This window comes from Vicia villosa, linkage group LG5 (assembly GCF_029867415.1).
Source record: "Vicia villosa cultivar HV-30 ecotype Madison, WI linkage group LG5, Vvil1.0, whole genome shotgun sequence".
NCBI lineage: Eukaryota > Viridiplantae > Streptophyta > Magnoliopsida > Fabales > Fabaceae > Vicia > Vicia villosa.
In genome coordinates this window covers 15432894-15577072 of record NC_081184.1, presented here as the reverse complement: position 1 = coordinate 15577072, position 144179 = coordinate 15432894, and the positions used below count along the sequence as shown (strand labels likewise).

Here is a 144179-nt window from a genome sequence, read left to right as displayed (position 1 = left end):
GTTTCACTCTCTTTTTCAATAAGTAACAAGGCAGGTATGAATTTTCGAACTCAAGCTCCTAATGTGTGCATGAAACTTAAGGTGGTAGTAAATACTGTCAGAAGTTCTTTATGGTACACTATTTTATTGGATCAGCTTAGCCTTAACCATTGTGAGGAAAGCTTTCCATTGTTTACTATATGCAGGAGACCATCAATTATTTTGACTTGTTCGTATCATGCTAAACCGGTTGTTGCATCGTCTGTGGAAATCTGTGGAAGTGATTTAGGCAATTGTTTGAATTTGAGAGTTCTTTGAGCCGACTCCACCGTAAAAATTAATTTCTTCTGTGAGAGTGTGATCCTTTGCTAACCATTCTTTGAGCCTGAGGTCAAGGTAAGTATCATAATATGCACCAAGAAAATAGCTGGTGAGGTTTGATCTCAATAAAAAGTTTTGTTCAGGACCATCAACCATAAATTTTGGTGATGTGTTTTCTCTTTGACCTTTTTAGAAAGTAGGGGAGCATTCATATAATCTGAATACAGGTTGATCTCCAAGTTGGGGAGAGTCACATTCAAAAGAAGAGTAAGTACTCATGGTAATCGGTGAAAGAAAAAAGGTCGTAGCTTGAAAAAAAAAAAAGGAAGAAGTAACAACGTTTGAATATAAAGATTGTTGAAAAAAAAAAGTGAAAAAGAAGAATCAAGCTACGAATGAATGAAAAAAGATGGACAGGTAAAGGAAGTAGAGTTTTAGAGAAAAAGAAATAAGCTATGAATTGGATGCTTCCCTATATTAGGAACAACCATTGATTATCTTCTTTTCTTTGAATCTAAACCACATTACAACCATAGAAAGACCTTCTGATTCTCAGATTCCACAGTACTTGATGCTAACAATTTGGTGAACGTATGATATGGATCTTTGTTGACTTAAGTGATTGGATGAGTGTTTAACCCCTCTTTTAGTCATCATACTTTTTGATGAGAGTGATTAGTGCTGATTCAATTCCAATTGTGTAGTGTTTTGAACTTCTGGAGGTAATTTGCTTTCAAAGTTTGTTTCATGTGTATATTCTGAGTTTGCAGGTAGAAGAGGAGTATTTGACTTAGTTACTGTTGTCATACCCCAAAATTTGCCCACATTATTTCTCTTATTCAAGTTCCAAATCCACATGCAAAGCTCCTAGACAATTTCTCCTATACAAAGATCTGAACTAGGGTTTGTTTCTTTAGAAGGAAAATCATTGAATCAATGACTCAAGGTGGTTCCATAGGGTCACAAACATCCCAAAGTATCTCCATGTAAAGTTTCAAGTCAAACAGAACAGGTTGGTCCCTCAAATCATGATTAGGTCAACAGTTGATCCCCAAGGGCAAAATAGTCATTTCAAGTCCAAGTACAGTCAAAGTTCAAGATACTTGGTTAACAGCATCCTCATAACCCTAAAATCATCATTTGATCAAGGGTTGATCATGATGATGCAAGGAAAGATCAGAAAAGTCAAAAGTCAAAAGTTACTATTTTGGGCATGAGTTGAAAAAGTCAATCAAACTTTGAAAATTCACCAAATATTCATACTTCATCAGAAAAATTCCCACTAAAGCTTATTTTGAAGGGAATTCATTCCTCTATCCAATGGTCCAAGAATCAGAGCTCATAGGTCAATGGTTTAAGAGATATGGCTTCATACATTATAGGTCCTTTTCAAAAGTCAACAAAAAGACACTTTCTTCAGAAGGTCATAAAATGAGAATGAAAAATGATTTTGACATGGAACCAAAGACATGGGTTAGAGGACTCTCTAAGGTTTCCAAAATGTCTTAGAACACTTCCATACCTCAAAAATTGAGGGAGATAGGCCTTGTCAAAGTTAGATGATTTTGGAGGGAAAATGTGAAGAAACTTGAAAACTTTTGCAAATGGGCCTGAGTTATTTCAACACAATCTTGATCCTCAAAGTATCCAAGGGCCCAAAACCTTTTTCCCACGACATTATATGTTTTATTTGATTTATTATGAATTTTTAATTCATTTAAAAAGGACTAAAATCAAATAAATTATTGGAAAATCAAATATTTGATGGAAGAAGGGATTTGGATCTTATTTAATCATCAAATATATTCTAAAATCAATCCAATTTCGTGCAAACAAGATTTGGATAGATAAGATTGAAATTGATCAATTTTAAGAAAAATCCATAAGCAAAATTCAATCAAATCTCCCAAGATAGAAATCAAATATTTACATGGATTCCAGCCATTCTTATTAACCTAATTCACTCTCCCATATATAAGCAAGGGGTGCAGACCTAAAGAGAAAAAGATTTGGCTTTCAAGAACCCTAGTTCCATTCTCCAAAACTCAAGAACAAGTCCAATCCGGATTCAAAGATACAAGCAAATTCAAGGTGTTCTATCGATTCAAACACGTTCCTAAGACATCTTTGAGTGTGTCTCAATCGCTTTCAGGCTTTAAAACTTCAAAAACGAAGCATTGTAAGTCACACTTGGTCTGATCCTAATTTGCCTCGATTACATTGTTTCAAGCATCCATATCATAATCTAATGGCATATTTGTGTTTAGTTTAATGTGTTTATGGTTTCTGGATGATTTGGTATGTTATGGTGCTGTTTCGGGCAAGATGCCATGTTTAGGGTTCTTGGTTCGAATTGGGGCTTTTTTCTACAGGTAAAATTAAACCTAATTGATCCCATGGTCGTGTTCGTGATGACCAGACGGATCGAATGGTGTAAGTGCGCCAGATTTATAGGATCGTTTAGTCCTATTCGTTATTTTGTTCTTGAGATGCAGGGTCTTTTATAGCGCTTCAGCCAAAAAAGCGCTGTAAAATCTATGTTGCAGGTGGCCTCTTGAAGAAGATGACTGCGTGGCGCAGTCTGGTTGGCTGGTTTGAATAAGCTTCGCGCGCGTTTCTTGGTTGGACCAGGATGGATCGCATGCAACATGAAACACGCACTAGCGTGTACCCTCACGCTCCCAGCCGTCTGATCATCACCGTCCTCAATCCAACGCGCTACTGCGTGCGAGTCTATCATACACCATACGCGTGCGATACACTGAATCCAGCTGAGTGTTTTTTGCAATTTTTTTTTTTTTTTTATTTTATTTTAATTACTATATCCCCTTTATTTATTTATATATATATATATATATATATATATATATATATATATATATATATATATATATATTGTTTCTATTTGTTTTTTTTTTCCATAAAAACCATTATATTTTATTTCCAAAAACTTTTTCTATTATAAATAATAATTCATTTATTTTGTTTATTTTCATTTATATTATTTATTTATTTCTTATTTAATTATTTATTTATTCAAAATTCATATTTACTTTGTTTTAACTCTAAAAAATTCTTAAAAAAAAAATACATGTATGTTCGATTTTATTTTTTTCCTTTCCGATTTAATTAATTAGGTCGCGAGACCAATAATTAATTAAATCGTTTATTTTTTCTTATTCTATTCGTACCCTAATCAGGGTTTACGAAGATCATGCCCTACACTAAAAATCTTCTTCTTCTGTGCCTTTTCAAGGTTAGCAACATGATTCGTCCCGAGCGCGCGCCTTCAACAAACCTCGAAGATAAGTGTGCTGCTTTATTTAATCTTATTCTTTTAATTGATTTGTGGTTAGGATTTGCCTTGCGTTCACCTTCTCGTTCTGCCTTGTCTTTTCAGGGTTACCTCCGAGGTTTCCTCCGACTCTAACCATATCAGATCAAATTAGAAGCTAAGTGTCTATTTACTTTATTTATTTTTTAAATTTCATTATTCTTTATTTTTAGGGTTATAATGTTTGCCTCCGAACCGATAATGCACTCACCCTATTTCTGTTTGCCATTTTTCCGCCTTTTCAGGTTTGCCAAATGTCAAAGCCTCGCATAGTCGGTAACTCTAAACCCTAATTATTACTTATGTCAGACTTATTTATTTATTATCCCGCTGGTTTCAATTCCCCTTTCCTCCGCTGGTTTCAATTCCCCCCTTCCCTTTATTATTATTATTATCACTCTATAACTGCGTGGTTAGTAATTTAGGGAGTGCAACTTTAAATCGAATTAGCCTCACTAATTGTAAGATAATTTAATCGAATTAATCACGTGATTGTTGCACACACGCACACCTTTTGGGTAACCCTCTCTGTTGCCTTGTTGCCTGTTGCCTGTTGCCTATTGCCTTCGTTTTTCTGCAGAATAAGCCATGTCCCTCGAATTCGAGGATACCTCAGCCGTGTTGCCTCGATAAAAAGGTCACGACCCTAATGATGCTGCCTTCGATACACAAATGACCTCGACCCTCGGATGTTGCCTACGGAAAAAGGCTGAGGTATCTTCTGGCTGCCTACGAAAAGGCTTATTCTGATCCTTGCCTTAGACTACCTGCCCTTCTATGGCATGGGATAGTCTTATGGTAAAGGATGTTTCGATGACCCTTAAACTTCCAAATGGAAGGCTTCCTGCCCTCATGGCAAGGATAGACCCTTTCGCTCTGAAAGGCTGAAAGAACAGATTTCTCAAATATAAGGTAAATTGCTCTTAAATTGCTTTGCCTTGCTCTAAAATACTTTCAAATATTCTTTCTCAAAATTCTTCAATATGGCTACGCTCATTTACGAGCTAAAGTCCACACCTTCTTCTTCTACCTTTCTGAAACAAAAAGAGCAAAGCAAGTTAAGAGCCCATGGATAACCATGGATGCAAAGGGTGCCTTACACCTTCCCTTTGCATAATTACCCCCCGAACCCTATTTTATTTAAAAGGTTTTTCCTGTTCTTTTAGCCTTTCTAATTAAATTTGGATAAAATAAAAGTCGGTGGCGACTCTTGCTATCCGCAACATTTCAATAAAGTCAGTTCACCGTATTACAGAACTGGCGACTCTGCTGGGGATATTTCGATTAAGAGGGGTTACCTTAAAAGTTTAGGATTCATTTTAAATGTTTTCTATTGTTTGCTTTGTTTGTTTTATTTTTCAGGGGCGTTTTGGGAATTAACTGAAGGACGAATCCTATACCCGGATTCGAGTGCACCTTAAGATAGGAGCGGCATAGTCATGGAGACCTCCCTTGTGCATGCTTGGGATTGGTCAAAATGAAGTTCGCGCTTGAGTTAGGCCTCCACTGGTTATTGTGTACCTCTTTTGCATGAGAGAGGTTTACGCATGTATCTTTGGGTGCGTCGGAGCTCAAGGACCTTTAGTCACCTTTAACCCATCTTGGCCTTTAGGAACGTGGTGGGGGGACTACTCTTGATGCATGTTAAGGGCATAGTCGCTACCCGATACTACAACTCAGATAGGTTCTCTCTCAAAGTATCATTGCGTGGTATGCATGTACCATGTTCGAGGGTGCTTTGGAGGGGCTGACAATTCTGAGTAACTTGGTAGAACCCGTTGCTGATATCATCCTTATCCTTAGAAGTACCTTTGGGGAAGGGTAGTTACCCGGTCATACTCCATGCAAGCCTTTAAACTTAAGGACTCTTGTGTGACTTGTTTGTTATCTAACCTTTCCATTTCCTTGCAGGATTTACTGGTAGGACATTTTGTCCTCATTACCCTATGCTTTAACCTTTTATTTCCTTGCAGGATTTGCCTGTAGGACATCTCGTCCTTATGACCTTATGCTTTACTTAATGCATTGCATCGCACTCGCATTACCTCATGACATCATAACATAGCATGTTAACTAACCCTTTCAAGGATCTTAGGGATTTAGGGCGCACAATTTCAGGTACTCTTATCAAGGACTAAAATCCTAACAAGGGGCAAGAGGATTTACTTTCCTCTGGCCATGTACCTCCAAATTCAGAAGTATCCCGAATCAGAGGCGATGACCCACTCGATATGGTGAGCTTGATTCTCAAAGAAGGATGTTCAAAGACAAGAGTCAGAATTCTTCAAACAAAGAAGCGACCAAATCATTTTTGACGTCGCTAACTAAATTTCTAGAGATCCTTGAAAATATTGCATCTGCATTCATAACATTGCATCACAGGTTCCCGCCACAGGTTTCTTACTTCCCCGCTGTTTATTTCAGCATCATGAATCTCGAGCAATCAGTTAAAGACCTTCAAGCTCAGAATGCCCAATTTCAAGATCTGATCCTGAACTTATCCAAGGGGCAAGACGAGCTGAAAACCCTTCTGACTAAGAAGGAGAAAAAGACCAATAAGCCCAAAGGAGTGATCAACCTGGGTAGAAGGTTCAAAGGTCGTCCCAAGAAAGCTGAGGATGCTGAAATTCCAAAGAATGAGGAAGATGAAGAGAGAGATGATATCAGTGTCAAGAACAATCAGGGAAGCCATGTAGGTTCTGATGGGGAAGAAGAAGAAGAAGAAGAAGAGTATCCCGAGGACGAGGATGAATCCGATGAGAGGTATAGGCAGTTAGAAGAACGTCTGAGAAGCGTGGAAATTCAAAAGGTACCTGGGCTGGATTTTGAAGAATTGGGACTCGTTCCTGGAGTCGTTATTCCGCCGAAATTCAAGACTCCCGCTTTTGCTAAGTATGATGGAATCTCTTGTCCTAAGATGCATCTGAGGTCTTATGTGAGAAAGATTCAACCCCACACTGCTGATAAGAGACTCTGGATCCATTTCTTTCAAGAAAGTCTATCTGGAACTCAACTCGAATGGTATTATAAGCTGGAAAGTGCTAGCATCCGTACTTGGGAGGATTTGGTTGTGGCTTTCTACAAGCAATATCAATATAACTCTGATCTTGCACCGACTCGCATGCAACTTCAAAGCATGTCCATGGGTCCTAAAGAAAGTTTCAAGGAGTATGCTCAAAAATGGAGAGATTTGGCTGGAAGAGTCCAACCCTCTTTGAATGATAGGGAGTTGGTAGACATGTTCATGGGCACGCTAACTGGGCCGTTCTATAGTCACCTGCTGGGTAGTTCTTCTTCTGGGTTTACTGAACTCATTTTAACTGGAGAACGTGTGGAAAATGGTATTCGAAGTGGGAAGATTCAAGTGGGTTCTGCCTCTGGTACTACAAGGAAGCCGTATCAAGGAAGAAACGAATCTAATGCTATTCATAGTCAAAAGAGTCGTAGTAAGGATGACCAGAATCATTCTGTTGGTGCCGTCCTCATCTCTGCACCAATATCTCAACAAGCTCCTAGACAAGGCTACCAACGCAAGACTGATAGACCAAGGAGGCAATTCACCAAGATCAACATGCCTTTATCTCAAGCCCTACAATATCTACTGAAAGCCAATCTGATCACCGTAAAGGATCCTCCGAAGTTTCCCAACACTGCAAGCCCGTCTTACGATCCCAAAGCTACATGTGCTTACCACTCCAATGCTACTGGGCATGATGCTGATAGTTGTTGGGCCCTGAAAAACAAAATTCAAGATATGATAGATGCTGGGGAGATCGAGTTCGAAGCTCCTTAAACTCCGAACATCATTACTGCTCCCATGCATAAACATAACAAGATTGCTAATACTATGAATGGCTAGAAGGATGAACTCTTTAGATCATTAGATTTACCTTCATTTGCAATTTCTATTCTGTTTGTTTAAACACTCCAATTATGATAGACATTATTTGTTTTAATAATCATCATCAGTGCATTGCATATGTTTGTCTTGAATAAATTATTTCGCTATCACTCTTTTTAAATTATGTCGTTACTTTGCATATGTTTTATGATACTCAATTCCGGCTAAAGCTGTATGCCTTTTGAGGGAGGATGACGAAAATGATACCGCAATCTCATACAATATGCTTTCGAACAGACTATGCTGACGATGTACAGGCATTGTTTCAATTCCTAAACAGTGGAGATATAAGGATGTTAATCCCTCGTCAACCCCTTTGAGCCTAAGGAGTAGAAGTTTTTGAACAAATTAAAATCCTTGATCATAACCTGGGGCAGGGTAGTTCTCAGTTATTTTGGCTGTACATTCTATTTCAAGGGAATCATTTAGTACACCTTTCAACAAAGGTTTCAATTACAAGCGTTCATCCGCACACATCAAAGAAGTGTTGGAAATGTCAATCAAAAGCCAACGATGGTCCATCAATCATTAAGCAAGGCAGCCAATATCTTTCAAAAAAAAAAAAAAAAATGAATGAAAAGTATATATACAAAGAAAAGCCTGCTAAGTCAAAAATCAAAAGACGACTTAGGCAAAATCAAGGCATCCCGCTGACTGTAATCTCAGAAATAAACAGTTCAGGCAAAAGTTAGGGATATCAAAAAGATGAAAAAAGAGAAGTCAATAAAATCCTGAACAACACAATGTTGTGACTACCAAAAGGAAGAAGGGACTGCCATCTCAAAAAAAAATTCTCTTTACTTATGAACCATCATCATCAAAGGCGCAAATCCAAAAGTCTCTTGGAACCTGAATGCATAAGTCGAACCAACTGAGCTTAGGACTGAAGATCATCACGAAGAGGGGTGGGTACAATCAAATTTTGAGCCTTTATCCTTTGTTTCTTAAACCGTGAACCAAGCCACGTTACAACCCTTGAAAGTCCTAACTGAAGCATGGTTAGTTCGAAAGCATACTGTCACCAAAAAGGTATCCCGACTCCTTAAGGTTTACCAAAATGCTGAGTTGATATTTCGTTTTTACAAACATCACATTTTTACAAATATCACGCTTTTATATCTTTTGTTTTAATGTTTTGTTCAAAAACTCAAGACAAACGTATGCATTGCATCTCATGAATTCATTATTAAACATATTCTGCTACATAATTTCAAATGTTAGCATCAGAAAGAACTTGCAACAGGGTACAACTAATGACTGAAAGTCATCCCGACAGATAAGATTACTCCGAGAAGCAATGTCTCCCATACAAGGGGCATGGCACGCTTTTCCCAATCAATCTGGGGAAATCCAGTCAAGATTCTAAGAATCTCTCAAAAACCAAAACAGTCAAAGGCATACGTCCCAAACAGATTTCAAACTAGTTCCAGATCAATTTGGGGAAATCAATTCAAGATTCCAAGAATCTCTCAAAGATGCCGAAACAAATCAGGGGCATGCATCCAAGTGGATATGAAACTACTTCTCAATCAACATGGGGCATTGCCTTGGGCCTGTGACTACTAGGGGCATGTCGCCCATAGTTCATATCTCATAAAGTCCTCGCGAGGCGAATCTTTCCAAAGTTCCTACCAACTGGGGCAAATCTATACAAGTCCAGGTTGACATCTTGACCAATATTCAGTGGTGTGTCCTAATCAATACTCAAATCCAGAAATGGTAGTTGCTATAATACTGGGGGCAACATTCAAGACATCTGCGTCTCCCCACAGAGCCGGGTTCACAAGATCATATCCCCACAGAGTAATCATTAAGAAGACATCTTCAAATACTCCCGTCCAACAAGAGATATAGATCCCCAACAGAGATTACATCTTCAATACTATCATCTCTCCAACACTTTGCTCTTCTCCAATATGGTTTACTAATATCTCTCATCCTTAGTCAGGGTACATCAAGATTCTGATCATCCCCAAGCAGAAATCATAAATCCCCAGCTAAGCATCTTCAAGAAGAGATCAAAACATCAAGCTCTCAATGACATAGAAACGTATCTTCTCAATCAGACGATTCTAGCCACACAAGTCATAAAACATATATCACAAGTCATAAACATACATAAACATATATTATAAGTTATAAACACATTCATACATCACATACATATTCCTTATTTATTTTGAGAAGCATATAACTCATGCATCATGTCATTGCATGAAAAACTAACAATGTTTGACAGGTACATTACAAAGATTCGAATCTTATTCAAAGCAAACGCCTGACGCATGGCATTCCAGACATCTACGGATGCAATTTGGATAAGTCTAACGCACGACTCATCCATCGACCTAACGCACGGTCTTCCAGACATCTGAGGATGCAATCGGGGTTAGTCTAACGCACGACTTATCCATCAACCTAACGCACGGTTTTCCAGACATCTGAGGATGCAATTGAGAATAGTCTAACGCATGATTTATTCTTCGACCTAACGCACGGTCTTCCAGACATCTACGGATGCAAATTGGGTAGTCTAACGCACGATTTATCCATCAACCTAACGCACGGTTTTCCAGACATCTGAGGATGCAATTGAGAATAGTCTAACGCATGATTTATTCTTCGACCTAACGCACGGTCTTCCAGACATCTACGGATGCAAATTGGGTAGTCTAACGCACGACTTATCCATCAACCTAACGCACGGTTTTCCAGACATCTGAGGATGCAATTGAGAATAGTCTAACGCATGATTTATTCTTCGACCTAACGCACGGTCTTCCAGACATCTACGGATGCAAATTGGGTATTCTAACGTACGACTTATCCATCAACCTAATGCACGATTTTCCAGACATCTAAGGATGCAATCAAGATTAATCTAACACACGATTTATCTTTAGCCTAACGCACGGCTTTTCCAGACATCTGATGATGCAAACTAGAAACAGCCTAACGTACGACGTATTCTAATTCTCGAGTTTATCAAGTCAGATGGCATCTTTAAGCCCATCTCTAAACAACTACTTCTCAAACACTTCAGTCTCAACATCTAGATGGCATCATTAAGCCCATCTCCGACAAAAGTCCCCACTCCAGCCAGGGCAAATTTCTTGGTATTCTAGTGTTCAATCATCTTCCACCTTCAGATACCGACTGGCATACAAACCACTCTACATCTTCAGGTTTAAGATAATTGAACAGGGGCAGCTGTCATACCCCAAAATTTGCCCACATTATTTCTCTTATTCAAGTTCCAAATCCACATGCAAAGCTCCTAGACAATTTCTCCTATACAAAGATCTGAACTAGGGTTTGTTTCTTTAGAAGGAAAATCATTGAATCAATGACTCAAGGTGGTTCCATAGGGTCACAAACATCCCAAAGTATCTCCATGTAAAGTTTCAAGTCAAACAGAACAGGTTGGTCCCTCAAATCATGATTAGGTCAACAGTTGATCCCCAAGGGCAAAATAGTCATTTCAAGTCCAAGTACAGTCAAAGTTCAAGATACTTGGTTAACAGCATCCTCATAACCCTAAAATCATCATTTGATCAAGGGTTGATCATGATGATGCAAGGAAAGATCAGAAAAGTCAAAAGTCAAAAGTTACTATTTTGGGCATGAGTTGAAAAAGTCAATCAAACTTTGAAAATTCACCAAATATTCATACTTCATCAGAAAAATTCCCACTAAAGCTTATTTTGAAGGGAATTCATTCCTCTATCCAATGGTCCAAGAATCAGAGCTCATAGGTCAATGGTTTAAGAGATATGGCTTCATACATTATAGGTCCTTTTCAAAAGTCAACAAAAAGACACTTTCTTCAGAAGGTCATAAAATGAGAATGAAAAATGATTTTGACATGGAACCAAAGACATGGGTTAGAGGACTCTCTAAGGTTTCCAAAATGTCTTAGAACACTTCCATACCTCAAAAATTGAGGGAGATAGGCCTTGTCAAAGTTAGATGATTTTGGAGGGAAAATGTGAAGAAACTTGAAAACTTTTGCAAATGGGCCTGAGTTATTTCAACACAATCTTGATCCTCAAAGTATCCAAGGGCCCAAAACCTTTTTCCCACGACATTATATGTTTTATTTGATTTATTATGAATTTTTAATTCATTTAAAAAGGACTAAAATCAAATAAATTATTGGAAAATCAAATATTTGATGGAAGAAGGGATTTGGATCTTATTTAATCATCAAATATATTCTAAAATCAATCCAATTTCGTGCAAACAAGATTTGGATAGATAAGATTGAAATTGATCAATTTTAAGAAAAATCCATAAGCAAAATTCAATCAAATCTCCCAAGATAGAAATCAAATATTTACATGGATTCCAGCCATTCTTATTAACCTAATTCACTCTCCCATATATAAGCAAGGGGTGCAGACCTAAAGAGAAAAAGATTTGGCTTTCAAGAACCCTAGTTCCATTCTCCAAAACTCAAGAACAAGTCCAATCCGGATTCAAAGATACAAGCAAATTCAAGGTGTTCTATCGATTCAAACACGTTCCTAAGACATCTTTGAGTGTGTCTCAATCGCTTTCAGGCTTTAAAACTTCAAAAACGAAGCATTGTAAGTCACACTTGGTCTGATCCTAATTTGCCTCGATTACATTGTTTCAAGCATCCATATCATAATCTAATGGCATATTTGTGTTTAGTTTAATGTGTTTATGGTTTCTGGATGATTTGGTATGTTATGGTGCTGTTTCGGGCAAGATGCCATGTTTAGGGTTCTTGGTTCGAATTGGGGCTTTTTTCTACAGGTAAAATTAAACCTAATTGATCCCATGGTCGTGTTCGTGATGACCAGACGGATCGAATGGTGTAAGTGCGCCAGATTTATAGGATCGTTTAGTCCTATTCGTTATTTTGTTCTTGAGATGCAGGGTCTTTTATAGCGCTTCAGCCAAAAAAGCGCTGTAAAATCTATGTTGCAGGTGGCCTCTTGAAGAAGATGACTGCGTGGCGCAGTCTGGTTGGCTGGTTTGAATAAGCTTCGCGCGCGTTTCTTGGTTGGACCAGGATGGATCGCATGCAACATGAAACACGCACTAGCGTGTACCCTCACGCTCCCAGCCGTCTGATCATCACCGTCCTCAATCCAACGCGCTACTGCGTGCGAGTCTATCATACACCATACGCGTGCGATACACTGAATCCAGCTGAGTGTTTTTTGCAATTTTTTTTTTTTTTTTTTATTTTATTTTAATTACTATATCCCCTTTATTTATTTATATATATATATATATATATATATATATATATATTGTTTCTATTTGTTTTTTTTTTTCCATAAAAACCATTATATTTTATTTCCAAAAACTTTTTCTATTATAAATAATAATTCATTTATTTTGTTTATTTTCATTTATATTATTTATTTATTTCTTATTTAATTATTTATTTATTCAAAATTCATATTTACTTTGTTTTAACTCTAAAAAATTCTTAAAAAAAAAATACATGTATGTTCGATTTTATTTTTTTCCTTTCCGATTTAATTAATTAGGTCGCGAGACCAATAATTAATTAAATCGTTTATTTTTTCTTATTCTATTCGTACCCTAATCAGGGTTTACGAAGATCATGCCCTACACTAAAAATCTTCTTCTTCTGTGCCTTTTCAAGGTTAGCAACATGATTCGTCCCGAGCGCGCGCCTTCAACAAACCTCGAAGATAAGTGTGCTGCTTTATTTAATCTTATTCTTTTAATTGATTTGTGGTTAGGATTTGCCTTGCGTTCACCTTCTCGTTCTGCCTTGTCTTTTCAGGGTTACCTCCGAGGTTTCCTCCGACTCTAACCATATCAGATCAAATTAGAAGCTAAGTGTCTATTTACTTTATTTATTTTTTAAATTTCATTATTCTTTATTTTTAGGGTTATAATGTTTGCCTCCGAACCGATAATGCACTCACCCTATTTCTGTTTGCCATTTTTCCGCCTTTTCAGGTTTGCCAAATGTCAAAGCCTCGCATAGTCGGTAACTCTAAACCCTAATTATTACTTATGTCAGACTTATTTATTTATTATCCCGCTGGTTTCAATTCCCCTTTCCTCCGCTGGTTTCAATTCCCCCCTTCCCTTTATTATTATTATTATCACTCTATAACTGCGTGGTTAGTAATTTAGGGAGTGCAACTTTAAATCGAATTAGCCTCACTAATTGTAAGATAATTTAATCGAATTAATCACGTGATTGTTGCACACACGCACACCTTTTGGGTAACCCTCTCTGTTGCCTTGTTGCCTGTTGCCTGTTGCCTATTGCCTTCGTTTTTCTGCAGAATAAGCCATGTCCCTCGAATTCGAGGATACCTCAGCCGTGTTGCCTCGATAAAAAGGTCACGACCCTAATGATGCTGCCTTCGATACACAAATGACCTCGACCCTCGGATGTTGCCTACGGAAAAAGGCTGAGGTATCTTCTGGCTGCCTACGAAAAGGCTTATTCTGATCCTTGCCTTAGACTACCTGCCCTTCTATGGCATGGGATAGTCTTATGGTAAAGGATGTTTCGATGACCCTTAAACTTCCAAATGGAAGGCTTCCTGCCCTCATGGCAAGGATAGACCCTTTCGCTCTGAAAGGCTGAAAGAACAGATTTCTCAAATATAAGGTAAATTGCTCTTAAATTGCTTTGCCTTGCTCTAAAATACTTTCAAATATTCTTTCTCAAAATTCTTCAATATGGCTACGCTCATTTACGAGCTAAAGTCCACACCTTCTTCTTCTACCTTTCTGAAACAAAAAGAGCAAAGCAAGTTAAGAGCCCATGGATAACCATGGATGCAAAGGGTGCCTTACACCTTCCCTTTGCATAATTACCCCCCGAACCCTATTTTATTTAAAAGGTTTTTCCTGTTCTTTTAGCCTTTCTAATTAAATTTGGATAAAATAAAAGTCGGTGGCGACTCTTGCTATCCGCAACATTTCAATAAAGTCAGTTCACCGTATTACAACTGTATTGAACCACTTGGAAAAAAAAAACTTTTTGAAAAACTTGTTGCATGATTGTCGGTAAACTTTGCTGGAGGTAAGTAATTTTGTTTAGGGACAAACAAAACTCTAAGTTGGGGAGAGTTTGTTAGGAGTAAATTAATGGTAAATTCATGTGGTAATATAAATGATTTAGTCTCTAAACTAATGCAAATTGTGGTAGATCCATATGTTTTTAGTGAGAATTGAACTGAAAAGATTCAGTTCATGTGTAAAGCAAATCGAATCACTTGTGGGTATTATTGATGCAGGTTTAGAGCTGAATTGGAACTTTAGGAAAACAAGAAGAGGAAAGGAAGCTGGAAGTATCAAAGGCAAAGATAAAAGTTGAAGTCTGACAAGGGCGCGCCGCGGGAGTTCTAGCTAGCGCCGCGCCAAAGTCTCTGTTTTCGATCGCGCCGCGCTCATCCGTTACCGCGCCGCGGCCTCGGCGTTATAAAGCCCAAAAACTTATAAATAGAAGCCCTAGCTTCCAATTGAAGGAGGAACTTTGGCAAGAGCGAAATTAGGAGAGCAATCTGAAGGTGCAGCCACAATCATCAATAGAAGACCAATTCTCTATCAAGCGAAGACATTCCTTTGATGAAGATGAATTCTTCCATTAATCTTTGTGTGTTCTTCATGTCTATGGAGAGCTAAATTCCTCTTGTTGAGTCTAAGGTAGTAGTTAACCTATGAATATACAATACCATTGATTAATTCCTGTGAACAATTATTTGAATTCATTATCAATAAGAAACCTTGTTTTTATTCTTAAATTATCGTTGAATCTTTGATCGAAAGAAAGGATTTAACTTTTGCCCTAGGTTACTATATTGATTCATTGCAATTTGCAGAGATGGAATTGTAATTGGGTTTTCATAATTATCGTTCTTAATTACTATTATCGTTATTGATATTTGGAGAGATCGAATCTCATACCGGTAAAAGTTATCTAATTTGATTTGCAGACATGGAATCTTATTTGAGGATAAGTGAAGATAATGATTCAAAGGATTGTTCTATTGTGAATTAATTAATAATTGTATAGGATTAGGTTGATGAACCCTAAAGACTCAACATCTTTCTTTAATTGTTAACACAAAGTCCTTTACTTGCTTTTATTTTATTATTTGCTTTTGATATTAGAAGTATAAAACAAACCAAACTCAATTTTCCTAACTCAAAATAAACAACTATAGAACGGCAGTGATATTAACCAATCCCTGTGGATACGATATATTACCGAAAATATTTACCCAAAAAATACTTTCAACAGCAGCTTAGCAATGATGAGAGACTAGTATGCTATTTATAATAAAACCTAACATACTAACTAATGGGCTTTTTTAGCAAGGCCCATTACACAAGCCAACTTAATAAACAAGCTAACTTAACAAATTAGGGTTTAAACACTAAAACCTAATTTAACATGCTAACAACCCTAGCATCTTCGACATCTGCATACTAGACCCATCTTCGACTACAGCATGCACACTTCGACACCAGCATGTGAACAATCATTCGACTTCATGCTTAACTCTGTCGAACTGTCGAACCAAGAAGCTACCCTTCGACAATACTAGAGTTCGATCCAATATCTCACATTGAGAAAGAAATTATTATTCGATCTCCTTTAATGATAAGTTTTGACAGTTGACTCAAAATAAATATCAAAGACCCTATGAACAACCTGTGAAGGTTTTTGGGGTCAATTTAGTGGTAGATTTATGGGGTGGGTTAGATTTAGATTGTGATGATCCTAGACAAGGATCAAGAGATGACAATCGGATGATTCATGAATGAATAGAGTGTGAAAATATTAGGCGGTGATTTAGATTACCTTAAAGAGAAGGTAACCTTTTTCATCAATTTTAATTTTTTTTCAAAATTATATTTTTTTTAAAAAAAGAAAAATTCATTTTTCTAAAACACAATTCTGAAAATATTTTTTAAGATGTTATTAAAAATATAAAAAATTTGAAAATAAATAAAAATATCAAAAATTGTTTTTTAATTGTTTTTAAAAAACTAGAATAAACAAAATTTGAGTGAGAAAGTTGAGGTTTTTAGATCTAATTTTAATTTTGAGGAATTGTAGTTCAGAAGTTTAAGCTCTAAATTTTGAAACTCCAATAATTAGCCATTCTACTTGTCTTATCCTTTATATAAAAGTTTTCGATAAGAAAAATAGTTAGGATCGTGCTAACCGAGTGGCGTTGAGGCATTGAATGTCTGTATTTTTAAAAAAAATTATCACTTTAATCACTTAAAAAGTGCATTATATTTCTTAAATAGTTATTTTGAAATTTTTGCCAAAAATCTGACACCTTTTTTTCATATTAACCGTTATAATTATTGATATAATAAAAGACAGGAAAAAAACAACTTCACGATTATATTCACATTGAGGTAGAAGTTTGTATTTGTTGCTTGAAAAATGTGAAGAATTTAAAAATGAGTATGAAACGCGTAACCAAATAAATAAGCACTTATTCAACTTGCTCCATTAGAGTATCTCCCATGTTTCTCTTGTGAAATAAATGAATATGATGTAAAGTCGTACTTTGGCATAGAACAAAAGTTTATTGGCTGACTTCAGTTTCAAATGATTCTTAGGTTGAATTCATCTTAGAGCTATTGAAACACACTTAATTTCTTGACTCTTACATTTTCAGTATTTTGTTTCCTTGTGTATAGTTTTAACTACTTAGTGTATATCTTTTTATCTATTGCATTTTATTGTATATTTTCAGGAAAATGCTAATTTAAGGACATAAGTTATAAAAATTAAATATATAAATTTAATCACATGTTTTAATATTTGTTTATTTTTAATAATTACTTTAATTTAATATTCATTAATTTTTTTTAATGATATTTATTGGTTTAATTTAATTTAATTTATTGTTTGGGTGACACGTTACAAAAAATCTGGGTCGAAAATAGAACAGTGAGATGGTCCCATGAAATAAAGTGGGCACAGAATACTATGCTAATATTAATTAGTACAAATAATGACGTTTCAATCCTTATATCTGCAAGTTAGGACCATCTCACATTATAAATATTTAAGGTAATGAATGTATTGTAATAACCTAGGCTACCACAATATACCATGGGTCAAATCAAAATCCATAGAATAAATGATGAGAAGTGGCAAAAAAAAAATTTATAATAGAGTTAAAAGGTAGTGCAAAAAAGTGGTTTAATTAGATATATGGGTAGTGATTGGTTGACAGTATAAAAATATTTTACACTGTCAGTGTATCATTTTTTTCTCTTTATAATAAATGAAATTATTTTAAAAAAGTTTATTTATTAGTTAATATATTTGATCTATATATACATTATATATATTTATTATTCAATAAATTTAAATAGTTAAATTTTGTTTTTTTAATAAAAATTGAGTTATTAGTGTTTGAAACATTTAAATTAGACAAATCCTATTTTTTAATTAAGATCACAAAGGTCCAAACTCTTCTAAAAGCTTCTAACTACAAGATTATACACATGTAAAATACAATTAAAAACAATTAATACCGCGTGTTGTATATTGAGGAGGTAAATTTTCTTAAAATTGATAACGGGTAAAGATTGCTTACATTATATTTTTTTCGTATTAAATTATAAAATGTTTTAGATATTTTTTATGAATTAAGAAATAATTAATTTTATATAAGAAAGATAAATTATATATGAATTTATAAAAAAATTACAATAATAATTAAATTTATATTAAAAAATTATCATTAATATTGCATTGAAATAGTAAAATAACTAATAATTTGGGACAATTTTATTTGGCAAAGTATTTTATAATTTATGACAAAAGTAGGAGATGAAAAAAGTTGTATAATCAATATAAATTTAAAATTTCATCTATTAAAAAAATAATTTTTTAAATAATTAATTTTATTTAGTTAAAGAATCTAGAAAATAAACCTTTTTTTAAAGAAAATGAATATTTTTAAAAATAGATAAATAGTTTTAAAACAAAATATTTTAGAGTAATTTTAATGTATTAGTATTGTAAAACATTTTATTGTTTGTTTGAGGTATTCAGAATTGATTTTAAATATGTATCAATTAATTTTGATGTTGTTCTTGTATGAAATTGATTATGCTTTGCAAAACTATTTTTTTTAATTAAAATTTATAATTTTTTAATTTAAATGTAATTTTTATATTGAAGATTTATATTTAATTTATTTTTCAAAAATTAATTTAACTCTAAATCACTTTACATTTAACGTATTTTTAATTCAAATCGGTTTTATATAATCAATTTATTTAAAATCAATCTCTTCGTCGCATAACTATCAATGACATGTTTTTCTTTATTTTTATTAGAATTTGATGTAACTCATCCTTACAAAACCAATTTATAAGATGAGAGTCTCACTTTAATCTTTTCGATACACCCTCTCGCGCTCAACACTTTTTTTTAGATTTATTGCATGGATTTTAAAAAGTGGGCAGTCTAAAGTAAAATCGATAGCATAAACTCTTTCATTGTTCTATCTTCAAGGGACTTGAAATTTTTCAATAAATTTTAATTTCCTTTTTACTTTTATTTTAATGGGTTAGATTTATGTGTTACTTTTATATTTTTAATTTTTATTAATAATTTAAAATTAAATTTGTCTTTTAAACCGATCACTTCAAGAAGGATTGTCCTGAGAGAAAGGCCAATGATGATTCTTATTAAGTTGCGGTTGCCTTGGATGAGGATGGTTATGAGGATGTTGGTGCACTAGTGGTATTGAGATTGAAAATTGAAGATGGTTGGGTTATAGACTCGGGTTGCCCTTATCACATGTGTCCAAGAATAGAATACTTTGAGACTTTGAAGTTGGTGCAAGGTGAAGTAGTCCGCCTTAAAGATAATAAGGCTTGCAAGGTTCATGGTATTGGTACAGCCAGACTTAAAATGTTTGATGATCGTGAATTTCTTCTTCATGACACGAGGTATGTTCCAAAACTCAAGCGAAATTTGTTATCTATAAGCATGTTTGATGATCTAGGCAATTGCACTATAGTTGAACGTGGAGTGTTAAAATTTTCGCATGATGAAGTGATTATGGCTAAAGGGTCTAAAATATATGCTCTATATATTTTAGAAGGTTCAAATGTTGTTATTCATTCATCATTAACTAGTGGAGGCTTTCATGACAAGAAATAGTCATGGGATTTAAGGTCAAGGCGTTATGAATACCTTGAGGTTGTTTTAGAAATGTATAATAAATTTTGCAGAGAAGAAGAGATAAAAATGTATGTGACCACTGAGTTTTTATTAGGTTTTTGAGAAAGGTTGATGTCAAAGAAACTTACTTGGTTGGTAGAGAATTTCATCAGAAAAAATAGTAAAAACCTAGGGATAAACATGTTAGAAACTATAATGGAGAATAGTTTGAGGTGGAGTTTCCTACAATGGAGACGAGTTATAGTGAGGCAACAATTACAGAGATCTCTAATTATCATTTGACTCATGATAAGGTAAAGAGAGAGATTGTAGCATCTCAAAGGAACGATTATGCTAGCCTTGGGTATTATGCTTTGAATGTGGCTGAAGGGTTGCAAAATAGAGAAACAGAGACCTTCGAAGATGCGTTCGAATGCATGTGAAGTCGATTATGGTTGAAGAATCATACTTGTGGACTTGTTAGATTACCTAGGCAGAAAAAGTTAATTGGAAACAAGTGGATGCAAGTGGCGAGATCAAGATTCAAGAGTGCATTGAATTTGATCAAGATTATTGATTAGAGTTTCAATATGGTAAAGAGCAACAAGGTGGTTGATAGTTAAATTAGCATCAACACAGTTTTAAGTCAGGGTGATGATTGTTGAAGTATGTCTTAAAATCTCTGTTGATGAAGAGAAAGAAAATATGTTTCGAGATTGAAAAAATTCATAATGTCGAAAAGTAGCAAGAATGTCTGGTTTGAGCATTTCACATATTTCGAGTTTGACCGGTTGAGATTGCAGATCCGTTCTTTAATGTTAGAATATTAGATATATATATTGATTTAGAAATAGTCTAAATTAATATAAAATATTTTATAAATATGTATAATATTTTATTTCAAAATTAATGGGTTGTGTTTTGGACTTTGTATGATAGATTTTAGTAATTATAAATATGTATCTCTTACGTGTTTTACAGTGTGATAATCTTAGAGTTTATCGTGAAAAGGTAAAGCAAAAGGATTTAGGATATTCTCAAGGGAAAATTTAGAAAGACAAGAGTTTTGGGAAATCTTTGGAGTTATCTAAAGGAATTGGAAAACACTTGTTTATACCTTGGGTTTGCGTGCTTACATTATTGAGAATTGGAGAGGTTGGGAAACACTCAGATAGAAAATAGAATTTTGTTTTTGGACGCCTTCTGGATTGTCCTTTTGGAACTCTAAAGGCGGATGCTATTTTTTTTTTTGTAATTTGATAATCTCTTATAACAATTTTTCTGACTATAGTGAATTGGAGAGGTGTTCTCTCTCCTAGAGTGAAACTTTTGATCGAATTGGGGAAACAATGTTTTCGCCTTTTCTCGACTTATTCTAATATATTTTCTTATTTATTATTATTATTGCTGAAGGCTATTTATTTTATTTGCTAATGTTTTTTTGTCTCACATATTGAACCTTGTCATTATCATAACCACATGTTCTTATCTTATCATCTTAGAAGACAAAGTTAAAAGACAAAGTTTAAAAAAACAAATTAAAAAAATTATAGTTGATTAAAAAAATTCAATTATTTATTTTTTAAATAAATTTTTCCTTTTTTACTTTATTTTTACTAATTCTAGCATAGCTCTAGAACACAGATAAAATACATAATAAAAATAAAAACTTTATATTAAAAATTGTGTATTTCATTTCTTGCAAAGTCAAATTTTTTATTTTATTTATAAAAAAATATAGTGATAGCAAGTGGACCAAAAAGGCAAATCTCATTCTCTATATAAGGTGTCTATTATTTGTCAATTCAATATCCACAACTTGTTCCCATATCTCTTATTTTAAGAATACTTCATCAAAGAAAACAGCTAGCTAGTATTCTTGCTACCACTGCTTAGCTTGAATTGGAAGATGAAGAAGAACAAACATGATGCAAAAACAGGAGAAGTTGTTGATGATGATGATGAGATGAAATTTGTTCATGATTCTTCTTTGGATTATGCTGGGAAAATTCCTCTTCGATCTTCAACTGGTTCTTGGAAAGCCTCTTTTTTCATTATTGGTAAGAATTACTTCAATAATTTCATGCATATAAGGTCTCTTGAATTTCATCAATTCTTGCAGTGCTGCATTATTATTTTAGCTAATTGTAATTAATAATATATATTTCTTCACCTTATTGTTTTTATTTTACTTTATTATTTTTGTTTTTTTTATCATATAATACATAATAAGCATGAATTTTCTATAAATGCTTAAAGCTACTCGATCATGCATTCACAAATTCAAAATTTTTAGATTGTTCGATTTGATCAATTTAAAAAATAAATATAAGTCGTTTGATCTTCTTCAAACAGTCAGTAAATTTTACAATATGTAAATCAGTATGATGTGATTGTGACTAAAAAGAATATTAATTTTTTTCATTTAAAAAATATTTTAAAAAATTGATTTTTAATTTATTAGTTTTTCTATTTAAATTTAAAAAAAAAACTATTTTTTTTCTTATATAAAAAACTAATTTAATGTTTTTAAATTTTTTTTTTTGAAAACGAAAAGGAGAAATTATTATTAATAATAGAGATATTAATGGTTTTTTTCTTTGAATATACATATTTACAATCTTTATGCTTTTTTAAAATAAATATTTACCACTTTTATGCTTCATTAGAAAATGATAAAAAAAAATATTTAATTTTTCTAATATTATTCACGTGGCCAACATCCATAAATAGGATCTTCTTTTCCTTTTCTGAAAACACCTAGACTAAGTCTAGATGATAGAATATATACCTTTTGTTTTTTATTTACAAAACGGAATAATTCCAAATCTCAAAAGAAAACCGAGTAACATTGAGCCAATATAAAGAATGAGATAGGTAGTGATAATACATTTAAAAAAGATTAAAAACAAAATTCATAACTTGAAATGATTAAGAATTCATATATTAATTTTTAATTGTTAATAAAGCATATGCTAAAATTAGATGAATTTCAATTTTAAGAATAATGCTAGAAATTCAACTCTCAAAATTACCTAGCTAGTAGTTGGAGTAATAATGGGAATATGGGATAGAGCTAAGCATATAGTGGAAAACATTAAATTATAAAATTATGAGTTTGATAATTTTGAAAAATGTAATATATTTAGTAAATGGTTGATTATTTTTATTTTTTTACAGCAATTGAATTTAGTGAGAGGTTGAGCTACTTTGGAATAGCAACTAATTTGGGGATGTATTTGGCAAAAGTTTTGCATCAAGATCTTACAACAGCAGTTAAGAATGTGAATTACTGGTCTGGGGTTACTACTTTGATGCCACTTTTTGGTGGATTCTTAGCTGATTCTTACTTGGGACGATACAACACTGTCATTGGATCATGCATTATTTATCTCATGGTAATAATCTTATTCAAACCATTCAACTACAACACTAATTGGTAACATTAATCTTATTGTATCTGGTTTACATATTTAATTTATCTATAGACGAGATTAGAGATGACAAATAGATGAGTTAGAGCGGACTCTTGTCTCGGCTGCTAAAAATAGAGGGATAAACGGGCGCGTCTGACAGGTAGATGTGTTAGAACGGGCTCTTGTTCGTCTCGTTTAATCTCGGGCTCGCCAAAACCCACAAAGAAATAGGACGAGCAGAATAAAGAGAGCGAACAAAAAATGTTGCTTCGGCCAATAACAAATAGAGGACTAAACGGCGTGTCCGATGGACACGAACCATTTTGCCATCCTAAAGCTTAACCTTGACAAACGGACATGTTTGCTTCATTTATGTTCGCACTAAACGTCCGCCAAAAAAATAGGGCGGACGGGGTAGAGGAGGTGAATTAAAAACCTTTCATCGGCCAATCAAAAATTGAGGGTTAAATGAGTGCGTACAATGGAATCGATCCACTTTACCACCCTAAAGCTTGAGAGTGAGAAACGGTTTAGGCCCGTGCTCGCCAATACCCATTAAAAAAAAGGGCGGACAGTGTAAAGATGGCGAATTAGAAACCTTAGCCAAACATTACGGATTTAACAGACATATCTAATCCGTTGGTCCGCCTACTTTGTCACTCTAAATAAAATATATTAGTTATTCAATTAATTTTTATTTTTACCAAGTGATAACACTTATTTTGTTGAATAATACAGGGCTTGGTGCTACTCACTCTATCATGGTTCTTACCAAGTTTAAAGCCATGTGCCCACACAACCACATGCACTAAACCAAGAAAGATTCATGAAGTCTTCTTCTTCCTAGCCATATACCTAATCTCAATAGGAACAGGAGGACACAAACCAGCTCTAGAAAGCTTTGGAGCTGATCAATTTGATGATGATCACATCAAAGAAAGAAGACAAAAAATGTCATTTTTCAATTGGTGGAACTGTGGACTATGTAGTGGACTCATTCTTGGAGTAACCCTTATTGGTTATATACAAGATAATGTCAGTTGGGGTGCTGCTGATATTATTCTCCTAGGTGTTATGGCTTTCTCATTGCTTATTTTTGTGATTGGAAGGAAAATCTATCGTTATAGAAAGCCAAATGGAAGTGTTTTGGCTCCAATGTTTCAAGTTATTGTTGCGGCAATATCAAAGAGAAAGCTTCCTTATCCTTCTAGTCCAAGTCAATTGTATGAAGTTTCTAAAGCTGAGGGCAATAATGGAAGATTTCTGGCTCATACCAAGAAACTCAAGTAAGTTTTATTCAGAACCGTCTCAAGTTTTTGTAGATTCTGTGTATGTTACATGCAATTTAGTCATGACAAAATAAATAAAAAATTTATTTAACTATGATTTAACCGTTACAATATTTTGTGAGACTTATTTAACCACTACTCAACCGTGGTAATTTTGAGCCATATGCGGTGATATTATTGTAAACTAGAGTTTTATCGACTGGGATTGAGATTTTGATTTGTAACATCAACATTTTAAACGCAATTTTTGCACTATATTTCGCATTTGACCATGATTATTTCTAATGTCAAAGATCATGATACAATAGTATTTTTTTTTCAGATTCTTTGACAAGGCAGCAATAGTTGAAAATGGAGGAAACATAGAAAAGGAACAAAGTCCATGGAGAATTGCAACGGTGACAAAAGTTGAAGAAATGAAGCTTATGATCAACATGATTCCAATTTGGATATTCACTTTACCATTTGGAATGTGTGCTGCACAAACACAAACTTTCTTCCTCAAACAAGGTCAGATAATGGATAGAAAACTAGGACATAGTTTCGAGTTTCCACCCGCTTCAATCTTCACTATATCCGCAATCGGCATGATAATCTCCGTTGCATTCTATGACAAATTCCTCGTGCCGATCCTAAGAAAAATAACCGGAAACGAACGAGGCATGAACATTCTCCAAAGAATCGGTTTCGGAATGGTTTTCTCAATCATAACAATGATAGTAGCCGCATTGGTCGAGAAAAAAAGACTAAAAATCGTCGAGGCGAATCCATTAAAAGGCTCACTTTCAATGAGTGTTTTCTGGCTCGCGCCGCAATTTTTAATAATCGGTTTCGCCGACGGTTTTACGCTCGTCGGTTTACAAGAATACTTCTATGATCAAGTTCCGGATTCAATGAGAAGCTTTGGGATTGGACTTTACTTGAGTGTCATTGGAGCTGCAAATTTTCTATGTGGTTGGTTGATAACAATTGTGGATCATGTGACAATAAAAAATGGAAAAAGTTGGTTTGGTGCAAATTTGAATACTAGTAGGTTGGATAAATTTTATTGGCTACTTGGAGGGATAACTACATTGAACATGTTTGTGTTTGTGTTCTTTGCTAGAAATTATAGTTATAAGACTGTGCAAAATGTGGCTGTGAGGGATTCTTATGATGGAAAAAATGATCATGGTGGAGAAGAGGTGAGAATGGTTTGAATAATTAATTAGTTGTTAAGTTAGTTTTATATTGATTAAGTATTGAAGTTTTATCTAGTGATGGAGCAAATTATTATATGTTTATATGAACTAGCAAAGTCATGTGTTTGTAAATTTGGTTTTTAATTTTCCTAGTCACTTTGCTTTGGATTTTAATGAATAATCATATGATATTGTTGATTTCTTATAATTCAATCTAATGGTTTTTCAGTTTATCTCTTTATTGTAGATTTCATGTAGCAAAAAATTAAACAAAATCAATCTATTGTAGCTAAGCAATTTTAACAATATATAAATTCATCTTTAATTTTCTTTCGCAAACGGAGATGTAATTAGTATTATTTTCTTCGATTTTATATATATATATATATATATATATATATATATATATATATATATATATATATATATATATATATATATATATATATATATATATATATATATATATATATATATATATATAAAATAGACAGACATTTTTAGTTGTGAGGATATTATACATATAATTTATAATATTAAATATAAAAATTAAGTAAAAAATAAATAAAAATTAATTTATATCTTCAATGCAGCTAGCTTATATATATATATATATATATATATATATATATATATATATATATATATATATATATATATATATATATATATATATATATATATATATATATCAAATTACATCTGAAGAGTTATACCACGAATTACACTTGTTCGTAACTTCATTTCGAATAAATATTTTTTAAAATCAACTGTTGGATTGAAACATTATATCATATAGATCATATCTATAAATCTATAAACTTTGAGTTTCATCTATAATGATTTACTATACTATACCATCAAGATATCCAAAGATTAACATTAAAATAAACTTTCATATAACGTTAATTTTGATGTAATTCAATGGCATAGTAAATCATTATAGAATAATCTCAAACTTTATAGGTATAATCTATATACTATTATTTTTCAATTCAACGATTGATTTTAAAAAATATTTATTCGAAACGAAGTTACGAGCGAGTGTAACTCGTGGTGTAACTATTTAGCTGTAAATTGGTCCATCCTCTATGTGTGTGTGTGTGTGTATAATCCGAATAAGGACGAGTTGTGCCTCGGCAGTGTAACATCATTCTAAACTCCGCGGCAAATTAAATAAATTTATTCAGAGTACATGAAAATAAGGGTGCCACAATTCAATAATTAATTAAAACATCGTTTAGTTATGTTGTGCATTCACTGAGGCAATCATCATCAATTAAAAACATTTCATGTTAACACAGCGGAAACTAAATCATACGGATTAAGTTTAACGTCTTTGAAACTAATCCTTCAAAACATCAAAACATAACCAGAGTTATAAACCATAAACTCTAAACATCGCGTCCCCAGTGTTACAAATATCAGAGCATGACACCTGACGCTAACTAAATAACTGACTCATGAGCTAATCCTCACCGAGTCGAACAACCGCTATCCTCAATCTGAAAATGACAACATGTAAGGGTGAGTCTCATCATAATTAAAAAATGTTATAAGGTTATAAAGCACTAACACATCATAGTTGCATCATTCACCCAATCGTTTCATAAACAGACATTCAGACAAGTTTTATCATCATAAGCAACCAACCAATACATCATCAATAATTATAACACTGGAATACATCCAATCATGTTATAAAAATATGCATATGTATGAACTGACACTATGCATGCGGTATCAACATCATCAAATGGGAATAACCCATGACCGATCCAACATCATCAAGATACGGCCCTGCCAGCACAGATTCCACACAATGGGAATCATGCCCTTTATTGATCCAACACATCATCATGGATACAGCATCATCAATGAATATGAATGAATTCAAACATACATGAATATACTTATACCATCGTCAAGTCTAATGAGTAACATCATCAAATACTCATTTCATCATAATCATCATCATCAAGCATGTTTATATATATATATATATATATGTGCATCATTCAATCACAATCACATCAATAATCATCAAATAGATTATTTCACAAGGTTCGTTTATCTCGAAACGGCACACGAAACGGGCCAACGGTTCAAAAGTTATGAACTTTCCAAAATACATCATTTTTCAAAAATCATCAGTGGTAATCGGTTACCCAAAGGCCAGTAACCGGTTACCCTGACTCACGAAACACATCCCCCTGTTTTTTGTATGGGTAATCGGTTACCCCCCTTTCAGTAACCGATTACAGAGTCCCAACCAGCAATCTTTCCCCTTTTTCACTGCAGTAATCGGTTACCCTGCCCCCAGTAACTGGTTACTACGTACCTGCAACCCCAAATCTGCAGAAAAACAACATTCTACACATTCCAATTACCCTCAAATCATACCAGCACGAATTTTATGAAATGGAACACACATACAACACGAAACACACATCATAATACACAAATTAAGCATCAATTGAGACCATAACAACACAAACATCATGGATTCAAACAAAGTGATCAAACATCATAAAATTTGACTCAAATCCCTAAACCTATCATATGACTCAATCGATACGAATTTCACATCTATTTTATGCTATCAACCCCTAACCCGATAATAGATGTTAATCAGATAAGTCCCCCTTACCTTAGCCAAATTCTTGAATTGGGTCTTCTTCCTCTTTGGTTCTCCTTCACGTTCTTCAGCTCTCCCTCTTTCAGCTTCTGTTTTCACGTTCTCACTTCCTTTCTCTTATTTCCCTTATTTTATGAAAAACATAAAATTAGAAATGAGCTCCTTCACAATTACACCCTCACATTACTAATTCCACCATATGGCCCAACAACTTAACATTTTATATTTTTTCCACATAATTTCAATAAAATGCTAATTTCCAATAATTAAGTTAAAACTTAATTAAATTAATTAAATAAGAATTTTTGGGATGTTACAGGCAACTTATAAACGGTCACCGCCTATGTATGTTTTGGGTTATCCCTTAAACTAAGACAACCGAGTTACTAGGTCATTAGTGTATGCCACAAAATTGGGCCAAATGTCGTTTACGCATTATAACTAAATTAATAGGCAGTTACGTGTGGTCATAAAACTTATTAATCAATATTAATGGACGGTTACATATATTATGGCCATAAAATTCATTGATGATGACTATTCCAGGAGAGGAGACTTAGTAGTATAAAAGGCCTTCTTAGACCAAATAAAAACGAGGGGATAAAGCGTATGAATAACACGGAAAGAAATGGAAACCAGGAGGCCGCCAACAATGGTGTATGCCACAAAGTTGGGCCAAAGGTCGTTTACGCATTATAACTAAATTAATAGGCAGTTACGTGTGGTCATAAAACTTATTAATCAATATTAATGGATGGTTACATATATTATGGCCATAAAATTCATTGATGATGACTATTCCAGGAGAGGAGACTTAGTAGTATAAAAGGCCTTCTTATACCAAATAAAAGGAGGGGATAAAGCGTATGAATAACACGGAAAGAAATGGAAACCAGGAGGCCGCCAACAATGGTGGTTCTCCATCCTTCTCTTAAATAGAAATACATATGGGATAGATTGTTTTTCTGCTTGGGAGTGTATATTTTCATTTCTTTTACTTGTCATTGTTTTTATTTGTTGCAGTGTTGTTTTAAACTCCGAGTTCGTTTCTCTGAGTGATAGTTTGTTTTTTTGCGGTCGTATTTGAAGTTTCATTGACGTTTTTGGGGATCGTGCTTGTCCAAGGGTCGATTGTCCTTTTCTGCATTCATGTGAAAACCTAGTGCAAGGTCAACATGACGAGGATTCACCTTTCCCTCTAGAATGGCTTGCTACAAAGAAATTGAGCTTTTAATCGCCACTTTATGGTTTGTCATCTTTATTTGTATGCTGCCGTGGAGTATTGATTGCTTTAGTTGTGCTCATGTGACATCTAGGACAACATCCCTAAGTTGTTCTCCGTGGAATTTAGTCGTGCGCCTGTGGCATCGACAACATCCTTAAACTCATGGCTATGCCTTATGATTATAATGAAAAGAGTTTAGTAAATTTTATTTATTTTTACTAGAAGAAAAGTCATTACATCCCAACGACATGTACATTTTACATGTAATAAGAGGAAATTTAACCAAGCAGTTATAATCGTTGCTTATGTAAATGCAAGCTTCTCAAGCATAGTGTGTTTTGATGAAGACAATATGGACATCAAGCTTTTATAAAGGATGTGCAAAAAGAATTTCAAGTATCAAGCAAAAATACATCATTTCAAAGTCTTGAAGAAATTGTGAAGATTCAAGAATCAAGCTAAAATGTCAAAGGTATAAACAATACTCACTTTGACATATAATTGTTCACAAATATATTTTCATGCATATCATAAACATACTACAAAGTGTCATCCCTCAAAAGAACTTTTAAAACCTTTTTCAAAGTTAAATTTCAAAATAAAGGTTTTAGGAACCGGGTTGTCCCTATGGGGGAACCGGTTCCCAGCATTCTCAGTTTTCAGCTCTCTGTGGTTTACTATGGGGAACCGGGTTGTCCCTAGGTGGGAACCGGTTCCTCAGTTCAAAATTTGAATTTTTCTGCTGTAACGTTCAGCAGGAACCGGGTTGTCCTAGGCAGGAACCGGTTCCTACTGAACCAGTGTGTTTTTTCATTGCATGATCTTATTCAAATGAATCCATTTTCTTACCACTTGATCATTGCATTGTTTCATGAAAAAATAACCATTCAAAGAGGTGTTTGACACATTATAAATACTACATATTTCAGAATCATTATTCACCTTCTTCATTAACAATTCATAAACCATATATTCTTCATCTTTCAATATTTCCAAGTGTTCATCAAATCTTATTTTCAAGTGAAACTTTCTATACACATTTTCATTGAGAAATCCATTCAAAGTTTCATGCATACATTGTGAACACTTATATTCATTTTGAGAATTGTTCATTTGAAGAAGAAGATCAATTCAAGATTGATAGTGTTATACAAACTTCATCTAAATCTCTTGTAAAAATTCAAAGAAAATTATCTCCTTACTATCCAGGATTGTTGGAAGTAAGTGGTGTGTTTGAAGAGGATTGTTCTTCATTCACATTAGTGTTGATTGATCTTAAAGGTGTTAAGAACCTTTGATCACCCTATAGGTTAGATAGTAGGCATAGGCTTGTACAATAATTCTAACTATAGTGAAATCTCTTTCGTGTTTGAAAGGGGACTGGAGTACTCTCGGATTGTGAGGGGAACCAGTATATATCGTTGCGTTCTTTACTTTTCCGCACTTTATCGCTTTCATCACCATTACCAAAGAAAAGAAAAGAACCTTACAAAAACCTTCAAACACTTAACCAAAAATTATTAGAAGTATTCTCATAAAACCGATTAAATTTTTGAAAACCTAATTCACCCCCCCTCTTAGGCGCACTCTTATACTTACATTTGGCATCAGAGCAAGTTATAGGTAACTTGTTCCTAAAGATCCAGAATGGCTTCCGCAAATCAAAGACCGGTTTTCAAAGATGGTGGTTCTAACAACAAGCCTCCATTGTTTTGTGGTGAATATTTTGACTTTTGGAAAATCCAAATGAAGGCTCATCTAGAAGCACAAGGAGAAGAAGTTTGGGAGGCTGTCCTACAAGGTCCTCATGTTCCTACAACGGTCGTTAATGGTGTTGGATCGGAGAAACCTAAAGCGTCATGGGATGATAATGATAGAAAAAGGGTTCTTGCTGACAAAAAGGCGGTCAATCTTCTTCATGGTGCTCTTAGTATGGATGAATTCTTCCGAGTATCAACATGTACAACATCAAAGGAAATTTGGGATACTCTTGTAGAAACTCATGAAGGTACCGCTGAAGTTAAAAGATCAAGGTTGAATACTTTAAGCCAAGAGTACGAACTGTTTAGAATGAAGCCCGGAGAAACTATTCTCGATTTGCAAAAACGATTCGTACATTTGACAAATCACTTGAAGGCACTTGGTAAGACTCTTACTACCGAAGAACTTAATCTTAAAGTGCTCAGATCTTTGACAAGGGAGTGGCAACCAAAAGTGACGGCGATATCCGAAAAGAAGAATTTATCAAAACTTACTTCCGCAACACTATTTGGAAAACTTCAAGAATATGAGACAGAACTTGGAAGATTGGAAAAGCATGAGAACTTAGAGAAGAAATCCAAAGGCATTGCATTAAAAGTAGATTCAAAAGAAAGCAAAATGAAAGATGCATCGGATGAAGATGAAAACTTCTTGCTTCTTGTAAAAAGGTTAGGCAAATTTTTTGGTAATAAAAATAATATTGATAATGCTAACTTTGTCAAAAGGAAGAAATTCTCAAAGCATAAGGATAAAGAAGCATCCACTTCATCACAAGAAGTAACATGCTATGAATGTGGGAAACAAGGACACATAAAGCCGGAGTGTCCGAAATTTTCTAAGAAGAATGGATTCAAAGGCAAGAAGGAATTCAAAAAGAAAAGGGCCTACATAGCATGGGAAGATAATGAAGTAAGTTCTTCATCGGACTCCGATAGTGACGAAAGTGCAAATCTAGCATTGATGGCATCACACCACTCCGATGATGAAGAAGACGAGGTTAGTTACGATGATTCTCTTTTTGATAATGGTGCACAAGGTGCAATAGATGAATTATTAAAAGAATGCAAAATTCTCTATAAAACTATCTCATCTCAAAAGAAAATAATATCGTCTTTAGAAGAGAAGGTTAAGATAATTGAAGTAGAACATAAAAATGACAAAGAAAAAGTGATTAGTGTTCAAGAAGATAATGTTGCATGCAAGAATTGTGAATCACTTTCCTTCCAAATTGTCCAATTAAAACGTGTTTTAGAAAGATATGAAAAAGGGCAAATTGGATTGGAAAATGTTCTTAGCACACAAAGATACTCCAATGATAAGAGCGGACTTGGTTTCTCTAAATTTGATAAACCAAGATCCAACAAGACTATCTTTGTCAAGGCTAGTAACCAACCAATTCAAGAGAAAGTGATCAAGCCTAAAGTAATGCAACATTATCCTAAAAGAAAGAACTTTGTTAAGAAGAAATCTTATCCTCCTAGATATAGAAGTAACTTTGAACCTACTTGTTTTTATTGTGGTATTATTGGTCACACACCCAATGCTTGTTATGTAAGGAACTTTAGTGTTCCTAGTGGACATTATGTATGGGTGAAGAAAGGAACTAACTATGATGGACCCAAAGCCATTTGGGTACCTAACAAAACTTAATTTGTTTTGTAGGCATGCTTGAAGACCACCTCAAACCTATGGTATCTAGATAGTGGTTGTTCAAAGCATATGACGGGAGACCTAAACCAATTTTCAGATCTAAGGTTAAAGGCCAAGGGTTTTGTCACTTATGGAGACAACAATAAGGGAAGAATTCTTGGAAAAGGCAAAGTTGGTGCACCACCTTTCACATCCATTGAAGATGTTATTTATGTTGAAGGACTAAAGCATAATCTTCTAAGCATTAGCCAACTTTGTGACAAAGGCTTCAAGATCAAATTCACTAAGGAAGAATGCTTGATCATCGATGAAGTCACCAATGAGGTAAAACTCAAAGGTACAAGAATTAATAACATTTTTATGATTTCTTTAAATGATTTATCTTTGAAAGTAAAATGTCTTTTGGTAAACAATAATGAATCATGGTTATGGCATAAAAGAGCAGCCCATATTCATATGGATCATTTAAATAAGTTAACCAAACATGATCTTGTTATTGGCTTACCTAAGATAAAGTTTGTCAAAGATAAATTATGTGATGCATGTCAAAAGGGAAAGCAAACCAAATCATCTTTCAAACCAAAGAATGTGGTGACTACAACAAGACCACTTCAATTGTTGCATATGGATCTATTTGGTCCATCAAGGACAAGAAGCTTCGGAGGTAATGTATACGCTTTAGTTATTGTTGATGATTATTCTAGATATTCTTGGACTTTGTTTCTTGTGCAGAAAAGTGATGCTTTTAGAGCCTTTAAGAAGTATGCAAAACAAATCCAAAATGAAAAATCATTAAAGATTGTATCCATAAGAAGTGATCATGGTGGAGAGTTTCAAAATGCATCGTTTGAAGAATTTTGTGAAGAACATGGTATCTCTCATAATTTTTCAGCACCAAGAACTCCACAACAAAATGGAGTAGTCGAAAGGAAAAATAGGTTTCTAGTGGAACTTGCAAGAACAATGCTTAGTGATGCAAATCTTCCTAAATATTTTTGGGCGGATGCGGTTAGTACGGCATGTTATGTTGGAAATCGAGTAATCATTAGACCTATCTTAAAAAGGACTCCATATGAACTCTTCAAAGGAAGAAAGCCAAACATTGCTCACTTTCACATTTTTGGATGCAAGTGCTTTGTTCTAAACAATGACAAAGACAATCTTGGTAAGTTTGATGAGAAATCCGACGAAGGTATATTTCTTGGTTATTCTCTTTCTAGTAAAGCATATAGAATTTATAATAAAAGAACATTAACTATTGAAGAATCTATGCATGTATCTTTTGATGAGACTAACACTTCCAAAGAGGAAATAGTTGTTTGTGATGATGATGATCCTTTAGATTTACCCCCGGAAGGACCTTCAAATGATACAATTGTGAAGGCACCGGAAGAACTTTCAAATGATATAATTGTGAAGGCACCGGAAGTACAACAAGAAAGTGTTCAACAAGAAAGTGTACAACAAGAATCAAACACCAATGATCTACCAAAAGAATGGAGAACTCATAGAGATCATCCTATTGACAAAGTTATTGGTGATATTAGTCAAGGAGTTGCAACAAGATTAAATCTCAAAGATGCTTGCTTACACATGGCTTTTGTTTCTCAAATTGAACCTTCCAAAGTTGATGAAGCCTTAGGAGACGATCAATGGATAAATGCAATGCAAGAAGAATTGAATCAATTCGAGAGAAATCAAGTTTGGGAACTTGTGCCTAGACCAAGTAATAAACACATCATAGGTACTCGATGGGTGTTTAAGAACAAACTTGATGAGAATGGTATAATTGTTCGAAACAAAGCAAGATTGGTGGACCAAGGTTACAATCAAGAAGAAGGAATCGACTTTGAAGAAACATTTGCTCCGGTTGCAAGGTTAGAAGCTATTCGTCTTTTACTTGCTTATGCATGTTCATTAAATTTTCAGCTTTATCAAATGGACGTCAAGAGCGCATTCTTGAATGGCTACATCAATGAAGAAGTCTATGTCAAACAACCCCCGGGATTTGAAGATTTCAAGAATCCTACACATGTCTTTAAGTTGAGAAAGGCTCTTTATGGCTTAAAGCAAGCACCAAGAGCATGGTATGATAGACTTAGCAATTTTTTGTGTGAAAAGGGTTTCGAAAAGGGTAAGGTTGATAAAACTTTGTTCATTAAGAAAATCAAGAGTAACACTTTATTGGTTCAAGTCTATGTTGATGATATCATTTTTGGATCGACTAACAAAGAAATGTGTGAGGAATTCTCATTGATGATGCAAGGAGAATTCGAGATGTCTATGATGGGAAAGATGAACTACTTTCTTGGACTACAAATTAAGCAACTCAAAGATGGAATCTTTATCAATCAATCCAAATATTGTAAAGAATTATTGAAGAAGTTTGATATGGATAATTGTAAAGCAATGAATACTCCAATGGGCTCCGGTACATATGTTGATCAAGATGAATCCGGTACTCCAATTGATATTACTAAGTATCGAGGTATGATTGGTTCTTTATTATATTTGACGGCAAGCCGTCCTGACATAATGTTTAGTGTTTGTCTTTGTGCTCGCTTCCAAGCAAATCCAAAGGAATCACATCTTATGGCGGTTAAAAGAATCATGAAGTATCTCAAAGGAACAACCAATGTTGGCTTATGGTATCCAAAAGGTAGTGTTTGCAATTTAATTGGTTATTCTGACGCGGATTATGCAGGATGTAAAACTGATCGTAAAAGCACAAGTGGTACTTGTCACATTCTTGGAAATGCATTAGTATCATGGGCTTGTAAAAAGCAAGCATGTGTTGCTCTTAGTACGGCCGAAGCAGAATACATAGCAGCGGGTAGTTGTTGTGCACAAATTCTTTGGCTTAAGCAACAACTTCGTGACTACGGACTTGATCTCGGATGTATTCCTCTTCGATGCGACAATACAAGTGCTATAAATATTACAAAGAATCCGGTCATGCATTCAAGAACCAAACACATAGACATTCGACATCATTTTCTTCGCGATCATGTGCTTAAAGGAGATGTTGAAGTCACTTTTGTAGATACTCATAATCAACTTGCGGATATCTTCACCAAGCCTCTCCCAAAAGAATCGTTTTACAAAATTCGACGAGAGCTTGGAATTTTAGACGAAGGTGATGTTTAAAATTTATTCGTCATTTTCATACATCAAAGGTACACGTTTCTAAAATTTTTAAGTTAAAAGTGCTTTATAAATGTTCGTTCATTATGACTTGGTAATTATGTATGATATGTATGCTTCATATTTCATAAAATTAAAGTTTTTGGAAATTTTTTAGTCCAGGAACCGGTTCCCGTGTGGGACGAACCGGTTCCCCATAGTAATTTCCAGAAGCGTTGTTTTCTTTGTGTCTCAGGAACCGGTTCCCATGTAGGGACGAACCGGTTCCCACGTACATTTTCCAGATTTTCACTTATCTTGTTTGGCTGTACGTAAAGGTATGTGTGGATGATATTGTTTTTATTTTCTTTATTTTACTTCAATATACATTATATCACTTCACACCACACATTCACTCTCATTTACTCACATTCACTCTCATTCAACATTCATCTTCATCTTCTTCAAACCTTCCACCTCCATTGTCAACCAAATTAAAAGCTCCACTATCTCACCATAACTCTCAAAATTAAAACACCCACTACCTCAAAACTCTATATAATCCTCCATTCTTACACATATCTCACTCAAATTCTCCTCCACTCAGCAAATCCGAAAATCCCAACTTAAACCCTAACTCTCAACTTCTTTTAACAATGGCACCCAAAGTTTCAAGAAGTGCAAAGGGAAAGAATAAGATTGGAGAGACAAGTGAAGAACCTCAAGAGATCCAACCAACGGTCAAAAGTCGGAGACTCACATTCAACATTCGGAGTCGAAAACTCCTTGTGGCAAAATACGGTAAACTCCCCGATTTCCCTAATCACAGCTTCAATTTTCCGGCTAGACTAGCTAATGCAGGGGTCGCTAATTTTGTGCTTGACCATGGTGATTATTATCCGGATTTGGTTAGAGAGTTTTATCATAATCTTAGGATAGTGACCGATGAATTTGATGATTTCACATTATTGTCAAAAGTTTCAAATAAAGATATATGCTTAGATGTTGAGGAATTTGGAAGAGTGTTAGGAATTCCATCTCAAGGCTTAGTGCTCCTTCAAGGTAACATTCCGGAGGATTGGCAACCGTATAGTAAGATTGATGTTTTTGTGGATATGTGCCGACCAACTCAACGCGACACAGTTCGCCAACAGCTTGCTATCAAGTTTAACATGTTCGGTTCAAGCTTATCGGTGAGTGATAGGATGCTCCATCTTATCATAGCTTATGTTTTATTTCCAAAGAATTCTAACCATTCCAGGGTCAATGAATTCGAGTTGATGGTTTTGCTTGCTCTAAGACGTGGCATTGAAGTCAATTGGGCGCTTTCAATTATGCGCCACATGCAGCTCATGGCTTCCCTTAAAGGAGGCTTACCTTATGCAAGGGCCATCTCTCATATTGTTCGGAATGCTGGTGTTCTCCTCCAAAGGGAACCAAAGAAAAATATGGATGAACAAGAGTGTGCTATCACCACCGCTACCGCTCTTAAAAATACAGGAATAGTTACGGATCGTGAAGGTAGATTCGTTTACAAAGTTGATTTTGAGCCAACCGTGCCACAAGTTCCTCAACCTCCCGAAGGTGGATACACAATGGATATGATGTTTGCCAAGCTTTGTTCTATTCAAACATCTATTGATAACAACAAGCGGGAGAATAACTATGAGCATAACCTTATGAGAAGACAAATGCGGGAAATTCAACGGACTCAAAGGCGTATCTTGGCTCATTATGAGGGAGAGGAAGGAAGTGAAGAAGAAGATGAACAAAAGGATGATGATGAAGAGCAAATGGATGAAAGTGACTAAATTATGTGCTTTACATTTCTATGTTATGTTTTCTTTCTATTATTAGTTTTTATTTATGTTTTTTAGACATTGTTCTATTTATGTTTCGTGATGTTTAGGACTATTTGTGTTTGTGTTGTAATCGTAAAAAACATTTACGTTTCGTATCGTTTAAATCATGTTATGTTTGTAGTATTTCATTTTGTGTTATCTTTGTGGTATTTCACATTGTGTTATATTTCATATACTTTTTCTCTTTTTCCCCATCCTTTTTGATAATAACAAAGGGGTAGAAGAATATGCATGTGTTTTTGTTGTTGTTTTGTTTCAAAGAAAAATGCAGGCCATTGTTAAAATTATCAAATAAAACTCATCACCATAAATCAAGGAATCATGGATTTAGGGGGAGTCTCTAACATAGGGGGAGCCTTGCATTGTTCAACATAATTTCAAAAGCACAAAACAACTTTTTCAAAACATTTTCAAGACTTGGTTGTCATCGTCAAAAAGGGGGAGAATGTAAATGCAAGCTTCTCAAGCATAGTGTGTTTTGATGAAGACAATATGGACATCAAGCTTTTATAAAGGTTGTGCAAAAAGAATTTCAAGTATCAAGCAAAAATACATCATTTCAAAGTCTTGAAGAAATTGTGAAGATTCAAGAATCAAGCTAAAATGTCAAAGGTATAAACAATACTCACTTTGACATATAATTGTTCACAAATATATTTTCATGCATATCATAAACATACTACAAAGTGTCATCCCTCAAAAGAACTTTTAAAACCTTTTTCAAAGTTAAATTTCAAAATAAAGGTTTTAGGAACCGGGTTGTCCCTATGGGGGAACCGGTTCCCAGCATTCTCAGTTTTCAGCTCTCTGTGGTTTACTATGGGGAACCGGGTTGTCCCTAGGTGGGAACCGGTTCCTCAGTTCAAAATTTGAATTTTTCTGCTGTAACGTTCAGCAGGAACCGGGTTGTCCTAGGCAGGAACTGGTTCCTACTGAACCAGTGTGTTTTTTCATTGCATGATCTTATTCAAACGAATCCATTTTCTTACCACTTGATCATTGCATTGTTTCATGAAAAAATAACCATTCAAAGAGGTGTTTGACACATTATAAATACTACATATTTCAGAATCATTATTCACCTTCTTCATTAACAATTCATAAACCATATATTCTTCATCTTTCAATATTTCCAAGTGTTCATCAAATCTTATTTTCAAGTGAAACTTTCTATACACATTTTCATTGAGAAATCCATTCAAAGTTTCATGCATACATTGTGAACACTTATATTCATTTTGAGAATTGTTCATTTGAAGAAGAAGATCAATCCAAGATTGATAGTGCTATACAAACTTCATCTAAATCTCTTGTAAAAATTCAAAGAAAATTATCTCCTTACTATCCAGGATTGTTGGAAGTAAGTGGTGTGTTTGAAGAGGATTGTTCTTCATTCACATTAGTGTTGATTGATCTTAAAGGTGTTAAGAACCTTTGATCACCCTATAGGTTAGATAGTAGGCATAGGCTTGTACAATAATTCTAACTATAGTGAAATCTCTTTCGTGTTTGAAAGGGGACTGGAGTACTCTCGGATTGTGAGGGGAACCAGTATATATCGTTGCGTTCTTTACTTTTCCGCACTTTATCGCTTTCATCACCATTACCAAAGAAAAGAAAAGAACCTTACAAAAACCTTCAAACACTTAACCAAAAATTATTAGAAGTATTCTCATAAAACCGATTAAATTTTTGAAAACCTATTTCACCCCCCCTCTTAGGCGCACTCTTATACTTACAGCTTATTGGCCATTGGTAAGGCTCGTGGAAGTCAGCTTCAACTCTTATCTGAAATATTCCCATGCAACTGTCATGTTAGAATTATTCTTCTAATCTATTAGGGGTTTTACTGTCATGTCTCTTAACTACATGGTGATGGGGGTTATGTTAGTTTGTGTCGCCTTTCATTTATCCTCCTTTTGATCACGTTGTAGATCCTTGTGTATCCTTCATGCTCTAGATAGGTCAGAGCATATGGTCATCGGCTCGTCATGGACTTTGTGATACTTCAATTTCAAATGAACTAAGGAGGCTAGTGCATTTGACATTACTGTGAAAGCCTTGCCCAAAATACAAATTTAGACGCTTCTACAGGAAACTACCAAAACCTGAAGGTCTACCATTCTAGTGTCTCTTCATTCTCCTAAGATGACCATTTACCTAATACCTAGAAACGAGTTACATTGTCATTAAAAGCTTGCAGGTCGGATCTTTCATAGATCCATAAATTCTCCTTTTGATCTCTAGCTTTTCAAAAAGCTCTATATACATTATGTAACAAGATCTTCTATCATCAAAGAGGATCGTGAACACATTAAAATTGGCTACGATAACTGTTAAGACCAATGGAAAAATCTCATTTGGAATCCCGCTTACCTTTTCACTATCCTAAAATCTAAGGATACGTCAGTTGAGCAGGTGACATCAAACACAGAGCAGGATGAATTTTGATATCTATAAATCGTGATTAATTTAAAAAACATTTTCTCAAAAACAATTGAGTTAGTTCTACAATTTTTAAACAAAGATCAAGTAGTAGAGAAATAAGAAATAATTTGAGAAAAGAGAAAAATAAATAACACATAATAAAGAGATAGGGCGAAAGTGATTACACAACGATTTATACAGGTTCGACCTAACTATTTGACCTACTCTTGTCCCCAAGAATTTCTTCTTCAGAGTTCCACTAATAAAGAGTAGTCAGCTTTTAAAGATATGCTCATGAAACTTATTATAGCAGACGAGCGATTTTATACAGGTTGATCCCCCAAACAAAAGAGTTTTTGAAGGTTGAGCTCGTGAACCAAATAAAAATTTTGACAGGCTAATCTCAAGAACCAAACTGAGATTTTACCAAGATAGTGTCAGGAATCAACCAGAGATTTTACCAGGATAATCTCAAGAACCTAACAAGAATATTGTTTTAGGCCGCCTAGGATGGCCAATAAGAAAGGCCCAACAGAAAATGTTATTGGATACTAAGCACAAGAAAGGAAGACCATTGTTCTTCTAAGCACATGCAACCTCATCCCTTAGCTCATCACATATTGTTCAAATGAGTCGGATGATCCACAATTTAGCACAGTGCATTCCATGTGAAGTGGTTATAACGCCCCTTGTTATATAAAGAAAAGAGCACACCATTTCACATGTAATTCAAATCCATCTATATTATTCGCAATTTCTCATTTTTTCAATGACTTAAGCGTTGGAGTGCTAACTTTACAGACACATTCACGTGCCTTCATTACCGCAAAGCTCAGTGCCCTGCATCAGAAGTCCAATCGCACTGATTCATCTCAAATTCCTGGTTCTCTCACAGAACAATGGCGGCGCCAGTGAAAACCGACTTTTGATTCCTACAAACTTCAGCATGAAACTTTTATTCTTACGTCAAAGATTCATATATCAGATCTTCGATCATCGAGTTACTTACCTCCTCACATTAAATCCAATATTTGACTACTCTTATTATTATGGTCAATTTCAAATCCACTAGATTTTCCAATGTCGCCTTTGCCGCTGCAGCGTGATTATAATAAATCTAGTCCGAAAAATTAGCTCGCCTTTGGACCGTGGGTAAAGTGCTAAAAACTATTACCGGCTGAACAGATTCGTAAACTCAGTGACTGATAATTAGGCTCTGTTTGGTAAAACTAGCTGATAGCTGGTAGCTTTTAGCTGATAGCTGGTAGCTGATAGTTGATAAGCTAATGTGACTGTTTGGTAAATTAACTGTTTCATTAGCTGATAGATACAAAATGACATTAATGGCATTTTAATTAATGAGGGTAATAATATATTTTAGTTAAAATAATAAGGGTATTAATGGAAGAAAAACTCACAAGCTAAAAGCTACAAGCTCAAAAGCTACTTCAAATAGCTTTTGAAAAAAAAATTAAAAGCTAGTAAAAAAGCTACAAGCTAAAAGCTAAAATAGAGTTACCAAACAGAGCTTTTTTATTAATACGAGCTGAAAAGCTAAAAGCTCTTTTTTTTGTCTTACCAAACAGACTCTTAAGCACCTTCATACGACGCCAACTTATCCCTATGAATAGCTTGCCATCACAAAATATTTGTATATTTCTAAATAAGTAGCACGTGGTTTTTCCTCCATATAATAATGCAAAAGTCTACAGCCCCAAGCATGTTTATTACCTGTCTGATAATTCAGCATAGCTGAAGCTTCAAACGGGCTAATATACACTGGCAGTGTAAATACCACCTCATATACACATGTTTATCAAAACAATTTACATGCTTATATATAAACATTTACTATGATAAACATTTTTACAATCAACTACTAATAAAATATTTATCCTAAAAAAACAGGTAGTGAATGTTACATGACTTCAAAAGTTAATCATTACATACAAAAACAAAGAAAAAGGAATTTGAACATCAAAGCAAGGTCCACAACAAGACTGTTTTTGTCCACAACATCATAGTTACACTTTTCTATTACAGTTTCCACTTCAATTCCCATTCTTTATAGAACCTTCTCCAACACAACACCACCACAAACTTCACAACTCCACACTCTAATCTTCAATGGAAATTCTGCCTCTCTTTCTAACATGCTTTTTCACACTCCTCACATTCCCAAAACCCACACGTGCCACCCTCCCCGGCACGTGGGAGCTTCTAGTCCAAAACGCAGGCATAGCCTCAATGCACACAGCAGTAACACGCTTCAACACAGTCATCCTCCTCGACCGAACCAACATCGGTCCATCCCGTAAACTCCTCCCAAAAAACCACTGCCGGTTCGACAAAACCGGTTCAAAACAAGACTGCTACGCCCACTCGATTCTCTTCGACCCCAAAACAAACCAACTCCGCCCCTTAAAAATCTTAACCGACACGTGGTGCTCTTCCGGCCAGTTCCTCCCCGACGGAACACTCTTACAAACCGGCGGCGACTTAGACGGGTTCAAAAAGATCCGAAAGTTTAACCCGTGTGAGATAAACGGGTCGTGCGATTGGGAAGAGCTAAACGACGTCGAATTGAGTGAAGGTCGTTGGTATGCGACGAATCAAATTCTTCCAGATGGTTCCATCATCATAATCGGTGGAAGAGGATCAAACACAGTTGAATTCTACCCCAAACGCGAAAACGGCGTCGTTTCGTTTCCGTTTCTTACCGAAACAGAAGATACACAAATGGATAATCTATATCCCTACGTTCATCTTCTCCCTAACGGTAAACTGTTCGTGTTTGCGAATACGAAATCGGTTATGTACGATTTCGTTGAGAATCGTGTTGTTAAGGTTTACCCGGAGTTAACCGGTGGTCCGAGAAACTATCCGTCGGCGGGGTCGTCGGTGATGTTAGCTTTGGAAGGTGAATTTTCTGAGGCGGTTGTTGTTGTTTGCGGCGGCGCTCAATACGGTGCGTTTTTAGAACGGAATGTAGACACGCCGGCGCATGGAAGCTGCGGCCGGATAATGGCGACGGGAGAAAACCCGGTTTGGGAAATGGAGGATATGCCGTTTCAGAGGATAATGGGTGATATGGTAATTTTACCAAACGGTGACGTTTTGATTATCAATGGTGCTATGAAAGGGACGCAAGGTTTTGAATTGGGTTCTGATCCGTGTTTGAACCCGGTTTTATATCGGCCCGATGAACCGGCTGGTTTACGGTTCATGGTTTTGAATCCGGGTACTGTGGCGAGAATGTATCATTCAACAGCGAATTTGTTACCGGATGGACGGGTTTTACTTGCGGGTAGTAACCCGCACGTGTTTTACCGGTTCGATCTCGAGTTTCCGACAGAGTTAAGACTCGAAGCGTTTTCGCCCGAGTATTTGGAATCGGATAAAACGAATATCCGACCCGAGATAGTGGATATACCCGAAACGGTGTCGTATGGAGCGGGTTTTGATGTTGTTGTGAGTGTTGGTTTACCTGTTGTGGGGGTTATTGAAGTGAATTTGGGTAGTGCTCCTTTTGCGACGCATTCTTTTTCTCAGGGTCAACGGTTGGTCAAACTTGGGGTGGGTTCTGCTGTGCCGGAGGGTGGTGATGGGAGGTGGAGGATACGGTGTACGGCGCCGCCGAGTGGGATGGTTGCGCCACCTGGGTATTATATGGTGTTTGCTGTTAATCAAGGTGTTCCAAGTGTGGCACGTTGGATACACGTGTCGTAGTTTGGATAAATTTATGTTTTTTTTTTAGTTAAACTTAAAATGTTGTATTTAATTTCTGAGATTATGCTGTTAATAAAAAACAAAAACATGTGAATAGTTTAGTTGGTGTCGCTGAATTCCAAAGTGATGATTGGTTTATAGTGATGAAAAAAATAGCACTAATGTGTAATTATGTGGTTATATGGTGTCGGTTACTAGTGCTGTTAATAATGTAATCTTGCTTTAAAGGAAGACATGCAATTTAATGGATTGGGACGTAGTTTAGGCCCCACACAACTCCAAAAGTTATGATAAAACTATTTTGATGCTATTGTTGGAACTGTAACATAGATGTTGTTGGAATTGTAAGATGGATGTATTAATTTTGGCTTTGGCCATGGAAAGATGATGGACGATGGACTTTTCTGATAGACCATAGATTATATCAATATAGTCTATACATGGATGGCATATGGTTATTGCTATTAGCAATAATACATATATGGTTGGACTATAATGTAGAGGGGAATGGAGAGAGGGGCAAAGAAAGGTGGTGGATAACATTTCTCTCATTTTGGTTTGTGAAGTGATAGCTACAAGAGTGATGTGTGTGGCCTCCACTCAAATACGCTTGTTTAATAGATAACATGTTTATTTTATGCTAATTAATTCTTTTTAATGTCAAAACACTAGTTAGAGTTAAATACGTTTTGGTTAAATGTGTTGTGATTTAGATATAATTCCAATATTGATGATAAAAAAGGATATAATTCAAATATTGGTGGTAAAAAAAGGCACAGTTGATAAGATATTGCGACTCAAATATGAGCAAAATGGCAACAAAAGTGACAAAACACAATAACATTATAATTTATCAGTATTATAATATATTAGTATAGTCCATGATCCTTTAGAAAAAAGTAAATTATTAAGTGAAAGAATAAAACAAAAATATAATTAATATAATTTCTCACTTATAAGAGAGTTATCTAATCATGATATAGAGTTTTTTAGCAACCATATCATCTTGTTTTATCATAAATTAATATATTTTCAAGGAAGTTAAAGATATAATTATTTGAATATGGTATTGACTTGACCTCATTAAAACTCCTACAGTTATTTTGTAAATGTGTTGCTATTGTTATCAGGGTAAGTTATTGTGTATCTATTTCGCTGAGTAATAAACTTGTCCTGGATCGGCCAAAGATCTAAAGCAAAGATTCAAGTAGGTGTAAGCTCAATCAAAATGATTCAACGTATAAAATCAGCACACGTGAGATTTAAGATACACTTTTATAATATTTGCTTTTCACTATACTCATATTGGAAATTTGTAACTGACTTGGGCGTTAAAGTGTTAAACTTACAGGTCCACTTTACACCACCGCATTAGAGATCAACACCACCGATTTAGGGTCCTTCATCATTGATCAACACCAATTCTGATTCCACAACGGAACCATGGTGTTGTATGTGAGAATGGACTCCTAATTCACGTGAAGTTCCACATATATATCATCCTTGATCTAAAGTAAGATCCCTATCGAAACTACCGAGAGATGGAGATCACTTACCTCATACATTGCATCAAAGAGTTATGTTGAATCTTCTGCTCCCACTCCGCTTCAATTATCGATCGTTGATGAGATCCACAATGTGGCAACGACCAACATAGATCTGTCACCACTGAGCCTCCTCCAAGCAATAACTAATACCAGATCACGAGGCAAATATCGATTAGTGTTAGGATTTCTAAATCGTGAAGAGGAAAAATGAATCCTCAAGCGAGTCGTTGCCATTAGTTATAACACTCACCATCGCAATAATGCATATTAATGCAAAGAGAAACCAGCCACGAGAATTTTCAAGTGCCCTCCCCCAATTCACAATCTCCTATCAAGATAAGTATTCTTTGAGGTTTTGTGAAATTTTAACAAATAATATGTTGCTATGAGAGATATTGCAAAAGCAAAGTTTATTACACCCCTCTATTAGGAACTAGTAAGTCCTACAACATATGCATTGGAGCCCTAGAGACGTCTGCCCCTAACTAGGAAAAACCTGGGGGCATGGACAAAAATCCTACCTTTTGCGGGGGACGGTACCTAGTGATGCGGTAGGACAATGCTAACTTTTCCCGATCAGGACCATTATCGACAAAACTTAGTTGTCGATTTACGTTGCCGGGGCCGCAGAGTCCAGCAAACACACTAGATGCCAGTAACAAACATGTGAAGAATGAATGCAAAGGTCCATAGACAATGATAAAGTTGGAATATAACGATGGCAAAAATCATCATTGGCTTGAAGCCTAAAGCCATTGACTCATATAATGAGTCGGAGGACCACAAAGAAATTAAGAAAACACATAAAGCACAAAATAGAAATTAAGATACCAAGATGAAAGGTAAATACATATACAAATAGTTATTAACTCTGCAAAGACAAAAGACCCTGCTAATACTGAAATAAATAAAAAGGAGAAAAAGGAAGAAAAAAATAAGTCTCTTCATGTTGGGATGTTGTACCACAGTTATCCATGAAAGCCCCGTCCATAGCGGTCTTGAACTAATCCAGATCTAAGCGGGGAAGGGATATGCCCCGACAAAGTCTTTCCATTTATTCAACCGTCTGATTAAAAGCCCTTTACACTTTTGTTAAAGTTTGTAGAAGAGACTCATCGACCTTCTTCTTAAGCTCAACCACCAGGTCATCGTAAGATTTTTTATCCATAACATCAGACTTTTTTTCCTATTGAATGGCTTTCAAAGCCTTATAAGCACAGGATTTTGCCTCCGCGATAGCAGTAAATTTTTACAATTGATGCTTTTTTTTCACCCTCTAATGAAGACTCAAATTCAATAATTTTGGTAGTTAATGAAGAAAAATAGTCATGAACCTTACCTCCTCCTATCAAGCCTCGACACAACGAACCTTTTCCTAAAGCGCGAACATCTTATCCTAAATCTTGGACCATTTATGCTTTATAGCTTCACATTTTCCCTTCCAAGTATCTCTCTCCTTGGAAGGATTGCACATGGCCAGGACATCACTCCAACCAGCATCAACAATAGAAAATAAAGAAGTTGTCTAGTAGGTGTAAAAGTTAGTTTAAAAAAGTTATATTTTATATGCCTCGGGAAGATTTTGATGGCAGATCAGATCCTCCTTAAACACAGCAACATCAGTGATGATAGTCGTGATTTTTACAAGAAAAGGTGGATGAAATTGGAAAATTAACGAACCAAAATCATGCCAAAGTGTGAAGAATTGAGCAAAAATCTATCACAAGGAAGAAATAAAGACTTATAATTTTTTTGAAGAAATTATGAAGAAACAAGCATTTTTCAACACAATTTATATCATGACGTTTGCTCAGCAATTTTATCATTTATGGAGTTTCATAACTCGTATTGAGATGAGACTTTTTGCAACAAAAAAAATAAAGAAGCTAAAAAGGAGATTTGCACATCGGATTTATCATGGCCACGACGTTGTCATCGTGGGCGCGATGGTCATTTTCTTGACACATTTTGACGCGTTTTGACATCTTTAAAAGGGGACTTTTGTCACTTTTTCAAGTATTCAAAATTTTGGGATATAAAGTGGCGGATTGGAGCTCTAAAGGGAGGATTTCGAGGGTATGGAAGCCATTGAAGACATCATTCTTCATTGTATTTCATGAGTTCTTCATATACACTCATGGTAATTGTTACATGCGCTATGAGTATCTAGATTCCTTAAATTAGGTATTTGAAGATAGAAACTTATTGTTAATTTATTGGATCATATGTCAGTTTGATATTTATTGAGTACTTTTTTTATTATTATCTTATTTAAATTATTCATGTGTTTAATGCTTTTTGTCATTTACAGGCGTACAAATTGATCTAGATTCGTATGAATTTTTGACCGTTAGTCTACTTATCTGATCTAAGAAATTTATTCAACTTTGTAATTAACTAGGAATTGGTATGTAGAAGTTGTGACATTTGAATTAACGAACGTAGGATACATAGTTCAACTATGAATTGGCTAAAGAATTAGAGAATTATTGTGCAAATTAGTGAATTTTTCATACTGGCTAATCGATTGACACTCATACCCAATTGACTGGGTTAGTGCAAAAATATGCCATAAATGATTAGGAAATTTCCTTAATGAATGGTAAAGTCTATATATATATATATATATATATATATATATATATATATATATATATATATATATATATATATATATATATATATATATATATATATATATATATATATATTTCTTGCCTTTTAAAATTTTATAATCGATTAATTTAAAGCAAACCAATCGATTGACTTATCAGTTTTTGCCATAATTTTTTTCTTTCTTGTGTCAATCTCTAGCCTATAAATAGAGGTTCATTCCCTCATATTTTTACATCCAGAAACATGAGTTTTCATATCTCACTACTCACTCTCACTCTAAAAAGTATTTTTATTTACTTTTTCTCACTTAAATTTACCCATAGGGCTTTCGAAAAAAGTTCTTTTGCAAGTGACGCATTTGTGTAATTCTAGAAGGGTAATATTATTAACACTAAGGAACATTTCTTTCTACATTGGTTGAATAATTTGTCCACTTGGAGATTATTTATTTGGTTTCGAAGCTAAACCCTTTAAAAGCTTTAGTTTGAGGATTTAGTTACTAAATCACTAGTTCGATCTGAAGGCTCAGCTCTTTCAAAAGCTTTCATTGGTTCATAATAAACTCGGTATTAAAATCTCAAGTTGGTTCTTAGTTATCTTATGTAAAACACCAATTCAGTTCGTAAGTTCAGCCTGGTTAAAAGCTTGCTAATGTTGGAGATAAGCTCAATATAAAATCTCATAGGTTCGCGAGTCAGCCGGGGTTAAAAGCTCACTCAGGTTTGAGATTAGCTTGTGTAAAATCTTGGTTTGAAGCTTGAAGACTAATTGCTCCAAGTCTTTATTTGGAAAGAAAACTAATTGCTTTAATTCATCATTTAGAAGGAAGACCCATTAATTCTCCACAGGTTCACTATTTGGTTGGAAGTTAGCCAAAATACTTCCTTTCCTTATATAGGCGGTTCAAGAGTTCAACAAATGGGGCGACACGTGTCTTGCCTTCACCAGGTGCCCGCCTCACAACATGTCGTATGAAGCACAACCCTCATGTAACAGGGGAATTTCGCTAAGGGGAAATATGGACAATGACATTTTCTCAATCCATAACTACATGTGTGAAGTCATGTCTAACTCCTTAAGAAGTAGGCAAGCAACTCCCCTAGTCAAGGTGGGGTGGTTACTACTTCTTAAAAATCCCCTAAATCTAGGCCCATAAAGCTCTATAACTTATCCCCATCATGAGAATACAAAGTATCTCACCGAGCTTGCTCTCTCCATAACCAAAACACCACCAAATAGAATTTCCCAGCACCATTAGTAAACCTTAAACCTAAAATCACTAAAATCTCTTACCATCCATATCAACATAGAAGTGCCGCCACACATTCTATTCTTTTTGGCAATTACATATCCAATCATTATCATCTTTAACATGGTTCAAATTAGGGGTGTTCATTGGTTCGGGTAAATCCGAATGAAACCATAGGGTGCGTTTGATTTGCTAAAAAACAAGGTACTGGACATGACAACTTTTTTTGTACTCTGTTTGATGCAGAAACTAATCACAGTACTGGACAAAAAATATGGCAAGGTACTGGACAAAACCATAATTTCTTGTCCCCCACTAAACCATGGGACAACTTTTTGTCCCAAGCACTAATTATCAAAAAAATATCAAAAAATTATGTTTTAATGTTTTTCTAATTATTTAATATTTTAATTTATAAATATAATATTAATATTTTATATATCAAAAAAAAGTTATGATAAAAATTATACTGTTTTTATTCGGTTCATTGACATATCAAATAAAGTAGAGAAAAAACCTCAATTTATTATTTTTCTTCTCTTCTCATTATTTAATATTTTGATTCAAAAATATAAATAAAAAATATTATATAAGAAATTATATTATTTTGTTTGCTTCATAAACATATTAAACAAAGTGGAGTAAAAAAACTATTTCTTCATCTTTTTTCCTATTATCATTGAATATTTTGATTCATAAATATTATATTTTATATATCAATAAATAATATTATATTAGAAATTATATTATTTTGTCTGGTGCATAGACGTATCAAGCAAAATTGAAAAAACAGTTGTCCAGTCCAGTAACCATCAAACACAGTACAATATAAAAAGTTGTTTTGTACTGTTCTGTACTGTCTAGTATTGTTCTGTCCAGTATTTCATATTTTGCAAATCAAACGCACCCATAGTGTTTAAGTTGAATAATTTTTCCGTTCAGGCAAGAACCGAACCAAACCAATGAAATCCAATGACAATTGGTTCGGGTATTGGATTTTCAATTTTCTATCTGCAAGCCCAACCCAAACCAACCATATTTAATTATCATGAAAATTACTACCAAGCATTCAACTTTGATAAGAAAAAAGTAAAATGTCGTATGCGGACAAGTTATGGTATTTTAATTTATTATTAGAAAATTGTTAGTGTAATGTGGTATCTCAGCATAGAGCTATGAAACACATTCATTATCATACTAACTCAAGTAACTAATTATAGATTCAAAAGTCTTTATGTTAGATATTTTTTTTGAAAGATATTTTCATATCTATTAGGAAAAAATTACTAGTCTAATATTTATAATTGGACATTATTAATACTATATTTTTTTATATTATTATGAGAAATTAATTTCTGTAAATAAGTTATTTTTTAAAATATTTTTGTATTTTTTAATCTACCCAATCAATCCAACCCAAACCTACCCGTTGGTTCTCGGTTCGGTTTGGTTTGGGTTTTATCGTAAAAATTTGCAAATCTAATCCAAATCAATCCAATTAATTTTAATCAATTTGGATATCAGATTCTCTCAAAATCGAACCAAACCGGCCGACGAACACCCCTAGTTAAAATTATCACATAAACAATTTATAAAATTTTAACATAATTAATCAATTTTTACAATCTTATCAATTTTTTCACTTTTGTCTTCTAGCTAGTTAGTAACAAAATTGTTTTTTTTTTAATATAATTAATTTTGTTTTTTTTTTTCAAAAAAATTGTAGTTCCCGGTATTATATAAAAATATTTTTAACATTAAAAAAAAAAACCTAAGCACACTGTACTCCCGCCAAAACGAATTGGCGCGCCCTTTCCTTTCACCACTATTACTATCTCTCTCTGTGTCTTTCTCTCAAACACTTCCTCTTCTTCGCCCTAGATCCATTTCTCTCCCCTCTCCTCCGCCGCATCGCTCCATACAAACTTATCCAAGGTAAAAGATCTTTCTTTTATTTTCAATTTCACATTCTTCTCTCACAGATCTGAAAAACCCTTTCTTCAACCCTAAAATCGTTTTCTAATTTTCCGTCTCGTTTTTCTTCTAATCTCTTTCAATTCGATTATGCATTTGTTTATCTCCAATGTTACTTTGTTTCAGTATGGAAAATTAGTGCGAAGTTTGAGTTATTTGTTTATATTTTGACTGTAAATGCTCGTTTTCAGGTGTTTTTCTTTCTCAGAATTGTTATTTTCTTAGATTAACTTAATTTAATAAGATAAACCCTAGTTTTGTTATAATGTCGGGAGAGATTTTTCTGAAATGAACTGTTTTCCTTTTCCCCTAAAATTGATACCAATTAGGTTTTCAAATTGAATCTGATACCCTTGTTTTGTATCTTTCATAATTTGTCTGAATTTAATTTATATTATTTTCTTGGGTGTTCAGCATGTATTTACATCTATTGGATGTTGATGTTCCCTTGCTTGGTGGTCATTATTATGATAGATTTCATACTGGATTTATTGTTTTTTTACAGCCGTTTTGTTTTGTCTGTGTTATATAGTCATGTAGAATCTTGCTTTGGTGATAGTGTTGTTGTTCATGTTAATCATGTTGCTTGATTGTTGGAATTAATCTAGGTTGCGAAGTGTGTTATGCATTTGATGGATATGACATTTGAGGCATTTCTGTTTAACAGTTTTATAATCATGTGAAACTTTGTAGTGTGTTTAGTTATAGAACAGGATGTGTATGTGTTGCAATAAGTTCTTCTTCTAACTATGTATTTCTTTTACTGTTGTTTTCAGTGGTTTGAAATTTTTGATAGGCTTTAAGGAAAAATTAGAAGAATATAGTTGAAAGATTGTGATTTATCAGTAGGGAATCCAAATGGACCTTGGCCGTTGTGATCATCTTCATTATATCCAAACTGTTAAAGGTGGTTTGGTTACTAAAGTTCTAAACGTTTTTCGTGGGCGGCCAAAGCTTTCTTTCAGAAGTCTCGCAGATATACATGAACGCGAGAGCCTTATGGTTGATAATGATGATGGAAAGGCTGAAAGAGTGTGCATTGATGTAATAGAGGAAGGAATAGTGAAAACTGAACCTGATGTTTTGGTATGTGATGCTGATGACGGAGATGCTCAGGGAATCCATGACTTGGGTGATGACGATGATGATGATGATGGTGATTTTTCCATTTTTACCCTAAAGCAACTTAAAAAAAGTTGCAAATCTAGGAAGAGGAAACGCTCACATGGTCTCAACTCTTCTAGAATAAAAATTAATCCGTCAACTGTGGAAGACTACACAGAGAGGCAAATGGAAGAAGACGATCCTGATTTAATGGAGACTCTCAGTAGCTTGAGAATGAAACTATCAAAGAATATGAAGACCAAGAAGAAGAAGAAGAGCCTAAAAGACCTTCCAAAGTCCTCCCGGGAGATTGTGCCAGTTGAGCAATCAGAAGAGATACTTGACTGTCAAGAGTTCTTGCCCTCTAGTGGAGATTCAGCTGCTCATGTTGAAGTTAAAGTTGAGCCTAATGTTTGTTTTGATGGGTCAGATGACTGTTCTGGTAGAGAAAGTAAAGGAGATCACCCAATTTCCTCCCAAGTGTTTGTGCTTGTTGATGAATTTGAAGAGGTATTAGATGGTCAGGAGTTCTCACCCTCCAGCGGGGATTCAGTTGCTCTTGTTGAAGTGAATTCTGAGTGTCCAGAAAATGATTGTTATGGTGGGCCAGATTACCTTTCCGGTAAAGAACGTAAAGAAGACCACTCAATGTCCTCACAAGAGATTGTGCTAGTTGACAAATCTGAAGACATACAAGGTAGTCAGAAGTTCTCACCCTCTAATGGGGATTCAGCTGTTATTGTTGATGTAAATCACGAGTCTCCTGAAGATGATTGTTTCGACGGGCCAGATACCTGTACAGAAAGTAAACAAGATGCAGAGATACCTTTTGAATGGAATTTGCAAAATGAATTAAATTACAAATGGAAAAACTTTTTTGAAAGTATTCCAGTAGGAGTGGTGAAGCCATCTAGTATGGATAATGTAAGAAGTAATTCTGAACTAAGCAGCAACCAGGTTACAAACTTTCCTGCAATAGAATTTGAAGCCCATGGTAACTCCAACATTTCTGACAATCAACTTGATGATGACACTGATATACCAGTCTCGCCACCTGAAATAACTAGTCATAAAAATGTTAACTATACAGGTCTGGAGGTTAGAGATGATACAGCTGGTGCTGAAGTTCAAGATAAGCCCTGCTCCACTATTGAGCATGGACTCAATCCTGATGGATATCTGGTTTGTCACTCAGATGATTCACCTGAATATGAGAGTAAACAATCATTTGGTTCTGTGTGTGAGGATGACACTGGTACATTAGTCTCATCTCCTAAAATGACTAGTCATAAAGACCTTGACTGTGCAGGTCTGGGGCTTAGAGATGATAATACTCTACTCAATAACTGCAATAAAAATGAGTATTCAGCTCGAGCAGAGGATCAGGATAAACTCTGCTCTACTACTGAACATGTCCTCAACCCTGATGATTGTCTGATTCTTCCCTCAGATGATTCACCTGAATACGAGGAGAAGCAATCTTTTGTTTCCTTGTGTGATGGTGAGCCTGAATACGAGGAGAAGCAATCTTTTGTTTCCTTGTGTGATGGTGATAAAATACATGTCGATGAGGCTACTGATGAATTGACATCTTGTGATGATCATGAAGGGTCAAAGCTGCATGGTCCTGAAAGGCTATTATCAACCAGAAAGGTGAAAACATTGTCAAAATTTTTATTGACTTGATTTCATGATTTATGTCATATCTTTCTCATTAGTTGGTTTCTCTACAGGCCATTTCGCCAACTTCTCAGGAAAAGCTCTGCAAAGCCATGGACTCCATTGATATTCGTCGTACAAACAATCTAAGTAAGTGCCTTAAGTATTGCAATGTGATCTAGATCCATAAATGATAACTTACATTTTGATATGCAAAGGTTAAACCTTGCTGCTGTTGGCTTTAGTCACAGCAATGCTTGGAACTGCTGATGGGCTTTTATTTAGTGGAAATAGTTTTTCTTGTACTCTAAATAGGCTTCATGTGGAAGAAGCTATGGATTTTTTCTTATGTAGATAATAATTAGATTTTTGTTCTCTCTGAATACCTTGATCTTTTACCAAATTTTGTTTTACTAATATTTGGTTATAATGATTTCAGAATGCAAAGGAGTGCTGCAATTTACTGAGCAAACTGATAAGAACGGTGATGCAAAAGGGCTTAATGATATCACAAGAACTGCGGTTACTAATAACCCTAACAAAACTGGAGTTACTCCAAAGACTTCAAAAAGTGGTATCAGTCTTAAGGCTGTTCCCAAGATTCGTAATTCTTCTCGCTCAGCAACTCATCTGGGGTGCAGCACGTTACAAAATTGCTCAAAGAGTGCTATTTCATTTTCAAAGCAGCAGATGCATGATGCAGAATCTCTTGCTATGAAACTCACAAAAGAGTTGAAGTCAATGAAGGACATTGTGGATGATATGTTACGATCTGAATTCTGTCTTAATACCTCTTTGAGATATAAAGTAAATGAGGTATGATACCACAAAACTAGTCTATCTTTAGAGTAATAGTGCAGTTTCTGAGTTTGTGAATTTTTCTAATCCATGTAGCTTGCAGAATTGTGTAGCTTGTAAATTAGTCTGTTCGTTTGCAGATTTTTTGGTCATTAATTTCCCAATCTGTCAATTGGTGAAGCACATATTATGCTGGCTATTTATCCTATTTAAAAAATTGTAGAAATTTCTTGTAATTTCAAGTTTTTCATGTGAATGAATATACAGTCAAACTGACATTTTTTGTATTTGTTAATAATTTTTGATTTTCAGGCAAGAATGGCTGTCAAGAGTGCCACAAAAGCTGAAGAAGGTGCAAAGAGGTGGCTGTCCTTCATGTCAAGGGATTGCAACCGTTTCTGTAAAATAATGGTTCGTCCTATAATCTACTATTCTATTAAAAACCTACCAAGCACTGACACTTTAGATTGATGGCATGTTCTGTGATGTATTTGTGATTCAGACCTCTTAAATAGGAGTGTATTAACTCTGTATTGTTTAGTTCTATGTTTCTTGTTTGGTTAACTACTGATCTTGATCATATCTTGATCAACTGCAGAAATTATCTGATAGTAGCTCTTCAACTCCACAAGACCTAGTCTCACCTCCCCCAGAAGTAGTGCGTAAAGAGAAAAAAATTGCCTTCGCCGATGAAGCAGGAGGAAAGCTCTGCCAGGTTAGAATCTATGAGGATGATGAGGAACATTTGCCAGAATCTAAATGAAGGGAAATACTGCTTTAATAGCACACGACATTTTCTGTATATTAACTTCTTAATAGCCCCCTTGTATTAATAGATTGTTTGATGGAAATTTTGTTTGTTCTCATCTGTGCAACAAGTTAAGTCAATTGATATGTATCAAGCTGAGTGAAACCAATTGTCCAAAGATGAAGTTCTTAATGGTAGTATTTTCTGATTCTTTTTATTTTTTGACACAAAAGTACTGGATTGTATTTTATACACTATCAAATTTGTGTTTGTCAAAATAACAGCTCTCAAATTATTTATGGTTCGATTGTTTTGGTTTTTTTTAAAATGATTTTTATAGTGTTGAAAAAAAATTTAGATATCAAAATTTCAAAAAATCACTTAATTAAAAACTTATAATATCTTAAAAAATAATATTTTAAAAAATAGTTTTGAAAAATCTATTTTTAAAACTACAAAAAAAATCCATTTTTAGAAATCTATTTTTTAAATCTATTTTCACAAATCTATTCTACGGTCACTAAAGCTTTTTGAATAGGCATAGAAATCTGCATTCGTTCATTTTTTTTAAAGTTACACCACTAACTTCTGCATACACCCCCTATTATATATATATATATATATATATATATATATATATATATATATATATATATATATATATATATATATATATATATATATATATATATATATATATATATATATATAAATTTGTCTTCATTTTCCTCTCCTATTCACATTCTTTGATTTGTTTTTTATTTTTTTTTTCCTTTTTTGTCTTTATCTTCATCTCAATTTCAAAGTATATCTTATTTAAAATTTCCATTTTTAACGTTCCTTTCGTTTTACAAATTTTCAATTTTTTTTTTATAGATGTGATAAGGTGTACATCAACTACTTTGTACATGAACTATTAATTATCGATTCTCACATTGCTTTTTCTATTTTAGATGCATGCATTGTAAATTTTGAAATAATACTAGTTAAGCCCCATTATATTACAACCAATAGAAATTATTAAGCTACATTAGATCACACTCTTCGTCTGAATCATTCTACATTGACGTCATTGTAAGATGACTCTTGGAGTTCTCACTAATATGAGAAAATTCGGCAAAATCTTGAAGTGCTATTGACCTTTCTAAATTAGTAGTGAGTGAACAAATTATAAAGCATATGAGCTTCATCTAAAAGCGCACAATCACAATAAAATATATTTTTAAACTATTTTTACCAAATAAAATATCTTCAAAAACATCTTGAAGTTGTGTCAGATGAATTAAGAACTGTAAAAATAGCTATAGGAATTTTTTGACTTATCTAATCGATTATCACTTTTGTCTAATCGATTAGCTCAACTCAAAATTGAGTCACAAGCGATTAGGACAACGCCTTAATGATGTGCAACATCTATATATCTTTTCCTTTCTTTATTAAACTTACAATTGATTATATTTCAAACTTCTAATCAATTGTAAACATGTGCTAATCGATTAGATTGTCATAAAATGCATTTATTAAAAATTCCTTTTATACACAAACCTGAAACATATAAATAGAGGCGCCTTCCCTTATTTCATTTCATCTAAAATCATCTCTCTCTCTCTCTCTCTCTCTCTCTCTCTCTCTCTCTCTCTCTCTCTCTCTCTCTCTCTCTCTCTCTCTCTCTCTCTCTCTCTCTCTCTCTCTCTCTCTCTCTCTCTCTCTCTCTCTCTCTCTCTCTCTCTCTCTCTCTCAACTTTTTGTTTACTTTATCTCACTAAAATTATAGCCGGAGTGCTTATGCGATATATTTTTTTTGTGAGTGAGAATAAGTTGTAATTCTAGAAGGATAGAATTGTAAAATTCACCAAGGGTTTTGTGTTTATACCTTGGTTGAATATTGTCCATTTAGAGAATTTTTGTTTGTGTGAGAAATTTAACCCGTTAAAAGCTTTTGTTTAGAGATTGTGTGATCAAGCCCTAGTTTAAATTCGAGATTAGCCCGTATTAAAATCTCATAGGTTCTTTGTCATCCTGGTATAAACAAGATCAGGTTAAAGGTTAGTCTGTGGTAAAAGCTTGGATAAGGTTTGAGATTAACCCGATATTGAAATCCCACAAGTTATTGCTTAGCCTGTATAAAACTAATGTTTAAAGTTCGTAAGCTCAATCAATGGTAAGATCTTGCAATGTTTAAGAAGCTTGAAGACTAACCGCTCCAACATTCTTGTTTGTGGAGAGAAGATTAATCACTTCAATCTACCATGTGGAGATAAGACTAACCGCTTCAATCTACCGTTTGGAAGAGAAGACTCAAACTACCATATTCTGAAGTCTTATACTATTTGGTTAGAGGTAAACCATATTTTCTTGTATAAGTCTTCCTATTAAAAGATCTCAACGTTTATTGAATACTCTCAAGACCAGTTCTTCGAGAGAGGAGTAGGTCCTTTTGTTTTGACCGAACTTCTATAATTCTTGGTGTTCTTCTTTCCCTTAACTTTTACTTTTCTGCTATTAATTTTCTGCAATTTATTTTTCCGCTGCTAATTATTCAAAATGTTTTTAACTCTAGTTGTACTTCCCAAAAATTTTCGAAATCACTTTTTTTGAACCACGCAATTCTCCCTCTATTATGTGTGAAGTCTAAAGTCCAACAAGATGAGTATTACTCTTGTTGATGTATTGTGTCTCGTCCATCTTCTGATCACATGAAGATTGTTAGATCACTCCATAATGCACAAATCTCAAGCACTTAACCTAACAGTGACAAACTTAGTTGTTGATGCGGGTGAAGCCCAAAAGAAGATATAAGATACTAAATGGCGTCATGCCAGATTTTCTTCCTAACATAAAAGCTTATTGACATCTTGAATGAAACAGTAAATGTTGATGGTGATGATGCATGGGTTGCCTACCATACACAATGAAACAATAAATGTTGATGAAGTTAGTTGTTTAAATAGTAAAGCGGCAAGCAACAAAAGTTTTAGAAATATTTATTCGGGAAATTATTGTGTCCACAGAGATTAGTACTACTGAATTTTTGTTCGAAAAATTCTTAGTTCTTGAGCTTGGGTTAAATGGGTTTTAAGTAAAAACGGAAAATATAACATACGAACATAAAAAGAATTCATTCATATTATGCTTAATAACTCTAAAAAAATTGTCTCTCATGAGAATTGAACCCATGAGCACATGGATATAAACCAACCCCCAAACCACTAAACCAATTAGTTTTAATTGAAATAAGATTGCTCCTGTTATACTATATGTAAAGCTGAGTGTAAATGTATTATTTAAAGCTATACATATATACTTAAAAAAACTGTATGTTAAATAATTATAAAAAAACGTAAATTAAATATTTTAAAGTTTTTTTTATAATTATATAATATAATATATATATATAAATGTTAATTAAAACGTTTTTTTAATAAAGTTGAATAATTTTTTTAAAGTTGAATAAAGTTTAATAATTAACGTTTTTAATTTTTTTAATAAACGTTTTTTTTAATAAATATGTACAGCTTTTTAAAAAAAAATTTAAATAAATTTAAAAAAAACGTTAAAATGTATTATTTAATTATATAATATAATATATATAAATGTTAATTAAAACGTTTTTTTAATAAAGTTGAATAATTTTTTTAAAGTTGAATAAAGTTTAATAATTAACATTTTTAATTTTTTTAATAAACATTTTTTTTAATAAATATGTACAGCTTTTTTTTATATTTATATTATTAAAGTTTTTTTAATTTATATAAATGTTTTTAATAATTTTATTTATATGTTTTCTTCAGTTTTTTTATAATTATATAAATTTATTATTTAATAATTTTAATAAATGTTTTTAATTAATGTTTTTAATTAATGTTTTAATTATATAAATGTTTTTTTATAATTATATAAATGTTTTTTTAATTAACGTTATAATTATATAAATGTATTTTTAATTAACGTTTTAATTATATAAATGTTTTTTATAATTAAAAACGTTCTAATTATATAAATCTTTTTTTAAAATGTTTTTTAAAAGTTGAATATTATTAATTTATTTATTATTTTATTTATTTAAATCTTTATTTAATATTTTATATATTACTTTATTTATTTATTTTATTTATTTATTATTAATATTAGTTATGTATTAATTAGTTATTATTAATATTATTAATATTTATTTATTACTTAATTATTTATTATTAATATTATTATTAAAAAAATGTTTATATAAATTATTAAAAAAATGTTTATGAAAATTATTAAAAAATATTTATATAAATTATTAAATATTACATTTAAATAAAATTATTAAAAAAACGTTTATATAAATTAAAAAAACTGAATAAAAAAACATTTAAATAAAATTATTAAAAAACGTTTATGTAAAATAAATAAATAAATAAATAAATAATACATAAAGTAATATATACATATTAATAATAAATTTATAAATAAATAATACATTATAAATATGAATATATACTTTTATTGAAAAAAAAGTAGAAAAGTAGAAAATATGTTACATATACAGATTCTTCCATATGTAAAACATGAAAGCTTCTATAGCCTAGTGGTAGAGGGACTGCATGTGAACCCCCTGGAGCTGGGTTCGAACCCTGGGTTGTGTAACTTATTTATTTGCTATTTTTCCAGCCTTTTCAAAGGAAGCCACGTCAGCAGCCAAACAAGGAAATCAGGCGCCCAGTCAGCAAGATTCTCCCAGCCCAGTCAGCCAAACATGGAATAGCATGGAACAGGGGGTTCCTGGAAACAGAATCTTGTTTTCTAAGGGGCGAAGGCTAATTTTATTTTTAATAGGGGGAAAACCGAATCTCGCTACTTTGGCAGGGGGTGAATAGTATTTAACCCTATTTTATATGCAAAGCATGAAGCAAGATGTTCTTCCAAGTTGTAAGACATATTGTCTCTATGCGATCAAGACACTTTAGTAAGAAAGGAACATGTTAAGCATAATTTCCTTCATTATGTGAGACATCTTGTCTCGCTTAGGGTTTCTTCATGCGTAAGCTAATTTTAGTAATTCTCAAGCTTTTAAAGGATTTATTTCCTTTTAGATATAATCATGAAGTTTACTTTTGTGCACATTTTGGATTAGGAAGGTTTTATTTAGAATCTTTTTAGTAAGATTAAATTTGAGGAATTCTGATTTGATCAAGATTTAATCAATCAAAGTTTTACAATTAACATTATTAAAGATTGGTTTTTTGCGCTTTCAAGAAGTCCAGTCGCGTTCAAGACCTAAACCCTAATGGGTTTTGAAGCTAGACCATTATTTCTATTTAAAGAGTCATTCTCCATTGTGAAGAATCAGACCTTATATTACTAAGCTTGACATGTTTGTTTTTGTAATATTCTATTCTTACGTCTTAATTATAAGTTAGAAGAATATACTATTTGAGTTGCTATTTTGTTCCACCATTCATATATTATTATTGTCCAAACACTTGGGAGAGTGTTTGAGTGAAAATGAAAGGGGTCTCAAATTCAGCGGGAGTCCTGGATCGAAGTTCACGGGTAGTATTAGGAAAAGAGGCATTGAACTAGAAGAGTTCAAATCCAACCAATTTGAAATTTTAATATTGAATTTCCTTTCATTGGGTTAATGCCCTCTAAACATAGATGATTTTGCATCTAACATGGTTACCAATGTTAGAACAAGATTTGATTCTGCATTCAATATTTAGTCTTGATGATAACAATACATATATTTGTTATGTAACAATTTTGTACTCTAATAGTTTCTTAAGTGTGAAGATTTACTATTTTGGTTGATTAAGGATTGCTGACTAGAGAACCATCAAAATCAGCGTAACACACATTAGAAGATCTATTCATCCATTTCTGAAGTGATATCAGCAGTTCTAAATAATGTTGTATGACTCGTCAGATAACAGATTTACAAATGTTTCTATAGCTAAGCTACTCTTCCAGACCATAAATCAAGATTTCAAGCTCAGAGAAGTTTTTGCTTCCAACTCAGAAATAAATAATATGTCATTCAGATATGTTGTTGCGTTCAACTATAAAGATTCTTTCTGACTCTGAAGAATATTTTCTCTTGGGACGTCTACGTTACTTGACATCTTCCATGCTTTCTCTACTTCAAAACAGAAGTACATCTCAAAGAAGAATGACCGGATAACTTGTACTAGAAGCAACATGGTACAACAGTACATCAACTTTTTCAAGTACTTCAAGACATATTGTACAAACCCGATTTTGTTGCGCTCTTTGTCCCCCACGATCTTTTTGGAGTCGTTACATCTAGCATACTCTCTTTTGAAGAAGATGTTAATTCGTGAGTGAAGAATTCATAAGCCAAGTCACGCTACTCAAAGCTATATTTTCAACACTAAATCCTAACGCTAAGATTCTAATTTATACTAATTCGATCATAACGGTCCTTTCCTAATACAATGCCACATTCGATGTTTGCATGTCCTTCGAATCCTCAGACTTGCGCACGCGTCCTTTTGGATAAGATCAATCTTTTAAATTTGAAAACTCCTTCCCTTCGAAGCACCAAATCAACAAACGTGACTGTCGAAGTATTTCTCTTCGAAGCTTCAAATATCTTAAGTCTCATTTATTCACAAAAATAAGACATTTCGCCAATACTTAGCAAAATTAGATTACCCATGAGCCCGTCGGTCGAAATCTTCATGAGATAATCTTTAATCTCTTTTCAAACTAGCTCTCTTTCAACAATCATCATTTTAACTTAGCATCTCCATATCATCGAAATTCTCAAATTCCCAACTAACAACGAGTGATTTATTTTATATAGAGATTTGCAGTTCATTACATGTTATAGTCGATATAAGTAGGGTGGCAAAACGGGCCGCCCGCCATGTCTTAAGCTCGCCAAAAAAATACCAGGGTGGACAAGCCCGCCAAATAGAAATGGGCATAGAAATCTAGCCCACCCCACTAAGGTGGCGGTTTGACAGGCAACATGCTTGCCCTCACTTTTTAATAGATATAGTTTTTTTAACATTTCAATTAAATTTTTTACTTCTTTTTTAGAACAATTTTTTATAATGCAATTTGTTAACAAATTTTACTTAACAAAATATTGCATATATTCACAAATAATTGTATAAAATAAAACCATCAAGAATTGAAATTACTTAAATTTACTAAAAAAAGATAAGCTTAAGACAGGACAGACTGAACTAATAGACGGGGTGAGCTTTGACGGACAGTGGGATTTGACGGGACAAACATTGATGGGCGGCGGATCCAACGTTCCAACCCAATCCGCCATTTTTTGGCGGGTGCGCAGTCGGACCCGTTATGCCACGACCCGTTTTGCCACCCATAAATATAACTACATATTCTATTAACAAATGAATAGCATTACAAAGACTCTTTTATATATAGAAAGATTTACAGTTCATTACAGGTTATAGTCGATGTTAGGTTTGTATACAAATATAAATACATATTCTTTTATTTATTTATTTTCATAAAGTTCATTACAAGTTATAGTCGATGTGAGATTTTTATACAAATATAAATATATATATATATATATATATATATATATATATATATATATATTTTTTTTTTTTTTTCTTTTCATAACAGATTATAGTCGATGTGAGGTTTGTATACAAATATAAATACATATTCCTTTTTTTAGCTTTTTACCACCGGTATAGTCTGGTTCGAGGATAAGTTTTGACATCAAGTGATTTCAGTCTTATCGTCAATCACCACTGAATCAACTAATAATTAATAATATAAATACATGTTCTATTAACAAATAAATATATATTCTATCATTATTCACGAATAAATAAAATTATATCAAATGTTATGTGGTTAAATTAAAACAAAAAATTAAAAATAAGATAAGATATATATCAAAATTTCTAATAATTTTAAAATATTTTATACAAATGGTAAGTAAAAATAATATATCCTTGTTTTCTTTGGCAGCCTTACCAAAAATATATATAAAAAATAAGAATGCATAAAAGTTAACGGGACGAAAGTTGTGGGGGTCTATCTAGAGTGAATGCATATGAATGAATAATGTTAAAGCAGTGTGTATACGTACTATGACTGGTCTTAATAATTTGTAAGGTTTGGTTTGACCATAACTTCAATAAAAGCTTCACACAACTCAGATTCACAGAGATTCACCTTCCTTCTCTCTCTCTTTAATCTGACTCTGTTCATTCATATGTCTCAACAGTGAACAATCACGATCCCCGTTTTGTTCGAAAACGACGCCATATACCTTCTCTATTCCAACTCATCCATATTAAAATTATCCATTCAACTCTAACTCACATGCACATTCAAATAAATTTTACTATACTTTCATAGCTAGGTTTAATCCGACAATTATATATATATATATATATATATATATATATATATATATATATAATAAAAATTTACTACATGTAAATATATATAGTTATTGAAAATAATTGAAGTGTGTGTGAGTTGTGTTCATTTATAGCATTATTGATAATTACATGAGGACGTTCTGAACTGAACTGAGTTCTGCATGCACATAGTAAACATAGATTCTGCGTTACTGTGTCACCCACCGATCAACCTGACCTGAATTTCTCTTTACCCATGCCGATCACATTATCACTGTCCACGGACATAGTAAAATTACTGTTCACTCGACTTTTTTTTCTCTCTTTCTTATTACAGAAACAACTAACCACGTGGATCTCTTTTATTTCATTTATTTACTGAAAAACTTATGCAAATATTTATTGCTATGGAACAAAATAACACCTAGTTGAGGGAGTGCAATTATAATGCCATGGTGTTTATAACAAGAACATGTTCATGTCATTGAAATCTTTTCTTTAGCCGCAAAACCTTAGTGCTTTTTGATCTAATTTTAGGCACTAACATGGACAACTTGTTTGGCAATATTCTTTTTCATTAAAGTTTTGGATGCTCTCTCCATTTTATATAATTAATTTTTAAATTAATAATATTTGTATCGATACAATTGTATTGGACCTTTTACGATAATAAGTTTACCAAGTCAAGAAGAAAAATGTCTAGTAAAAGTAACACGAAATTTGTTAAGGGCCTAGAGTTGGAGTTCTAGTTTTCAATTGATCACAACACACGTCCATTAGTTGTAACACTCTCTTATTCGTTGTATCGCTCACTTCCTGTTGGGTTTGGTCCAACCATTCACCACCCACTTATGAAACATGCATATTGACGCGTCCTTGAGCATTAACAGTATGTAAGCTTAGTCAAAAGCGGCAGCCACATTTCCTAAACGAATAGAGGTAATAACAGTTTCCACACTTCAGAGAGAGGGACAAAATAACCACCAATCTCCGGATTCGAGAATCTAGGTTCAATAGACCTCTATACATACTTCAATTGACCATACGATCGAGAGGGATGATTCAATTTACCTACGATACATAGTTTCTCATCACTATGCATGAGCTTGCTCTAGCATTTTCAATAATCTTAAATACCACATACAACCCTCCAAATAAAAGACTACCTATATTATATACTTTTAGCTAGCACAATTGGCTTCCACCATAAGGCCCTGGTAAAAATGAATCCCTCTAAAATGGACTGAAGGTTGATCATTTTAATGAATCCCTCGTCCAGAGAAAGACTTCTTCCATGGAGAAAGTAGTGATGTGTGCATAGTGCTACATAAAGGGCGGAGAGAGCAACATAGAAAAGAAGACATTAGATGTTAATGAGTAGACAGTTGGCAATCCTTATAACTAACTAGTAACAGTCGTGCATAAGCCATTATACCTCGCTTGTTAGAGGCATAGTGACCTTCAAATAAAGTGGGAGTCCTATACATAACTTCATGCCCTTGAACGCTCGTCATGAGCAGATACTTTGCGAGGTATTCCACACGCACGTAATTTCTCATATGCTAGCCCCCAAGTCAGACATCATAGGGCCTGAACTCAAATTGTGGTGTAAGTTTCATAAGTTCAAGAGCCACCACGCAAAAGACTGCTACCAGTTCAAGAAAGGGATAAAGCGCCTCATCCAGGAAGTTCACTTGAAGAAATACGTTAGAGGTGGTTTCCCCCATACACAAAGTGGCTCTAGCTCTCAGGGGAGAGACGCCTCTAGAAGCTCTAAATCCAAGAAGGGCAAGGAACCAAGAAAAGGAGGTGAAGATAGACTCGTGCGTAACACCTTCAACATCATCGAATGAGGGTTCACTAAGGTAGGTGTGAAAAAGATGTTCTCTATCTATCTTAGCTTAGTTTTAATGAAAACAAACGCTTATCAATGAAGAAATATCAAAGAAGAAAAAGACTGAAATCAAGTATCAAGATTGCATAAGCTTTGAAAATCAAAAGATTGAATCATGAATATTGAAGTACCAATGGAATTTCATTTGTGTATATATGTTAGGTGCTCAAATATTTTCATCTAAATCATTCCTAACATTTTTGCATGCATTATTTCAAAGTTGCATCTTTAACTTAGAAAATTTTCAAAAGGTCAATCGATTGACCCCATTGAGTAAATTGAATGAGATTGGTTTTGTAAAATGAAATTTTGAAAAAGAAAAGAGGTCAATCGATTTACCTCTTCAATCAATCAATTCACCATTCTATTTTGGCCTATGAAAATACATTAACCATTCTTAATCAATTGATTAACCTAGTTAGTTTTCTCAATTTTTTGAAACTTTGTGGATAGGTCAATCGATTTGCCTCCTTGAGCCAATCGATTTACCTTTGTAACATATGGGAAAATTCTGAATCAATATCATACCTCTTTATCACTATTGATCATGACACCTTTCCAAAACATTGCAAATTTCATGATCATTTTCTCAAATATTTTTACTAATTTCTAGAGGTATCTTGTAACTTATAAATAGCAGAATTTTTCATTGTTCAAATCACCTCTTCCCATCTTATTTTTCAAACAATTTATCTACTATTTCTATATGTTCATAACTTTTTGACACACCCACACACACACACACACACACACACACACACACACACACACACACACACACACACACACACATATATATATATATATTCTTGAAATTATATTAAAGTGAAAGAGAAGATCAAAATTGTTATATCTTGGAACTCAAGTCAAGTTGAAAAGATTATTTAAAGTTGTATTCATAATCTGTATTTGTTCACCAAGTGTGTGGTGATATTGTATGCAAAGAAAGTGGTTGTACGTTTTACAGGTGTTTGCAAATAAGAAGTGGTGTTCTTTTTGTTTGATGGAAAAAATTCCTCTGAACTTCAAAGTTCATCATAGGTTGGTGTTTAAGTTAGAAGATTGTATCAGACGTCTTGGTGTAAGACTTGTACAAAGATCTAACCTAGTGAAATATCTTACGGGGTGTAAGGGGAATGGATTATCCTTGTTTGGAAAGGGGAACCATGATATATTCTTGTGTCAATTTACTTATTGCACTTTATTTTCCAGCTTTGTCATTTATATGATTATCATGTCTTTCTGAAAAATATAAAGAACCAAAACATCTCTAAAATAATAAAAAAGTCTTAAAATCTAATTCACCCCCCTCTTAGGTAACACTCTATACTTATAATTTGTATCAAAGAAGGTTAAGATAACTTGTGTTATACGAAGGAAACTTATCTAGAGGGGTGAATAGATCCCCAATTATAAAAGTCTTAGCGAAAATTTTGTTTTGAAAATTTGTTAACTATGGACAACAGAAAATGGCTGGATTAACTCTCGTCTAATGCGAACCGTTATCGGAAAACTCAGATATGTATTAAAACCAATAAGGATTGCAATGATAATGATAAAATAATAGAGATAATATATTTCAATACACAACATGTTTGAACATGATTTCACTAGTAATGTGTTTCCAATGAAATATAAAGCAATAAACACTAAGAGGAAAATTTCCAAACACTCGAGATACAATCAATGTTGATCTGATTTTTGTAATGTTTTTTTTTTATTTTAAATTCAATTAGAATCTTATGAATTGCATTCTATTCAATAAAACAGTGCTCCTTGATCCACAAAGACGGATTCCGTTAGTTTTGACATTATCTGAGTTTTGACAAAAAGATGGATTCCATTAGATGGATTCTGCTAGTTTTGGATCAATGAGCAATCTTATGGGTGTAATCTAATCAATAAAATAATGCTCCTTGATCTAAAATAATGCATTTTCCCTAGTTTTGACATCATTCAAAACATCTAATGGGAAAGTACACTCACATATTGCTCCTTGATCTAAAAAGATGGATTTCGCTAATCATGTTTTTAGAGATAGTGGCAGTAACAGCAGTCCTCCATCTTTCATTGGTGAATATTATGACTTCTGGAAAATTCATATGCAAGAGTATCTAGAAGCACAACAAGAAGAAATATGGAATGCTGTAGAAAATGGTCCATACGTTCCTAAGACGGTCATCAATAATGTTGAAGAACAAAAAATAAAAGGCTATTGGAATGAAGATGACAAGAAGAAAGTGTTATTTGACAAAAAGGCAAAGAACATTCTTCAATCTGCCCTAGGTATGAATGAATTCTTTCGTAGATCTCACTGCAAAATAATAAAAGATATTTAGGATACTTTGGAAGTGACTCGTGAAGGTACATTATAAGTAAAGAGATCCAAACTAAACACTTTATCACAATAATACGATATGTTTATAATATAGCCCAGAGATACAATTTTTGACTTGCAAAAGAAATTTTTATAACTGTAGATCATTTGATGGCTCTTGGAAAAACGTTCACAAATGATGATTTAAATCTCAAATTCCTTATATCGTTGACAAGAGCATGGCAACCAAAGGTGGCGGAAATACCATAAAAGAAAAATCTCTCCAAAATGTCTTTGACCACATTGTTTGGTAAGCTTCAAGAACATGAAATTGAACTTGAAAGGATAGAAATGTATGAAAATCCAGAAAAGAAACCCAAAAGTATTGCCTTAAAGCATTTCGCCCATTTAGGCCTCGTGCTTGAGAGACTGTGTACATTTCAGTTTCTCCCCTAAAAGCACTTCGTCCCTTTGGGCCTCATGCATGAGGGACTGTGTACAATCTTGTCTCTCTCCCTAAACCTCTTCGCATTTTTTGTCTTCATGCTTGGGAGAATATGTCATTCCAGTCTCTTCCCGTAAAAGCACTTCAAAACTTTGGATCTTATGCTTGAGGGAATGTGTACATTCTGGTCTCACCTTTGCATTTTTTGTCTTCATGCTTGAGACAAATACACCATATTTGTGGACATGAGCATATCTACATGGGCACAACTTTTAAAGACACACACACACACACATATATATATATATATATATATATATATATATATATATATATATATATATATATATATATATATATATATGATAATCTCGAACAATAAGATAAAGGAATTGATCATATTGAATGACCTCGAGTAAATAAGGAGAACTCATCTGTTGGGCTTACAAAGACTGAGCCTGCAAGGTAATATATAAACGAACCACTTATCAAGAGTCGGATATCATTTACACATAACTCTTGACAAAAATAAGTTTACGATCCTAACCGACTTAACTTTGATAGGGTTATCAAATAGTGTATTCTACATTAACAAAAACTAAATAATTTTTTTTATAGATGTTATAATATATTATATTTAAATATTTAATTATTATATTCTAATAATCACTTAGGTATATATTTATATTTTTATCAAATTAAGTATCTTAATCAACTAAGTTATCAAATAAAGTTAAAAAAATTAATAAAATTTTTATGTTAGAACTTAATTAATTAATTGGATATAGACTCAAATATAAGTGAATGTAAAAATGGTCCATTTTAAAATAATAAAAAATTTAATTAATTATCGCGAAGTACCAGTTGTGAAAATTTCACAAGTCAACAAATGTCAATCATTTGTTTATACTCTTTTATGTTTTATGATTACAACCAAAAGTTTTTTTTTTCAAGGTTTCAAATACTCCTAAATTTTAACTTATCCGTTTTTTAATTAATTTTATACATGTTTGTTTGACTAATTTATTATTGCATTATATAAAAAAATCGTATACGATAATAAATAAATACTAATAATAATAATTTATTTAAATAGTACTAATTCGGTTTTTTTATATAAGAGATAAAAAGTGAATTATCTCTTATATACAGTAACAGAAATAATTCAATTAACCTAAAAAATAAATTGTCTCTTATACAAAGTAACCGAGGTAGAGGTAGCAATAATTTGTTTCATTATTTAAAAGTTGTCCATTGCCTTATGACATTATTTGAAATTTATAGTGTGAATCCATTTATTAAGAATCTATACTATGCATTATTTATAATTCTAGAAAGCACATTAGATTTAATAATCAATCAACTATGCTAACTAATACTTGAATAGCAAGTTAAGCAACAAAAAGTTTAAGAATATTGTTAAATGATCTATTATCCTTATCACACCATATAGCAAATCAATCAACAAGAAAACATGATTATTGAAGTAGTAGTTAAATTAATTAATCAATCAATTAAATGAACAAAACCAGGCCCCTCAACCTAAAAAACATTCAGACAAATTGAGTTCACAACAGTTGTTAATATGTTAGCTTTGGCGCCCTAATAAATGTTTAGGTTACTATTCCACCAAATTTGAAAAAGAAAAAGGACATATTAATCAATTACACACACAACACAACAGTATATTTAATGATTGATTATTAATATGGGACCTCAAAAAGTTTACATTTATTTTAACTACAGTTAATGATTAGTACTCTAGTTTACTTTATTTAAATTGTATAAAAAAATGAATAAAAAAGTGGAACAAGACATGTAAACCTACCTCGTAAAGAGGGTTTTGTGTTGAGAAGGGTAAAATCATGCTTTCTTTTCTTTCGTTGCTGTTCTGTTTCTTTCTTCTCACGTGCGTCATCCATCATCAGTGTTATGTTACCGTCACTATCACACCTTTCATTTCATTGCTTATAATTAAATTTTTAATTCTATTCTATTTTGTGTTACAAATTGGATTGATAGAAAACTAAACTTTTATGAAACGTAAAATTAAGTTAAATTTTGGTTGAGAACAAAAATTAATATTTTAAATTCTATTTTGTGTTATTAATTTTTATGTGATATAAATCCATATCATTTTTTCTCTAATTTCAATAGAGATAAAATGTTTTTTTCCCTCTAATTTCAATCGAGATAAAATGTTTTTTTTTTAAATCCATATCATTTTTAAATTTTTTCTCTAATTTCAATCTAATTTCAAATAGATTAACAAGTGATTTGAGTAAAACAGTGAGGTATGAATTATACATTTTCATTAGCATGTTTTAATTGATTTTTAGAAGATCTATAATCAATATAAATGTATAGAATTGATTTTTGGTGCTTTTAGGATATTTCTTTTATCAAAAGTGAAATTGATTTTGTCTGATTTTATTTGAAGTTAGAATTTGTAGTTTCTACTTTCATAATTGATTATGAATAATTTTTACACTTGAAATTTATTTTTCAACTCACTTTTACATAAATATATTCAAACATAAATCAATTATGTTAAACTCAATTTTATTAAAATTAATTCTATCGAACTCGATTCTCAATTCTGCTAAAATCAAATCTGTTCAGCGTCAATCCAAACAAGTGATTTAGATAAAATTAAAATGTGAAAATTATAACTGTGGTATTATAATTTCTCTTATTTATATTTTACATAATAGAATAGTATTAATTTCAATTAATTAATAATATCTATTATTTTTAAATTAAACATGCATTAGCAGTGTTTTAAAAATCGGATCGGTCATCAAACCGGTGAGGGTACTGGATCACTGGTTCATCGGTCGAACCACTGGGTCACTGGTCGAACCGCATGACCAAACCAGATTAAACCTGTCATTATAATAAAACTATATAGGTATAAAATCGGTCGAACCGGATCATTCAATCTCTAAAAAAATTATAACTAGCACTTAAAAGCTGATCCATTAACAACATAATCTATAAATAAGGTTCTTAAAAATCACAAATTCAGAAGTTGTGCATTAGGTGCTGAAAATACTAATAATCCATATAGTTTAAGGCTCTTAAAAAGCACAAATATAGTTTGCTCAGCACTTAAAAATCACAAATTTAGTTCAATTTTAAACATAAGTATTACACATAACAAAGTAGTACATATTAAAAGTCTAATTGCAACATAAACTAATTGAGTACTTTAGAACCAAAACACTCAAATATCTATTAAATTTAGTTCCAAGGAGGTAAAATTATCTCAATGTTGGGATCTCCTTCAATATCAAAATCATCTCCGACAAAATCAATCGCATTTGCAACATCTTCCCCATCAATGATATCATTACTTTGGTTGTTTTCTCCGGAGTTAAGTGGTGCATCTCCCTCAACATCAACCTCATCCAAATTTAATTCATCTATAACAACATCAATTTAAAGAATTTAGAAATTGACATATTTTAAGAAATTAAAATAACATAATTGTAATCACAAAAATTAATACCATACCAATATCATTTGAAATAGGTTGGATTGTCATACTAGCAAGATCTTTGCGTAGTGCTAACACCTCCTCAATGGTCAAGAATGGTGGTGAATCCTCCAACACCCAATTAGAATGATCACCAAGTGTTTCAAAATTAATAGGATCATAATTTTGTTTCTTCTTGGTTCTACAAATCATTAACGACAATGTCAAACATAGAAATATCAAACATTCTTAACAAATCTAACAATAATATACATTCTTAACAAACAAACAGTAGCATATTTCTTAACTATAAAACTGTATCATATATTCTTAACCATAGAACCAATATTCATGTCATCAAGTATCAAAACAATAGCATATAAAGCATAATAAGTGCAATACCTATTTTGTAGCCGTAAATTATAACGAACATAAACAAGATCGTTAAGCTTTTGATGCTCCAACCTATTTCTCTTTTTTGAATGAATGTGTTCAAACACACTCCAATTTCGTTCACAACCAGATGCACTACAAGTTTGACTCAAAATTCGAATAGCCAGCTTTTGCAAATTCGGCGCTTCGGTTCCATAAGTGTCCCACCATTGATCTAGAATAATGCATGTGAAAAAAATTAGAAAACATTTTAAAATACATATTGACATTGTACTAAAATGCTTAAAGTTTATCATTTAATTTTACCTGGCAAAACTTCATCTCGGTTTTCTACTGCTGTTGTCCTTCCAAAACTACCTTCACAATTTTTGAATGAAGTCATCTCAGCAGTTAATTTAGATCGCAAGTCCTTACTATCATAAGCATACTTTTCAATGACATCCAAAAGGCCTTGGGTGGTGGACTTGTTTTTTTCATATTCTGGACCAAATCTACAAGATGGATTTAACCAATAACCAGCAGCATGGAGATTTTTCCGAAGTTGTGCATCCCAACGGTTTATCCAAGATCTTCAAATAAGGCTCTACTTTCAACTTATTTCTTCTAAACCTCTTCTCAATCTCCTCTCTTGCTTTATACATATCTCGATATAGATATCCCATAGCCGGCTTATCTTCACTATCAACAATACGCAACACACGTACAAGAGGTTCTGTAATTTTCACTATGTCAGCACATTTAGACCAAAAGCTTGAGTCTAAGACTTGTTCCACAAATTGCTTTGCCTTGACATCTTTGGAATAAGTTGTGGTTGTCCACTCTTTGGATGTTACCATGGCTCTTAGTGCATCTTTATGCGACATAATACTTTGCAATGCAATGAAATTAGTAGCAAAACGGGTTGGAGCAGGACGGAGTATTTCTCTTCCACCTGTATTTTGTCTCATCAAATACAATGCAAAACAATGATTATATATGTATTTGGTAATTTTTGAAGCATGTGACACTGCCTCACTTACTTCATCCAATTTCCCCATGTCTTGCAACATCAAATTAATACAGTATGCTGCGCGAGGAGACCAAAACAACTTAGGAAACTCCTTTCCAACAACTTTCCAGCAGCAAAATAATTTGCAGCATTATCTGTAACAATTTGAACAACATTTTGCGGTCCAACATACAACACTACTTTCTTGAAAAGCTTAAACAATTTTTTTGCAGTTTTAGAAGCACCTGAGGCATCAACAGACTTTATGAAAACAGTTCCTTTGGGGCATTAAACTAAAAAGTTGATAAGAGTTCTCCTACAACGATCAGTCCACCCATCTGCCATAAGAGTACAACATGTATCCTTCCAAATAGAACGATATTGCTCTATCTGTATCTTCACGTTATCAACCCACTTATTTAACAAATTACCACGAAGAGCATGTATGGTAGGAACTTTATATCCAGCACCCATACAACAAAGAGCATCAACTGCAGGTTGAAAATACGGTGAATTTGCAGCATTGAAAGGAATCAATGTATCAATAAACCACCTAGCAATAGCAAGATCACACTTTTCTATCACTTATTTACTTTGCATCACACTTTTTAAAGTAGACTGAGCTCCCAGAGTTGTTCTTGGTAAAAAATAAGTACTAATACGAGCGTCATTCTTTTTAGATGCACCAATTTGCAATTCACCTCCCTCCGCAGTAAATGACTCACTTTCAGCCACATCTGAAGCTTTTATTTTCTTGCTCCGCTCGTTGAAATGTTGTTTCATCTGGAAACGAATTTCAGCAGATACTTTCTTAGAAATTTCAACATTTCCTACTATTTCAGCCAAGTGTTGCTTTACCCTATGAATTTCACCTCCACCAAAAGATTTGTGACAGTACATACAAACAAGAGATTTTCCATCAGGACTTCTAGTACAATGTGCCCAAACTATATCAGTCTTCCCTCTAACATTATTTTGAACTAAACTTTGAGCTGAAGATGCTTCTTGTGATGGTGGTTGTGATGATGGTGTTTCAGAAGATTCCATATTCCCGTAAACACTAATTGATATATGCTAAAAATATATTGAATGATATATTTTTCTACTCTAAAAATAATATTTGACACATAAATAAAATAATATTTAACACATAAACTACATACTAACCTGGTGATGAAGCTTATCAGTCTTTTCTTCTTTGTCTAGAACCTACATAAATTATAAACATGTGATGAATTAAAACTGGCTTTAGCATAACCTACATAAACATGTCCCTTATATGAAACAATTATATAACCATAGGGATTAAACAATTATGTCCCTTAAAAGTGAAACAATTATATAACAATTAGCATAACCCACATCGTTATTATATAAATAATTATTTTCAGATTAAACAATTGTTATCTTTTAAGTTTTAACAAGCATGTCCCTTATATGAAAATGAAAATAGTAAATACATCAATACATAAACACACGGTGGTGCGGCAAGCATGTCAATCTTTTAACTTTTAACAAGCATGTCCCTTACATAAACATTGAATAAAACTACTACAAAGTTTACTCACTTATAGTAGAGAGACAAAGATGGTTAGTATTTAAATTTATAAAGGCTGAAAATAGGATGAAAAGGAAATAAAATAAAGGGAAGAAAACAATGACAGGTAAAGTGAATCGGCTTAGAGTAAATCCATAAAGCAAATATGAAAACATATCAACTCAAGCTAATAATAATAGTGCCCTAGCATTATAAAACCTGAAAAATAAAAACCACTATTATTTGTTCTGCACGTGCAAGCCACTACCTCACGTAACAACAAACAGCACTCAAATAATTATACCGACCATACATTGTTTGACCAACATGCAACATGGAGAAATCATTTCCCACTGCGATCAGATTGATTCACAACAGTTTTTCTATGTCTTTCTTCGATCAAGAAACACACAAATTGAATAAAACTACTACTGTACTACAAGATTGACACTGAATAAAACTACTACTGTACTACAAACACATAGGTTTTCAATTTCAATCTAAACTAACCCTAATTTTTTAACACATATGATAATCAACAATGAGAAAACATACGGTGGTGCGGCAAGATTGATGATGGAGGCGCGGTGGAGGGGAAGAAAGCGTCCGACGACGGAGATTTTAGCAGACGGTTGTTGTTGTTCTTCGTATGGCTGTTGTGTGGCTTATCTCTGCAGATTGAAACAATGATAGGGGTATGCGTGTGGTTGTGTGCTGGAAAATTTTTTTTATTTTTTTTTTAAATTTAAAAAACTCAAAACGACGTCGTTTTGAATGAAATAAAATTTTAAAAAAATAAAAACAATTGAACCACCGGTCCGCACAAACCACCGGTTTTCCCGGTTGACACCGGTTTCCTCTAGTTCGACGACACGGGTGATCCACCAAGCAAACCTGGCCGGTTCCCGATCCAACCGGCCGGTCCGGTCCGATTTTAACAACACCGTGAATTAGTTTATTATAATTATTTTCAAAATATACAAATATTAAATTTGATGAATGATTAATGACAAATAAATATTTGTCTCACATTTAAATTATATTTGCAACAAAATTTATTATAGACTCAATTTTAAAAGGTTGTAAAAAAACGAAAAAAGTTATAATATATATTTAATTTTATGTCGTTAATATTAAAAATAGTGTAACTTTAACTAATTTCTATTATAAATATTTGTCGTGCATATTATTTTTATGATAAATTTAAGTTAGTATATTATGAATATTTTATTTATCTTAAAAAATATATTAAAGAATTAAGTTTATTTAATTTATTAGTGATGTTTATGTCTAGGCCGATAATATATTAAATGCCCCAATAATGCATTTGTGTCATGTAAAACATACTAAGCTCATTACCTATCAACGAACATCAAAGGAAAGGGCCTTCCGATCAAAAGATGAAAATATCACAATGACTTAAGGTAAGTGTATGAGATGGAGACACCGTTCCACCAACCATAGCCCTAAGGTACGCTCTAGGACCTTAGAAACAAGCATGATCATGCCTTTGATCCATGTAAATGATCGAAGGATGAACGTCATATAACATAACGGACTATACCCTAACATATGTTCATTTAGACAATTATCGTCCACAGAAAGGTTACTGACCCTCAAAAACCCTAGAATTCACGTTAGAAAGGAGAGACAAATGTAAAATTACTGCACACACATACTATGTTGAAGAAAAATATCTCTTACCAAGGAAAATTTCTTACTTAGGCGTCAGAGTATTTGTAGGTACCACCCCTCTTCAAGGCGTCAAATCACATTAAGAAAGATTGAGTTTCTTAAACAAACACAAGAAATCCTATTAGATTTTCACGAAAGAGGGAAGAAGGAAAAAAGAAGAAAAATTAGGATTGGTTGTAACTGTTTTTCTATTCACTTTCTCTATTAGGGTTTTACAGATTACAAGTGAATAACAAAAATCAACCTCTCTTAACAACTTGAGAGAGCTGGTCTATTTATAGACTACTAAGCTAAGTTAAGCTACATGTTAACTTAAACAATTGTGCTAAACAAACTGGCCAAATTTGACGTGCTAACAAACCTAGAAATAACGACTACTGCATGCTAGAATATATTTCGACTACAACATGTAGGACTTTAACATCAGCATTTGAATAAACTTCTATAACATGCTTAAATTTTGTCGAACCCTGAAGCTACTCTTGTCAAGAGTAGAGTTCGATCCAAAATCTCACAAATCTCTATCTTGGAACAAACTCTACAACATTAAGGGGACAAACTAGCTTTCTTCATGCAACTTTATCAGCTGCACACAGTGGAAAAACTTGCAGCTTGACAATGTCTTCATGATCATATTAGCAACATTATCTACGGTCGAAGCTTTATCACTTGGACTTCTCCACGCTCGATTATTTCTTTGACGAAAGGAAGTCTCATATCGATGTGCTTGGTTTGCTCGTGATAGGTTGAATTCTTCGAAAAATGTAATTCACTTTGGTTATAATGATTGCTCGACCTTGGGTTTCAACTCCTTAGAAATCCCTTCAAGCCATAATGCTTCTTCCACATCTTTAATGAGGACAATATATTTTGCTTTCCAACTGATTGTTGTGTCAAACATAGTGAAAACATATCCAGAAATAGATTTTCTGGAATCCATACAACCTGCATAAGTAGAGTGGACAAATCCTTCGATCGCTGCTTTGCTCTCATCGCCACAAGCTCCACCATAAACCAGGACTTTATTCAGAGACCCATTTATGTGCCTTTGAATCCACTTCAATGCTTGTCAGTGCGCCTTTTTAGGATTTACTATATACCTGCTTACAAGGCTTACTTCATATGTTATGTCTGGCCTTGTACATGCCATGTCATACATCAAAGAACTACTATACTAGCATATGGAATGTTATTCATATAGGCTCGTTCGACTTCAGTACTAGGATTTTGAGTCATACTCAACTTGAATTGAGGATTTGTCGGTGTTACAATAGGATAGAAAAACACTTAGAAAGGGGGGGTTTGAATAAGTGTAGCTTTAAAAACTTGACAGATAAAAATAAATTGCACAGTTATTTTTATCCTGGTTCGTTGTTAACTAAACTACTCCAGTCCACCCCCGCAGAGATGATTTACCTCAACTGAGGATTTAATCCACTAATCGCACGGATTACAATGGTTCTCCACTTAGTCAGCAACTAAGTCTTCCAGAGTCTTCTGATCACACACTGATCACTCCAGGAACAACTGCTTAGATACCCTCTAAGACTTTCTAGAGTATACTGATCCACACGATCACTCTAGTTACAACCTGCTTAGATAACCTCTAAGACTTCCTAGAGTATACTGATCCACACGATCACTCTAGTTCCTTACAACTTAATGTAATCAATTCAAGAGTATTACAATTGCTTCTTAAAAGCTATAATCACAAACTGTGATATTTCTCTTAACGTTTAAGCTTAATCTCACTAATATATTACAACAGCAATGTAGTGAGCTTTGATGAAGATGAAGATTCTGAGCTTTGATTTGAACAACGTTTCAGCAAGTTGATATTCACAGAATAGGTGTAGAATTCGTTAACCTTGCTTCTCATTAGAACTTCATATTTATAGGCATTGGAGAAGATGACCGTTGAGTGCATTTAATGCTTTGCGTGTTCCGTACAGCATCGCATTTAATGTTATACGCTTTTGTCAACTACCTCGAGCCTTGTTCACGCTGTGTCTACTGACGTAGCCTTTAATAGCTTTTAACGTTCCTTTTGTCAGTCAACGTAGCCTGCCACTTGTACTTCCTTCTGATCTGATGTTTGTGAATACAACGTTTGAATATCATCAGAGTCAAACAGCTTGGTGCATAGCATCTTCTGATCTTCTGACCTTGAAGTGCTTCTGAGCGTGATACCATCAGAACTTCAGTGCTTCTGATCTCATGTTCTTCTGATGCTTCCATAGACCCATGTTCTGATTCTGCTTCGACCATCTTCTGATGTCTTGCCAGACCATGTTCTGATGTTGCATGTTGAACCCTTTGAGACACAGCTTCTGAGCGCTGAATTATGCATACTCTTTATATATTTCCTGAAAAGGAAATTGCATTGGATTAGAGTACCATATTATCTTAAGCAAAATTCATATTATTGTTATCATCAAAACTAAGATAATTGATCCGAACAAATCTTGTTCTAACAATCTCCCCCTTTTTGATGATGACAAAAACATATATAAATGATATGAATTTGCGATCAGAAAGAGCAGACGGCAAAAGACAAATTACACAGCTATAGCATAAGCATATGAATATGTCTCCCCCTGAGATTAACAATCTCCCCTGAGATAAATAATCTCCCCCTGAAATAAATACTCGAAGAACTTTAATAAAAGACTTCCCTGATTATTTCGGTAGAGACGATCACATAAGCTTCTGTCTTTAGAGAATTCATAGCTTCTGACTTCTGCTTCCATTGGACAGCTTCAGAACTAGAATTTCTTTAGATCCTTAGAATACTCACAGCTTCTGATTCCTGCTTCCATCTAGGACAGCTTCAGAACTTGAATTTCTTTGATCTTCAGAATATTCACAGCTTCTGATTTCTGCTTCCAGTTAGGACAGCTTCAGAACTTGAGTTTTCTGGATCTTTAGAACATTCACAGCTTCTGATTTCTGCTTCCCTCGGATAGCTTCAGAGCTTTGAATTTCTACCAACATCACTTCATGCTAGATTTGTATCAGAACATTGTTGAATGTACCAGAGCATCATCAGAGCATCTCTACATCCTGAAATGTTACAGAACAAAAACTAAACGACAAAAGTCAGCATGAACGAGTCAGAACATAAAATGTATATTAGAACACATGATATGTATCAGAGCCATATAGGCTAAAATAATGTTATCAGAGCAAATAGAATTTTGTCAGAGCAAATAGACAAATATGGATCAAATTCTATTATCAGTGCTTCTGATTCATTCTTCTTTCTTGCTTCTGATTTCTGAAGCTTGACAGCACTCAGCTTGCTTCAGTTTCCATGAGTTTATTCTTTTTTCAGAATAACACTTCTTATGGTTTTGCTTCTTGTGTTTGCTTTGAAGATTCTCTTCACTTCTTTATACCTGCAAAACACTTAAACTATATAGAACTTGCAGTTCTTTTTAGTAAATGTGTGGGAGCTTTACCCAGCAACTGATAGATTAATCAAATCATTTATCATTTATCTTCTCCCCCTTTTTGTCATAACATCAAAAAGGATACATCAAAAAGGATATATCACTGGAATGTAAAGTCAAAGAAACTTTTCATTGATAATCAAAAGATATTACAAAAGGTTCCTATGTTTAACAAGCAGATGCAACAAGGAAAGAAAACTACTAAGACCAAAGACTAAGACCCTAGCTAAGACAAAATCTGCGCCAGCATGTCTTGAACCCTGTCATAATTTACTGCTTCTTGGGCTTCCAGGCGAGGGGTCAGGGAGACTTGATTCTGATGCAGATCTTCCACAATCTCTATCAGAAACAACATTCTCAGCAGGTGAAGATGAAGAGATTTCTTTGGAATGGGTTGAGGGAGAGGAAAGGTTAGATGAAGAGGAAGTTGAGTCTTGAAGATAAAAAGATGAGGAAGAAGATGGAGATGATGGAGGGCTTTCACCAGGGGGTTGAAACACACGTCTAGAATAGTTTCCAGACAACTTTGCTTCGAATGGATTCACCTTGAGAGGGTCATAGGTGATCTTTATCTTTTTGGGTTTGGACGAAGATGTTTCAACAGCTTTTCTCTTTTTGTTTTGATCATTTTCATGGTTTCCTGGGCTTGATGAAGAGTTCATGATGGATTTGCAGAGAATGAACAGCTAGGGTTTGATATGAATGCAAAAAAAATAGAGAAGGAAAAACAAAGACAGAGTGTAATAGAGAAACTATGAGAGGGAAGGAGAAGCTTTTGAAGAGTATTTAAAAGAAAATAAAATGAAACAAATGATGGATAGCATTTAATGTTACGTGACATGAGGAGAGATAATAAAGACAAATGAGGTGACTAGCACAGTTACCTATGGTCGGCGTCCCTTCAACTGCACGCGCGCTTATCCATGAACAGTAACGACAGGTTTACCATCCCGAGATAAAACGTTACAGCTGTTTTGCTTTAAAAGAGGTTCTGAATCAACTTAGACAATGAAACGTTAGTAATAACTGAATCATAATTTCTAAAAGATTTCAATCAGAACTTCTGATTAAAAAATCCACATTCATTTCAGAAGATACTCATACGTAAGAACTTCTCATCTTCTCATTCTGGGCATAAATCCATACTGATGTTCTTCAGAATGAACTTAAACCTATCTTCAGCCAGGGGTTTTGTAAAGATATCAGCCCATTGATGGTCTGTATCCACAAAGTTTAAAGATATAACACCCTTCTGAACATAGTCCCTTATGAAATGATGTTTAATCTCAATATGTTTAGCCTTTGAATGAAGAATAGGATTCTTAGATAAACATATAGCAGAAGTATTATCACAGAATATAGGAATGTTACTCTCATATATCTGATAATCTTCTAACTGACTCTTCATCCAGAGCATCTGTGTACTGCAACCAGCAGCAGCGGCATATTCTGCTTCTGTTGTTGATAGAGCAATAGTAGCTTGCTTCTTGCTATACCAGGAGATCAAATGACTTCCAAGAAATTGGCAACTTCTTGAAGTACTCTTTCTTTCAATTCTGTCTCCAGCATAGTCAGCATCGCAGAATCCTACTAAGTTGTATTCTTTAGATTTTCTGTAAACTAAGCCAACATTAGTAGTACCTTTCAGATACCTTAGAATTCTCTTAACAGCAGTTAAATGAGATTCTCTAGGATCTGATTGGAATCTAGCACACAAACAAACACTGAACAGAATGTCAGGTCTAGAAGCAGTCAAATATAGAAGAGATCCAATCATACCTCTGTATAACTTCTGATCTACCTTCTTACTTACCTCATCCTTACCTAGGATGCATGTTGGATGCATAGGAGTTTTGGCTTCTTTACAGTCTAGAAGATTAAACTTCTTCAGAAGTTCCTTCACATACTTGGTTTGGTGAACATACGTTCCTTCTGATGTTTGATTTATTTGTATTCCAAGGAAATACTTGAGTTCTCCCATCATGCTCATTTCAAACTCAGCCTGCATAGACTCAGCAAACTCCTTTCCAAGTGTAGCATTAGATGTTCCAAAAATAATATCATCTACATATATTTGACAAATTAAAGTATCCCTTTTAAAGGTTTTACAAAAGAGAGTAGTGTCCACTTTTCCTCTAGTGAAACCATTATCCAGAAGGAAAGAACTTAAGCGTTCATACCAAGCTCTGGGAGCTTGTTTCAATCCATACAACGATTTCTTTAGTTTAAAAACATGATTAGGAGACATAGAGTCTTCAAAACCAGGAGGTTGATGGACATAAACTTCTTCATCTATATAACCATTTAAGAAGGCACTCTTAACATCCATCTGATAGAGAGTGATGTTATGTTGAGTGGCAAATGAAATTAATAGACGAATAGATTCTAACCTGGCCACTGGTGCAAAGGTTTCTGTATAGTCAATCCCTTCTTGCTGACTATAACCCTGAGCCACCAGTCTGGCTTTGTTCCTTACCACTTCACCTTTCTCACTGAGCTTGTTTCTGAAGACCCATTTTGTACCGATTATATTGAATCCATCTGGTCTAGGAACAAGATCCCAAACATCATTCCTTGTAAACTGATTCAGTTCTTCTTGCATAGCAATTATCCAGTCTGGATCTTCTAGAGCATGATCAACAGAAGTTGGCTCGATCAAAGATACAAGACCTAATTGACAGTCTGCATTGTTCTTAAGGAATGCTCTTGTTCTGATTGGATCATCCTTCTTCCCAAGAATGACATCTTCTGAATGACCAGAGATGAGTCTGGATGATCTTCTGACAGATGGTTCTTCAGAAATGTTTAGATTCTCCAGAGAAGCTGATACTTGATCTTCAGATTCTTTGCTTCTGAGAAGCTCTGCTTCTGATGCGTTGCTTCTTGGCTCAACAACTTCTGATATATCAATATCACAATCTGCAAAATTATCAAACTGCTTTGGTTTTTCAGAACCAAGCTTATCATCAAACCTGATATTGATTGATTCTTCCACAACCAATGTTTCAGTATTGTATACTCTGTAGCCTTTTGAGCGTTCAGAATATCCAAGAAGGAAACATTTTTGTGCTTTGGAATCAAACTTACCAAGATGATCTTTAGTGTTCAGAATAAAGCATACACATCCAAAAGGATGGAAATATGAAATGTTGGGCTTTTTATTCTTCCACAATTCATAAGGAGTTTTATTTAGAATAGGTCTGATAGAGATTCTATTCTGAATATAGCATGCAGTGTTTATTGCTTCTGCCCAGAAATGCTTAGCCATATTGGTTTCATTGATCATGGTTCTGGCCATTTCTTGCATAGTCCTATTCTTTCGTTCTACAACTCCATTTTGCTGTGGAGTTCTAGGACAAGAGAAATCATGGGCAATACCATTTTCTTTGAAGAATTCTTCAAAGAATCTGTTCTCAAATTCACCACCATGATCACTTCTGACCTTTATGATTTTACACTCTTTTTCAGATTGGATCTGAATGCAGAAATCAAAGAACACTGAATGAGTCTCATCCTTGTGTTTCAAGAATTTTACCCACGTCCAGCGACTATAATCATCTACGATGACTAATCCATATTTCTTCCCTCTGACAGATGCTGTTTTGACTGGGCCAAACAGATCAATGTGCAAGAGTTCTAATGGCCTTGAGGTAGAAACAACATTCTTGGACTTGAATGCAGGTTTGGAGAACTTGCCCTTCTGACATGCTTCACAAAGAGCATCTGATTTGAATTTCAGATTAGGGAGTCCTCTGACAAGATCCAGTTTGTTAATCTGAGAAATCTTTCTCAAACTAGCATGACCTAATCTTCTGTGCCAGACCCACTGCTCTTCAGAAACAGACATAAGACAAGTCACCTTCTGACTCATAAGATCTTGCAGATCTGTCTTATAAATGTTGTTCTTCCTCTTGCCTGTAAATAGGATTGAGCCATCCTTCTGATTTACAGCCTTGCAAGACTTTTGATTAAAGATTATATCATAACCATTGTCACTCAATTGACTGATAGATAAGAGGTTATGTGTTAATCCTTTTACAAGAAGTACATTAGAAATGGAAGGAGAGTTACCAGACTTTATAGTTCCAGAGCCAATTATCTTGCCCTTCTGATCTCCTCCAAACTTGACTTCTCCACCAGACTTAAGCACCAGGTCTTGGAACATAGACCTTCTTCCTGTCATGTGTCGTGAGCATCCAGAGTCCAGGTACCATGACATGTTGTGCTTTGTCCTTTTTACAGCCAAGGATATCTGCAATAGGAATAATCTTATCCTTAGGTACCCACATCTTCTTGGGTCCTTTCTTGTTAGATTTTCTCAAGTTCTGATTGAACTTGGGTTTAACATTGTAAGCAATAGGAGGAACAGCATGATAATTCTTAATGTGAGTTTCATGATATTTCCTAGGTTGTGTCACATGCTTTTTGGTGTGTGTTATGTGAAAACTTTGAGCATGTGAAGTGTGCCTAATATCATGGGAGTGGCCATACTTGAACTGATCATACAATGGCTTGTATGTGAATTTCATTTCATCAACAGGTTCAAGTTTGTATGGGGTTTCACCCTCAAAACCAATGCCGACTCTTTTGTTTCCAGACACAGCATATATCATAGAAGCTAGCTGACTTCTGCCAATACTTTTAGATAAGAACTTCCTGAAACTTAAATCATATTCTTTCAGAATATGGTTTAGACTAGGAGTGGATTTTTCTGAATCAGAAGGAGATCCAACATTATTGGATAATTTTAAAAGTTTTTCTTTTAATTCAGAATTTTCCAACTCAAGCTTCTTTGTTTCAAATTCAAATAGCTTTTTCAGCTTTTTGTATTTGAGACTAATCTGAGACTTGAATTCCAGAAGTTCTGTTAGACCGGAAACTAACTCATCTCTAGTAAGTTCAGAAAATACCTCTTCAGAATCTGATTCTGATGTAGATTCTGATCCGTCATCTTCTGTCGCCATCAGCACATAGTTAGCCTGCTCATCTTCAGAGTCTGAATCATCTTCTGACTCATCCCAGGTTGCCATAAGACCTTTCTTCTTATGAAACTTCTTCTTGGGATTTTCCTTCTGAAGTTTTGGACATTCATTCTTGAAGTGTCCTGGCTCATTGCATTCATAGCACATGACATTCTTCTTGTCAAATCTTCTGTCATCAGAAGATTCTCCACGTTCAAATTTCTTTGAACTTCTGACGCCTCTGAACTTCCTTTGCTTGTTCTTCCAGAGTTGATTTAGCCTTCTGGAGATCAAGGACAGTTCATCTTCTTCTTCAGATTCTGATTCTTCAGGATCTTCTTCTCTAGCCTGAAAAGCGTTAGTGCATTTCTTGATATTGGATTTTAATGCAATAGACTTACCTTTCTTTTGAGGCTCATTTGCGTCCAGCTCTATTTCATGGCTTCTCAAGGCACTGATAAGCTCTTCCAGAGAAACTTCATTCAGATTCTTTGCAATCTTGAATGCAGTCACATAGGACCCCATCTTCTGGGTAAGCTTCTGATGATCTTCTTTACGTGATCAGCCTTGGTGTATCCCTTGTCGAGAACTCTCAATCCAGCAGTAAGAGTTTGAAATCTTGAAAACATCTTTTCAATGTCTTCATCATCCTCCATCTTGAAGGCTTCATACTTCTGGATTAAAGCGAGAGCTTTAGTCTCCTTGACTTGAGCATTTCCTTCATAAGTCATTTTCAAGGACTCATATATGTCATAGGCCGTTTCCCTGTTAGATATTTTCTCATACTCAGCATGAGAGATAGCATTCAGCAAAACAGTTCTGCATTTATGATGATTCCTGAAAAGCTTCTTCTGATCATCACTCATTTCTTGCCTTGTCAGCTTTACGCCACTGGCATTTACTGGATGTTTGTAACCATCCATCAGAAGATCCCATAGATCACCATCTAGACCAAGAAAGTAACTTTCCAGTTTATCTTTCCAGTATTCAAAGTTTTCACCATCAAATACCGGCGGTCTAGTATAACCATTGTTACCGTTGTGTTGCTCAGCAGAGCCAGATGTAGATGCAGGTGTAGACTTTTCAGTTTCATCAACCATCTTTTACTGAAGCGTTTTTCTCTTCCTGAATCTTTTCTAAACACGGTTAAGTGCTTGCACCTTAGAACCGGCGCTCTGATGCCAATTGAAGGATAGAAAAACACTTAGAAAGGGGGGGTTTGAATAAGTGTAGCTTTAAAAACTTGACAGATAAAAATAAATTGCACAGTTATTTTTATCCTGGTTCGTTGTTAACTAAACTACTCCAGTCCACCCCCGCAGAGATGATTTACCTCAACTGAGGATTTAATCCACTAATCGCACGGATTACAATGGTTCTCCACTTAGTCAGCAACTAAGTCTTCCAGAGTCTTCTGATCACACACTGATCACTCCAGGAACAACTGCTTAGATACCCTCTAAGACTTTCTAGAGTATACTGATCCACACGATCACTCTAGTTACAACCTGCTTAGATAACCTCTAAGACTTCCTAGAGTATACTGATCCACACGATCACTCTAGTTCCTTACAACTTAATGTAATCAATTCAAGAGTATTACAATTGCTTCTTAAAAGCTATAATCACAAACTGTGATATTTCTCTTAACGTTTAAGCTTAATCTCACTAATATATTACAACAACAATGTAGTGAGCTTTGATGAAGATGAAGATTCTGAGCTTTGATTTGAACAGCGTTTCAGCAAGTTGATATTCACAGAATAGGTGTAGAATTCGTTAACCTTGCTTCTCATCAGAACTTCATATTTATAGGCGTTGGAGAAGATGACCGTTGAGTGCATTTAATGCTTTGCGTGTTCCGTACAGCATCGCATTTAATGTTATACGCTTTTGTCAACTACCTCGAGCCTTGTTCACGCTGTGTCTACTGACGTAGCCTTTAATAGCTTTTAACGTTCCTTTTGTCAGTCAGCGTAGCCTGCCACTTGTACTTCCTTCTGATCTGATGTTTGTGAATACAACGTTTGAATATCATCAGAGTCAAACAGCTTGGTGCATAGCATCTTCTGATCTTCTGACCTTGAAGTGCTTCTGAGCGTGATACCATCAGAACTTCAGTGCTTCTGATCTCATGTTCTTCTGATGCTTCCATAGACCCATGTTCTGATTCTGCTTCGACCATCTTCTGATGTCTTGCCAGACCATGTTCTGATGTTGCATGCTGAACCCTTTGAGACACAGCTTCTGAGCGCTGAATTATGCATACTCTTTATATATTTCCTGAAAAGGAAATTGCATTGGATTAGAGTACCATATTATCTTAAGCAAAATTCATATTATTGTTATCATCAAAACTAAGATAATTGATCAGAACAAATCTTGTTCTAACAACAATAGGCTTTGAGTTCGACATACCAAATTTGTTGAGAATATTCTTCTGGTATGTCTCTTGAGATACGCATAATCTTGACTAATTTCTATCTCTCCGGATGTCAATCCCAAGAATTCTGGAGGCAGCTCTGAGATCCTTCATGTCGAACTCCTTATCGAGTTCAACCTCCACCTTTATTATATCCTCGACAGGGTTGCTTGCTATGAGGATGACATCCATATAAAGCAAAAAAATAATGAGGGAATTTCCCAGTCAAAATCTGAAATAAACATTGTGGTCGATGTGCCTTGTAATGGAACCTATGTATGCCATGAACTTATCGAATATCCTAATCCATTGCCGAGGAGATTGTATCAGTTCATATAAATATCAATTCAGCTTGCACACATAATCTTCCTTTCCCTTTTCTATATACCCTTCAGGTTGCCTCATCTGTCTCATTTAGATCACCACACAAGAAAGTAATTTTCACATTCATTTCTATGTCAAACTTTGCCACCATGGCAAGCACCATTCGAATGGATATGTGCTTCACAACAGGTGATAATACATCATTGAAGTAAACTCTTTCTTTCTAAGTAAACCCCCTAGCAACCAATCTTGTCTTGTATCTCTTAGACATCACTCTTTCGATTCCTTCCTTAACCTTGAAAATCCACTTAAAGCTTACTAACCCGACCCCTGCAAGTTTCTTTATCAGCTCCCTAGAGTTATTATCATGGAGAGATATCATCTCATTATTCATAGCGTTCAGCCCTTCAGTCTTATATCGACTTCTCACAACTTCCTTGTAGTCTCCAATCTTCATCAAAGACCTCACTTGTAGAGATTATGGCACAAGCTATGAGATCTGCATAACAAGTCTCTGAGGTGGCTTGGTTAAACTTCTCGACTTGTCTCTAGACAACAAGTAATCATTTTCAATTTCCTCATCTTCATCGGTAACTTATGCTTCTTCTTTGACTTCATATGGGTTATGCAATTAAACATCACTATGCTCCACGTCAACAAGAATCTCTTCATGTTCCAGCTCCTCTTCAGAAATTTCTGCATTTAGGCAAGAATCATCAGTTTTCTTGAACGCCATTTCTACTTCATTGAAAATTGCGTTTTAACTTGTGATACACCTTCCGTAACCTGGATCTAGGCACCCAGTCTAAAAGCCTTGTCTCCACCAGATTATCCCATGAACATGCATCTTAGAGCTCTAGGTTCGACCTTGTCTTGCCTAATGTGAGCATAGGCTACACAGCCAAATACTCTAAGTCTGTCGTGATAAGGTGGATATTTTGACCAAACTTCTTCAGGTGTCTTCATCCCCAAGATAATCGAGGGACATCTATTTACGAGATATACTATTGTTGAAACAACCTCAGCCCAAAACACTTTCTCCAATCCAACATAACCAACATGCATTTAAATGTTTACAAAATATTTCGATTAAACTTTTTAGCTAAACCATTTTGCTGGGGAGTACTTGTAGTAGTTTTGTGCCTTGCAACACCTGATGCATCACCCTAGCTGTCGCAATCCGCATTGTAAAATTAAAGACCATTGTCGGTCCTCAACATCTTAACCTTCCTGCTAGTTTTGTTTTTGACCAGAGTCTTCCAACTTTTGAAATTTTCAAAAGTTTCATCTTTAACTTTCTGACTGAATACACACAACTTTCGTGAGTAATCATCAATAATGGATAAAAAATATCTTGCACCTGAGTTTGAGGTATTTTTTTGCCGGCGACGAAAGAATAGTATGAATATAATCAAGGGATCTATGTATTCTTTGTTTATCTTTGTGATCTTCACTCTGGAAGATTTACCAAATACATAAGGTTCATAAAACTCCAGTTTTTTGACCTTGTCACCATATAGCAGATTTTTTTACCATGCCTCTTTCACTGACGTGACCAAGTCTCTTGTGTTATAGCTCAGTCTTCGACACGGGTTTTATGGACACCACATCTGTTAAACCACTTACAACCTCAGTCTCAAGGGTATACATGCCTTGCCTTTTGATGCCTCTCACAACTTCCTTCGGCCCCTTCATTACCCTTAGGATACCTTGCTCTCCTTTGAAAACATATCATTTCTTGTCGAATTCACCAAGAGAAATAAAACTTCTCTTCAGATCAGGTACATACAAGACACCAATCTATAACTTTATTGACTCATCGTGGAGTTTGATTCTTATAGATACAATTCCTGCAATTTTGCAGGCTTTGTTGTTTCCCAGCAGCACTGACCCACTATCTTGATCATAAAATTCCTCAAACACATATTTGTTTGAATTCACGTCCCAAGTGCAACCTGAATAAGAAATAGTTCTCGAAACTACAAGAACATCATATGATTCAAAATGATCTTGCATAATGGCTGCATTACCAGTGTCCTTACAACCATGATTGTTCTGTCGATCAGGGCACACCTTTTGTGCGTGACCTTCCTTCTTACAGGGATAACACCTAATTGCAGAAGTATCACCCCCATAAGATTTCTGCTGACATTTACCCTTCTTCTTTTCAAACTTACCATCTTTCTTTAAGAATTTCCCCTTAACAAACAAACCTTCACCAACAGACAATGATTTATGCTCCTTTTGTTCGTTCAAATCCTTAGAGTGCAAGGTCGATTGAAAATTTTCAAATGTAAGGGAATTTATTCCATACAAGAGAGTTTCTTTGAAGTGAGCATGCGATTTAGGTAAAGAACACAACAATAATTACATGCAATCTTCATCATCGATACTAACCCCGATATTCTCCAAATCAAGAATCAGCTTGTTGAACATATCCAACTGCTTCGTCAAGACTTTATCTTGACTCATCTTGAATGAATACATAGCTTGCTTAAAGTAGAGGCGATATACCAACAATTTGTTCATGTACAAACTTTTGAGTTTCGACAATACACCCGTTGCCGTTTTCTCCTTCGACACCTATCGAAGAACCTTATCACCATGACTCAATACGGTGGCGATGTGGGATTTCTCTACCATAGTCGTTTCTCCTTATCTATTAGCACAACATCCATTGTTGCGGATCCCTTCAACGCTTCTATCAAACACTGTTGAACCAAAAGGGCTTGCATCTTCAAGCGCTACAAACTAAAATCATCCACACTAGTGAATTTCTCAATCTCATACTTTTTTGATGGCATTTTCTTCTCCATGCTCACCGCACATGTTTGTTGTATCAGAGTGTTGTTAAGAACAAACCAAATCTATGAGAAAGATTTATATTCTTCTCCCTATTAGGTTTTCATGAAAGAGTAAAGAGGGAAGAAGAAGAAAAGCTAGGATTGGTTGTAACTATTCTTCTATTCACTTTCTCTATTAGGGTTTACGGATTACAAGTGAATAACAATAATCAACCTCTCTCAACAACTTGAGAGAACTAGAGTATTTATAAACTACTAAACTAACTTAAGCTATAAGCTAACTTAAAAAATTAGGCTAAAAAAATAGGTCAAATTCAACATGCTAACAAACCTAGCAATATCGATTAATACATGCAATAACATATTTTGACTATAACATGCTTTAACTCTGTTGAACCTAGAAGCTATCCTCGTCGAGACTAGATTTAGATCCAAAATCTCACAAATATAGTAGCACATACCATTACGTTTGTATTAAACAACAATAGGTAAAGGTTATGGTCAGGGGTTCGATATCGGTGTCAGAATATTAATGCAGATTTTAATACATTTCACCACAGTTCTAAGTCCCAACCATGGTAAAAGACTCAGCACACAATATTTTCTTATGTTCCTAGTATCCAACTGTGGTGATATGCTTACTTGAGTTTATTATAACTTATGTGGAATACTTATTTCACAAATAGCTCACTAAACATATAACCTTTCAATATGAGTTAGAAATCAATAATATGACAATTTAAGTTATAAATTACACTAATCAATTTTGTACGAGCTTTTTACAACCTGTTATTCGCATTTTGCTCTGTAATGATTAGAACTTGTTTTAGTGCTTTCGATTCTTTAGATAACACTTCCTTCACCTCTAGTTCATTTGCAAAATATTATTTACTCTGTAGATAAAATTAGAGGTGAAGGAAGTGATAGATGACGAACTAGAAGCATTGGACCGAGTTTTAACCATTAAAGAGTAAGATACGAATAATAGACTGTAAAAATCTCGTAAAACATTGATAAGTATAAGTTGTTTTCTAATATAACTTAACAACTCATATTATAATTTTCTAATTCAATTTGAAGATTATATATATTCAACGAAGGGTTGAAAAAAATACTATTATGCTAAAACCACATACGATATAATAAACTCATCTTCTATGAACGCAACGAAAGATGCAATGTACAACAACATAGAACTTTTATATCCAACAACATACTTTAAACAACATACAACCTAGCTCAACAAAAACAAAACCATCAAAAACATGCAACTTTTGTCAACAACAACTACCTTAAACAACATACAAATTTTATCAACAAAAACAAAGAAATCAACAACATATAACTTTTATCATCAACAACATGCCCTAAACAACATATAACTTTTATCATCAACAACATACACTAAACAACATAGAACTTTTATCAACAACCACATAACTTAAATAACATACAACTTTCCTCAACATAAACAAAATCATCAACAACATACAACTTTTATCATCAACAACATACCCTAAACAACATATAACTTTTATCAACAAAAACAAAATCATCAAGAACATATAACTTTTATAAACAACAACATATTATAAATAACATACAACATAACTCAACAACATACCCTAAACAACGTAGAACTTTTATCAACAACATCATAACTTAAACAACATATGACTTTTGTCAACAACGTGAAGATGGAGTGAAAGGTGGAAACATCTACGTACTTGAAATGTGAAGAGAAAGTAAAAGAAATATGTTTCGTGTAAAATATTTCCTTGGTATGCAATCATTCATAGAGTAAGGCGTGAGAGACTATTAGTGTATTGTTAAGAGAGATACGATTGTCTGTCCTGAAAGAGCAAAATATCGCTTAAATATAAGTTATATTATTTACGACGACTGAATAAAATACTTGTGATTAAATATAAGTACATTTCACAATGGTTGCTACTTTAGACTGTGGTGAAAGCTATTCCGACGAAGTACATTTCACAATATAAGTACATTTCAAACGAAGTAGGTTTTTTAGTAGGTTAATAGGCCAATCAGATTTTTGAAAAGGCTATGCCCAGACTTAAAAATATGCCTATGATAGGTTATAAGCCAGACTTTGAAATTTTTAGTTAGTCAGACTCAGCTCGGCCCAGCTTATTCTCACTCCTAATCATTCCCAAAAAAATAGTACAAAATACAAATAAATTTTTAACAAAAGTCTAATTACAACATAAACTGAATAACAATATAATTGTAGTGTCTAATAAATTTAATTTCAATGAGACCAAGTAGTTTCAAATAAGTTTTGAATAATGTCTTACTTATATTTTAATTTAATTTTTTTAAAAAAATCAAAATGATGATATTTTGTTTGAGATGCATTTAACTTGTCGATTTTTCAAAACTGCCGATTCATCGATTTTTTTATCGAATGGACCAGTTCTAACCGGTTTCCACCGATTCAGTAATTCGATCAGACCAATAACCCTTCTATTTTTTATTCAACTTTAAAATAATAACTCGTATGTATTCTTGCATTTCTTCTCCAATTTATTTTGGTAATAAATAACACTACTCTTATTTAAGATCAATTTAAATCTAAACTGTTAAGAGTCTCACATCGAACAATATATAGCCTAAATATGTGCTTATAAGTGAGGGCAATCATAACCCTACTAGTTGGTTTTGTAGGGTTGAGTTATGCCTAACCACATTTCTTAACATGGTATAAGAGCCTCATTTAAGATCCAGTGGGCCACCTATTATGGTTTCCGCTATAGGGTCACCCACCATTTATTTCCACGCTCCCAGTTGTCTAGTTCTAGGCATGAGATGTAACGCCCGGAAATTCAATTATTCACTTAATTTAGACGTTTGGAGTGCTTAGTGAAATTTTCGCATTTTGGAACGATTTAGTCTGTATTAGTTCGGGATAGCGGATCCATAATTAATCGAGATTTTTAATATTTTTAGTAGAAATATTACTTGAGTGTCGGTATTATTTTGGGAATTTTCTAAATAAATAAAATTAGACCGTAAAATAAGAGTTAACGAGTAAATTAGGAGTTTAATAAAATAAGTAGTTGGGCTGGGTGCTAGGCACATGTGTTATGAGAGAGGTGACCCAAATTGAATATTAGAGAGGTATTATATTAGGTTTAGGAACATTGAGTCACAACACCAATTAGAAGAACAAGTAGCTGAGGAGGAAGAAAATAGGAGAGTAGCAGTGCACACGTGAGGAAGAGATTTTTGGGGATTTTCGATCGGGACGATTTAGAGCAACCTTCGGTCCAAAGGTAAGGGTGGGGTTCTTGCTCTATAAATAGGGACATGATAGATTTTATGTGGGTTTTGGAAATTTTATTCTCTCTGTTGTGTCAATCGGATTTTTCTGTTATATACGAAGGATTTGTATGATTTCTGTGTCGAAACTTGGTGTTGAAACTGTTTGTGAATTGTGAAATTATGTTGTAACTGTGTTACTTGGATTGAAATTATGATCGATGATGAAGATATAATTTATGTGTTGATGTTGATAAATTTTGTTGGAGTTGGAAGTGGAACCGTAATTAAAATAAAACTGGAAGAAGAAGAAGGGACCGTGGGGACGGGCGTCCTTTATGCAACACAAGTGGGAGAACCCACTATGAAAGGAAGGAGGCGGGCGGCCCAGGTAGTGGGGGCGGACGCCCTTAGTGGCCTAGGGGGCCGGGGTCTCCATGTGGAGACAAATGTCCCTTTTAGTGGAGACGGTGGCCACCCATGTTCATTGCGGATAGACCAATTTTTTTTATATGACTAATATTAAATGATTTTTTCTTTACCCACCTCCCTATGGGGGTCACCCCCAGCGAAAACCCCATTTTACCCCGCTTCGGAAATGCATTTCCGAAATATTTTTTTTCTAAATTTTTCCAGACTTCGGAAGTGCATTTCCGAAAAAATCCCAAAAATTGGGATTTTGACTAATTCGGAGATGCATCTCCGAAACAACAAAAAAAAATCTAAAAAAATCCCAAAAATTAATTTTAGGATATTAATTAATTCAATTATCATAAATTTAATATAATTTATGAGTAATGAATAATAATAATTATATATTTTTATATAATTTATGAGTTATGAATAATAATTATTATATATTTCTATTTTGATTCATATTTTAAAATTTAAAATAATTTTAATTAAAATAATTAAAATAATTTCACTTACAAAATGAGTTATAATTTTTTATTTATATATTTATAATAATTATTATATATTTATATATTTATAAAAATAATTAAAAAAAAGAGTGTTTTAATTTATATATTTATATAATAATTATAATAATTATTATATATTTATAAAAAATATTATATATTTATATAATAATTATCATATATTAATTATAAATATATTTATACATTTATATAATAATTATAAAAATTAAAACAATGAGTGTTTTAATTTATAATATATATATTATATTTATATTTATATATTATATTTAATTTTAAATAATTCAAAATTTACTTATGAAATTAAGATGTTTTTGATTTATATAAGTTAGTAAAATAATTTTTAACTTCAAAATTGTTTAGGAAATTTTATACCTATTAATTGTATTGATTCACATTGATTTTATACCTATTAATTGTATTGATTCACCTTGATTTTAATTTTTTAATAATTATTGAATTCTTTCGGAAGTGTATATCCGAAACATTCCAAGACCTATTTGGTCTTGGAATATTTCGGAAGTGTATATCCGAAGACACCCCCTCCCAAAAAAAATTCGGAAGTGTATATCCGAAGACACCCCCCTCCCAAAAAAAAGGTGTTTTCGGAAATGCATTTCCGAAAACCCAAAAAATGGGGTGTTTTCGGAAATGCATCTCCGAAAACACCTTTTTTTCGTATTTTCGGAAGTGTATTTCCGAAATAAGACAAATTTTGAAAAAAAAATAAACGTTTCGGAAATGCATTTCCGAAGTGAGGGTATTTTGGGTTTTTCACCAGAGGTGACCAAGAAAAGAGGGAGGTGGGTAAAGAAATTTTCATATTAAATATCATAACCAAGTATATAATTAGAGTGAATTTAGTCTTAATCAGTTTAGTAACATTAGGATAATTTAACATGATGAAAATGAATTTAGCATAACCTATTTTATAAGGATTGTAATTAGTTAATGGCAGTAGCAGAGAAGTAGTTAGTAACAGTAAAAATTACTACCAATAGCCAAATTGATTAGAAGGGTAAATAAAATTCCATGTTGTAGAGGAAGAGTTGTATAGCAGTAGCAGGAATTTTGATATAGCAGTGCAGGTAAATATAAATATAAATATATATATATATATATATATATATATATATATATATATATATATATATATATATATATATATATATATATATATATTCTAGTAAGATAATATTTTTGTGTATCAGTGCAGAATAACAAAATTAAAAATGATAGAGTAGATGTAGTATTAATAACCAGGGCCGTCTTTGAGGGTGTGCAAGGCGGGTTACCGCACGGGGCCTCAAATTTTTTAGGATTAAACTATAGGTCAATGGGGCCTCAAAATTATTTGTCAGGTTAAATCGTGATTAAATAGGGCCTCTACTTATTTTTCCATAGGTAAATTATAGCTAACCTACACAGGGCCTCCAAAAACTTGAGACGGCTCTGTTAATAACATACCCAGGAATTAATTAACCGAATAGTATAATTTAGGCGAGCCCGAAATTGTTTCGGTATCCGTAATTGGCGATGTTTTGGCGATGTTGTGACATAATGTGTATATTGTACTATTGCGAATTTTGTGATGTTGCAGGAAATTAAAGTGACGAGTAATTATCAATAATGATTGATATATTTTGGCGATATAGGCGAATGCCTTATGCGACGTTGTTTTGTGATTGATTGTGGTTTATTGCATGTCATAGTGTCTCGTGAATTGCATGTTGTAGCGACGACCTGAATTGGCAAAACAGTGACGAAGGCTTATGCCTGTTTTTGATGCCTCTATTATCTGGCAATTGACGATGGGGGTTGAAGCCCTGGGTACCACATGCATGATGCATTTGTCGTGTCTCATTCATATGTTTGGTTGCGACGTTGTGTGTGATTATATGATTTTGAATTTGAATAGTTTGTGTTTGAAATCGAGACTTGAGAATATATATTATTACTTAAACCGTAATATACTCTTTATCATGACTTTATTTATATTGTTCGATATCTCACTCTTTGCTTGTTTTCGACGTTGCCTTCATATTGGTAACGTGCAGGTGACGCTAGTGAATGAAGATTTAGCCGCAGTGAGTTGAATCGGTTGTCGCTCTGATACGTAGCACTCGGGGGGATAAAATGATTGTTTTAATTATTATTTATTTTGCTGAATTTTTAAATGGTTTTGGTTTAAATTGTAACTTAAAGTTACCGTGCAAAGATGCTACGACTTGATTTGAATATTTATGAACTTTGATGATTCGGCTGCGAGTTAAACATTTAATTTGAAACAAAGTGATTTTTGAATAATGATTTAATTGTCCGTTTTAAGTTTACGTGCTATGTATCTATATGAAGGCAAATAAGCCGTAATTGTTTTTGAATGATGAATATGTGATATCTCAAATGAACGTGTTTAGAATTTATACTCGGATTTTTTTGTATAATTTATTGGGTAGATTTGAGGTGTTACATGAGAGGGTGTGTTAAGAGTCTCACATCGAACAATATATAGTTTGAACATATACTTATAAGAGGGGACAATCCTAATGAGTTAGGTATAACCACATTTCTTAATATAAACAAGAGAGTAAATTATTACTAAAAAATATGATAAAAGAAGAAAGTTAAGAAAACGACAAACCCAAAAAAACTAGCTTTGCATGACAAGAAATGTTATTCTCACTAGTCTTTTACATTTTCCATTCACTTACACACACCAAAAAGTTTTCTTAAAAGAATTCCAAATCTTCACTTAATTACTCTCAAATCATCCACAATAATCATCATGAACAAAACCATATAAAAAAAAATATAAATAAAAATACAACTTTCCTTTGACAGTATATAAAAGCTGAACATGATGGGAATACATACCCCATTCCAAAAATATCTGCAAACACACAGAACCAATAAAACCACCTACAACCGGCTATAACCAGTCACCATCCGGTCACCACAAAACCCTACTATACAACCTATTCAACCAACAATAGCATCATAAGCTTCTTCCTTTCATAGTTTCCACTTTGTTTCCTTGTTCCTAAGAAACAACAATCTGCACTCTTTCTCAGACTCTTGTGTGTTTTTTTCTATGCATCAAAATTCTCCATCACTTTGACGTATCAATTTTTTTCCTGTCATCATAATAATAAACTTAACATCACCATTAATTATTATACCTTCTTTCTTTTTTTGTCACTTCCATCACTTCAATCCTTCAAACTTTTATTTATTTATTTATTTTTCTCACATAAAAACTTGTTGAGTTTGAGTCTTACTCTTTTATATTATATATATTTATATTTATATTTATTTTTCTCTATCTATTATGGCCAGTGATGAGGGTTTTGAAGGTTACCATGTCCCACAACAAAGTAGAAGAGATAAGCTTAGAGTTGTTGTGGCTCAAAACCAACAACCTCATGAGCCTTTACTTCCTTTCTACGATTCATCTTTCATATCTAGTTTCTCTAACCAACATGTTTTGAAACCAAATTCATGTTCTTCTTCTAATAATTCTATGAAAGATTTAGAATGTTCCAATTTCATGATGAGGTTTTCAAGAGAAGAAGGTAAGAGGGTTATGAATAGTCATAGTCATAATAACAATATTTCTCCTTCTCCTTCTTCTTCTAATCATCCTTACTATGAAAGTTTGAATCATAGTAGCAACCCTTTTCTCTACCAAGCACAAAACATTCAGAATCTCAGAAACTTTGATGAAGTGCAAAACAGTAGTAGTACTAGTACTATGATGTTGAACCATGAGCCTTTGTCTTTGTCACTTTCATCTAACAAAAGTGTTGGTGGTAATAATAATAATAGTAATAGTAATTTACCTTTGGAGTTGAATCTTCAGAGATATGGATCTGTGATTTATGGTGGTGGAGGTGTGATTCAAGGGCTGGTTGATGGTGGTGGTGGAGGAAGTGGCGGTTCAGTTCCTTTTACTGGCTATGCTTCTGTTTTGAAGGATTCTAGGTTTTTGAAACCTGCTCAAGAATTGTTGGAAGAGATGTGTGATGTTGGAGGAAGAAATGTTTGTGGTGAGAAGGTTATGGTCATGGCTGATTCTTCTTTGATGATGGAGTCTCCTTTGGAAAGATTGAGTGAAGAAGAAGATCCATTTGGTGATGGTAGAAATAAATCAAGACTCTTAACTATGCTTGATGAGGTTTGTTTGTTTCTTTTTTTTTTCAAGATTTTTTTTTATAAATTTTTCTAATTTTTTTAATGATTTTTGTTCTTATCTTATCATTGAAAATTTTCATTTTTATGATATGGTTCTTAGTTTCTATTTTTTTAATGATTTTTTAATGATGTTTCCTATGTCGGTTGAGTTCATGTTTGATGTTACTGTTGATTTGATTTTTGTCATTTTCTCAATATTTGGTGATACATGTGTTAGAGAATCTAAAAACTCTCAAGTTGATTGGTTTTTTGTTCTTAATGTTTTGTGCTTGTATTATTATAGTAATATCAATGTATACTTAATGATTAATTTCATTAATTATTCCTTAAAAAAAGTTGGAAGTTGGTTTTGTTAGTGGAAGGCTAACATAAGGGTTGATTGGTTGCATGAAACAATGTACATTATGATTATGTTAATTAGTTTATATAATTTAATTAATTTAATGGATAATTTAATCTATATTATTCTATGTACATTAAGATTCTTGCATTTTTTTGGGTGATGGATGGCCTCGGTTAACTCAAATGGCTTTTTTGGAAAAGTTAATGGGAGAGAATATATGCATGGAGATTGGTTTAAAGTTGTGTTTTATGCATGCCAACCATAGATTTCTTTTAAGTGAATATGTCAATTGGAAAAGATTTATACTCCAAAAAAGCTTGGATTGAGATTTTCATGGTGATTTGAAGTTTAAGAAATTTGTAATTTTAGATTATAATAAGGTTATTATTTGTAAAAGTGTTTAAAAAGTTACAATATAAATAATTTGATTAATTTTTTATTGTTTTTTTCTTTAATTTTCTAATAATTAAGACAAGATGGATGGAGTAGGGTTTTTTTGACAAAAAAGTATAAAGGTTATTTAAGTTAGGCTTGTGTGTAGGTTTTTACTAAAATTATTATCAGTGTCGTGTCTGATATTCATGTCAACGTTTCGATGCTTTCTATGAATCTTTGGTTGAGAATGTTCGATATATGATATGATTGTGTTAATTTTATGAATTTTTACTAAACAGGTATACAAGAGGTATAGACAATACTACCAACAGATGCAATCGGTAGTAACATCGTTCGAATACGTTTCGGGTCTCAACAACGCGGCTCCGTATGCAAGTTTGGCGATAAAAGCCATGTCAAAACATTTTAGATGCTTGAAGAAGGCAATAACTGATCAACTTCAATCAAATAATAAGGCTCATTTTCACTCGAGCAACAGGAGGGACGAATCTCCGAGATTTGGAAATAACGAAAGAGGAGGTCCTTACGGCCACAGGTCAGGTTATCTCGAGCAGCAACAACAGCCTGTTTGGCGACCTCAACGAGGACTCCCTGAACGCGCTGTCACCGTTCTTAGAGCTTGGCTGTTTGAACACTTTCTGCATCCGTAAGTGCCTTTTTCTGTTTCATTCTTGTCGAACAAGTAATGTCTTGAAAGACATGATGATGTTTCTTCCTATGACGATATGTACAAGGTTTTATGGTTGTGTTGCGTCAGGATATTTGATCTTGCGGAAAATTGCAGACAAATGCATTTGATGCAACACAGCTACAATGGCGGTTACAATAGTCTTTTTGACTTCAAAAGCCTTGACATTGTTGTTGCAACTGTTATCGTGAACACGAACTTAATCATAGCGTCGATTAACATTTGTTCCTTACGTTTGTTGCATTTTGATTGCTTATTTTGTGTTCTTTGTGCAGATACCCTACCGATACAGATAAGATAATGTTAGCTAAACAAACCGGTCTATCTCGTAGTCAGGTTAGCTTTATCTCGATAATAAACGATATCCGTCATTGTAACGAGTTTATAAACAATATATTTACCGAAATATGTCTCTATCTATCTCAGGTGTCAAATTGGTTCATAAATGCGAGAGTAAGGCTCTGGAAACCAATGGTGGAAGAAATACACATGCTAGAAACAAGACAAGGAGCCCCAAAAGATTCTCAACAAAAGGAAGAAAATTCTCGAAACAAATCAAATGATCAACACCATTTGACTTCAGATACTTCTCTACATTCGGAGAATCCGTCTAGCTCAACTAGTAAGTTTCCCGACTCATCATCTTACAAGCGCGTGGTAAACGAAATTCCAAACATACCAACTAGGACTCAAGGACAACAACATCAACAACAACCACAACAACAAATGAATCTACCCTTTCAACAAGTAGGTGTTGGAGTGAACATGGGAAGTGGAAGCAGCAACAACAATAATAATAGTAATAGTAATGTGTCATTGACACTAGGACTTTATCAAAACCATGGAATTGGTTTAGCTGAACCCTTTCCATTAAGTGCTGCTCAACGTTTTGGTCTTGGTCTTGAAACCAATAATGAAGGTAATTATGTTATGAGTGGTTTTGAATCACAAAATAGGCATTTTGGAGGGCAAATGTTTCATGATTTTGTAGGATGAAGATTCTTTTTTCTCAATATAATTATAAATTGTATGTACTTTTTATTTTGATTGAGGAGTGATATATTATTTACTAACCATGTTTCTCTTGTGCTTTTATATACCATTGGAAATTAGGAAATAAAACGAGCTATTGAAATGTTGAATTTTATGGCAAATTCTTGTTTGGGGATGTTGTTTTTATTAAGTATGAAGGTTTAAAGTAATTGTTGGTGGCCAGTAGTTAGTAGTTTCAGTGGTGATTGACGTTGGAAAAATCATAGTTTGATTGAGTTGAAACTATTTGATGTTAGACTGATCCATACGATAAAGACAATGATGTCTTTCTTAACACCGGGATCTGCACAATTAAACAAACTCCGTAGCAAAAAAAAATTCTCATATCATCATAGCAAAAAATTGTTCTATTAGTGAAATTTAGAGTCTTTTTTATTTTGTTCTTTTTTAAAAATGACTTTTCTATGTTTAATAATTTGTGTAAAAAAAATTACAAAGAAATTTTTTATAAAAATTTTAAATAAAAATTTTGTTTGAATAATTATGTTTCAAATGTTATTTTAGATATTTCATCATTTTATTGAAATTTTTTTTGGATATCAAAATTTCAAAATAGTTTTTTTATAAAAAAACATTTTTGAAATACAACTTTTGAATAACCAACTATTGAAAAAAAAAAAACAACAATAACCACTTTTAGGTGAAAATTATGCAAATAATAATGTTTTAGAAAATGTTATAAAGGAGACGCTAAATGAGATGACGACACCTTTTAAATTTCTAATGGAGACGCCAAATGAGATGACTCCTAGGGTATTTAAGAGGTGTCGCCATCTCATTTGAAAAAAATTATTCCTTGGTTATTGAAAAAAAATTCACATTTTTTTGAAAAAAATTTACAATTTCGACTATGTTTTGAACTTCAATTATATATGTTTATGTTAAAGGATGTCAAAATTAGTCTTTTAATTTTAAAAAAAAAATATAAAAAACTTGTAATATTTTAAAAAACGGTTTTAAAAAATCCAAAGAAAAAAAATCCTTTTTTAAAAGCTAAAACAAACCGTTATTGTGGAAAATCACTTGGTTACTTAGGAGCTATTATCAGCATGATGTTCAAGTCTATTTTCATGCAATTGAAAATAGGTGAAGCTAGGATAAGGAGTGTCAGAGATAACAACAAAACACAAAAACAACAAAAGAACAATAGAACAATGACAACAACCATAAACAGAAAAAACAAACCAATCAACAAAAATAAGTTCGTTGTATCCAAACACACAAGGATCCAAGAAACTAAGGAAGTGCCTCTCTAATAACATGTTAAATCTCAAGCCACTAGAACCACCGCCAACAAATTAGAACCCATCAAAAGAGAACTAATAAAAAAAATCAAAATATAGAACTACCTCATAAACAAGATGAACACTCGATCCGCTATAGGTGCATATAGAGGATACAATTTTAAAGTCACTCAATGAAGGTGCAAGAGTTCATCCTTGATCTACCTAGAAATCACTTTTAGGTCAAAAAATACTCTTCGCCTCTACCTCTTTTGTCGATTTTGTGACTTCTTTAAAAATGACATAGTTGTTAGCTTTCCAGATGGATCAGACTACAACATGCAAAATCATTAGACAACCACCTCTATACTTAATCTTAGTCTCTAAAGAAAGAAAAAACTCAAAAAACACACAGGTGTCATTATGAATAACAATTTGTCACCCTAACCACTTAAAGTTATATACCTAACGGACAAGGTTAGCTCACAACAAGTAAAAAGATTGAGACCCATTTTAACTAGATAGCCACACAAGGGACAAGAGATCCTACTAGGATTAGAAATCTCTCATATCTTAGACAGATTATGTCAAGTCGAAAGTTTATCTTGCAACAATTGTTAAGAGAAAACCAAGATCTTCTAAGGATCCTAAATGGTCTAGATAAAATGGAAAAGACAAATCTCTTCCAAAAGAGTAGCCGAAGAGGAGATCAAATTGATACTCTGAACTAGATAAACGGAGTTCATTAAAAAATTACATTCTCTTGAAAATTTCCAAATCCACTTATCTCTGTCTAGTGAAAGAGTGACATTTCGAAGCATGGACAAAAAATTCCTAAAAAATAGGAAGATCTATATGAAAGAAAGCTCTATGCCACATAAGGTTCCAATTTAGGACCCCATTATTCACTACATCTATCTCTCCCACCATCCCATTAGGTTGAAGCGAGTTAGAGAACAAGCAAGGGAACTCAATCTTTAAGGGGATGATCCCTAATTAAGGATCTTTCTAGAAGGAAGTTTGAAAACTTGATCCAACTTTCCTATTAACACCATCGACAAACCAATCCAAAGCATCACCCTCTTTGGATTCAAGAAGAAACACTCATTCCATTAGGAAGAAGTAATACAAAAACCCTAGTTTTTCCTCCACCAAGGGAGGAAACAACATGCATTCCATATCCAGCTATTAGCATATCCCTCAAAAGACATGGATCTTAAGAAGCCTCCATTTTCACTTTGCAAAAAGGGGAAGATTAACCAATTGAAGGCCCCTCACTCCTAGCCCCTCTATTTTCTTTGGTTTACAGTCATCTTCTGCTGAAAGTATTTTTGGGTAAATATTTTTTATATATCATATCCACAGGGATTGGTTTAATATCACTGCCATTCTATAGTCTGATTACTTTGAGTTGGTAAAAATAGGTGATTTGGTTTTACAATTCTAAATTTTCTTTTAAACATAAACAATTATTAAAACGAGAATGCTGAAAGTTGGTTAACAATGAATGAGATATGTTGAGCTTTAAGGTTCATCAACCTATTCCTATGAAATTTATTAATTAAATCATAAGTGAACCATCGTTTGAATTATTATCTTCATTTATCCTCACACTTGAGCTCATGTCTGAGATCAAGTTAGATAATCTTTCACCGTTATGAAATTCGATCTCTCCAAATTGCAATATCGATAAGAGTCATAAGGCACGATAATTATGAAAATTAATTCCATCTCTAAAATTATGACTGAACCAATATAGTAACCTAGATCAAAAGGTTGAACCTTTTCTTTTGATCAAAGATTCAACAACAATTTAACATAAAACAAGGTTTCTTATTGATAATAAACTCAACCAATTGTTCACAAGATTTCAATCAATGGCAATACATAATCATATGTTAACTACTACCTTAAATTCAAGACAATAGGATTAGCTCTCCATGGAGATGAAGAACACACAAAGTTTGATTGAGGTATTCATCATGATCAAGAGAATCTCTTCAATCGCTATAGAATCCACCTTCAATCGTTGATTTCTACTGTAGAATCAGATTTTTCTCTCTAATGTGTTCACCAAAAATTGCCCCCCCAATATGACGGCAAAGGTTTCTATTTATAATAAAAATTCCTGAATCGTCGTGCTCGCGGCGCAATACGAATGCCTGCGGCGCAAACCCCACATAGAAGGTCTGGCGCGACACAAGCTCTCTTTCAGGATCTCCACTTGAGTAAGACACAACTCACTGAATCATATGCTTTCTTAGAATCCACCGTGAGAATGAGGCAGGCTCTTTTAGATTTCTTGGCCAAATCAATCATCTCATTAATAGCTACCATTCCATCATCCAACATTCCACCCTTAAGAAAAGTATGTTGATTAGGGGAAATAATATTATCCATCACTAACCTAAGTCTAATGGCCAACACTTTACCTTCTAGATTATAAGGGGTTCCTATTAAAGAAATGTGCATAAACTCACTACGCCAAATTTAAGTTGTAGCAGCGCAGCTACTAAAGCGCTTTTAGCAAAAGCGCTCTCGTAGGGCTCGCTAAAAACAAAATTAATAAATAAGGAAAAATGATGCAAAAAAAGCGCTCTGGTAGGGGAAGTTATGAGAGCGCTTTTAAAAAGCGCTCTGGTAGGGGGGGTATGAGAGCGCTTTTAAAAAGCGCTCTGGTAGGGGGGTTATGAAAGCGCTTTTAAAAGCGCTCTTATAGGGTGGGTGCTACGAAAGCGCTTTTGGGATAAAAGCGCTCTGGTAGGGGGTGTTATTAAAGCGCTTTTGAAAAGCGCTCTGGTATCCCATTTAAAAAATTATATATTTTACAAACACACGCGTTTTGTTTCAGATCTTTCTTCTTCCTTCGTTGCTCCGCCGTCCTCTCTCCGAAACCCTAGCAACCTCCGCCGTTCTTCTTCCTTTCAGATCCAAAACACACGAGTTTATGGTGAGTTGAGGTTCGTGTTGTTGCTGAGTTCAGTTTCGATTCTGAATCTACAAACCAAAACCGGGTGAGACCTTTCTGAGTTTATTTCTTATTCTCTCTTCCTCTCTCAAATTTCTGAAGGGTTTGTTTGATTAGGAAAGTGATGAACAAATGTTTGGGTTTGATGAATGTTTGTCTGGTTATGTTTGATGATGATTTGTGAATGGTTTTGTTTCTGATGAATGGTTTACGTGTATGAGAAAGATGAACAATTAGGGTTTTGGTTAGTGTTTGCGGTTGTGTATTGTGATTGTTGTTGGATGAATATGAACAATGTATTTACAGTTTTTGGAGAGGTTTTTCGAAGATGATGAACAAATTTTTTTTAGGGTTTTTGGTTGTTGGCTCTACGGCTCTACGGCTGATTTTTTTTAGGGTTTTTGGTTGTTGGCTCAATTGACTTGTTCTTTTATCAAAAACTATTTTTATGTGCATGTGGTTGTTAATTGATTTCTTATAAATTGGTTTCTGTTCTGGTATAGCACTATTTTTATTAACTATTTTGTCTTTTGTTCGGAGATGAGGAAATTTTTGGTTGATAGAGAAAATATTGAGAATGTGAATGTTGTGTAATTGGAAACTGAATTAGAACCACCACTAAATAATGTGGTTAATGAGACTACAAGGGATATCTGTTTCATCAACTTTTACATGATTCAAGATTTTCTATATGTAGTTAGTAATAATCACGTTTTTCTATTGTAGGTTGAGCTTCAAACAGTGGATGGACTGGTAAAGGATAGAACACAATGTGCCCCTGCCGATTATGTTCCACAGAATATGAATCAAGTAATGTACCCCGAAGTCTTCTGTGGCAGGATCGTTCGGGGTACAGTTATTTGATTCATATTCTGTGACACAATACAACATAGCTCAGGTGACTACTGGTTCTCCACTAAAGCATCAATACAACATAGCTACAGATAATACAGGAAGCGTACATTGGTTGCATAAGAACTCGAAAGTTGTTTCCCATTTAGTTGTTTTGGTTTAGAAATATGTGAATTGGTTTAGTTGTTTTGGTTTAGAAATATGTATATATGTATTTTGATTTACATTAATGGTATATAATATAATACTTTTTTTTGTATATAATCGATATCGATTATAATGGTATATATCGATTAGAAATGATAAATTATAGGTTCATGAAAAAATACTGCCAAAAAATAGTAAATTACAGGTTCTGAAATATTGCTGCCAAAAGTGCAGGTTTAGAAATAATAAAAAGCATAAAAAAAAAACGCAACATACGAAAGCGCTTTTGGAAAAGCGCTCTTATAGGGGTGGCTATCAGAGCGCTTTTTCCAGAAAAGCACTCTCATAGGGGGCGGTATCAGAGCGCTTTTCTTGAAAAAGCGCTCTTAAAGGGGGGGCCTACCAGAGCGCTTTCTGAAGCGCTTTTGTTACCTACGCCAGCGCTGGCTTTCACAGCGCTTTTAAGCGCTCTTAAAGCCCATAAAAAGCGCTTTAAAAGCCCTTCCGTGTTGTAGTGACTCTCACAGATGAGAAGGATAATTTATATTGAGAATTAAAGTCACAAAGTAAGATGCAAAGTTACAAGGTAGAAATGCAAACCGATGAAATTAATCAAACATAATCCCTAAGTCAACTCTAAACAAATTCCAGAATTTTCCAGAAAGGAAAATTTAAAACCATCAGGGCCTGAGCTTTTAATACCATCACACTAGGCTACTACCCAATCTATCTCTTGGAGACTAAAAGGAGCTAACAAAGAAAGGTTACCATTAACCGAAAGAGAACATAAAACAACACCATTCAGACAAGGCCTATCCAAACTATATTCTCTAAAACTCAGTAAAATGATTCGCTACCTCTTGTTTAATGTCAGAAACCTCTTCAATTCAAACCTCTCCAACCTTAAGAGCTATATGGTATTCCTTCTACTACTACTCTTAGCAGAAGTATGGAAGTGACCCGAATTAGAATCACACCCTTTTATCCATTTAGAAATTGATCTTTGAATTGATGAAAATGAGTTTGATGCTACACATTTTGCATGTTATGCATCCGTGGTTCCCTCCATTGCTCCTATTTCATCAAGTGCACTCGCACCTTGCTCTTGTCGCACGCTCGCGAAAAATGAACAGAGTCGCCACCAATATATTTATCCCATAAGGGAAAGGAATATCAGACAACCTGGCAAAGGATAAGAACGAGGTCTTGCGACCAGAGAATCAAGGTACGGGAGTCGGTTACGCAAGGGGAAGGTATTAGCACCCCTCACGCCCATCGTACTCGATGGTATCCACCTATGTTTGTTTCTATCTAAAGGGTGTATAGCTATGTCTATATCTAAATGCGAAATGAATGCAAAATGTAGGGAAAATAAAGAATTGTACTCGCACGGGCCCTACCCCGCTGCCTACGTATCCTTTTCAGGAATCAGAGTTACCGTAGTTCGGCTCACGATTTTCTGTTTGTTTTTGTGTTTTTTAGTTGGGCGGAGTTAACGCTCACGCTCTTGCATAAGGGACAGCCTAGGATGCAATGGAACGGAGATAACGATGCCCTTAAGAAGAAGAGAGAGATTGGTTTGTGTCTTTTAGGGTAGATGAGTGATGAACAGTTCCCAATACCGGGCCACTCACCACTTTCTCTATTTTGCTTTAGTCTGAACCATTGTTAGGTGTTTTAAAGCGTTTTGGGTTGTGTATTTTTTAAGGGAATTTACTTGCGAGTCGAATCACATAAAATGTATAATGATCGAGAAGCAGATTAGGGAATGAATCCCACTCGCTTCCATCCCATTATGTAATGTTTGAGAAACAGATTAGAGAATGAATCTCACTCATTTCTCTCCCATTAGTTAATGTTTGAGAAACAGATTAGGGAATGAATCCCACTCGTTTCTCTCCCATTAAGTAGTGACCGAGAAACAGATTAGGGAATGAATCCCACTCGTTTCTATGCCACTAAGTGATTGAGAAATAGATTAGGGAATGAATCCCACTCATTTCTCTATCACTTGCTTAATGTGATTCGCATCTTCCTTTTATTAATGTTTTAAAGAGTTGAAAAAGAAAAAGAATGCAATAGGGAACTAGATCTAACATTCTAATCTATGTTATTCTAATCTACAATTGTCCCTAAGGTTGAGGATAACTATCCTATCTCAATTCCCCTTAACAAAGAAGGAAGAGTCTACGGGAACATGGCAAGCAATAGCAAGATGTAATCAAAATCAAAGTAGGAAATGAGAGGCTAAGCATGGAAACAAGAGAAAGAAGCTCCAAGTCAGTAGCGAAACATGGGATTGAATGTCCCAAATCAAATACAAAAGCATCACTGTACCCTACAAAAACATCCACAAGAAGTCGTCAAAGCATCGCATGCATCGTTACTTACCAATTAGCGGGCAAACATCAATTAATCAAAACAAAAGCAAGTGAACACAATGAGCTAGGCCTCAAGTCAGTAGCAAACTCAATCATCTAGTTCTAATATCCTATATTAATCTATATTAGTCAATTAGCATGAAGCAATACAAAACTCTAACCAAAACTAGACAACACTAGGTTAATACTAGCTAAACGGTTTCAAATTGTGAATGAAGTTAGAAACATGCAATCAAATGGTGCAAGTCAGTAGCAAATAGCCTATACTAGATGCCTAAACAACCACAACGTTATGCCAAGAAGTTTCACACAAAATTACGGGTCATTTGTACAAGTTACGGTGCAATCGTCAACCAAAAACAAGTTATTTACATGTGATAAAGAAAAATCGGGCAAAATAGGAAAACATGATCTAAAATTTTCAATTCCAGGTTTTAGGACCTCTAAACATCCCTGATTATATGTACAAGAAGGAACCGACATTATTGCATGAATGCATTTCAATTTGAGAGCACAAACGTCACAAACTTCTATTAAAAACGCATGTTAATCGAGTCAAACAACACTAACCAAATACCAATCAAAACAAAGAATTAGGAATTCATTTTTTATACACCACATCATGAGTTAGTCTATAGCAATCGTACAAAAATTGGTAATTAAATTCTAGTCCTAAGGTACTAAACGAAATTACTTTGCAAACTCTATCAAAATCAAAAGGAACATGAACATACCAAAGTAAGTGATTTATTTAAAATAGCAAACTAGTTTCTAAAAATCTACCAAAAATATCACAATTATGTACACACATAAAAATATCTAAAACATATTTTTGTTTATTTTTTATTGCATGAAAAAATGATTTATGGAACAAATGTTATGAGAGAAAAAACAATTGAAAACAAAATTAAAAGCTGTCAGCCAGGGGTGCATAAATCAATGGCGCTAAGGCCCAAACAAATAAGAGCGTGGTGTGTTAGTTATTAGGGGGTGCGGTCCAGAAAAAGTCACAGAGGCCCGGGATTGTGAGGCCCAATGTTATCACTAAAGCCTTTTCCATTTATTTCATTTTTATTATGTGGCTTATCATGCTTAAACTATAGTGTTCAATTAAAAACGTGACATGCATGTATGCTAACGGTGTATCAATTGGTCCACCTTATTCTTAAGTCAGAAAAAGACAAAATTAATGGCCAGCCAGTAAAAATTAAACACCGCAGCTTTTGATCATTGGGAAGAGATGAAATAGCACATATATGGGAGATCGAACCACTCCGAGCAGGCCACGTGTGCACACGGAGAAAAGACCAGGAAGTAGAAACAGGCGCCGGAGCGCCACTCAGGTCATCTTCTCCGGCCATACCGGCGGCGGAGATTCATACAAATTTCCAGAAAATCACAAAATTAACATCAGTCGATTCAGAATTCATCACTGATCGCGGATCCGGCACTAGATTTTGCTAACTCTTTCTATAACACATGGTTTGAGCCAAACCTTGTGAACCCTAACATGAAGAAACCTCTCAAAATCCTATTCTATACACACCAGCATGTTCACGATCAAGCATTGGGCTCGAATATGTGATCCAAAAGTTCTACCCAGCAACAAATTCATATAAACCGGAAGCAAAAGAAATCACGAAGGGAGGAACTCCACATATATGCAACAACTCACAAGTATATTCCAGATGCGCGTGGTCTACATGTCTTGCTAGAATGCTGAGAGAGTTTTAAGATCTTACCTGATGAAATGTTGGATTCGGACAAAACTGAAAACCTCTACGACTCGCTTCTTCTTCTTTGGATCTTGATGATGATTAGATGCAGATCTTGAATCCAATCCTGACGCTGCTACGAAGATGAAGGTGTTGACTGAATCGTGACAGCGATGATGAAGATGGAGAAGAACTCGTCGCGGTTCTTGAAGGTTGCGATGACGAGAGGAGTTGTTGAAGCTCGGTTATGGAGGTTGTGCTGGTGGAAAGAGGAAGCTGGAGAAGTTTGTTACAGTTTGTAACAACTCTTAGGGAGTGTGTGAGGGATGAGAGAATCGGAGAGAGGAGAAGAGAGGTATGGCTGTGAGAAAAAAATTGGAAGGAACGAGAGTGTCATGAGAATGAATGAGAGTGAAGACTGGAAAAAGAGTCCGCCCGTTTTGTGAAGGGATTTGGTGCTTATATGGGGTTGTATGGTTTGTGTGGGGTAGCATGTAGTGGATCCCTCTTTTCCCTTAATGCACAAGTTAAGTGCATTTGTAGTAAGTTCCTCTATGGCTTTTCACGTGACACTCTATGCATGGTTAGTTATGGAAATAGTGAGCTGATAGTAGTGAGCTGGTGCATGCTGCAATCGTATAGCATAAGTCTCGAGCCAAGATTCTTCCCAAGACACCATCTTTGCATGTGTATATCTCTCACCATGGTTCACCAATTGATTCACTTTTGGGGTCGTTGTAAAGAGGACACGTAATGGTGCAATAATGGTGTTGGGATGATTGTAAGATGATGCGTCTATCTCATTCAAAATGTCCTGGAGAAATAGAGTGCCATGGCTGCCTCGGGCTTGCGCTCAAATCTCTTAGCTTGGTTTCATATTCTTGGCCCAGACATGACTTGGCCAGGGCATGACTTTGAATGCCTCTATCTTGGTCCATACATGCCCACTTGCTACCATCCATAGCTTGTTTGAAAGAGGGCATGGTAAGGAAGAGCTTAAGATCAACCTTGTTCAAAATGAAAGCTTGTGGAGAGGGAAAATTGGACTTAAGTTCAGCCCACCATGTGTTTGTAGAAATGCCTTGTGCATGCAGTAAGTCATGACTGGACCAGATGCACACTATTGGCTTTGTGAGGCAGTGACTTTGGACACTCATAATTGATTCAATATCCACTCAATTGACTCAATTCTTGTTTCATCGTATAGAGGGCATGGAGGAGGGGAGAATGATACCGAGTTTGTGCTTATAGCATCTTTGTAGGGCTCAAGAACCAGCTGGACATTTGGCATGCCACATGCTTGATGAAATGTCTGGTCATGACTTGGCTTGTGACTTAGGTCAAATGAATCTTCAGCAACTTCAAACCTCAATAACTCTCTAACAAAGCTTCAAATGAAAAAGTGTCCAACTACAAAGTTGTTCTCCTCCATGAGAGGAACAACTTTGATGTTGGAAATTTTCCCAAAAAATGCCATTTGCCACGTGTAAACTGATGGTGAAGTGGACTGCTCAACAAGATTTCCAATGCCAAAATTTTTCTAAGTATGAAAACTTTCTATTTTTTGTTATTTTTCTATTTTTGGCAACTTTTGTCAAACTCCCGATTTTATTCATTCTTTGACTTTTCTCGACCGATTTTCCGCCAAAAGTCAATATTTGAATGATTCCTCTGATTTTGACCCAAAAGTCAACTGTTCTGATTTTCCCGATTATTGATGGAATTCCTGATTAAATCTCCTCCAATCAGATCCAGCCAAACAAACACATCCCCATAGTCAGTACGAGAAGCTCTTCCACATATAGAAGCCCTTCCCGATTAAATGTTGACCAGACAGTCAACTGGTTGACTTTGGTCTAAGAAACCCTGATTTTGGAGACCAGATGATTTGCAAGCTTGTGCCCTCCAACCGATGCCCTGATTTGAAGCAAAGAGACACCCCAATCCAGGAGGACTTCAACGAACATAGAGCCACATGATTATGCCTCGGTTTTCTTTATTTTCTGATCAGGCTCCCTTGTACTAGAGCTTTTTCTTGCTAGCCTTTGAATAGTACCCATGGTATGCATGCATGGGCATGGATTGTGACCTAGGTGATGTATGTACATGAATGCAAAGCCTAAGCCAGTTAGCAGTAAAGGGGTAGGACAAATTTGGGGTATGACAGCTGCCCCTATTTAATCATCTTAAACCTGAAGGTGAGATTGGCGTTAGCCTTTCGAACATTCGAGGTAGAAGAAGATTAAATATCAAAAGCCTGAAATTTGTCCTGAGGAGATGGAGTGGTTTTTATTTCTTTATTTTTGTTTTGATATCTGCTGGGGAAAGAGAATTTTTGTTTTTTTTCTGATGGAAATTTATGGTGAGTAATTGGGAGAGGGGTGATAGCTTGTAACGCAGCCAGGGTGCCAATACAAGGTTCTCAATGGAAATAGCTGTTGTATGAAACTGCAATTTGATAGGATGCTAGGATCTACGATCCACAAGAATGAAAAAGATGAGGATAAGGTCAACGGACCTACGATCCACAGAAATACGAAGGATGAGGATAAGGTCAACGGACCTACGATCCACAGAAATACGAAGGATGAGGATAAGGTCAACGGACCTACGATCCACAGAAATACGAAGGATGAGGATAAGGTCAACGGACCTACGATCCACAAGAATGCAAAGGATGAGGATAAGGTCAACGGACCTACGATCCGCAAGAATTGAAAAAGATGAGGATAAGGTCAACGGACCTACGATACACAAAAATACGAAGGATGAGGATAAGGTCAACGGACCTACGATCCACAAGAATTGAAAAAGATGAGGATAAGGTCAACGGACCTACGATCCACAAGAATTGAAAAAGATGAGGATAAGGTCAACGGACCTACGATCCACAAGAGTTGAAAAAGATGAGGATAAGGTCAACGGACCTACGATCCACAAGAATGCAAAGGATGAGGATAAGGTCAACGGACCTACGATCCACAAGAGTTGAAAAAGATGAGGATAAGGTCAACGGACCTACGATCCACAAGAATGCAAAGGATGAGGATAAGGTCAACGGACCTACGATCCGCAAGAATTGAAAAAGATGAGGATAAGGTCAACGGACCTACGATCCACAAAAATACGAAGGATGAGGATAAGGTCAACGGACCTACGATCCACAAGAATGCAAAGGATGAGGATAAGGTCAACGGACCTACGATCCGCAAGAATTGAAAAAGATGAGGATAAGGTCAACGGACCTACGATCCACAAGAGTTGAAAAAGATGAGGGTAGACAACGAGGCCGGAGCATGAGAAGATTATTGAAAACACTTAGGCTGGGGATTGAGAAAACCAAGTATCGGCACCGTGGGTGGAGGAGATTTGCAATGGAGTAGCAGATATCAATCAGAGTTTGTAAGGGCATTTTATGTGAGGATGCATCATTGTCCTGATAGAGGGATGATTTGTACTATCTGGCTTATGCTTTGTATGCATGTTCGACTTTTTCTATGGCGTAATGTTCCGTTTTGGCGGATATGCTACGCTTTTGAGGATGCAAATGCTATATGCAATGGATTCTATATGCAAAGAGTGCCAAATAAAGGCATTAGTGAGGGAACCGGAGAGTAGGATCATTGGGGTCCGTCGCCTTGTGATCTTGAACCATCGTCATGAATTGATATTGGAACCCTACAGTACCAAAGATTATTGGTAACTGCGTTGAGGGTTGGAACATAGCCCTGCTGGGGATGAAATGATTTTGCTTGACTTTCCTTACATCCTAAGCTGCTTGGGGAATCACGAGTTTTGAGAGACCACTCCTCGTCTGCCATGTGGGAGAGGGATATGGACCTTTTCAGGTGCCCCATGCTTACCAGTACTGATGAATTATACTTTGGAACTTTCACGTGGGATGATGATGACCTTTGTGACATACTATGAGCCAAGATGACGGCTAGAACCTGCAACCTGTACAGAAGACAACGTTTTGACGCAAATGGTGCCCCCTAGAGCACTTTTATATTTATGTAACATCATGTTTCGTTTTGAATTTGTGATTATTGCCCCCATGTTTTCAATGCAATGTTTAATAACGAATTAAATCACATCTCGCATGCGAAAAAAAATGAAAGCAGGCAAGAACATTTCTTATCAAAAGATCTTTTTATTGATGGAATGCCTATGAATAGGCTTCTGTACAAGGAAGCAACTCCTAAATGAGGTAGTTGCGAAAGGAAAATAAAATGCAAAAAGCAAAATGGCAAAGAGAAACGCTCGAATTTCCATTAAAACTGATATTGCTACAGTTCCCATATCCTCGATCCTCTCAATGCCTTGCTTCAAAAGGGTAATGGTTGGGTTGATCTGTCCGTTCTGCCAAGGGCGTATAGGGGTCTTTGTGAAAGATATTCAGACTGCAGCCTCTCGCTTTTGATCCCTAACTTTTGCCTGGATCGCCCTTTCGGGTTTTCAATCCAGCGGGATGCCCCTTTTTGCCTAAGTCGCCTTTTCAGGTTTTCAACTTAGCGGGTTATTCTCCCTCTTTTTTTTGTTTTATCCCTAATTTTTGCCCAAACCCTTTTGGTTTGCCGGGATGCCCTTACTTTTGCCTAGGTACGTCAATCTAGCGGGTCTTTTATGCGTAGTATTTTTTGACTGAGTCTGAATTGACTGGAAGCGGAACGTCTTCCCCATCCATCTTTGTCAGGATTAAAGCACCACCTGAAAATGCTTTCTTCACAATGTATGGTCCCTCATAGTTGGGAGTCCATTTGCCCCTTGGATCAGTGTGAATTGGCAAGATCTTCCTTACGACTAGGTCACCTGTGTGGAATTCTCGAGGCCGAATCTTCTTGTCATATGCTTTCTTGATCCTCTTTTGGTACAACTGGCCATGGCAGATAGCAGATAAGCGTTTTTCCTCAATTAGATTGAGATGATCAAGCCTCGTTTGAACCCATTCTGTTTCATCGAGTTTGGCGTCCATCAAGACTCTCAACGAAGGAATTTCCACTTCGACAGGTAGTACGGCCTCCATGCCGTAGACAAGAGAGAAGGGAGTTGCCCCAGTTGAAGTACGAACAGAAGTTCTATAGCCATGCAAAGCAAATGGCAACATCTCATGCCAATCTTTATACGTTCTAACCATCTTCTGGACAATCTTCTTTATATTCTTGTTAGCAGCTTCGACGGCGCCATTCATCTTTGGCCGATAGGGTGATGAATTGTGATGTTCAATCTTGAACTCTTCACACAACTCTGCCATCATCTTGTTATTAAGATTGGACCCATTATCAGTGATAATCTTATTTGGAACCCCATATCGGCATATGATCTCTTTCTTGATGAAGCGAGTAACGACTTGCTTGGTCACGTTCTTGTAAGAAGCAGCTTCAACCCATTTGGTGAAGTAGTCAATAGCAACAAGAATAAATCTGTGTCCGTTTGAAGCTTGTGGCTCAATTCGTCCAATCATGTCGATACCCCACATGGCAAAGGGCCAAGGTGACGTTAGGACATTCAGAGGAGTTGGAGGAACATGAATTCTGTCAGCATACACTTGGCATTTGTGACATTTCTTCACATACACATAACAATCACTCTCGATCGTCATCCAATAATATCCTGCTCGCAAGATCTTTTTGGCCATGGAATGTCCACTGGAATGAGTTCCAAAAGATCCTTCATGAATTTCCCGCACGATCAATTCTGCTTCGTGTCTATCCACGCATCTGAGCAGAACTGAATCATAGTTTCTTTTGTACAGGACGTCTCCTGACAAGAAGAATTTGGATGCTAACCTTCGAAGCGTTCGCTTATCACCAATCGTAGCATCTTCGGGATACTCTTGCTTCTCAACATACCTTTTGATGTCATAATACCATGGCTTTTCATCATACACATCTTCAGTAGTGAGACAATGAGCAGGGAACGCATGGGCGGGTTCTTTGTAACGGAGGATCCTTATGTCTGGCACTTCTTTTGGGGAACTAACTCTGAACATAGCTGCCAAAGTAGCCAAGGCATCTGCCAATTGATTCTCCTCTCGGGGGATATGATTGAAAGTGATTTCCTCGAAAGCAGGCAACAACTCCAAGACATAGTCCTTATAAGGGACTAAATTGGGGTGTCGTGTCTCCCAATCACCTCTCACTTGATGTATAACCAAGGCAGAATCCCCATACACCTCAAGGATCTTGATCCTCATATCAATGGCCGCTTCGAGACCCATTATGCAAGCTTCGTATTCTGCGACATTGTTTGTGCAATCAAAGCATATTCTAGCTGTGAAAGGGATGTGAGTTTGACGAGGAGAAGTCAAAACTGCCCCAATACCATGGCCCATAGCATTTGATGCACCATCGAACGTGAGAGTCCATCGCTCTCCTGGTTCGGGTCCTTCATTATCATCTAATTTCATGATATCTTCATCAGGAAAGTCAAACTTCATCGACTGATACTCTTCTAATGGCTGATGTGCAAGATGATCTGCAAGGACACTTCCTTTGATGGCCTTTTGTGTGACATACTGGATGTCATATTCTGATAAAAGCATCTGCCATCGGGCTAGTCTTCCTGTAAGAGCCGGTTTTTCAAAGATGTACTTTATCGGGTCCATTTTGGAGATCAATAGAGTAGTGTGAGTCAACATATACTGCCTCAGTCGGCGAGCAGCCCATACCAAAGCACAGCAAGTTTTCTCGAGTAGTGAGTAGCGGGATTCACAATCGGTAAACTTTTTGCTCAGGTAATAAATGGCGCACTCTTTTCGACCAGACTCGTCATGTTGGCCCAGCACACACCCCATAGATCCTTCAAGCACAGTTAAGTACATAAGCAGCGGCCTCCCAGGAACCGGAGGCATGAGAATTGGTGGCTCTTGGAGGTACTGCTTGATCTTTTCGAAGGCTTCTTGACAATGATCATCCCAACGGATATCTTGATTTTTGCGCAGCAGTTTGAAGATGGGTTCACAGGTGTCAGTGAGATGAGAAATGAACCTGGCTATGTAATTCAATCTCCCAAGGAACCCTCGGACCTCTTTTTCATTCTTTGGTGCTGGCATATTCTGTATTGCTCTTACTTTGTCAGGGTCGACCTCAATCCCTCGTTGACTCACGATGAATCCAAGTAACTTTCCAGATCGCACTCCAAAAGTGCACTTATTTGGATTAAGCCTCAACTTGAATTTTCGCAAACGAGCAAACAATTTCTCAAGGTATACCAAATGTTCCTCCTCCGTTTGGGATTTTGCAATCATATCATCGACGTACACCTCAATCTCCTTATGGATCATATCATGGAAAAGGGTCACCATAGCCCGTTGATATGTTGCACCCGCATTCTTAAGACCAAAAGGCATCACCTTATAACAATACGTACCCCACGGTGTGGTAAAAGTAGTCTTGGTCATATCTTCAGGAGCCATTTTTATTTGATTATAGCCAGAAAAACCATCCATGAAGGAGAACACCGAATACTGAGCGGTGTTGTCGACTAGCACATCAATATGAGGCAGAGGGAAATCGTCCTTCGGACTTGCCCTATTCAAATCTCGGTAGTCAACACACATGCGTACCTTTCCGTCCTTCTTAGGAACGGGTACTATGTTTGCAATCCAAGGAGGATACTCACACACAGATAAGAAACCAGCCTTCAACTGTTTTTCAACTTCTTCCTTGATTTTCAAAGCCATATCAGGTCGAGTTCTTCGTGGTTTTTGTTTTACAGGCGGACATTCTGGTTTGAGAGGTAGCCTGTGCATAACTATATCCGTGTCTAAACCAGGCATGTCTTCATATGACCAGGCGAAGATATCAACATACTCTCGAAGCAACTCAATCAACCTTCCTTTTACATCACTTTCCAAAGCGGCACCTATCTTGACTTCTCTCTTTGCCTCTTCTGTACCGAGGTTGATGATTTCTATGGCTTCCCGATGTGGCTGAATAGATTTCTCTTCCTGTCTCAAAAGTCTTGCCAATTCCTCGGGGACTTCACAATCTTCCCCACTATCCTCATCAGCTTGGTCAATTGGATTCTCAAGGATATCAGGACGTGGAACTGTAACATTATCATTTTTGATGGAATTCGAGCCAGATCTGCACGATGGATGATTTATGCCTTAGAATGCGACACATAAAAAGGAAAAAGGAAAAGAAAAGCTTTGCCATTTTTGAAAAAGTTTTTAAAGTAAACAAAACAAAAATGAAAGAAATGGAACAGTAATTGCATGCGAAGATATGATTTTCATTCAATATTAAACAAATTGAAACAACATGGGGGGCCCTTCTTTATACAAGTGGTCAAAATGCTTAGGGCGAAGCATATGACTTATCGAAACAAGAAAATTACATCTCCATGAAAGTGACTCTAGGGATGTTCAAGATAGTCCAATTGTTGAGTTCCTGTCCAGGCGCAGCGTGGCAAATGAATTTGGAGAGATCTTCTTCATCATCATCGTCCACGGCGAGAACCTGACTTCCAGAATTAGTGCTTGCACTGACGAACACTTGAGAAATGGGGGGAATCACCTTCTTTCCAGGAATTATGCTGAGCTGAGTAGAGGAAGATGGCTGATACCCAAGGCCATACTTGTCTCGCTTCTCATGAACATCAATCAGCTTGCCCCAAGCACTATGGGGAGTACCAGCTTCTAAGAAGGCCTTAGCATCATTTAAAGACGAGAGGGGTGCTCCGAGTTCCTTCTTATTCTCAACCACGGGGAGTTTATCAACCGACACGATCTCTAAGGCCTGAAAAGGTGTCTCTTGTATTTCTCCCTCCACTTCAACATAACGGTATGACGCCAGATTATTGACAATCAAATCCTCTTCACCAGTGATCACAACAATCTTGTCATTCACAACAAATTTCAAACACTGATGGAGGGTAGATGTCACAGCCCCAGCAGCATGGATCCAAGGACGACCCAAGAGGCAAGTGTATGAAGGACTTATATCCATGACATAGAAGGCAATATAGAACATGTGAGGGCCAATCAAAACAGGCAGATCAATTTCCCCTTCTACGGACCTCCTAGAGCCATCAAACGCTCTGACACTCATAGTGCATGGTCTCATCATAATCCCATCCATACTCAGCTTAAACAAAGTGGTCTTGGGCATCACATTAAGAGAAGAACCGGTATCAATCAGAACTCAAGACAACACAGCATCCAGACACTTGACGGAGATATGCAACGCTTTGTTGTGTGCTCTACCCTCAGGCGGAAGCTCATCATCAGAAAAACCCAAACAATTACCAGCAGCAATGTTGGTCACAACCCCTTCAAACTGAGGCACGGTAATGTCTTGAGTAACGTGAGCGGAAGCCAGAACTTTCATCAGAGCATCACGATGAGCTTCAGAATGCACCAAGAGAGACAAGATGGAGATCTTGGCTTGGGTCTGATCAAGTTGGTCAATCACTTTGTAATCACTTTTCTTAATGATTTTCAATAGTTGCTCGGCATCTTGTGCATTACGTGTCACAGGAGGATCAACGGCAACTTGCTTTCCTTTTGCTTGTGTACTAGCCTCTTTATTGGTCTCTTTAGGAAGTGGAGGAGGGGCAGCAAAGATCCGACCACTACGGGTAATGCCGCTAGTGCCAGTAATATTAGTGATGCTCGAATTACCCACTGGAGGACAATCATATTTCTTCCCTCGAATATACACGGCATTATAACTCCAAGGGACAGCCTTAGAATCATTCACAGGAGAAGGAACAAGAGACGAGGTTGGAGGAGTCGGAGGAGCATTTGGGACCTGAATAACCAAAGGAGTCCTCGGAGCCTGAATGACCAAGGGAGTACTCGGAGCACGAATGACCAAAGGAGCACTCTGATTCTTTGACACCTCAGCAGGATAGTAAGGTATCTCTAGAGTAGCCACATCTTCGACCGGAACGACCCTTTCCACTCTTAGAACACCTTCATCCATTAGTTTCTGAATTTCTTCTTTCAACCTAGTGCATTCCTCAGGGTTAGAAGAACATTGCAAACAGTAATCATGTAGTTCACACAAAACCTTTTGTTGCATAAGATATTCTCTGACAACTGCTAGCGGCATCCTTACCTCATTAACATCACTTACTAGGATCTGATCATCACATAACTCAATAGCATTGGTCGCACCAGCATGAGGAGGCATAGGATTATTCTGCACATTAGGACCAGTAGGAGTGAATGAGATGAGCTTGTCATCGAGAAGATCCTGGACTTTGTATTTTAATGCTTTACACTTTTCAATCGTATGGCCTGGAGCGCCTGAATGGAATTCACAACGAGCATTAGCATCATATCCTGGAGGAAGAGGACTAGGCGGAGGGCCCATTTCCCGGAGTTGCACCAACTGACCAGCAAGTAATTGGGGAAGGAGCTGGGCATACGGCATCGGAATCGGATCTATGCGCCTATCAGGGTATCTCTGCCTTTGTGGAGCTCTTTGACCTTGAGGCCTAGGATTCTGTTGACGGTTCTGAGGAGCAGCAACTTGTTGTTGTGGTACGAAAGGCTGTTGGGGTGCCATCCATGGTTGTGGAAATGCAGCGGCGTATGCCTGAGGGACATATGGACCAGGAACAGCATAAGGCATTGGATAATAAGGAGGTGGAACAGCAGAATATGCAGGAGCTCGGCTTTGGTCAACAGAGGCAGTGCTAGTCTCACCTTCCTTCTTCTTCACAAACCCAGAATACGGCTTCTTACCATTACCACTTGAGTTGCTAGGACTAGTAACACCCTGAATGGTACCAGCTTTTACACAGTTCTCAACTCGTTCACCAATGATGACCACATCCGAGAAGGACGGAGAAGTATTACTAACCATGTGCTGAAGGTATGGCCCTTTCAGAGTACCCATAAACAGATCAATCAATTCTCGGTCAAGAAGAGGAGGTTGAACTCGAGCAGCAAGTTCACGCCACCTCTGGGCATATTCTTTGAAGGATTCTTCAGACTTTTGTGACATATTTTGCAGTTGAGCACGGCTAGGAGCCATAGCAGTATTGTAGTGGTATTGTTTCAAAAAGGCATCAACAAGTCCTCCCCAAGTACTGACATTGGCCCTCTCAAGTTTCATATACCACTCCAACGGGGCTCCTGTGAGACTGTCCTGGAAGAAATGCATAAGCAAGGGTTCGTTCTCGGCATAAGCGGCCATCTTACGACAGTAAGAACGAATGTGAGTTTCCGGGCAGGTAATTCCCTTGTACTTATCAAAATCTGGCACCTTGAACTTCGGTGGAATAACAATTCCAGGTACTAAGCTCAAGGCAGCGGTATCGAAACTCGAAGTTTTAGCAACCTCAATGGCCTTAAGGCGCTCCTCGAGGGCTTGGTACATCTTAGCAGTTTCGGTCAACTCAGCAGTAAGATCATGTTCGAGATCAATAACCTCATGGTGGTCATCCACTACCTTTGGTATCTCCTCAACAGGAATCTCCTTAGTTTTTACTCCCCCATCAGCAGAGTTGGTAGGAGTGTCTTTGATTAGCCCAGCTACGCTCTTTCTGAGCTCTTCCTGTCCTTGGACAACGACATGGAGAGTCTCCATAAGTTGGGTCATTCTTTCCCCCATAACATCCATATCCCTACGGAGGGCCGCTTGATTCTGTTCAAACTGTTCCATGATTCTCTCGTTACTCCTGGTGCGGTAAGGATGTAAGAAAGTCAGCTTCGTCGTCGGAAAAGAAATCTGTTGAGAGGGACCCCAATTAGTTTCTTGCACAATAACCTGAAAATGCAATGTGATAATGTGAATGCATGAGTGCATGTGTGCGTATGACGTGATGTGCCATTTTCAGAGTATCCAAGATTTAATATTGATCCAGAATAGCTAACAACGCGACAAAAGATAAGCATCAAGAGAAACTAGTTCTTTTTCATTCATAACAGAAATTTAAACTTGGGCAAGCCATACATCAACGAGATAGTTCAACAAAGGAAATAAAAAGACCCCATCCAACAAGTCTGGTGGTGGTCGAGACATAAAAACTCAAACATCAATCCATCTGAACATAGAACAAAGGTCCTCCTTGTCTGAAGTGCTCGTCACTCCACTTCTTGGTTTCATCAAACAGTTTCTTGGTTGCTTCTCGGTCTCTTCCTTTAAGAAGGCTTTGAATCACCTCATCTTTGCGAAACAAATGCCCATCCAACTTCTTGCAGCACTCCCTAAGTTCGTCACATCCTTTACATTCTGGGAGATAATCTTTCTCAGGTGCGTTCTCCATACTTGCCATTTGATCTCTGAGCTTGACATTCTCTTCTGTTAGTCGAGCGGAGCGGAGGTGACTTCCTTTCAGCTGTGTCTCGACTGCTATTCTCTGAGTAATCTCATCTTCCAGTTTCTTTTTCATAGTCCTCAGCTGATATTTAGTCTCTTTTTCTAACTGGAGCTTGCAGGCCTTCAAGTCTTCTCTGTACTTTTGCTTGAGCTTCTCTTCTGCCTCTTTTATGGCCTTTTTTATGATCTTCTCGTTATCCTCGACAATGATAGTGGTAGCCTTTTCACCCTTTTCAGTTCTAGTCCTCTTTTGAACTCTGGAAGATCCTCCTTTCAACATTTTAACCTCATGTGCTAATTCAGCCCTTTTCTGATTCACCAAGAAGTACTCTATCTTAGCATCTTCCCTCTTCTCACGCAACCGGATGTTTTCCACATGTACCTGGGTATAGTCTTCAGCTGGCACGGTGGCAGTTAAAACTTCAGGTGGTTGTTCATACAATGGTTTAACCTTCGGGAAAGGCAATAGGCGCTTCTTGACTCTATCTTTTACCCAATCAGTGTAGGCTTGTTTAGCAATGGCATTCTTCCCTCCCAAGGAAGTTCGGTCATCTGTATGAATACTATTCCAGGCGCTCCTCACTTTTTCTAGACCCTCTGGATCGGCCCCTTTCTTAAAGCAAACAGATTCAAATATTTCCTTGTCTAATGGCTTGTCCTTCAGTGCAAAACCCAACTGACGCAGCGCTAGCCTCGGATTGTAATTGATAACTCCCTTCGTTCCTATGAGGGGAACGTTGTCAAAACTACCACATCTAGTAATAACTTCCTCTATCCCTTTCCCAAGGTGATACCAAACGATGTCATTCGCCGTAAGCCCCATGACCCTTTGAGGCCATTTCTGTGAGTCTCTTGTTGTGACAAACGGTCCACTTTTAGGCAAGTGTGAAATGAACCACTCGTATAACAACGGCAAACAGCCTCCAACGGCTCCCTTCGTCCCATACCTGGAATGAACAGCATAATAAGTATCTGCCAAGAGAGTAGGCACAGGGTTTTGATCCATAAAGAGGCAAATGGCAGTAAGATCGACGAAATTCGGGATATTCGGGAACAACACCAAACCATAGATCATAACAGCTAAGAGAGCATTGAATTCTTTCCATTTCTTCTCAATAACAAGGGCATCAGCTTTCCTCATCAGAAACTTAACATAGAATCCGTGGGTTCCACCATTAGGCTTCCAGTTATCTGTAACATCTTTCATGCTCAAATAAAGAGCACCAGCAATTCGGTCCATTTTCGGTTTCTCAGGTACACATACAAAAGGAATCCTGTGTTGAACCTTAATCTTGAGGATATCAGCATATTCTTCAAGGGTTGGTGCCAGTTGGTAATCAGGAAAGGTGAAACATCGTAACTCAGGATCGTAGAACTGAAGAAGTGTGTAGAGAGCCCATTCATCAACCCGAGAAGTTAACATGTGTAGGATATGACCATATGTCTTCCTGAACTCATCCAAGTTTTGCCCGGTAACTGAAGTACTCAGACGAATCAGAGGCGTTATATCCTCACGGAAGAAACTGCAGGTGAAGGTGCGCCTAGTAACTTCTTTGGTAACTGTCACGTTGTTAGCCATTTCAAGTGAAGAAGATAATAACCTTGGATACCCTGAAAAAAATGGCATGCACATGAGAGATAATAATACTTCTTTTCTTTCTTCTTTTTTTTTTTTACATATCTTTTCTTTTCTTTTTCTTTTTTCTTTTCTTTTTTTTTTGAAAGGTAAATATGCCATGATGTAAATGATGCAATGGAAGTTTCCCCACATAGGAGAAGTGTGTGTGGCCTCTGGATGAGATCGGACGTTGCAGGATCAAAGGTCCGGCATAGGCACAGTGAAACCATAAGAACACAAGTCACCAACAGAACGGTCACCAACGGTACCTGTCATGTATATCCCACCCCACTCACAGGTGTAGCCTAGGTCAGGGTAGGTCAATGGCTTCCAGCGTTATCAGTTCTCCTGAAATACCATCATTGTCGCAAATACATGCCAACAACGGTATCTCATTTGAACCTCGACTGGTCGTGGGTCTCATGATCGCAATCAACAGAACCTGACATTCTGTTGGCGTCATGACTATCCACTCTATCCTAGGTATCCTATGTGTCACTCTGGCCTGGGTATTGGGCCTTTTACCTCATAAAACATCCCACCCAACCTGCAAAACAGAACAGAAGACCCCAAGGAACACAGAATATAATCCATATGCATGATGTGCAAACAGAAATAAACATGATATGCAAGCAGAAAAATAAACACGCAAACATATATACGAGGTATAGACATAAAAACAAATAAACACCCAGTAAATAAACAAACAAACGCAGGCTAGGATCGACTCACTAAGGATGGACCAGCAACAGGTCTAGTAACATCCCCAGCAGAGTCGCCAGCTGTCGCACGCTCGCGAAAAATGAACAGAGTCGCCACCAATATATTTATCCCATAAGGGAAGGAATATCAGACAACCTGGCAAAGGATAAGAACGAGGTCTTGCGACCAGAGAATCAAGGTACGGGAGTCGGTTACGCAAGGGGAAGGTATTAGCACCCCTCACGCCCATCGTACTCGATGGTATCCACCTATGTTTGTTTCTATCTAAAGGGTGTATAGCTATGTCTATATCTAAATGCGAAATGAATGCAAAATGTAGGGAAAATAAAGAATTGTACTCGCACGGGCCCTACCCCGCTGCCTACGTATCCTTTTCAGGAATCAGAGTTACCGTAGCTCGGCTCACGATTTTCTGTTTGTTTTTGTGTTTTTTAGTTGGGCGGAGTTAACGCTCACGCTCTTGCATAAGGGACAGCCTAGGATGCAATGGAACGGAGATAACGATGCCCTTAAGAAGAAGAGAGAGATTGGTTTGTGTCTTTTAGGGTAGATGAGTGATGAACAGTTCCCAATACCGGGCCACTCACCACTTTCTCTATTTTGCTTTAGTCTGAACCATTGTTAGGTGTTTTAAAGCGTTTTGGGTTGTGTATTTTTTAAGGGAATTTACTTGCGAGTCGAATCACATAAAATGTATAATGATCGAGAAGCAGATTAGGGAATGAATCCCACTCGCTTCCATCCCATTATGTAATGTTTGAGAAACAGATTAGAGAATGAATCTCACTCATTTCTCTCCCATTAGTTAATGTTTGAGAAACAGATTAGGGAATGAATCCCACTCGTTTCTCTCCCATTAAGTAGTGACCGAGAAACAGATTAGGGAATGAATCCCACTCGTTTCTATGCCACTAAGTGATTGAGAAATAGATTAGGGAATGAATCCCACTCATTTCTCTATCACTTGCTTAATGTGATTCGCATCTTCCTTTTATTAATGTTTTAAAGAGTTGAAAAAGAAAAAGAATGCAATAGGGAACTAGATCTAACATTCTAATCTATGTTATTCTAATCTACAATTGTCCCTAAGGTTGAGGATAACTATCCTATCTCAATTCCCCTTAACAAAGAAGGAAGAGTCTACGGGAACATGGCAAGCAATAGCAAGATGTAATCAAAATCAAAGTAGGAAATGAGAGGCTAAGCATGGAAACAAGAGAAAGAAGCTCCAAGTCAGTAGCGAAACATGGGATTGAATGTCCCAAATCAAATACAAAAGCATCACTGTACCCTACAAAAACATCCACAAGAAGTCGTCAAAGCATCGCATGCATCGTTACTTACCAATTAGCGGGCAAACATCAATTAATCAAAACAAAAGCAAGTGAACACAATGAGCTAGGCCTCAAGTCAGTAGCAAACTCAATCATCTAGTTCTAATATCCTATATTAATCTATATTAGTCAATTAGCATGAAGCAATACAAAACTCTAACCAAAACTAGACAACACTAGGTTAATACTAGCTAAACGGTTTCAAATTGTGAATGAAGTTAGAAACATGCAATCAAATGGTGCAAGTCAGTAGAAAATAGCCTATACTAGATGCCTAAACAACCACAACGTTATGCCAAGAAGTTTCACACAAAATTACGGGTCATTTGTACAAGTTACGGTGCAATCGTCAACCAAAAACAAGTTATTTACATGTGATAAAGAAAAATCGGGCAAAATAGGAAAACATGATCTAAAATTTTCAATTCCAGGTTTTAGGACCTCTAAACATCCCTGATTATATGTACAAGAAGGAACCGACATTATTGCATGAATGCATTTCAATTTGAGAGCACAAACGTCACAAACTTCTATTAAAAACGCATGTTAATCGAGTCAAACAACACTAACCAAATACCAATCAAAACAAAGAATTAGGAATTCATTTTTTATACACCACATCATGAGTTAGTCTATAGCAATCGTACAAAAATTGGTAATTAAATTCTAGTCCTAAGGTACTAAACGAAATTACTTTGCAAACTCTATCAAAATCAAAAGGAACATGAACATACCAAAGTAAGTGATTTATTTAAAATAGCAAACTAGTTTCTAAAAATCTACCAAAAATATCACAATTATGTACACACATAAAAATATCTAAAACATATTTTTGTTTATTTTTTATTGCATGAAAAAATGATTTATGGAACAAATGTTATGAGAGAAAAAACAATTGAAAACAAAATTAAAAGCTGTCAGCCAGGGGTGCATAAATCAATGGCGCTAAGGCCCAAACAAATAAGAGCATGGTGTGTTAGTTATTAGGGGGTGCGGTCCAGAAAAAGTCACAGAGGCCCGGGATTGTGAGGCCCAATGTTATCACTAAAGCCTTTTCCATTTATTTCATTTTTATTATGTGGCTTATCATGCTTAAACTATAGTGTTCAATTAAAAACGTGACATGCATGTATGCTAACGGTGTATCAATTGGTCCACCTTATTCTTAAGTCAGAAAAAGACAAAATTAATGGCCAGCCAGTAAAAATTAAACACCGCAGCTTTTGATCATTGGGAAGAGATGAAATAGCACATATATGGGAGATCGAACCACTCCGAGCAGGCCACGTGTGCACACGGAGAAAAGACCAGGAAGTAGAAACAGGCGCCGGAGCGCCACTCAGGTCATCTTCTCCGGCCATACCGGCGGCGGAGATTCATACAAATTTCCAGAAAATCACAAAATTAACATCAGTCGATTCAGAATTCATCACTGATCGCGGATCCGGCACTAGATTTTGCTAACTCTTTCTATAACACATGGTTTGAGCCAAACCTTGTGAACCCTAACATGAAGAAACCTCTCAAAATCCTATTCTATACACACCAGCATGTTCACGATCAAGCATTGGGCTCGAATATGTGATCCAAAAGTTCTACCCAGCAACAAATTCATATAAACCGGAAGCAAAAGAAATCACGAAGGGAGGAACTCCACATATATGCAACAACTCACAAGTATATTCCAGATGCGCGTGGTCTACATGTCTTGCTAGAATGCTGAGAGAGTTTTAAGATCTTACCTGATGAAATGTTGGATTCGGACAAAACTGAAAACCTCTACGACTCGCTTCTTCTTCTTTGGATCTTGATGATGATTAGATGCAGATCTTGAATCCAATCCTGACGCTGCTACGAAGATGAAGGTGTTGACTGAATCGTGACAGCGATGATGAAGATGGAGAAGAACTCGTCGCGGTTCTTGAAGGTTGCGATGACGAGAGGAGTTGTTGAAGCTCGGTTATGGAGGTTGTGCTGGTGGAAAGAGGAAGCTGGAGAAGTTTGTTACAGTTTGTAACAACTCTTAGGGAGTGTGTGAGGGATGAGAGAATCGGAGAGAGGAGAAGAGAGGTATGGCTGTGAGAAAAAAATTGGAAGGAACGAGAGTGTCATGAGAATGAATGAGAGTGAAGACTGGAAAAAGAGTCCGCCCGTTTTGTGAAGGGATTTGGTGCTTATATGGGGTTGTATGGTTTGTGTGGGGTAGCATGTAGTGGATCCCTCTTTTCCCTTAATGCACAAGTTAAGTGCATTTGTAGTAAGTTCCTCTATGGCTTTTCACGTGACACTCTATGCATGGTTAGTTATGGAAATAGTGAGCTGATAGTAGTGAGCTGGTGCATGCTGCAATCGTATAGCATAAGTCTCGAGCCAAGATTCTTCCCAAGACACCATCTTTGCATGTGTATATCTCTCACCATGGTTCACCAATTGATTCACTTTTGGGGTCGTTGTAAAGAGGACACGTAATGGTGCAATAATGGTGTTGGGATGATTGTAAGATGATGCGTCTATCTCATTCAAAATGTCCTGGAGAAATAGAGTGCCATGGCTGCCTCGGGCTTGCGCTCAAATCTCTTAGCTTGGTTTCATATTCTTGGCCCAGACATGACTTGGCCAGGGCATGACTTTGAATGCCTCTATCTTGGTCCATACATGCCCACTTGCTACCATCCATAGCTTGTTTGAAAGAGGGCATGGTAAGGAAGAGCTTAAGATCAACCTTGTTCAAAATGAAAGCTTGTGGAGAGGGAAAATTGGACTTAAGTTCAGCCCACCATGTGTTTGTAGAAATGCCTTGTGCATGCAGTAAGTCATGACTGGACCAGATGCACACTATTGGCTTTGTGAGGCAGTGACTTTGGACACTCATAATTGATTCAATATCCACTCAATTGACTCAATTCTTGTTTCATCGTATAGAGGGCATGGAGGAGGGGAGAATGATACCGAGTTTGTGCTTATAGCATCTTTGTAGGGCTCAAGAACCAGCTGGACATTTGGCATGCCACATGCTTGATGAAATGTCTGGTCATGACTTGGCTTGTGACTTAGGTCAAATGAATCTTCAGCAACTTCAAACCTCAATAACTCTCTAACAAAGCTTCAAATGAAAAAGTGTCCAACTACAAAGTTGTTCTCCTCCATGAGAGGAACAACTTTGATGTTGGAAATTTTCCCAAAAAATGCCATTTGCCACGTGTAAACTGATGGTGAAGTGGACTGCTCAACAAGATTTCCAATGCCAAAATTTTTCTAAGTATGAAAACTTTCTATTTTTTGTTATTTTTCTATTTTTGGCAACTTTTGTCAAACTCCCGATTTTATTCATTCTTTGACTTTTCTCGACCGATTTTCCGCCAAAAGTCAATATTTGAATGATTCCTCTGATTTTGACCCAAAAGTCAACTGTTCTGATTTTCCCGATTATTGATGGAATTCCTGATTAAATCTCCTCCAATCAGATCCAGCCAAACAAACACATCCCCATAGTCAGTACGAGAAGCTCTTCCACATATAGAAGCCCTTCCCGATTAAATGTTGACCAGACAGTCAACTGGTTGACTTTGGTCTAAGAAACCCTGATTTTGGAGACCAGATGATTTGCAAGCTTGTGCCCTCCAACCGATGCCCTGATTTGAAGCAAAGAGACACCCCAATCCAGGAGGACTTCAACGAACATAGAGCCACATGATTATGCCTCGGTTTTCTTTATTTTCTGATCAGGCTCCCTTGTACTAGAGCTTTTTCTTGCTAGCCTTTGAATAGTACCCATGGTATGCATGCATGGGCATGGATTGTGACCTAGGTGATGTATGTACATGAATGCAAAGCCTAAGCCAGTTAGCAGTAAAGGGGTAGGACAAATTTGGGGTATGACAGCTCTCTACTGCTTATGATACAACCTCTTCTGCTAGCATTGCTGCAACTACTACTGCCCTTGCAAGAAAGAAAAATAAAAGTAGTAGAATATTGGTTGTCAGTGATGATGAGGATGTTTCACCTCTTCAACTACTAAAGAATAAGAAGAAAGGTAAGCCTAATACATTTAAACTCATTATGAACTATCCTGCAAAAAATTCCCACCAATCATCTTCACCCTTAACACGCTACTCACCATCACCATTTGATTATACACTAAGAGATAATAGTCCATCTCACCCTTCCAATCAACAACCTCCTTCCCCTCAACCTACACCCACACTGCAACCATCACCTATTTCATAACCATTCATTTATCATACACTAATATTCACCTTAACCATATCCTGATTAAACAACTACCATATATGGCTCTCACTACTCTTGCATTCCATTCATCACATGTCTAAACATCACCTCTACATGAACCATCATTTATGCAACCTACACCTTTTGCACCCCTGACATGTGCAGTATGCACCACATATACCTCATCTATCATATGTTAAACCAACACATATTTTACCTCTATTACCATCCTCCTCATCTACTGTACTTGCTCTAGATATCCCTCTACTCCAAATACTACAACCTAACCAACTTATACCTATGACAAAAATTTGGCCTTATCCAAATGTAGAATCAAAGAATTATTTTCCAAATTTAAAGTCAAGGATTTTGTACTTAAAACAACCTCTCCATCATCATATAGAAAAATCCTCAAAATTGGATATTGTTAACAAGTTGCACATGGAAGCATTGAAAAGAGAAAAGATACAGAAAATATTATTATTCATTATTATTGAAAAGGTAACGTTACAATAGCAGACTATTAATAGAATATTACATAGCCGTTGGAGCAGTTTGGTGAGACAAAAGAGGAAAGTTGTTACAAAGGATATAATGGGCTTTTACACTTAATGGGTATTGGGCCTATGTATGTTAACACCCCCCCTCAAACTGGAATGGATATTTAACATTCCTAGTTTGGAAACACAAGATGAGAAAGGGCCAAGATGTAGGGACTTAGTGAAGACATCAGCTACTTGGTTTGCAGAGTTGATGGGCATGCGATGAACAATCTGGTTTTGGATTTTGTCACGGACGAGATGGAAATCCATTTCGATATGTTTTGTACGTTCGTGAAAGATAGGGTTGGTTACAATCTGTATGGCGCTTTGGTTGTCACAATAGAGAGTGACTGGTGATGGATGCTGAATTCTAAAGTCACGAAGGAGGAAGATGAGCCATTGTGCTTCGCAAGATGTGTTGGCCAGTGCACGGTATTCTGCTTCTGACGAGGAACGAGATACAACGGTTTGTTTCTTTGTCTTCCAACTGATGATGTTGTCTCCGAGGAAGAAACAAAAGCATGTGGTTGATCTTCGAGATGTGGGACATGCGCCCCAATCTGAATCTGAAAAACCAGTAAGTTGGAGTGTTGATGTTCTTTTGAAGTGTAGACCCATTGCTAGAGCATTTTTGAGGTAGCGAACTATCTGGTGGGCCGCCTGAAGGTGTGTTTGTGTTTGTTTGGCCAAGTATTGGCTGAGCCTGCATACAACAAAAACAATGTCAGGTCGAGAGTGTGTGATATTGCGGAACAATGATGGATCTTGTAAGGGTTCTTCATCTTCAATGTCAAGTTTGATTCCTGGTTCGATAGGGGTGGAAGCCGGTTTTGCAGCTAGAAGCCCTGTGCCTTGAAGTAAGTCCAAACAATACTTTCTTTGACAAAGGGTGATGCCCTTTGAAGAATGAGCAATCTCAAAACCCAGAAAGTATTTGAGAATGCCCATGTCTTTGATGCTCAACTCTTTGTCAAGTGTTTGTTTGATGCTTGTTATGTTGTTTAGATTTGTACCTGGAACTATAAGATCATCGACATAGACGAGAATAACTGTAAAGCATTCAGATTTAATTTTAGTAAATAAAGAATAATCAGATTTGGATTGTGAGAATCCCATATTTAGGAGAGTGTTTGTAAGTTTGTGATTCCACTGTCGACTGGCTTGTTTTAGGCCGTAGATGGATTTTCTGAGTCTGCAGACCATGTTAGTGGGTAATTTCATGCCCGGTGGAGGTTTCATATAAACTTCTTCTTCTAAATCCCCATGAAGGAAGGCAGCGTTGATGTCTAGCTGATGGATGTGCCTGTTTGAAGTAGCAGCAATTGAGGGAAGGATTCGAATGGTTGTCATTTTGATGACATGGCTGAATGTTTCTAGGTAGTCAAGCCCTTCAGTCTGGGTGAATCCTTTTGCAACAAGCCTGACTTTATGCCTTGCTATGGTTCCATCAAGGGCAAATTTAAGTTTAAAAATCCATTTACTTCCAATAGCTTTTTTGTGGGGTGGTAGGGAGGAAATGTCTCAAATGCCATTATCATGTAGGGATTGAAGTTCATGTTGTATGGCTTTTTGCCAGGAGGGATCAATCATGGCATATTTGTAGGAAGAAGGTTTAGTGGCAGTGGAGATATTAAGGGTGAATAATTTATGGGGAATAGATAATTTGTCATAGGATATGTAGGCAGCCAAGGGATATTGAGTGTTACATTGTGGCATAGGGGAAGGTGGGTGGTGAATGCCTTGTAAAAGAGAACAGTGGTAATCTTTTAGGTAAGTAGGAGGTTTGTGCTGCCTTTTGGATTGTTTGGTGGGGGGAGGAGAAGGATGGTTGTCTAGAGTTAAGTTAATGTGGTCATTAGGGGAGGTGGTGGAAGGCTGTGTTGGTGTGGTGAGATGAGGGGAAGGAGGTGTGATGGGAATAGGTGGTAAGGTAGTGGGGGTGGTGGGAGAAGGAGTGTATGGGGTGGTTTGTGATATGGTGTAATCAAATAAGTCATCTATGGAGGAATGATGGATGGGTTGAGGTGACTGGTAAGGGGCAGGAATAGGTAGTTTATAGGGAAAGATGTGTTCATAAAAGATGGTATCTCTTGAGAGAAAAATGTTGCTGGTCTTGATATTGTAAAGTATGTATCCTTTAACTCCTTGTTTGATTCCTAGGAGAATGCATTTATTGGATCTTGAGTCCAATTTTGTTATGTGTACCTGTAAACTGCAAGCATATACTAAACAGCCAAATGTCTTGATGACAGAGTAATTAGGTACAGAATTATGCAAAATAGTATAAGGGCATTTATGTGCAAGTAACTTTGAGGGTAACCTGTTTATTATGTGTACAGCATAAGAAACAACATAAGACCAGAAAATATTGGGCAAGTTAGATTGAAATAGGAGAGATCTAGTAACACCAAGTAAATTGTGGTGTTTCTTTCAACAAGGTCATTTTGCTGTGGTGTATACACACATGATGTTTGGTGTTGGATGCCTTGTGTTTTATAAAAATATGCAGCATAAATTTTGCTCCATTTTCAGATCGAATAGTTTGAATGGTTAGATGAAACTGTGTTTGTACAAATTTAACAAAATCTTGAATTAAGTTAGATGTTTCAGCTTTGCTTTTCATTAAAAAAATCCAGCAATACCTACTGTGATCATCAACAATAGTAAGAAAGTACTTATGTCCATTAATAGAGGGTTGAGAAATAGCGTCCCATATATCCATGTGAATGATTTCAAAACAATGAGAAGTGGCAGTAGTACTATTATAGAAAGGTAACCTTTTTTGTTTTGCACTAAAACAAGTGTCACAGGGATCATTAACTTTTTGTAAATTGGATAAAGGAAAGATTTTATTTATTTGAACAAGAGTTTCATAAGATGTGTGACCTAGTCTATTGTGCCATAGAGTACAATTGTGTATAGTAGGACTAGTGTCATTATGAGACTGTATAGAAGGAGAAGTTAAGGAGTTGAGGCCATTATGGAGACTAGCTGCACCAATCTTCATCAGGGTATGAGTGCCCTGTATGAGACAGTGAGAGCTAGTAAAGAAGCATATACAATTTAAAGAAGCACATAATTTAGAAATTGAAATTAGGTTGGTGGAGAATGTGGGGATGTAAAGAACACCATGAAGTTGAAAATTTTGATTGAAACAAATGGATCCAGAGTGAGTGGTGGTGATAGTGACTCCATTTGGAAGTCTAACAGGGATAGGTGTTATGGGGTGAAGGCTAGTAAATAAAGATTTGTTATGGCACACATGGTTTGTGGCACTAGTGTCAAGCAGCCATTCAGAGTTGTTATTAGCATTAATATTGTGAAGGTTAGATATACCTTGATGTGCAGCATTGCTAGTTTGAAGATGCTGGATGTTGGGTGCAGGGGATGTATTATTGTGCTGAATCAAAGCTAGGAGGGCTCTTTGTTGTTCAACAGTAAAGTTGATGGAATCATGGGTATCCTCAGATGCAGCAGAGATACCTTCTTCAGGAGTAGAGTCATTAGAGGCAGCCAAAGCAATGTTGGCCTTTTTGAGATAAGGTGGGAGCCCATGCTTTTTGAAGCAAACTTCAATGGTATGACCCGGTTTGTTGCAATATGTGCAGATTTTTAAGCCTTTCAATTTTGGGTTGGAGGGAGTTTTTGTGTTGGCTTCATTTGGACGACCTTTTAAAGAATGTTGTTGTTGGACTTGAGCTACGAGCTTTTCATCTGGAACAGGAGTAGAGGTTTGGCGTTCTTGTTGAATGAGCATAGAGAAGACTTTGTTAACATTAGGAAGGGGGCTCACGAGCATGATTTGAGACCTAACAGGAGGATATTGGTCATTGAATCCTTTTAGAAAACTTATAACATAGTCATTGTCACGATATGTTTTGATGGTGGGTAAGAGGTTGCAGTGACACACAGGATCACATTGACAACTTGGTAGAGGCCTAAAATTATCAAATTCTTGCCATAACGTTTTTCAGTGTTGTGAAGTATTGAGTAATAGATTGATCACCTTGCTTTTGAGCGTATATTTCTTCTTGAAGGTCAGAGATGCGGAAAATGTCGCCTTGATGGTATCGTTCATGGAGTTCGTCCCAAATTTCTTTAGCCGAATCGATCCAAAGAACGCTTTCAGAGATTTCTTTGTCAATGGAATTTGTGATCCATGCCATGACCATGTTATTGCAGCAATTCCAGAGAACAAAATTAGGGTTGGTGGCGGCATGGCGAATTAGGGTTCCATCAATGAACCCTAATTTGTTCTTGGACATGAGAGCTAGTTTCAGAGATCGTGACCAAGAATTGAAATTGTTGTTGTTAAGAGGAGGAGTAACGATGGCTAACCCAGGATTGTCACTGGGATGCATATAATACGGATCAAGCATATCTTGCTGAAAATATCGATTCTTTGGTGGATCGGTCATGGTGGTGCGTTTGGGTGATACATGTGGGGAAGATGATTCGTCTGAATTGGTCATGAAAAAAAGAAAGATATGGAGGGATGAAGATAAAGGGAACGAAGGTTGAAGAAGATAAGGAAAGGAAATGAAGGTGGAAGAGGATGAAGAACGAATTAAAAAATGGAAAAAAAATCAAAGATTGAAAAAAAATCAGAGTAATCTTTACTGATACCATGTTAACATGTTGCACATGGAAGCATTGAAAAGAGAAAAGATACAGAAAATATTATTATTCATTATTATTGAAAAGGTAACGTTACAATAGCAGACTATTAATAGAATATTACATAGCCGTTGGAGCAGTTTGGTGAGACAAAAGAGGAAAGTTGTTACAAAGGATATAATGGGCTTTTACACTTAATGGGTATTGAGCCTATGTATGTTAACAGATATCTCCATAACTAGTTACCTATCACACCATATGTACCCTATCAACCTATCATAACACACCCTGTTATTCGTGCACTTGACACACCTTCATCTTCCACACACTATCATACCTTAAATATCTCATTTGGCCTTCCCTAGTATGGAAGATTTCCCCATGAAATTTGTTGCTAGAGTTCATAATTTGAGGTTTGATTATACCCATTTGGTGAATCTTTGTTGATGTTGATCATCAATAGAACCTACTCAAATTCGGGGTAATTGAATGGATTGAAGTTAATATATCTAATGGAATACATGTTGTTGAGGAAAATATTAGAATCAATATTGAATCCATCTTCAATTGGGTAGGCCTCATGACATAGAGGAAAAATATTAAAACAAAAATTCTGGCTTACGGGATATTCCTCCATCTGGTTCATTAGAAGATCGAGCTGCATTTATGGTTATAGGTTTTTCTGGTTCAAATAAGGAAGAAGCTCTTGAGAACACATAGACAAAAGCTGAGGAATATATACTTTTATCTAGTATGTATTCCACTATGCCTAGTCTTATGACTAGTCGTGGGATGTCCATATTTGTAATTCATCGAAGACAACTCATAGTTAGTCTTATTTACCTATTTTGTATGCATGATTTTCCCTCTTCCAAGATTTTATTGATGAGAAAAGAGGGAGAAAGTATAATATCACAATATGCATACAAAGAAACAAATAAAGAACTATAACAATGTGTGTTTTCTCGTGAAAGATCATAGCCATGTACTATAGGAAACCTGCAAAATATATTCTTAAATGTTTTAGAAGCTCAAGTACTGTAAGTTGTATATAACAAGGAAGAAGTAAAACAAGATTTATGGGATTGTGACAGTGTAAGAGTTACATTATATTCTAATGAAAAATTGGTGAATGGTTCCAATTGACGATATTATAAAAGCGTACAAAATAGGTGAATGCGTTCAAAATTGGTGATAAAGCTATACGATCAATTGGGATCATGTTATAGTAGAAATGTCTTTGATGAGGTTCCCTTTAAAATGGATTCAATGGATCAAGGAATGCATTATTTTCCTAACTACTTCAATACTTATTAATGGAAACCTCATTCTTAAGTTTTGTCTAGACAGAGGATTCGATCAGGGAGATCTTTTTTCTCTTTTCTTATTTTTTTATAGAAGCAGAAGGTTTATTAGTTATGCTTAAAAGAATAGGTTTTGCGAGTATTTATTCAGAATTTAAGATATGCATTAATTGATATTTTAAAATTTCTCTTCTCTCATTCTAAGATGACACTTCCTCCTTAATGATAAAAATTGGACCAACAATAAGGAAAATTTAATTTTTTTTGAACTTATGTATAATCTAATAGTCATATTTCGTAAAGTTTACTTGTTAGAGTCAATGTTAGGAGTACTTGTTAGGAAAATTTTGTTGAACAAGCGACTTTAAACATAAGAGGGACAGTTGAATTGTGAAGTATATAAATCATGCTTAATTTAAAAAACTTTTACTTTGAAAACAATTTATATTAGTATAGAGACGAAAGCAGCAAAAAATAAAAGAAAAAGAAATAGAGAGGAAATAAAAAAAATCAATAGAAGTAAAAGAGATATGGATAAAGAGATTGCACCAAGATTTATAGAGGTTCGACCTACATTCTTTTCCCAAGAATTTATTCTTGAGAGTTCCACTATAAAATATCTTGAGATTTTGTGGATATTCCCATGAATCTTGTTACGAAGACGGTATATTTTACACTGTTTGACCCCCCAAACCAAATGGAGCTTTTGACGGCTGCGCTCATAAACCAAACAAAATTTTTACCGGCTAATCTCATGAACCAAACATAGATTTTACTCGGACAATCTTAAAAACCAAATATATCAAACAAGACTATCGTACTCTTGATGATAAAATAATTTTGCGTCAACATAGGTATAACCAAACACCTCTCTGAAGTATTTTTTTTTACTTACAAGACACTAAGGCAATTATGCATATCACATAATTGATCATGTAGTTCAAATATGGAAAGCTTTCCAATTTGTCGTTACTAATTGATTAGAATCCCTAATAATTGATTGAGAGGCATTATACAAGAGATAATCGATTAAATCCTAATTTTCTAATTGATTATCTAGCATAAAATACACTCCCAAGAGACTATTCAAGCTAGTAACCAACTAGTTACTTGTGTAAAATATTTTTTGGTGATTTTATAAAAGATGAGATGCTTCTAGACCATTTTAGTGTGTGTGCGTGTGTGTGTGTGTGAGAGAGAGAGAGAGAGAGAGAGAGAGAGAGAGAGATAGAGTTGTCTCAGTAACTCATGAGATACTACTATAATTTTACAATACACTGATCACTAGACACATGACCATGCGAGCTTTTATGCTTCCTCTCTTTCATAACCTTGAAGCTTCAAGATCCCTAGCTTGCTAGATTCATCGTGGCTTCAACACTTCATCTAGGACTTGAATCCTTATATCTGATAAGGAATGATATGACTTCTTTGATACATGCCATCACTAGAGGTTTCTTGATCAAAGATCTTAGTTGTCTCCACCAACACCGCTTGAAATTAGGTGTTTTCATCATAAAAACCACCAAAAGTTATATGCTACTAAGATCTTCTATAGATGATTGTACCTGCAAGTACATAGATTTTCGAACTCACTATTATAAATAACACTTTTTATGAAGAAGCTTTCACCTCGATCATGGTAAAAATCGAGAGTATAGGTCTTGGGAGCGCCATGTTTGATATTTTTAAATAATATACAATATTTTTCCTTAATTTTCTCAACAACCTAGGTAACATAGATATAAGTGAGCGTCAGGTTATATCCATAAAAAATAATAAATTTATCCCCTCGGTTTTTTTGGAAAACCGGGGAAATATAACTAAGGGATCTCGCTTCGAATCCTTGTTATTGCATTTAAAGTTTTTTCAATGATTTCTCACTTGGCGCCTTTCCAGCTTGCCTTTTTTCTTAGTTAATTTTTTTCTTTGTGAATTAGTGATTCTTAAAATATTTGCTATCAATAAAAAATATAGGCAACAATAGTAAATGAAATATTTCATTGATAATCAATTACGAATTACAAAAAAAAAAAAACAGGACAATCGATAACTATTCCACATATTCAAACTTCTGACTCCATTCAACTTCAACAGTATCTCTATTAACTATCTCTAACAGAGAGAAAAGTTCAGAAAGAACTCTTCCATATGGTATCGGGAAAGTCATTTCCTCTCGAGAGATGTTTATCATTTCCTTTAAGAAGTTAAAAATGGTAAGAGTAAGATTAAATTTGACGTTGTAGGTAAGGAAGTACAAGATATCTTTGTCATCCTAAGTTTTTTTTCCAGTTGTTTCTCTCTAGGAAGAAGATTTGACACCAGAATTTGATACCAAACTTTTGCAATTGGGAGTAGAGTAGCTGGACTTATGAGCTTATCGTAGTTGGCATGAATTAGGCGAAGGTGGGTTGAGTAGACATTGTTGAATCTATAATGTTCAACATAATTACCTTTCTCTTTACAGTTTATTGTCTGAGCAATAAGTGATGGCGTAATGGTGATAAAAGAGTCATTGACATAGGACTGGATTGACTCAAGATCATGACCAGATGGCAGAACAAAGACATTTAACTGAAATTCTTTAACAAGATTAGTGTAGATGGATCCATGAAGAATGTTAAAGTAATCATTCAACTTTTATTTGGAAATAGTTTTCCTTAGAACAAAACCTTTGTCTTTCAAATTATTGAAATCAACGAACTTTTATTGATAACGAACAAAAGATTTTCATCTAAGATTTTTGAAGATATTTTTGAAGAAAAGAAAAGACTTTGAAACTAGGTTTGAAGACACAAAGAGTTGGAGATGAGACGTTGAAACTAGGAATAGTGTTTAAATAAAGTGGAGAATAGGAAGTGGAGCAATCATAGAAGATCAAATGCCTCCTTGAATATTCAAAAGATATGTTACATTTTGAATATGGATGATCATTGTTATTCTGGTATGATTCCAATGCCCGCCCGCCATGTTTTATTTTTTTTGGCAAATAAAAACCACATATTCTCTCGGTTTTTCTAATAACCGAGGGGACAATCTAGTTATTACCACAGTTTTTCTTATATTTATATTTGTAAACTAAATGATCTATCCCGTCAGTTTCCTTAATAACCGAGGGATAAAATAAATCAAATTTTACTATAAAATCACTCGTTAAACAAAATTTACCATAATCCTAACTTATATGTAGCCGACTCAAACCTAATATTTCACGTTCTTTTATCTTGAACAAAACATTTTTGAAATAACTTTTCAATGTTTGTCAATTAAAGAAAATATTCTTGTTTTCCTCGATTGACAACATTGAGAAATTTATTCCTAAAAATGGAATCTTGCCATGAACACATTTGCTTAGGATAATGAAATATTGGAACTACAAGAAGCTTGAAAAAGTTCATTATGATGGATTGCAAGTGCAAAAAAACATTTTCTAATGGTTAGAACAGATAACTCCTTTAGAAGTTGTTTGCATATAATCCATATAACATTTTCCAATGTTTGAAATAGATAACTCCTTACAACAAAGATTTGTAGTTCTCCAAGAATATGGATTTGTTGTAATATTGTGTTTTAATATTTTGTGTAAATATTGTAATGTTAAAAAAAAGCATTTTCACCTAGGTTTTTAACAATAACAAAAAAAACTTTTCTTATGTTTTGAATTGCAAAGTAGGTCGTGTTTCTTTCAATTACTCTGGACTTCCTATTTGAGGAAATATAAAAATTCTCTATGTTTCTGGAACCATCTAATTCATACTATTAGGAGGAGGATATCTGGTTAGAAAAATAACAATTTTGATGGGTTGTCCTCTAGTTTTACTCAACTTTGTCTGGTTGTCATTATCAGTTTAAAATATATCATTCTTCAAGAATCTTTTAGGTACCATTTATAAATTAAAATATTAAAGTTATTTTTCAAATATTTGGTGAGAAACTCTTAATCCACTCCATGGGGTTCTTAGACACCATGTGTTGCTAAAAATGTCCTCCTACTTTCAGAGGTGTATCTCCAAAAGCACATTTTTTTATTCAACATCGATTTGTTTTGTAGATACATCTACGAAACCTTCTCTTAACTGAATTATTTTGGATTTTTCCCAACTTTTTCTAATTTAAAATACTTCCATAGATGCACCTTTGGAAAAACCCAAATTTTGGCACAAAAAAAGGTGCTTCCTGATGTGTGTCTCTGGAAGCATGGGCATAAAAGTAATTGCACCAGATGCCTAAGAATATTATGGGGTATATTGAGATGTTGCCTATTTGGTAGGGGTAGTGAGAAACCCTGCATAGTTCATTGGATTACCTTGATCAAAGTGTGTTTGGGCATATGTAAAGGAGGTGTGGTTATTCAGACGGTGAAGGAATTTGATTTCTTATTATTGGGAAAATGGTGTTGGATGCTTAGGCAATACAAGGGTGAGTTGTGGTATAAGACGTTATCTTAGAAATATGAGTTTGTGAACATGATGATGCAACCTAGTGGTAGGAGATATTCTATTAGGTGGAAGGGCTTACAACTTATTAATGAAGGTGTTAATCCAAGCATAACCTATTTGTTTGACAAATTTCTTTTTAAGGTTGTAGGTAACACAAATTTCATGGCATTCAACAATGCAAGTTCTCGATCCGTCACCATAACCTTCGGTAGAAATTTTTCCGAAGAGAACAACTCTTTGTGCTTCTCCAATGGCCATGTGAAATTACTCTCCCTTTCATGTTCCAAATATGCGAAGACATATGAAAATGTCAACTTTGTTTACGTAACACCAATAATCTCAAGTAGTGGTATCCGACACCTTCATGATGAAAATGCACTTAATCAAACTCAACATCGACAACATATATCAGGATGTGTGCACTAAAAAATTATTATCGGTTTGTCTTGTATATGCAATCAAAAAATTAATAAATAGAAACATACGGTATTAATTTTTTGATTGCACATACAAGACAAACTATTAATAATTTTTTAGTGCACATTCTGATATCTGTTGCAGTTGTTGAGTTGACTTTGATTAAGTGTGTTTTCATCGTGCATGTACGAAATACCACTACATGTATTATTTTGATGTACTATATAACATTGAGTAGACATATCACTATTTTGTTGTACTATAATTTGATGTATTATTCTGTTGCAAAAAAAAAGAGTTTTGGAGTGAAACGTAGTTGGTTTAAAATATAGCAGAATGTTCCGTAGCTACATCTATGAAAGGTTCCTTAAACTGAATTAATTTGAAATTTTCCTAACGTTTTTACAATTTTAAACTACTTTCGTAGATGTAGCTCCGGAAAAAACTAAATTATGTCAAAAAAATGTGATTCCTGATGTGTATCTCCGAAAGAATGGAGCATAAATGGTATTGCGCCAGGTGCCTAAGAGTATCAAGGGGTGGATTAAGATATTCTCAAATAAATATGTATGATGAGTAATGTTACAAGGTCGGCCCGAGTAAATAGAACTCTTATTATTTATTCTTATTTAAATTAATATTATTAATTTTGTTATGATTTCCTTTTGTCTCTTGGAATAAATTCTATTCATTTTACAATCATCATTTTGGAACCATATAATTAATCTCGATTATTCTACATGCAAGAACTGTACTACCACTACAAGAAAAACTCAGTTTTGCCAGGTGAGAACCACCGCGCAAACTCCAATACCACCCTGCAACTCAACAGTTGCGAGGTGTGCAAAGCACCCCGTAAAAACGTTAGTCGCAACTTTTTGCAAGGTGATACACACCCCGCAATTTTGCCAGGTGTTTTTCACCCCGCAACGTTGCTAGGTAGAAAACACCCCGCAAACACGCTTTCCAAGAGCTACAACCAATTTCGTTCCATGTGACAAAGATGAGTCAGAGCAGGTTACACAGTGGATTTTGCAAGATAACTTTCACCCCGCAACTTTGCTAGGTGTAAAGCACCCCGCAAACTCTCTTTTCATAAAGTACTGTCAACTTCGTTACGTGTGCCACAGTTGTTCAGGCGCAGAGTTTGTAGTATGTTAGGATACTTGCGGGAAGAGTTTCACCTAGCAGTATTTTAATATTTGAAATTTGCTGGGTGAATTTCACCTGGCAAATATTTTGACAATACCTTGTTAAATACACAACGCAAACAGTAACGTATATAATAAAAAAAGATATTTATATTATTCTAAATATTAAAATTAATATTTAGAATAATATAAATATAATGAATAATTTAAATTCAATTTTTTAAAAAAATACTAAATTTATAGTTAATTCTAAATATTTAAATTCATATTTAATATAAAGAAATTCATAATTAATAATTAATGTAAAGAAATTCATGATTAATCCAAAATATTTAAATGCAAAATAATATTCACTTAGGATCCGAGTTGTTGCATTTGTTGTTGTATTTGTTGTTGCACTTGTTGTTGCACTTGTTGTTGAATTTGTTGTTGTGTAAGCATTATTTGCTCTTGTGAAAGTCTCAATGCTTCCTCCAACTCCATTTGTTTTTTTTCTCAATGTTTCATTTTCACGTGCTGCTTCACCCTGAGCTAGTTGCCTAATTGTTTCAGTTATTTCAGGAGTTA

At 35.2% G+C, this 144179-nt stretch overlaps 5 protein-coding genes across 6 annotated transcripts; 4 read left to right on the top strand and 1 right to left on the bottom strand.

Annotated features, from left to right (window-relative positions):
• Positions 1 to 21523: 21523 nt before the first annotated feature.
• LOC131601392 (protein NRT1/ PTR FAMILY 5.6-like) lies at positions 21524 to 25803 on the top strand. The gene is made up of 4 exons (XM_058873194.1): positions 21524 to 21779; positions 22900 to 23117; positions 23874 to 24421; positions 24747 to 25803. Exons 1-4 carry the CDS (start codon positions 21629 to 21631, stop codon positions 25621 to 25623), a joined length of 1794 nt encoding a protein of 597 aa, XP_058729177.1. The 5' UTR covers positions 21524 to 21628; the 3' UTR covers positions 25624 to 25803.
• Positions 25804 to 42231: 16428 nt separating this feature from the next.
• On the top strand, positions 42232 to 44557 carry LOC131601390 (aldehyde oxidase GLOX). The gene has a single exon (XM_058873193.1). The coding sequence runs from the start codon at positions 42419 to 42421 to the stop codon at positions 44018 to 44020; it is 1602 nt and encodes a 533-aa protein (XP_058729176.1). The 5' UTR covers positions 42232 to 42418; the 3' UTR covers positions 44021 to 44557.
• A 6676-nt stretch (positions 44558 to 51233) lies between these two features.
• Positions 51234 to 55995, top strand: LOC131601389 (uncharacterized). Of its 2 annotated transcripts, XM_058873192.1 has the most exons (7): positions 51234 to 51367; positions 52183 to 53504; positions 53601 to 54163; positions 54244 to 54319; positions 54609 to 54985; positions 55280 to 55378; positions 55566 to 55995. In XM_058873192.1, exons 2-7 carry the CDS (start codon positions 52265 to 52267, stop codon positions 55728 to 55730), a joined length of 2520 nt encoding a protein of 839 aa, XP_058729175.1. In that variant the 5' UTR covers positions 51234 to 51367; positions 52183 to 52264; the 3' UTR covers positions 55731 to 55995. The 2 variants fall into 2 exon arrangements, with proteins under 2 accessions (XP_058729175.1, XP_058729174.1); XM_058873191.1 differs by having other exon boundaries at positions 52183 to 54163.
• Positions 55996 to 71959: 15964 nt separating this feature from the next.
• Positions 71960 to 73636, bottom strand: LOC131604274 (uncharacterized). The gene is made up of 5 exons (XM_058876726.1): positions 73239 to 73636; positions 72906 to 73168; positions 72609 to 72813; positions 72245 to 72408; positions 71960 to 72153 (listed from the first exon to the last, which is right to left on the bottom strand). Exons 1-5 carry the CDS (start codon positions 73634 to 73636, stop codon positions 71972 to 71974), a joined length of 1212 nt encoding a protein of 403 aa, XP_058732709.1. The 3' UTR covers positions 71960 to 71971.
• Positions 73637 to 97866: 24230 nt separating this feature from the next.
• Positions 97867 to 101693, top strand: LOC131601388 (BEL1-like homeodomain protein 9). The gene is made up of 4 exons (XM_058873190.1): positions 97867 to 99176; positions 100211 to 100578; positions 100896 to 100956; positions 101047 to 101693. Exons 1-4 carry the CDS (start codon positions 98331 to 98333, stop codon positions 101614 to 101616), a joined length of 1845 nt encoding a protein of 614 aa, XP_058729173.1. The 5' UTR covers positions 97867 to 98330; the 3' UTR covers positions 101617 to 101693.
• Positions 101694 to 144179: the final 42486 nt, after the last annotated feature.

What these genes read in the sequence shown, in the direction of transcription:
- LOC131601392 (XM_058873194.1), top strand. Translation starts at nt 21,629, where the DNA reads ATGAAGAAGAACAAACATGATGCAAAAACAGGAGAAGTTGTTGATGAT. An exon ending in AGCCTCTTTTTTCATTATTG is followed by an intron (nt 21,780 to 22,899) that starts GTAAGAATTACT and finishes ATTTTTTTACAG; the next exon opens with CAATTGAATTTAGTGAGAGG. An exon ending in GCTCATACCAAGAAACTCAA is followed by an intron (nt 24,422 to 24,746) that starts GTAAGTTTTATT and finishes TTTTTTTTTCAG; the next exon opens with ATTCTTTGACAAGGCAGCAA.
- LOC131601390 (XM_058873193.1), top strand. Translation starts at nt 42,419, where the DNA reads ATGGAAATTCTGCCTCTCTTTCTAACATGCTTTTTCACACTCCTCACA.
- LOC131601389 (XM_058873191.1), top strand. Translation starts at nt 52,265, where the DNA reads ATGGACCTTGGCCGTTGTGATCATCTTCATTATATCCAAACTGTTAAA. An exon ending in GGCTATTATCAACCAGAAAG is followed by an intron (nt 54,164 to 54,243) that starts GTGAAAACATTG and finishes GTTTCTCTACAG; the next exon opens with GCCATTTCGCCAACTTCTCA. An exon ending in TCGTCGTACAAACAATCTAA is followed by an intron (nt 54,320 to 54,608) that starts GTAAGTGCCTTA and finishes TAATGATTTCAG; the next exon opens with AATGCAAAGGAGTGCTGCAA.
- LOC131604274 (XM_058876726.1), bottom strand. Translation starts at nt 73,636, where the DNA reads ATGGGGAAATTGGATGAAGTAAGTGAGGCAGTGTCACATGCTTCAAAA. An exon ending in CCGAGATGAAGTTTTGCCAG is followed by an intron (nt 72,814 to 72,905) that starts GTAAAATTAAAT and finishes GCATTATTCTAG; the next exon opens with ATCAATGGTGGGACACTTAT. An exon ending in AATTTACGGCTACAAAATAG is followed by an intron (nt 72,409 to 72,608) that starts GTATTGCACTTA and finishes AATGATTTGTAG; the next exon opens with AACCAAGAAGAAACAAAATT.
- LOC131601388 (XM_058873190.1), top strand. Translation starts at nt 98,331, where the DNA reads ATGGCCAGTGATGAGGGTTTTGAAGGTTACCATGTCCCACAACAAAGT. An exon ending in TCTTAACTATGCTTGATGAG is followed by an intron (nt 99,177 to 100,210) that starts GTTTGTTTGTTT and finishes TTTACTAAACAG; the next exon opens with GTATACAAGAGGTATAGACA. An exon ending in TTTGAACACTTTCTGCATCC is followed by an intron (nt 100,579 to 100,895) that starts GTAAGTGCCTTT and finishes TTCTTTGTGCAG; the next exon opens with ATACCCTACCGATACAGATA.